General features: G+C 47.9%; 1 protein-coding gene across 1 annotated transcript; it reads right to left on the reverse strand.

The window, feature by feature from the left end:
- Positions 1-57628: 57628 nt before the first annotated feature.
- On the reverse strand, positions 57629-90831 carry GPR20 (G protein-coupled receptor 20). Its single transcript, XM_034759468.1, has 2 exons — positions 90774-90831; positions 57629-60750 (listed from the first exon to the last, which is right to left on the reverse strand). The coding sequence occupies exon 2, from the start codon at positions 60730-60732 to the stop codon at positions 59653-59655; it is 1080 nt and encodes a 359-aa protein (XP_034615359.1). The 5' UTR covers positions 60733-60750; positions 90774-90831; the 3' UTR covers positions 57629-59652.
- Positions 90832-144179: the final 53348 nt, after the last annotated feature.

Here is a 144179-nt window from a genome sequence, read left to right on the forward strand (position 1 = left end):
ACAGTGGATCAGTATATTTGATTTGGGAGAAATGAAGTAACAGCCGCCTAAACTGCGCTTGAGCACTCCTGAATTTTGAGGTGTTCAAATCTGGAAGGCAGGTGCTGGGGGAGGGGGGAAGGGGACTGTGGCTCCACGGGGGAGCATGGCAGCATGTATGCAGCAGTGTTTCTGGCACTGCACGGAGCCAGACACGCTGGTCTGAGTGGCACGGTAAGGGGGTTGGGGGGTTGGATGGGGTGGAGGTTCGCGGGGGGGGGGGGGGGGCGGGGGACAGGCAGTGTGTGGATAGGCATGGGAGTGCCGGGGGTTTGTCAGGGGACAGGTAGGGGGTGGGGTCCTATGGGGGAAGTTGGGAGGGTCTCAGGAGGGGGCAGTTGCGGACAAGGAGAAGAGAGGCTTAGCTAGAGGGTGGGGTCCTGGGAGGGGGCAATCAGGGGACAAGGACCAGTGGGGCTTAGATAGGGGGTGGGGTCCTGGGGTGGCAGTTAGGGGCAGGGGTCCCAGGAGGGGGTGATCAAGGAGCAGGGGGGGGGGTGGGTGGGTGGGGGTTGGGGGGGGGGGGAGTCAGAGGGAGTGGATGGTGGCAGGGTGGGGCCACCCTCCCCCCCTGTGGAGTGTCCTACTTTTTGAATGTTAAAATATGGTATCCCTGGAATTCGGTGTCTAAGCCAGATCAGCCCGTTCTTGTGGAAAGCCAGGGTACTCCCAGGATAGCCAATAGCCCACTGGTTAGGACACTCAGGATGTAATACACAAAAGTTCAGATTCCTGCTCTGTCTGATTTGGAGCGGGGACTTGAACCCACAGCCCAGGCAAGTGCTCCAGCTGTGTGAATGGACACACAGGAAGAAAGTCTTAGCCAAAAAAGAAAGGCAGTGAAGTAGCTTTAGTCCATATAAAGGTACAATCTTTCAGCTACATCTGTCTCCTACACTGTATAGATAGCTCCTTGCACAATAAGGCCCTGGTTGCTACTATAATGCATATGATAAGAAGTCTAAAGTTAATTAGCCATCTTATTGTATTTTGGGTACAACCTAAGCTGAAGTGACATGCTCCTCAAACTACAGCCAAAAAAAGTAAACAGAAATAAGTGAGCAGTAAAGTTACATGAAAGGTTAACGTCCACCTTTGCAGGCCAGTTAGGGAAAAGAGCTGAGATTGCATTGCCTATCTCCCCATCTGATGTATGTTTGTTCATTTACATCAGGGCAGCTCATTTAATGAAAAAGGATTGCTTCTGATAAATGAAGCCCTATGATTATGTAATTGCCCTTGTAAGGAGGTGGGGAGGAAAGTTTTAGCAATATCATTGGCAAGATTGCGCAGTAGAAACTCTGGCAGGAGATGTGAATCTCCCTTCCCATTTGGGCAGCAATTGATGCCTTAATCTTTTAAGACATTTATGAAACATTGGATTAAGCCAGGATCAGTGCACTATCATCTGTAAGGAAGTTACTCCAATTGAATTGCATTGGCCAGCCTCAGAACTTTTCTAGGCAGGTTTAATATTTAGGTTTGTTTCCCCACCACAGTGATGGTGGATACTGATTTATTAAAAGCCTTTGATTAATCATGAGAACTGAGTTTGTAGTAATCAATCAATCAGTGGGAAGGCAGGGTTATATTTCTATCATTAACATGCCAAATTATGTTACTGATCAATGATCTGCATGTGTTTTCTTGGGTGAAAGGATTTAAATAGGGCAAATTTACACAGTACCAAGGGACGTTCCAAAGAGGATGGAGCTCGGCTGTTCTCAGTGGTGGCAGATGACAGAACAAGGAGCAATGGTCTCAAGTTGCAGTGGGGGAGGTCCAGGTTGGATATCAGGAAAAACTATTTCACTAGGAGGGTGGTGAAACACTGGAATGCGTTACCTAGGGAGGTGGTGGAATCTCCTTCCTTGGAGGTTTTTAAGGCCCGGCTTGACAAAGCCCTGGCTGGGATGATTTAGCTGGGAATTGGTCCTGCTTTGAGCAGGGGGTTGGACTAGATGACCTCTTGAGGTCCCTTCCAACTCTGATATTCTATGATTCTATGACGGCTATCTTGTCCTCCCTTAAAAGGAGAGAAATTAATGTTACAGGGTTAAAGTGTTGGGGCAGCAAACTCAAAGCCAAATTAGAAGCAGAATGTGACTATCTCTAGCACATAAGGAATTGCTGCTATTTCCCACATAATCCCAAACAAACTGTATTTTGCACGTGTATTTTGTACAGGCTTAACTTCTTTACTGCCTCACAGAGAGAGAGAAGGCTGTTGTCCAAGTTTAGGAAAATCCTACGGCTGTTTCCTTTCCCCCCTTCAACGAGGAAGGAAACACAGCAGCCCTGCTAGAACTGTCATTTAAGTTTGCATAAGGGAGGTCTTGCTATGAAAGATCTTGGTTTAAACTCTATAGCACTTACTCCCTCAATTTTTCAAAGTAGTTTCCTTGTAATTTTTAGTTACGTCTAATGTTGTCACTGACCAATGTGCACTCCCTCTGGTGGCCATCTTTAAATTACCTTGGAGATGAAGTCTATTGATCCTACTGATTGAAGTGCCTGGGCCAGCATGTCTATTGCCCTGCATTTGGTGTAGTTATTTACGCTGTACACAGTGGGTTTAAAATGCTACCAGACTGAAGCAGTACCATTAGACATCCACATCACACTCACTTTGCACAGGTGTAACTGATTACACTGCTCTACAGCCAAAATGCTTCTGAAATAAATGTAGTCAAACTTTACTAATTCTGGGTCACTGAGAACGAAAATTATGCTTAAAATTGTTGATTGGCTCTAATTTTCAAGATATGCTATTGGGTCAGTATATACGACCCTTGACTTGGGAATGGTGGAGGATAAGTGAGTTATAAAGGGAAGGGATCTCAATTTAAACCTGAAATGACTAAAGTAGATCTTTGACTGGATCTATGAATAAATCTATGACTGGGTTTGGACAGTACTTGCTTTTTAGGCAAAACAATGAATGATGCAATCTGAAGCTGGTATTGCGTCATACATGATATGAATTGCATCATGTTATTCCTAGAAGTTATGGATGATGCAATCATAACGAAGCTTACATCACTCTGCTGAACAAATTGCCCTATATCAGCTCTAGAAATCATACAGTGTCCTGCTCTCTTATTTGTCAGTGTTTGATTTTGCAAAGGGACACATTTCTGTTTAGCCAAAGTGAGCAGAGATGCCTTGTACTTGTGTGAACAGTGCAGATAACTTCTGCTATGTTTGTGGTGAAGTGACTTTTGCATCACACAAGCGCAGTATAACCACTATGGTTAAGAAAGCCTATCACCTTTATTTTGGCTGCAAAACTGGAGATCAGGACAAGAGGTGGGCCCCACACATATGGTGCAACACTTGTGCAACAAATCTTTGCCAGTGGTTGAACAGGAAAAGGAAATCTATGCCTTTTGCAGTGCCAATGATTTGGAGAGAGCCAACAGATCATACCAGCAATTGTTACTTCTGCATGGTGCCTTCAGTTGGGAAAGGTGTGTCAAAGAAGAAAAAGTGGACTGTGAATAGTACTAAACTATTTTATTTATATAACTCTTTTGCTGATTTTTAAAGTGTTACATAACAGGACAGGTGAAATATCATGTAAAGCAACCATAAACACATGAAAAGATCTAGGTTTACAATTTGTGATTAAAACTTTACTATCTACACAATATACATAGACATAAAATGTAAAAAAACTTAAATATCTTAGAAACAGTAGCCAGTTGTTTTAATTGTCATATTTGACTTCAGCACATCAAAATACATAATAGCATATTTTATCTCTGAAGCAGACGACTTCTAAAAAATTGTAGACCAGTGTTATTCAAGGTGCAGGGCACTGGCGAATCAATCTGAGACTTTATATTTCAAGGGAACAGAGCTTGAATCTCACGAGGATTGTGTTTTTCTAATTAAAACTTCTTGTCTTCTTACGCCTCTCAGCCCCGAACTGTTCAGTGTATTTTCAGCCCCGCACTAGCTCGGTCATCCGAAAATATTCAGAACAGAGAAATGTTTGCTTTTTTTTTTTTTTTTTTTTTTGATTAAATTGGGAAGCTATGCTAGTCCATAGCAGGCTGGGTTTTTTTTGTTTTTAAAAAGACCTTTAATGCAGTGGCCCTCAACCTTTTCCATAACTTTGGATCAGGGTATAATAGAAACTAGGTTCAGGTCCTCCATCTCCTAAGTTTGGGGACTACCAACTAGTTATAAAAAGGAAGGTTTTTGCAGCTCCTTGAAAGCTAGTTCATAATCCCAGATTAAGAACTCTAGTTCTAGACAAGTGAAGGATTATGCTTTGATGGGCATATAGTATGTGACATACACACAATCTGCAGCACCCAGAAGACAACACCCTCTTCATTACATCTGCAAAATAGTATTTTGTATCTAAAGATTATTAAGGGTGCTTTGCAGCCTGATCAAACCCACTTCAGCAGCTATCACTACACATATCATCCTCTGCACTTCTTCATCTTTCATCCAATACTTGCAGAACACAGAGTATCAAATAATGAATCTCCTCCCCAACAGTGCGGTGAGGTAGCAAGCTATTATTCACCCCCATTTTACAGGAGGGAAAATAGAGGAGCAACACGCAGGACCGGCTCTGGCTTTTTGGCCGCCCCAAGCAAAAAAGCGGCCGTGCCGCCCTAGGATTGGGCAGAATGCCACCTTGAACAGTCTGCCGCCCCAAACACCAGTTTGCTCAGCTGGCGTCTGGAGCTGGCCCTGGCAACACGTGAGTAGAGCTGGGAAGATAGCAAGAATCAGGAATTCAAAGTTCTCCTAAACTAATCTCAAGGTGAAATACCTCTCCATTAGGATACAGCCATTTCTTCTACCCTGCCTATCTCTATTGCTAATGCACTTGTCTGTGTGGGCTCTACCGTGCTCATGTCTCTGACTGGATTCTTTGCAAAGGGCAAACATTGGAAAGAACTGGAAACATGTTCACATACGTCTATGTGAGATTTCCAGGACAAAGCACATCTTGGAGGATTTCCTTGTATTTTTACTAAAAGGAAAGAGAATGGTCATGCTCATTCCGCATCTAGGATCCCCAGTCTGCATCCTGTTCTGGGGAAAGATACAAGGCCTTAACTCCTCATTTTCCCTACATTAATTCACAAGACAATAGTTTCCTTCCCTGTGGGGGAAAAAAGATCAGCAGTGTCCCCCAAAAGAGGCCAGCAGAATCCAACAGCAGGAAGAATTTTCTTACCCCACTGCAAAGGTTTAACTTGGAATTTCTTGGATGATCCGCAAGGGTGGTATCCTCCATTTACAGATTCAGCCTATGGGATTTCCTGTAGAAACCAGGCCACCTGAAGAGCCTGTGTTGAAAGTTAGACAGTTGGAGCACGCTCACTGAGAGCTGTGGGTGGGGAGAGCGCTGACTAAGTAACACCAAGGGTATTGAGATGAGCGTGATTGGTGGGATGGAGGGATAAGGTGAAAGTGGGGGATCTTTAAAGGGGAAAAATCTCTCCAAAAGAAAATGGTTTGGTTTTATCCATTGCTGTTTTGTACAATAGTGTGTCTGGGCATATAAAGGTTATGAAGCTGTAACAAGCTCGCAAGTGAGTGCTGGTGCCTGCTAATGGTTTAGCCCAGGCTCAAGCTATGGGACAGGTGCTAGGTAAAGGGGACAGTGGCCTATATTTTAGAAGCCTGATCCTTCATCTTCATTCACAAAGGAGCCAGATTTTAAAGCGGAACAGATTTCACAGCCAGAAGGAACCACTGTGATCATTTAGTTTGACCTCCTGTATAATACAGGCCCTAGAATAGCCCCAGAATCATGCCTAAAACAGATCTTTTAGAAAAACAAACAATCTGGATTTAAAAATTGTCAGTGATGGAGAATCTATCGTGACCCTTGGTAAGTTCTTCCAGTGTTTAATTGCTCTCATTGTTAATTTATGTCTTATTTCCAGTCTGAATTTGTCTAGCCTCAGCTTCCAGCCACTGGATCAGGTTATATCTTTCTCTGATAGACTGAAGAGCCAATTGTTGTCCATATAGGTACTGATAGATGTAACCCTTGTGCCAGGTGGAGCCAGCAGCAAGAAGGGCGGGGCTCAGTATCTAGGGGTTCCTTTTCAACACCACAAACCGGCTCAATTCCCCCTCCCAGTGATCTGGAACAATTACACACCACCCCCTGGGCGTCTCTCAGAGGCAATACTTCCCCTCTTGCAAGCACAGAGTCTGAGTGGAGCAAAAAAACTTTTAATAAAAGGAGGAAAATAATGCAGCATTCATTTGGGGAAACACCGCAAACAGGGTTTATAATCATAAACCATGATCAAAAGACCCACCACCACGTAAGTTGGGCAGTGTCCTTTTCCCCTTAAATCCAGCAACCCAAAAGTCCCTTTAATGTGCCCATCCCTTCTCTGTACCCCACTCACAGTTGCTGTCCTTGAACAGTGCAGACCCAGAGTTCAGAGGTGCATCCGCAGAATTCACCTCCCACCCTGTGTGGATGGAGGGGAGGGGGGTGGTAAGGAGGCACCTTACTCGCTCCACTGCTCAGGCACTCACTCACCACCCCTCTCTGCAGGGCTCTGCTCTGGCAGTCTCCACCAGCCACACTTCACCAGCCACCCTTCTGGCCGCTTGTTGCGCCTCTCCACCAGCCATGCCAAGATATCTTCAGAGCCCCTCACTTAACACAGCTCTCAGTGATTTTAGTTGTTAGAGGGGGAGCCTCACTGCAGGCGCACACTGGGCAGTTTCTTGCATCAGAGACACTATCCCAAAGCAGGTCAAATACTTAGACCTAGGTATCAGTGATTTTAGCTCTACAGCATGTAACAAGACTCTCAGTTAAGTCTAAATTAAACTTGTCAGTACACAGTAGAGAGCAGAAGGGTCTAGTGGTGTCTGGGGTCCTCAGGCAAGACCCACCCTCTCTCAACTCCCTGGGCTTTGGAACCCATGTCCCCTGCCTGGTGAGTGTCACTTAGTTGAGGGTGAGTCCTCAATCAGGAAATGCCAAGTACAGTTCTGCTGCCCTTGGTTCATGCAACAAGGATAACAACCGTTTATTACTCCTGTCCCAATAACAAGGAGACTGGGGATTCCACACCAGCCAAAAGTGACCATTTGGGCAAGCACTCCCATCATGCTGAGCACCTAGGCCGGGTGGGTGTGTCCATGCAAACAAGATCAGCTCCTGAAGTCCTTTTCCACAGCTCACCACTAGATGTCAGGTGAGAACTCATTCAGTCTCTGCTTACATAGACTGCAGTCAAGTCTAGAAGTCTAAATACTAAGATGGGTGAACTTAAGTGCCTTGTATTAAATGAGGCTAGTGATACAATAGGGGTCTCAGAAAATTGGTGAAATTATGATAATCAATGGGATATGGTAATACCAGGATATAAAATATATAGGAATGACATAGTAGGTTGTGCTGTGGGTGAGGTGGCACTGTACCTCAAAGAAAGCATAGAATCAAATATAGTAAAAATCTTAAATGAATCAAACAGTACCATACAATCTCTGTGGATAGCAATTCCATGCTTCATTAATAAGAACACAGCAATAGGAATATACTAACGACCACCTGACCAGGATGGTGACAATGACTGAAATGCTCAGGGAGATTAGAGAGGCTACAAAAATAGGAATGTCAATAAAAATGGGGGCTTTCAACTATTCCCATATTGGCTGGGTACAGGTCACCTCAGGACAGGATGCAGAGATAAAATTTTGAGACACCATTAATGACTGCTTCTTGAGGCAGCTACTCCTAGAACCCACAAGGGGAGAGGCAATTCTTGATTTAGTCACAAGGGACCAGTGGCTTTATGGCTTATTACAACAATCTGTAACCCACTAACCCTCCTTTTTGTCCTATGACTACAGGGGTGTTAATGGGCTGCTTGGTCTTGAACGGTCCCTTGCAATATGTGCTAGCTACTTATGCTAACTATCTGTTTGATCTTGTATTTAGCTGTGACCCTCTGAATACAATTCCCAGACCTGAAGAAAAGCTCTGTGTAGCTCAAAAGCTTGCCTCTCTCACCCACAGAAGTTGGTCTAATAAAAGATATCACACCCCACCTTGTCTCTAATATCCTGGGATGACCAAGGCTACAACAACACTGCATACATGAATAGGGAAGTTTTATTTACCCTTTCCCATAACACAAGAACCAGGGTCACCCAATGAAATTAATAGGCAGCAGGTTTAAAACAAACATAAGGAAGTACTTCTTCACACAATGCACAACCTGTGGAACTTGTTGCCAGGGGATGTTGTGCAGGCCAAAAGTATAACTCGGTTCAAAAGAATTAGATAAGTTCATGGAGGATAGGTCCATCAATAACAATTAGCCAAGATGGTCAGGGCCGCATACCCATGCTCTGTCCCCAAAGCTCTGGCTGTCAGAAGCTGGGACTGAGCAAGAGATGGCTCACTCAATAATTGCCTTGTTCATTCCCTCTGAGGCACCTTGCACTGGTCACTGTTGGAACACAGAATACTGGGCTAGATGGACCAATGATTTGACCCAGTATGGCCATTCTTATGTTCCGAAGTCACCTCTTAACCTTTTCTGTGTTAAGCTAAAGAGATCAAGCTCTTTGAGTCTATGACTATAAAGGCATGTTTTTTTTAATCTTTAATCACTGTTCTTATCTGAACCTCTCCAATTTATCAACATCTTTCCTGAATTGTGGACATCAGAACTGGACACAGTAATCCAGCAGTAGTCTCACCAGTGCTAAATACAGATGTAAAATAACCTCTACTCCTATTCGAGATTCTCCTGTTTATGCATCCAAGGAATACATTAGCCCTTTTGACCACACTGTCACACTGGGAGCTCAGGTGCCGCTGATTATCCACCACAACCCCAAGATCTTTTTCAGAATCACTGCTTCCCAGCAGAGAGTCCCCAATTTTGTAAATATGACCTACATTCTTTGTTGCTAGATGTATACATTTAGCCACATTAAAATGCATATTGTTTGGTGGTGTCCAGCTTACCGAGTGATCCAGATTGCTCTGTATTAGTGACTTGTCCTCTTCATTATTTACCACTCCCCCAATTTGGGTGTCATCTGCAAACTTTATTGGTGATGATTTTGTTTTCTTCGGGTCATTGATAAAAATGTGAAGTAGCAAAGGGGCTAGAACTGACCCCTGCAGGGCCCAACTAAAAACACACCCACAGAGCGCTAGGAGGAAGGACAGCCACCAGTGTGGTTCCATCCATGGTTAGGAGCTCAGAATTCATGGTGTCAAACCAGTTAAAGGAAGACAGCCATTGTGCCACCCTATACCATTGACTGGCAGGGGTGAAATGCTGTGAGCTGGCTTGATTACTTAAAAAAAAAAAAAGAAACAAACTTAGTGTAGACACAAACCATGTTTAGAGCCAGCCAGGCCGATAACTGGCTATCAAGTTGGATAGAAATTGTAGTATGGAGAGGGCCCAAAGAGAACACTAAGGTTACAGGTCTGGTGTGTTGGGTGCATGCATTCTCCCTCCTTGTATAGGATTCAGATGTTGCCTGGCTCTGACCCACCAGATATGCTAAGCTTTTCACCTGAAAGGCCTCTTCCGGCTTGTCTGGGCTTGCTGGTTAGAGCTAAGCCTTTAAACAATCTGGTATTTCAAACTAAGTGCCAAAGTAGGAGGGGCAATCCGCGTTAAACACATCACTGTCAATGGAACACAACATAAAACTCTCTATTAAAGTTCCCAAAAACTTTGGGAACCACTCGTTAGATTTGGTGGCTTTGACACATGGTCAGTATAACAAAGTGGCAGATGTGACATTCAGTGTTGCTATTAGCTGTTCTTACATTATTTACGGATAGTAGGCAGGTAGGATGTTGTTGTTCTATCTACCACCACTACCTAGGGATCCTGCAGTGCTTTACAGACTTCACTGTGGTCTCACCCCCTCAGCACTGAAATGCACAAGCAACAGCTTCCCTCTTCCCATGCACCAAGTGCAATCCCTCCTCCAACCCCATTCTCCCAGGCCTGGGGCATTAGGAGAGAGAGCATTGGGCCTTCAGGCAGGAGCATGAGAGTAGAGAGCGAGCAAATGTGCTCTGGGTTCTCTTCCCAGCTGTTCCTTTCACCTTGGGAAAGTGACAATCTTGGAGGGTCAGTTCCCCATTTGTAACAGAAGGAGAATAATTCCTCTCTCTCATCCTTATTGCGTTTTATCACTTTAGACTGTACCCTGTTGAGGGGAGGGATGGTCTTTTACTGTGTGTTTGTGCAGCACCTAGCGCAGCACACCCAGATCTCAGCTGGAGCCTCTAACTGTTGCCGCAATACCAATAATGGAAATACTCTATGTCCCTCTTAGAATTAAGAAGCTGGCTCTCAAATGCTCCCTGTGTTTTTGCAGAGTTGCCTTTTATGCCATAACAGCGGTGCCCGATGAACGTGAAGGAGGAAAAAACCCAGTGTAAGTAACTAAACAGGGATCTTCGAATAATAGTGTCAGGCCCCACACATCTACTCTGCCCTTTGCTAGGTACCGAGCAAGATGGCTTGCTAGATTGCCCACAAAATCTCTGTTGGTGGCTGCAGCTGCTTAGGTGAATGGGGCATTTCAGTGCATGTCTTCTCCGAAGCAGCTTTCATTAGTAGAACGTACACCCCAGCCCTGAGAAACGAAAACATTTTGAGCTAGTGGGCTCAATTTCTCCCTGAGAAGAATCGGATCCACTTCATAGCACAAGATGTTAATCCAGATTCGCACAGCGTGAGGGCAGCTGGCTTTGCAGCAGCAGAACACAGCTTACTTTCATCTAGAGCCTTTTGGGGAGACTCTCACCAACCAGAGGTGTTGTGGAGAAGGAAACTTCCTGTGGAAAAATCACACTGCTTCTCCCGTTCTAATGAAATCCCACAGCTGCAGGAATGGATGGCTCAGGGGACTTTTAAGTATGTGAGAAAACCTTGCAACTGTTGATCATCAAAATTCAGCCCAGGTCAGTAAAAGTTGTTACCATCAGGAGACCAGAGGGGAACCCACGGGAGAGGAGTGTGGACTTTGTTTGGTTCCTAGTTGACAAATGCTGCATTGCAGTTAGCCTGAGCTGGGGCCCTTGTGCACACGTTCAGCTGAGAGGCCAAGCCATGAGTAGGCAATTGAAAGCCAGTTCAGCTCTAGTATTGTCCTGGCTTCCAAGCAGGGCCGGCTCTAACTTTTTTGCCGCCCCAGGTAAAAAAAGAAGAGCGCCGCCCCGACGTACCCCTCCTCCCTGCGAGGGACGCACAGCTGAACCCGTCCCCACCAGCGCTGCCGAAATCCTGNCACACCCCCCCCCCCCCCCCCGGGCCCCGCCCCAACCCCCCCCCCCCAAGCGCCCCGCCGCCGAACCAAAATATTTAATTAAATAAATAAATAAAAAATCCTAGCGCCGCCCCGCTCCAAGGTGCCGCCCCAAGCATGTGCTTGGTCAGCTGGTGCCTGGAGCCGGCCCTCCTTCCAAAGCAGGCTGAGGGGATTGCCTGGATGTGGCGTGGGGTGAGATCACACTGTCTGTGTTGTGCAGAAGAAAGGACATTAGTTTGTCTGGTATTTTACGCCAGCACTACATTCGTTAACCTCCACAACATCAAGCCCTGAAGCTTGTATCCAATGTAACAGCTAATTTCCTGCTCTCTGGGGTTTAGAGAGGAGAAGCGCCTCAGAATACTATCGGCTTTGAAGCCACACAACTGTTCTTGGATTTGATCTTGTAGCTTTTTCAGCAGACCAGACGCAACGTGATACAATTTGCTAGCAACAAACTCATCCCCACCATGCTAAAGATTGTAGCACACGAGACCAGGCAGGGAATTGTCACAGAACTAGAAGATAATGACAGATTGATTCTTGTCTCAGAATTAGTTCAGCCCGCCTGGGATATGAACATTGTTGCAGGGAGCGAGCGCTGACTACAGCAGCGTAAACAACGGCTAATGATAAACGGCGAAGTGCTATGCTGGTGGGAGGAGTCTAGTGGATCATTGCAGGGACCAGAGGCAGGTCAGATCAGCAAGGGGACTTTTAGTCTGCATTCAATCCAAGGTTTCAGCAACAATCTGTTCCATCTCATGCAGATCATGTGCAGGCTGTCCATGTGACCTTTGCTGGGCAGAATTTAGGGACCCTTCTTGGAGTGGTTACATACCCCAGCGCACACTGATGGGACTGGACTGGTACCTAGCTGTCTGCAGGGCTGCTTAAATTTTTCCTAGATTCCAAGGCCACAAGGCACCATCCTCATAATCTAGTCTGATCTCCTGTGTAACACAGGTCAGAGAGCTTCCCCACAATAATTCCTACAGAAGATCTTTTAGAAAAAAAAATCCACTCTTGATTAAAAAAAAAAAGTATCGATGGAGAATCCACCATGACCCATGGTAAATAGCTGCAATGGTTAATTGCTCTTACCATTAAAGATTTATGCCTATTTCCAGTCTTATTTCCAGTCCACTGCTGACTGGGCCGTTGACTGTCTGGTTGGCAGTGCCGCGCATTGGGGCTGACAGGCTCCCTGCTAGCCTCCGTGTCGCACAGCTCCCAGGAAGCAGCCAGCATGTCCCCTCTCCGGCTTCTACGTGTAGGAGCAGCCAGGGGCTCCGCACGCTGCCCCCCGCCCCAAGCGCCGCCCCCCCCCAGCTCCCATTGGCTGGGAACCACTGCCAATGGGAGCTGCGGGGATGGCACCTGTGAACAGGGCAGCGTGCAGAGTCACCTGGCTGCACCTCCACATAGGAGCCGGAGAGGGGCTATGCTGCTGGTTTTGGGAGCTGCTTGAGGTAAGTGCCACCTGAAGCCTGCACCCCTCCAAGCCCCAACCCCCTGCCCCATCCCCAATCTCCCTCCTGCCCTCCAAACCCCTCAGTCCCAGCCCAGAGCCCCCTCCTGAACCCCAAACCGCTCATCTGCAGCCTCACCCAGAGTCTGCACCCACAGCTAGAGCCCTCCCACACCCCAACCCTCCAACCCCTCAGCCCCAGCCCAGTGCCCCCTCCCTCACCCTGAACCCCTCATTTCAGGCCCCAAATCCTTCATCCTTTGCCCCACATCAGAGCCCACACCCCTAGCCCATACCTCCTCCCACACCCCAACCCCCTGCCTCAGCCTGGAGCCTCCTCCCGCACTCTGAAGTCCTCACTTCTGGCCCCACCTCAGAGTCCACACCCCAGCCCCTGAGCCAGCCCGGTGAAAATGAGCAAGTAAGTGAGGGTGGGGAGAGCGAGCAACAGAGGGAGAGGGGGATGAAGTGAGTGGGGGGCAGAGCTTTGGAGAAGGGGCAGGGCATGGGCAGGGCCTCAGAGGAAGGGTGGGGCTGGGAGCAGGGCAAGGGTGTTCAGTTTTGTGTGAGTAGAAAGTTGGTAACCCTACTCTTCCGTTCCCCCTTACCTGGGCTGTACATCTGCCTCTCCTAGGCCTTTGCCCCACCCTCAGGCAAGCTGAAGGCAACTAGAAAGTTCTTCCTCACTCTCTCTGAAGACTCCTCCTACTCTGGGCTTCCTCCTTTTATGCTCATGACCCAGCTCCTCTCCCAGCTAGACTTCATCTTCAGTTGGGCCTGGCCCACCCTCCAAGTGCAACCAGAGCACTAATTTCTCTCTGTCTCCTGTTAACTCTTTCATTACCTGTGGGGAGCACATAAGCCCAACACACCTACTTTGTGTTTTAAAATTAACCCCGGCAAGCTTGGCTTCTCCGGATCACTAATCCCGTGCACACACCCTCCAGTGATTTCACGCACACAGGTCTTCTCAAAGTGCACAAGGTGAACTACACGCTATACTACCCATATGTGCAATAGATCGCCCAAGAACAAAACGTCAACATCCCAGTCAGTGCACTTAACATAAGTTTGTTTGCCAGTTGGGCTGCCTATCTCCTGGGTTAAGAGAAGGCATTTTGTTTTAAAGGGAAAACAAAATGAATAGGTTTGACTCCAGTGGAGTTATTATGGATTCACACCAACGTGACTGACAAATGTTGACTGGGCACCACAGTAGGTACCTGTATTTTTCACTTGGCTGAAGCTCTGTAGCAGTGTAGCCCACTGATTCAGGGTGTATTACCTCCAGTCAGTGGTGGAGCAGCATAAGAAGATAAAAGCCTATTGTTGCTACTAGCTAATGGAGTTAGTTAGGCCCAGAGCCTCAAAGGTATGCTGGCTCCTATCACTGAAATCAGTGGATGTTAGGAGCCTTAATTCTTTAGCTGTAGTGGTGGAAGGCCAGAGTTCAATCCCTGCTAATGGCCTATGATCTCTCTTTGTGTGTGTGTGTGTGGGTCCTTTATACCAGCACTTTTCCTCCTGTCATTAAGAGTCTGTTGCAGCCTCATGATGCATTCACACAAGAAGGCCACGTTGCTCACACTGGCAAATGTGTCATCACTTAGGTCACAGACGCCGACTTTCCAAGGTGCTGGGGGGTGCTCGATCCCCAGGCCCCGCCCCCACTCCACCCCTTTCCCCAAGTCCCCATCCTACTCTGCCTCTTCCTACCCCTGCCCCACCCTTGCCCTGCCTCTTCCCGCCCCATTCTGCCTCTCCCCCGAGCATGCCACGTCCTTGCTCCTCCCATCTCCGCCCCAGAGCCTCCTGCACACTGCAAAACAACTGATCATGGCGGGCAGGAGGCAGGGGGAGGGAGAGGGAGGTGCTGATCGGCAGAGCCCGCCGGCAGGTGGGAGGTGCTGGGGGAGGGGGTGGGGCTGATAAGGGGGTTGCCGGTGGGTGCTCAGCATTTTTTCCCTGTGGCTGCTCCAGCCCCGGAGCACCCACGGAGTTGGTGCCTACGACCTATGTGTTTGTAGCTGAAAAGTGGTGCCGTGGAATGAAGTGCCTGTAGAACTGGAAGGATGCAAAACCCACAGAAATCCTTTGTAGGCGAGTGCCTCATTCATTTGCATCTGTGAGGATCTCCTGTTTCGCTCCCTTAGCTGTGTGTAAAACTGCCTTGGAGTCGTTTGTGAAATTTCCTCCGCCGTGATGCTGTGCCTGTCAGATGTTATCATCCCAGAACTAGCAAGCAGCAGCAGCAGCTGTGGCCCAGGGAATACGCTGTGGGGCTCAGGAAAATGGTAGATGAAATTTGCCCGAGTGAGGCAGAATTAATCAGGTTTGAAAAAGAACACAGCTCTTGAGCCCCGTGGGAGCCTAGCTAAAAATTCCTGCCTACATAGATCATCTTGTCCTGCTCCTTGACAGAACTTCTAACAGAAAGAGCTTGGTTTCTTTCCCCTATTGCTCATGGAACTAGCGGGGCTAAAGAGATTGAGACTTCCATTTGACTTGGGAAAGAAGAGAGCGAAATATTAGCACATGAAATGCTTCATCGTCATGAGGCCCGAAATCCAGCCTCCTGGGTTGCACCTATCTAGCTATGGCTTTTATACCCCGCTAATCCCTGTGGGAGCCTAGTGTATCGAGGAGCCTCGCTTTGGGCTCTCAGTTTGATCAAATCTGGGCCAAGAGGTTCAACCTCCTGATTGAACCCAAACTCCACAGCTTGGCTGGGCATCTGCATAGAAGGTATTCATAGAATATCAGGGTTGGAAGGGACATCAGGAGGTCATCTAGTCCAACCCCCTGCTCAAAGCAGGACCAATCCCCAGACAGATTTTTGCCCCAGATCCCTAAATGGCCCCCTCAAGGATTGAACTCACAACCCTGGGTTTAGCAGGCCAATGTGCAAACCACTGAGCTATCCCTCTCGGAGACAGAAGGCAGCCTTTGGAGCTTTTTGATTGGCCGTTCGAGGCTGCACTGAGCACTGTGCACAATTTATAACTCCTTGGTGCAGCAGACATAAACTCTGGCCACTTTCCTTTTAGAGACAACGCCCTCAGTCCTTGCATCCATTCGAAGCCATTTTGGAGACCACTGTGCTTGTTTGCTCAACCCGTATCAGCATGAGCGTGTCAGGAAAGAGGACAAACCACGACGGAACGGCAGCGCTCCAGCGCGTGAAAGCCGTGAGTGCTCAGCACCAAATATAAAGTCAAGCACGGCAACCAGAGAGCTTCTGCCTTTCAGGCCAAGAGTGTTTGCCTGGAGTCAGGGCAGTTTCTGAGCCAGCTTCTCAGCGGCTGTACATTGGCATAGTTCCACTGAAGCCAATGGGGCCTACACCCACATACACTGGCTGAGAACCCTCTATTCCTGTTGTACACGGGCCATAGAAGCCTTGTTCAGTCTAAAGGTGCAGGGGTCATTTCTGCTCATTGCCGACGCTTTGGTTTATTTCCCTCTCTCTACCTTGGTGCCTGTAACACAAGCTCAGGACAGTGGGAAGAAGCTGTTTGCTATCAGTACCTCTTGCAGTACCTTATCTGTACACCCATCCTGTTTCTCTGGGCTGATTTTGTTTCTAAGAGCACTGATTCCATCGCACTGTGAGGAGAGACAGACAACGCCTCCCCTCCACCTGTTGCTTAGGGAGTTCAGTCTAGTGGTTAGAGCAGAGGCATGGCCATTAGGGTACCTGAATTCTATTGCCAGCTCCTCCGCTGTGACGCATCGTGTGACTGGCCCGAGTCCCTTACCCCCCACTTCCCCTCAGACCAGATCTCCCTTTCTGGGGGGAGGGATAACTCAGTGGTTTGAATATTGGCTTGCTAAACCCAGGGTTGTGAGTTCAATCTTTGAGGGGGCTACTTAGAGATCTGGGGCAAAAATCTGTCTGGGGATTAGTCCTGCTTTGAGCAGGGGGTGGATGACCCTAGATGACCTCCTGAGGTCCCTTCCAACCCTGATATTCAATGGTTCTATGAATGAACCCTGGGTTCCATCCTTGGCCCTAATTTGTGACTCTGGGAAAATCACTTTGCCTCCCTATTCACTCTGAGCTGCCTATTTAGATTGTAATCCCTGCAGGGCAGGGACTGTCTCTCAGCATGTGTTTGTACAGAGCTTGGCACAAGCAGGCCCTGATTTTGGTTGGGGTCTCTGGAATTTACTGTACTAGTTACAATGGGTCCACTTTCCAAACACAGTGAGCTTTCTGAACACATAGCAAGTGATGGCTTGTTTTCGGCCTCTTTGCTGAGATTACCAACAGGGCATGAGCTAGTGGCAGCCCTAGTGATGGCTTTTGTGATGTGGCTATTCATTCACAAGGAACTGGCCAGAAACCACTTTCCCGTAGCTTACTGAACCGACTTCTGAAGCTAAAGACCTGGAATCATTTCTGGCCTAGGCTGGATTTGAACTGAGCTGGTGAGACAGAGATGAAAGGCTCCACATCCCATTTCTAGTCCCATGTGGCATCCACCACCACCTCTGCTTTTTTGGTCTACGCTGAAAAAATGTATTAGCAGAGCATCAGGGTAATATACATCTTTGTACACCATTCCTGTCTCATGCAGATAACCTGTTATTAATCACCACAGTTTGCACCAAGAGAGAGACACTGAGGAAGGAGAAATAGTCAAACTGGGTGGAAAGACCAGTAAATTTGGGGCTTCTGAGGAGAAATAACTTTTCTAATGCTTTTTGTGTGCAAGGAGGAAGAACTTTTCCCCTGCCCAGTGTTCCAGAAGTGGATTTAGAAGTTGGGGGCTTTAAGAAATGTTTTCTCTTTGTCCATTAGAAATCTCGGGGCCTTGCTACATTCTTTGATCTTGCAGGACTCTGGCAGTTTTTACAGGACTGAGATCATTACATCAGTGCAGGCTGAGGCTCTCCTAGCCCAGTGGAGTGGGCAGGGAATAGGACTTTTTTGTCCCAGGGTTGTCTTGTGTATGGTCTTGTCTACGCTGAGGGTTTGCCCTGATCCCAGCAGTGGGTGGGTAGCACCTGATGTAGCTGAACCAGTGTAAACGCTAAGCACAACAAGCAAAGCCACAGTTTGCCACAGTGGCGTTTTCTCTACTGAAACCAAATGGTGGCTTCCCTTGTCCACATTTGTAAAATGGTAGCTGCATCAGGAGCTGGCTACCAGTTGCTGGAATTGGGGGTAAATCCAATTTTCCAGTTGCCAAAGTCCTCAGAAGGATGTCAGGATGGGAAATCCCTCTTCCATCCGGGTCCTTATGCAGCACCCATCACTGTGGCGTCTGAGCGCCTTCTAGAGATTGAGTTGATGAGCATTTGTGCCACATGGTACAGTCTTGTAAGAGCTAAAACTCTTGTCACATCTTCTCATTCCTCTAATGTACAAGTAAACAGGAAACAACCCCTTAGGCTTTATGAGGTCGCCTATATTTATCTTAAAGGCGCAACAGAGGGCACAAGCAACTTTGCAGTTCACCTTTAAGGGCAGCCATTGAGGATTAGCTAGAGTTTATTCAGTTTAACCAGTATTAGCCGGAGTTTATGTAATAAGAAGCTTAATCTGAGGATGGTGGGGAAAAAAAAAGAAAGGGATGGGAGAGTTATCAAGTTAAAGCAGAAATTAATCCATGGGGGAGAGACATCTCTTGACTTCCTAGGGAAGGGATCAGAGGCTATAGAGATGTTATTTTTGTAGGGTGCAAAAGAGGAATGAATCTGTAAGGTATTCCTGGTAGAGCAGTACTGGTTGGGAAGGAATACCCCCTTAAACCTCAGGAAAGGAAGTCATCCATAATCCAGAGCCCATTTGAAATGCGGTGCAATATTTTCCAGGCCTTTCTGGGCAATCGGGATGTTATTTTTGGTCACTGCAGCACACCAAGTGTGGTTTGTAGCATGTGAACAAGAAGGAAGTTCTCAGTTGCTCCCCATTGTTTTTGTTCCTATTGACCTTACCATTGATAGGTGCAGGATGTGAATCATAGCTCCAAGGATGTAATTGGGGAGACTTGGAGACAGCTCGTCTGCTAGGGACGGTGAGTTGCCATGACAGAGTCTTTCATGTTACTCCTTTTCAAATGACACAGCAGGCAAAACGAACACTTTGTTTGCTGTCTCTGTTGACCTCAGTATAATTTGTGGGACTAAAGGTTTAATCCTACCACATTTGTTTTTGGATGGGAGGGGACTTCAGAGTGTCTTTTATGGATAAAAAGCACAAAGAAAATCATATTGTTATTGTGTCATTAGTGAAATACATGACTGCACAACCATGCAGGTAGGATAACAGCCTCATGCAGTTAGATATTATTATTATTATTATTGGATATCATTTGTTAAGCTCTGACAATATGTACAAGACCCAAAAGGGCCAGATCTTGATGGCTTTAAATCACCCATAGCTTCATTGACATTGGTGGAATGACGCCAATTTACCCTAGCTGAGGATCTTCCCGAGAAACCTTACAGTCTAAATGGTGTGACAGACCCAGACCAGTGGGGTACAGGAGTCTGGTAGAGGGCAAATATACTGGTCACTGGATGAGTAGTTTTCTGTTCCCGGAGTGACCAGAGCAGGGGCTGCACTAGAGTAATCAGGAACCTGCTAGAACCAGTTAAGGCAGGCAGGCTAATTAGGACACCTGGAGCCAATTAAGAAGAAGCTGCTAGAATCAATTAAGGCAGGCTAATCAGGGCACCTGGGTTTTAAAAGGAGCTCACTTCAGTTTGTGGTGTGAGTGTGAGGAGCTGGAAGCAAGAGGTGCAAGGAGCTGAGAGGGTATGCTGCTGGAGGACTGAGGAGCACAAACGTTATCAGACACCAGGAGGAAGGTCCTGTGGTGAGAATAAGGAAGGTGTTTGGAGGAGGCCATGGGGAAGTAGCCCAGGGAGTTGTAGCTGTCATGCAGCTGTTACAGGAGGCACTATAGACAGCTGCAGTCCACAGAGCCCTGGGTTGGAACCCGGAGTAGAGGGTGGGCCCGGGTTCCCCCCAAACCTCCCAATTGACCTGGACTGTGGGTTCTTCAAGAGGGGAAGGTCTCTGGGCTGTTCCCTAACCCACAAGGTGAATCTCTGAGGCAAGAAAATCTGCCAATAAGCGCAGGACCCACCAAGATAGAGGAGGAACTTTGTCACAATGGCATATAGCATCTTTCATTTGAGGACATCAGATTGCTTTACAAATACTAGTTGATTAAACTTCATCTAGGTATATCATTCCAGTTTTACACATGGAAAGCTTGGCTAATAAATTGCTAGCATGTACCGATCCAAGGGCATGTCTACACTTACTGTGGATCGATGCTATGGCAATTGCTCCACCGGGGGTTGATTTAGCAGGTCTAGTGAAGACCTGCTAAATCGACTGCAGATTGCTCTCCTGTCGACTCCAGTACTCCACTGGAATGAGAAGCATAAGGTAAGTCGACAGGAGAGTTTCTTCCGTCGACCCAGCATGGTGTAGAGACCGCAATAAGTTGACCTAACCTACATTGACTCCAGCCACATTATTCACGTAGCTGGAGTTGCGTAACTTAGGTCGACTTAACCCCATAGTAATGTAGCTAAGTGATTGATCAAGAAAGCATCTAGATACAATGCCAACTTAATGGCTGCCATTAAGATAACCTCCTGAAGTAGGGAGACCCTAGAAGAGTGATGTAGTGGTTGCTCACCCAATATGCACCAGATGTTTTATTCTCGTGCTACATGGTAGAGACCCAATAATTATGACACATATAATAGATACATTCCAAGATGATGACACTGAGGTTGGCCAGGTGGCGATGTTTAAGAAAGGTTCTGAATGCCTTTATTTCGACAACCCAGATGCCTCCGCTTGGCTTGTATGGAGAAATTAGGGTTTAGAATTTTTGGAACAGGTATCCTGTCCAAATTGAGTCCCTAGTGCTCAGAGTTATGGGCTGGGAAGATTTTAGCTGCAGCATGTTTTAGTGACTTGAGGGGAGTGATGAGTGAGTGGGTGAGTCTAGACAAGACGTTTATACTAGTTAATTCTCTTCCTTCAGGTCTGTCCTTAAAATTCACCTCTTTTGGTGAATAATGGCCACCTGAAAGTGGCTAGGCAGGTGGTGAGCTGTGATTGCTGCTACAGATTGGCTAAGAACTGTACACACAGCTAGTGTGTGCTAAAACATCCTATTATTTCTGTTACCCTGTCGTCCTCTCTGACCCTGCGTATTTGTTTCATCTATCTGCTATGTCTTGTCTTTTAGACTGTATCTTCTTTGGAGCAGGGGACTGTCATTTGCTATGTGTTTGTACAGCACCTAGCACAATGAAACTTGACTTGGTTGAGGCTTATCAGAGCTACCACACTATGTGTTATATAGTCACAAGTAAAATCAGAGATGATTAGGGTATGGCCCCAGGGTTAGCAGCCAGGATGGATTTGGAAGTTGCTGTAGAGAAAGAAGTGGCAGGAACTGATGACGGTATGAGTGTGGGAGGGGAAGGAGACAGAGAACCATGTCAGCATCATGCAACCTTGTGAGACAGTGCAGATGGTGGAGTTATCCCACAGGAGGGAGAGGAAATTCCAAACAACACGTGCCTGTAATTCCAGAGGGACATTGTGCATTGGTTAATGATTAGAAAGTGGCATTTCTCTAGTGCCTTTTATCTAAAGACCTCAAAGCTTTTTAGAAACAGCCATGAGTAAAGCATTAAGATCCTACCACCCCTGTTTTACAGAGGAAGACACTGACAAACAGAGAGGAGAGCCCCCTGGGCCAAAGCCCTGAAGGATGTTTGCAACTGGGCTATGAATACACAGAACTATCCCTTTGTCAGAACCTCAAGGCCATCCTTCTGTTGTACAGTCCACCCATCTTATACATTTGTCTAGTATCACTTTTAAGGGAGCATTATGTCAAATTTGCCCAATTCAAGTGTCAGTTTAGATGAGTTATGCCTCTAAAGAGGGTAACTGGGGCTAGTGTCACTTAGCATTATGTGCCTTGTGGGTTTTGATTCTGCATTCAAATCATCCTGCTGGCCATAAAGCACAAGGACCTTAGTAAAAAGAAGAACAGGAGTACTTGTGGCACCTTAGAGACTAACAAATTTATTAGAGCATAAGCTTTCGTGGACTACAGCCCACTTCTTCGGATGTCTCTAAGGTGCCACAAGTACTCCTGTTCTTCTTTTTGCGGATACAGACTAACACGGCTGTTACTCTGAAAGGACCTTAGTGTCATGTTGCTTTTACAGCTTTCATAACTTATCAATGTTGGTAGAGGTGCCAGCACTGCCCTTCTGCAAAGTTTCATAATAAGAAATAGAATCTTGCATTTTCTGGCATAGCTAATCCGGCCTAAAAGGATTAGGAGAAACTGGAAAACAAATGCCTTCCTAGTTGCTTCTACCAGGATACATTATTTGTTGTGATCACAGTCATTTGCTACACTCATAACAAGAGGGAGGTTAACCGATTAGTGCTCACACACAAAACACCCCCAGTCACGGGACATCATATTAGAGCTGTGGTTTTCCTTTGCTGATAAAATTAAGCTTTATCAAGATGGCTTATGGATTGCTGTAGCCAGAGTGTTTAATGGTTTGAGAGAAAAAAGTAAAGCTTCTTAATATAGCAGGCACAAAGATTACCTGGTTGCCAGGTTTGGAGACAGGAAGGGATTTTCCCCAGGGCATATCGGTAGCAGCTGTGCCCATATAACAAACTATGGCCACATATATACAGGTAACATGATAGTCATGCAGGGTTTGAACCCAGAGACTTCAGCAGCAGAAACACAGGTCTCTGCCACTGGAACTAAAGGGAGAGCTCCTTTAGCTGTTGATAGGCTGAGCAGCGACTGACAATTCATTAGAGCAGTGGTTCCCAAACTGGGGTTTGCAAACCCCTGGGGGTTCGCAGAACGTTACAGGGGGTTCGCCAGAAAAATTTCACTAATGCGGACAGAGGATCCTGGGCATTGGAGACAGCAGGTGGGACCTGGTTGCAGGGCAGACACCCCGAGCCCCAGGGAGAACGGGGCCGGGCAGTTGGGGCTGGCAGCCCAAGTCCCGGCGGTCAGCAGGGAAGCTGGCAGCCCGAACCCCAGTGCTCCACGTGGGGCTGACAACCCAAGCCCCAAGGAGAGCGGGGCTGGGCAGTTGGGGGAGGCAGCCCGAGCCCTGCCCCCGTCAGCGGGGGAGCCAGCAGCCCAAACCCCAGCGCTCCCCATGCAGCGCTGGAAGCCCGAGCCCCAAAGAGAGCGGGGCTGGGTAGTTGGGGCCGGCAGTCCAAGCCCTGCCCCTGTCAGCAGGGAAGCTGGCAGCCCGAACCCCAGCACTCTGCACGGGGCAGACCGCCCAAGCCCCAGGGAGAGCGGGGCCGGGCAGTTGGGGCCGGCAGCCCGAGCCCTGCCCCTGTCAGCGGGGGAGCTAGCAGCCCAAACCCCAGCGCTCCCCATGCAGCGCTGGCAGCCTGAGCCCTGCCCCCGTCAGCAGGGAAGCTGGCAGCCCGAACCCCAGTGCGGTGCAGACCGCCCAAGCCCCAGGGAGAGTGGGACCGGGCAGTTGGGGCCGGCAGCCTGAGCCCTGCCCCCGTCAGCGGGGGAGCCGGTAGCATGAACCCCAGCGCTTGGCATGGGACTGGCAGCCCGAGCCCCAGGAAGAGAGGGGCCGGGCAGTTGGGGCATCCATCACACTGAGGAAATTTAAACTTAAATCCCTGAAAATATTCATTTTTAGGAGGGGGTTCACGAGATTTCACAGTTAATGAAAGGGGTTCGCGGGCCGTTAAAGTTTGGGATCCACTGCATTAGAGGGAGCCCTGATCTCACGCCATTGGCCAGTATATTTCAGATGGCTCTCCTTCCTCTGCAGCACTGAGCAGGAATTGCTTATTCATAGCCCTTCCCATCTATCTGTGGAACCGTGGTTTGTTCTCAATCAGCCATGGGCAGAGGGGCAAAAGCTCTCCAAAGGTGAAATGCTACTCACTTTCTGTGCTCAGCCCTGAACAGAACTGCCAGTCACACTACATTATGTATAGATGGAACTGGCCTCTCCTAAAGCACTTTGAAGTTAACTTAGCAGAGGCCATCACACTGACTGCATTGATCAGTTACAGCCTGGGGTGCATTTGAACTGCATCCCAGAACCAGAACGTCAACTGAGCTATAGCTGCCGAGGCCCAATAACATAATGTATTGCTATATAAGGAGAGATTCATGGAGGGAATAATGCTCGCCGATGAGGCGAACGCATGGAAGTCAGACACACACACACAAAGGCTTCTCGGAAATAACATGACGCGTGTGAGATGTAATGCAACAAAATCTCTGCTGAAGACAAAACGTATACAAGAATGTAGATTAGCCTTGAGCCTTTGGAGAATAAAAATCCATCTGACTTTCCAAGCATAGGCATAGACAAGAAATCTTGTCTAAATGCCCAGATCATAGTTTGCGAGAGCATAGTAACAGGGTAGTTTCCCTTTAAATGAGCGGTGGGCAAACTTTTTGGCCTGAGGGCTACATCGGGGTTGCAAAACTGTATGGAGGGCTGGGTAGGGAAGGCTGTGCCTCCCCAAACAGCCTGGCCCCTGCCCCTTCCCATCTCCTGACTGTCCCCCTCAAAACCCCTGACCCATCCAACCGCCCTGCTCCTTGTCCCCTGACTGCCCCCTCCCGGGACCCTCGACCCTAACCGCCCCCTCAGGAGCCCACCCCTTATCCAACCCCCCCTGCTCCCTGTCCCCTGACTAACCCAACCCCTATCCACACCCACGCTCCCTGACAGACCCCCAGGGACTCCCATGTCTATCCAACGCCCCCGTTCTCCATCCCCTGACCGCCCCCCCCAGAACCTCTGCCCCATCCAACCCCCCCCCATTCCCTGTCCCCTGACTGCCCCCGGGGACCTCCTGCCCCTTATCCAACCCCGTGGCCCCGGCCCCCTAACCATGCCGCTCAGAGCAGCATGTCTCGGCTGGAGCCAGACACGCCACTGCGCTGCCCAGAGCGCTGCCTGTGTGGCGGCGTAGCTGCAGGGAAGGAGGGACAGCAGGGGAGGGGCCGGGGGGCTAGCCTCCCTGGCTGGGAGCTCAAGGGCCAGGCAGGATGGTCCCATGGGCCGGATGTGGCCTGCGGGCCGTAGTTTGCCCACATCTGCTTTAAATAGTCTGTGAGCCCTCTACTGGTGCTCAGTGTTCTGTGCTTTGGCAGCTGCCAGAAACAAGTTAAAGCAGAAGTAGGGGTCTAGCTAGGCATTGTGTGTTTGTGTTGGTTACTAAACACAGTCATTTGACACCCCGCTGGGCTAGTCTGGTTTCTTCACAGGGTGAACTGGTGGGTAAAGAGCAAAAGACACAGTAGTGACAGCCTTAGACACCCTTGCCGGTTAAACAACTATTGCTTTGGCTGTGGGGGGGAACTAAAACAACCTTTGGCTGAGGTTCATCCTCTGGGCCGTAAGCTGGACTCTTGTTTTATCCTCCACATGCACAGGGTGAGGTAGAACTCTTTAATAAAGGGACCCCTTACCCTTCCACTTCTATCTATGCACACGCATCACTGACATGGTAAGGGACCAGAAGAGGGTATACGTTTGAGTAGGCTGTTTCCTACCTTAACACACCCTGACCACATCCTGGTGCTTTTCTTACACTCCTTTTGGCCAGCGTGACTGCCACCAATTTACACTTGTTTAGGCATAGTGTGCCGAATGCAGGGTGATGTGCAAGAGGGGTTAGTAGGTTACATGTTGATAAACGCGGGTGAGATTAAGGACGCCTAGAAGGAGTCTAAATTTGCGTAATGGACATGCTGGGGACCAGGTCTACTTAGCACCTTGATAGCACCACACAGACATTAACCAATTAATCCTGCCCTCCCTGAACTGCTTGCCGGATTGTATATGTCACAGGCTCAGAGAGGCTCTCTGTGAGGGCCTTTTGCTCTTTCAGGTGCTAATTAAAGATGGGTGAGCCAGCATGTGCTCAAGGCCAGCTCCACTCAGCCAGCTGGTGGCAAAACCTGTTAGGTTTGCCTGACCTGTCAAATTGTTAGAGTTCAAAAGGATTAGAAAAGGAATGCGAAAGAAGGCTCCCTGGAGACAGAGGCCCCAGGTCCTAGCAGCAAATTGTGCTCAAAGAAGTGGGAGGAGGCAAGGTCTTTGTGTAGCCAGGATAGAGAGAGGGAGACCAGAAATATTTGAAAACAACCGATCTCTACGTTGTTCCCTTGCTGAACTGAAGGCCATCCAAGTGCTGATATCTAAGTAAGTGAGCATCTGTTTGCTATTGATCTGATAGTATCTTTTGGGGCTGACATGTCTTCCATGTGCTGGAAAACCAACTAATTCTAAAAGGTGTGCACCAAGGAATGCTGCTACGCCGCTGGCGATCACATGGGTGTCAGAAGCTTTGGGGGTGTGACAAGATCTTCAGGGACGGACATAAACTGAAAATATAACCAGTTCACATTCAACACCTTGCCAGAGATCAATCCAGGTGGCACATGATATGCAGAGGCCAAATCCTTTTGGGATTTGCCATGGCCCAGATCCTCGATGCTTTCAATGAAAGTTAGGATCCTAAATACCTTTGAGCAGGGCCAGCTCCAGGGTTTTGGCCGCCCCAGGCAGCCAAAAAAAAAAAAAAAAAAAAGCCGCGATCTGCGGCGGCAATTTGTCGGAAGGTCCTTCTCCGAGCGGGAGTGAGGGACCGTCTGCCGAATTGCCACCGAATAGCTGGACCTGCCGCCCCTCTCCGGAGTGGCCACCCCAAGCAGCTGCTCGCCAAGCTGGTGCCTGGAGCCGGCCCTGCCTTTGAGGAACTGGAACGTCTTGTCTGAGAACTGGGGCTTGAGGAGGGGGAGGGGAAATTAGGCGTACTCATTTTCTAGGGGTTGCTAGTAAAGGTGAAACGTGATATGCAGCAGCACAAATAAAACATGCGTGTTCATTGCAACAGTACATCAGCAAAAGAGAAGCCAAGAGAGCAGTGCAGAGCTGCCCATGTGGTGGCATCGCGGCATGGAGCAGAAAGGGAGCAGTCCGTTCTGCTCTGGTGAGCTCACCTTGGTAGTATTGTACTAAGCTGTGGTACAGGAATAAGAACACAGGAATTGCCAGATTGGATCAGAATAGCATCCATCTAGTCCAGTGGTCCGTCTCTGTCATTGGCCAGCACCAGATGCTTCAGAAGAAGGTGCAAGGAGCCCTGCAGTAGGCAATTATGGCCTAGTCTGCTCTCAGGCTCCCAGGCTCCTAACTCCCAATCTCTAGAATTTACCAACCAGAGTCTGACAAATTGGGTGGAGTTTAGAGACTAGCAACAGTGCTGACGCTCAAGAGGAAAAATTCCAAGAGCTGACTCTACATCCCAAAACAGACTTCAGACACGCTGAGACAGACAATCCCAGCCCCCCATAGACTGGGTTACAAAAGAGGCCGGTTATGTCAGAGGGCCAGTGGGTTTGCCCCGTTTCGGGTTTGCATGAATCCCTATGGCACCATTTGCTCACAATGTGTTACGCAGCTGCTGTTGCTTTCTCTGGAGTGGGGAAAAAAAAAGAGGAGTCCTTGTGGCACCTTAGAGACTAACAAATTTATTTAGGCATAAGCTTTCGTGGGCTACAACCCACTTCTTCGGATGTATGAAGTTAAAAATACAGGAGCAGGTATAAATACATGAAAGGATGGGGGTGTTAGGTCAGTCTAATGAGAGAAATCAATTAACAGCAGGATACCAAGGGAGGAAAAATAACTTTTAAAGTGGTAAAAGAGTGTCCCGTTACAGACAATTGACAAGAAGGTGTGAGTAACAGTAGGGAAAGAAATTAGTATTGGGGAAATTAAGTTTAGGTTTTGGAATGACCCAACCACTCCCAGTAGAAAGTCATGACAGTCCAGTTTCAAAAGCCCTTCCTTGGGGGAGGATTTGTGGCAATTTGCCCTAAGAGAGTCACAGACAGGCTACATGTCCAGTACACGTGAATGTGAACCACAGAGAATGTTACAGGATTACTGTCAGTTCTCAGTTCAGGGTATTTTCCCTCCCCTTTCTGCCATTGGAGTGACACTCAGAGGGCAAAGCTGGGCAGAGGATCTGGCCCATTATCTTAGTTACATCAGAACTCATTTCCCAATGCACTCCACAACAATAACCCGTGCGTAACCACGTAGTCCCAGACATAGGGTTCTTATAAAACCAGTTGAGGCACATGTCATGCCCCAAGCTGCTGGCTTTACTGTAATATGAGGAGAGTGCACAACATTGATTAATTCGCCGTTCGGAATGCAGTCGTTGTGGCTTGCCAATGCACTAATGCTTGAATTGTGCTGGTCAAGTTCAGTGGTAATGCTTTGGGGGAAGAGCGTGTTTAAGTGAATCGGTGTTGCAAGGACTGAGTGTAACACCGAGGGCTGCTGCTGCCTGAGCTGAAGCCCCGTGAAAGTGCTCTAACCTTTTGTGTGAGCTCCATCTAGTGAACTCATGGAGGAAGTTACACTTGCAGCGAGCTGGAATGTTTCCCGGAAGGGTTCAGCTGGCTACACTGTGCCAGTTTAGGGAGACAAGGTGGATGAGGTCATACTCAAATTGGAACAGTACACAGTGTTGTTGTAACTGTGTTGTTCCAACGATATTAGAGAGACAAGGTGGGTGAGGTCATATCTTTTATTAGAACAACTTCAGAAGAAGATTCTGTGTAAGCGCGAAAGCTTGTCTCTCTCATCAACAAGTTGGTCCAATAACAACTGCTGTTGGTGAGAGAGACAAGCTTTCATGCATTCATGCTTCTGAAGCTGGGCCAACAAAAGATCTGACCTCACCCACCTTGTCTCTCCAATATCGTTGGACCAACATATCTACCACAACACTGCATATTTGTTCCATCTTGAATTTCATCGACATTAGGCCTACATGCAATCTCGTCACTGGGGCTTTATCCAATGCAGTTTTGAATGACTTGAGTTTTGGGGCCTTCCACTTGGAGACTATTCTACAGTCTAACACATATTACCACTAATTCTTTTAATCTCCTTTCATAACTCAGTCTTTTCAGGATCTTAGGAAACTGACTAATTCCCAGCCGTATATCACCAGGAACTGGCTCATTTGAAGGGTTTTTGAGACCCACTTGTGAGGGAGGGATTGTGTCTGTCGGGAGGCAGGACAAGTTGGGACCCTGGCATGGAAGGAGACCCAATTTCTTCCTGCCATGGCCTCCCCCTACATTCTCGGGGTTCCAAGGATTTCACAGGTGTTGTTAAAAGACAGACGATGGCTGCTTGGGACCTCATGGAAGCAGCAGGGTTAGAATTCAGCTCCTCCTTATTAAAAGCAGAACTTTCTACATGTTTTTAGCTACAGGAGAAGCACACTTAGCTATTGGCAGTTGGGGTGGGGGCGGGGAGAGGCTATGGCACAGAATTGAACAATTCTGACTCCATCCAGTAGAAGGCAGTGGTACACATGCACACTAGCCAGTTCATTACCACACTCACACATTTAATTCTGTCCAAGGATCTTAATGGTTATAACACTGAAGTCTCACTCCACCTCTGTGAAACAGCTCTTCTTACTAAGGCTAAGATTTTGTCATGGTTATTTTTAGTAAAAGGACAGGTCACGGGCAATAAACAAAAATTCACAGAAGCCGTGACCTGTCTGTGACTTTTGCTGCTGCGGCTCATGGTTTCCCCCGTCACCGTGGTAGCTGGGCGCTGTGGGGTTCCCCCTTTGCGTGTGGCAGCTGGAAGCTGCAGGGGCCCCCCTCAGCCCATGGCGGCTGGGAACTGCAGGGTGACCATATTTCCCAAAGAGAAAACGGGACACCCCCAGCTGCTTGCCCGAGGCGTCCCCTTCTTCCCCCCCTTGCAAGGCTGTCGCCTGTTGCTGGAACCCTGAGGAGGGCCCCCTCGGGAGTCTGTCACCTGTCGCTGGAACCTTGCAGGGGGCCCCTATCGCCTGTTGCTGGAACCCTGCCAGGGCCCCCTGGCTGTCAGCTCCAGAGTCTGGCAGCTTCTGGGGCTGAATGGAGAATGGCACAGAGGTCTCTGGAGGTCATGGACACTGTGATCTCCATGACATAAACGTAGCCTAACTTATTACCATCTTGCAGCTGGGAAAACTGCAGCTCAAAGGCATTAAGTAACTCACAAAAGGTTACACTGCACATGGGTGGAAGGGCTGGGAACAGAAGTCAATTCACCAGGCACCTAATCATGTGCGTTAACCACCAAAGCACACTTCTAATGCGATGTAATTATTTTTCATGCCCTTCAGCTTGTTGAAAGCCTCCGAATACTGAGATGCCCAGGATGAGGTGTAGTAAACTGTTAACTCCTTCACTGACTGAATCTTTTAAAATTTTTAAAATGTAAACGGAAAAAGCAGTTAGCTAAAAATGAGATACAAAAGTCCTGTAAGAAAGTCTAGAATTAGCCAGGAGAGCTGGCAAACCAGGTGCTTATCATTTTTTCCAGGTGCTTATCATTTATCTCGCCACACGCTTAGCTGATACAATCTACAATCTTCCTTTTATTATTGTCATTTCTGACGGCTGCTTTGTTCTGGGTTGGAGGTAGGCTGACCAGACAGCAAGTGTGAAAAATCGGGACAGGGGGTGGTGGGTAATAGGAGCCTATATAAGAAAAAGCCCCAAATATCAGGACTGTCCCTATAAAATCAGGACATCTGGTCACCCTAGATGGAGGTCACAACACAGCAGCAAGTGTTTCTGCAGCCATACAGTAGGGGGCAGAATATTCACCCCTCTGCCAAAGAGGGTCCTGCCTGGGGAACAGATGTTAAAGACATTAGTCTTGCTATTTCGCAGAGGAATTGGGAGGCTCTCAGTCCACGACGGGCTTCTCACCAGCGTCAAAGAAAAAAACGGGCCAGATCTTCAGCTACTGTATATAAGTGTATATAAGTTCCAGTCAATGGGACAATGCCAATTGGGGATCCAATCCTATGTGTCAAATTTGGGACTGGCCTAAACAGGTCAGCTCCTGCTGATTCCAATGGAAGCCCTACCCATTTAAACCAGGGCTGAATTTGGCCCTGTGTCTTAGCCATCTTGACTATATCTAATTCAATCCCATTCCAAAAAGGACAAATCAAGCCCTCTCCCATGTGCAATATATGAGAGCCTTCACTTTGATTATATTTAATACATGCAGACAAGACGGAACTCCAATCCAATTTCTCTGGCATATCAAACCGCCTGGGAGGTGATTTACGAGAAGCATCTCAGGCCGGGGCTCAGAACATGTTGAAAGCAAGTCTGTCCACCCGCAGACTCTGCAGTTCAATCGCTCCTCTGCCTTGTTTTTCAGCTCAGCTCCAACGTTTCCTACGGCGACAATAAATAGCACACACGGAGGGTTGCCAGGCCTCTGGTTTTCGACTGGAACGCCCGGTCGAAAAGGAACCCTGGTGGCTTTGGTCAGCACCACTGACCAGGCCGTTAAAAGTCCGGTGGTGGCGCAGAGGAGCTAAGGCAGGCAGGATCCCTGCCTGTCCTGGCTCTGCACAGCTCCCGGAAATGGCCGGCATGTCCCTGCGGCCCCTAGGCAGAGGGGCAATCAGGGAAGCTCTGCATGCTACCCCTGCTCTCCCCAGTGCCGGCTCCACAGCTCCCATTGGCCAGGAACCATGGCCAATGGGAGCTGCAGGGGCAGCACGAAGAGCCCCCTGGCCCCTCCATCTAGGAGGAGCTGGACATGCCGTCTGCTTCTGGGAGCTGCACAGAGCTAGGGCAGGCAGGGAGTCTGCCTGCCTAAGCCCTGCTGTGCCGCCAACTGGGAGCCACCTGAGGTAAGCACCGGCCAGCCAGAGCCCACACCCCAAACCCCCTCCTGCACCCCAACCCCCAGACCCAGGTTGGAACCCCCTCTCGCAACCTAACTCCCTGCCAGCGTCTGCATCCCAACCCCCCTGTCCCAGCCCTGAGCCCGCACCCCTCACCCCCTTCCCCACCCCAACCCCCTGCCCCAGCCTGGGGCCCCCTTCTGCACCCTGAACCCCTCATTTCTGGCCCTACCCCAGAGCCCGCACCGCCAGCCAGAGCCCTCTCCCCCTCCTGCACCTCAACCCCCTGCCCCAGCCCAGTGAAAGTGAGTGAGGGTGGGGGAGAGCGAGCGGCGGAGGGAGGGGGGTTGAAGTGAGTGGGGACAGAGCCTCGGAGAAGGGGTGGGGCCTCGGGGAAGGGGCAGGCCAAGGGTGTTCAGTTTTATGCGATTAGAAAGTTGACAACCCAACGCACGTCTCTGGCACTTTCCAGCTAGGGATTTCAGAGCACCTCACACACATTACTGAATTAAACCTCCCATCAGCCTCATGCGGGCGGTGAGTGTTATTACACAGAGTGGAAAGGGAGATCTGGTCTGAGGGGAAGTGGGGCGTAAGGAACTCGGGCCAGTCACACGATGAGTCACAGCGGAGGAGCTGGCAATAGAATTCAGGTACCCTAATGGCCATGCCTCTGCTCTAACCACCAGACTGAACTCACTAAGCAACAGATGGAGGGGAGGAGTTGTCTGCCTCTCCTCAAAGTGCGATGGAATCAGTGCTCTTAGAAACAAAACCAGCCCAGAGAAACAGGATGGGTGTAGAGATAAGGAACTAGCCTAGAAGTGAGGTGCTCTAGGAGGAAGGATGGTCCAGTGGTTAACACGACTAATCTGGGACACAGCAGACTTGCCTTCAATTTCTAGCTCTGCACAGATTTCCTGGGCTGCCTGTTGCAAGTCACTTTGGCCCAGCTACTTGAAGGCTCCGAATTCCTATTGAAATCAATGGGCGCTAGAAGACTAGATACTTTTGAGGTGACGGGTCTTAATTTCTCTGTACTTCAGTTTTCCATCTGTAAAATGGGGGATAATCTTTCCTTCCTCTCTTTGTTTAGACTGTGAATGCTTCAGGAACAGGACTCTCTTATGTCCAAGTACAGCGCTTAGCACAATGGGGCCCTGATTTCAGCTGGGGCCTCTGAATGTGAGTTAATACAAGCAGCTATGGAGGTGCTGGTCGTGACTCTCTGGTTAAGGCTGAGTTGGGTTTTGCACTTAAAGCAGAGATTCAGTCTCTTTGATTTGCAGGAAGAATACACTGGATTTGCCCCAAGAGCAGGACAGCACCTACCCGTTCAAGGGTTTACTGGAGCTCACGCTGGGCCTCTCCGAAGAAGCAAATGGAAACTAACACCATCCTTAAAAAGGCAGCATCAGCCCCACAAGTGAAAACTAGGGCTGCCAAGTGATTAAAAAAATTAATCGCTATTAATCGCACGATTGAAAAAATTAATCATGATTAATCGCACTGTTAAACAATAATAGAATACCATTTATTTAAATATTTTTGGATGTTTTCTACATTTTCAAGTATATTGATTTCAATTACAACATAGAATACAAAGTCTGCAGTGCTCACTTTATATTTATTTTTTATTACAAATATTTGCACTGTAAAAAACAAAAGAAATAGTATTTTTCAATCCACTTAATACAAGTACTGTAGTGCAATCTCTTTATCATGAAAGTTGAACTTACAAATGTAGAATTATGTACAAAAAATAATTGCATTCAAAAATAAAACATTGTGAAACTTTAGAGCCTACAAGTCCACTCAGTCCTACTTCTTGTTCAGTTTGGTTACAATTTGCAGGAGACAATGCTGCCCGCTTCTTGTTTGCAATGTCATTTGAAAGTGAGAACTGGTATTCGCATGGCACTGTTGTAGCCGATGTCACGAGATATTTATGTGCCAGATGCACTAAAGATTCATATATACCTTCATGCTTCAACACGATTCCAGAGGACATGCACCCATGCTGATGATGGGTTCTGCTTGATAACGATCCAAAGCAGTGCAGACCGATGCATGTTCATTTTCATCATCTGAGTCAGATGCCACCAGCAGAAAGTTGATTTTTCTTTTTTAGTGTTTTCGGTTCTGTATTTCTGCATCTGAGTGTTGCTCTTTTAAGACTTCTGAAAGCATGCTCCACACCTTGTTCCTCTCAGATTTTGGATGCACTTCAGATTCTTAAACCTTGGGTCGAGCGCTGTAGCTATTTTTGGAAATCTCACATTGGGACCTTCTTTGCATTTTGTCAAATCTGCTGTGAAAGTGTTCTTAAAATGAACATGTGCTGGATCATCATCCGAGACAGATATAACATGAAATATATGGCAGAATGTGGGTAAAACAGAACAGGACACATACAATTCTTCCCCCAAGGAATTCAGTCACAAATTTAATTAACACATTTTTTTTTAACGATCATCATCAGCGTGGAAGCATGTCTTCTGGAATGGTGGCTGAAGCATGAAGGGGCATACAAATGTTTAGCATATCTGGTACGTAAATACCTTGCGACGCCAGCTACAAAAGTGCCATGCGAATGCCTGTTCTCACTTTCAGGTGACATTGTAAATAAGAAGCCGGCAGCATTATCTCCCATAAATGTAAACAAACTTATTTATCTTAGTGATTGGCTGAACAAGAAGTAGGACTGAGTGGACTTGTAGGCTCTAAAGTTTTACATTGTTTTGTTTTTGAGTGCAGTTATGTAACGAAAGAAAAATCTACATTTGTAAGTTACACTTTCAGGATAAAGAGATTGCACTACGGTACTTGTATGAGGTGACCTGAAAAATACTATTTCTTTTATCATTTTTACAGTGAAAATACTTGTAATAAAAATAATATAAAGTGAGTACTGTATTCTGTGTGTAATAGAAATCTATATGTTTGAAAATGTAGAAAAACAGCCAAAAATATTTAATAGAATACCAATTGAAATGTATCGTTTAACAGTGCGATTAATCGTAATTAATTTTTTTAATAGCGATAAATTTTTTTGAGTTCATTGTGTGAGTTAACTGTGATTAATCGACAGCCCTAGTAAAACCCTCCCAACCCCCAACAGTGGAGGGCACAGAGACGAGGCTGCGTGCATTCCCAGAAGGGCAGCTCAGCCCCGAGGGAGCCTGAAGGTGGAGAGAAGATCCCCCCCTGCCCAATATAGAGGGCTGGTGAGCCGGGAGAGAGCCCCAGCCATGTCTCCACTCAGAAGGGCCTGAGGATGGAGCTGAGAAAGGGCCTAGCCCAAAGAAATGCACGGGGCCGAGGAGGAATCTTACGGCCAGAGCAAGCCCCAGTTCCTACTCCAGTTTGAATGAGGGTCACCAGGGGATGCCCACTCTTTACAGATGGGTACGTCAGCCTGGCTCACTCCTGGGCAGTGTGTTAACCCCCAGCCAGCGGAGAACTCCTTAACGCCCAGAGTACAGGAAAGGGAAATACCACCAGAGCTCAGACAGGACCAGGCTCTGGAGGGAGCCAGAGGCTGTGAGAGCGTAGAACCAGCAGGCTGGAGAGCAGCCAGCCTGGGAGGGTTGGAGGGCCTGAGAGCTGCACAGAGACATGCTTGTTTCTGGCAGGGGGCCAGGAGTAGCCACAAGCAGGAAGATGGGGGCTGCAGAAGGGAGGATAGTGTGGCGTGATTACCCTGGGACTCTGTTACCTTCATGCCCCTGGAATGGACCATAAGGGCTGGGTTGGGAACGGTTGTCTGGATCTCTGTGTTGTAACCAATCATGCTGAGGGTAATTGCACCCTTTGTTTCCGGCAGCCTTAACAAAGAAATCCTGTGTTCTTTCCTGGGAATCTGTGAGTGTGTATGGGACCCCATCCAGGGCTACGGACTCCAGACCCTAGTGCTTGCAGTGCCTATAGTGCCTGACCCTGAGATTGGGATACACAGAGCATACTACCAGCCATCTCAGGGGCCTGACTGGTGTATCACAGCACTCAAAGCGACACCCTGCAGTGCGGTCGGTGGCAAGCCTGTCAGTGAAGTAAGCCAACACTGCGCGCCGTGACAGGAAGACAATGGTGGAGCCGTTGCCAATGAGCCGTGCACCCTGAGCTCAGACGCCCGTGACTTCAGAATGGGCACGCTGAGCAAAGCACTGAATACGGGGAGGAAGTGTCATCTCCCAGAGCCATGCACCTGCCAAGTGTCACCTTAGGCTTGCAACTGGCTGAGGAGCTCAGAGCAAGAAATGTTTTTTAGAGTTTCTTAAAAGAGTCACTTGGGGCTGGGGCCACTGGTTTCCATGAGGCTTTGTCAGCCTCGCACCAAGGGAGTCCGATTCTCAGTGAGTTGGTGACACTCGGCTGCTCTGGGCTCTGTGCCATGTGGTTAGAAGTCTGGAACCCAGGCTGGGTGAATCAGAAGATTAATAGATTCTAAGGCCAGAAAGGGACATTAGGGTGAACTAGTCCGATCTCCTGCATAACACTGACCAGATAAGTTAATCTAGTGATTACACACCACCCATGGCTTGTGGGCTAGCTGGAGAGTATCTGTTACAAAGATATCCACGGTGGGCGAGGTAACATATTTTATTGGACCAACTTGTCTTGATGTGAGAGACAAGCTTTGAAACTTACACAGAACTCTTCTTTAGGTCTGGGAAACATACTCAGAGCGTCACAGCTAAATACAAGGTGGAACAGATCATTTAGCATAAGTAGTTACCACATATTTCAAGGGACCATTCATTCACCTTGTCTCTCTAATATCCTGGGACTAACACTGCATACAAAGATATCCAACAGTTTAAAGACTTCAAGTGATGGAGAATCCACAGCCGCCTAGGAAGTTATTCCAACGGTTAATTCCCTTCATTGTTAAATATATGTGCCTTGGTCCAGTCTCCCTCTCCTCCCCCGTTGGAATGTAGGAATAGGGGCATGTTTATTTGAATGCCATCTAGGGGTCGTTCTGATTATACTTTGTACAGGAAATTACCTTTTGTAGTATGGTAGCAGAACCCCTAATGGAGATCGATGTGCAAGTGAAAATAAAGCATGGTTGGTTGTTAGCAGCAAACCTCAACGGCTGTCACTCTCTTTGTTAAAAAATCCCTCTGGACTATAATATAGTATATTGATTTAGTTGGGGCTTGGTCCTGCGTTGAGCAGGGGGTTGGACTAGATGACCTCCTGAGGTCTCTTCCAACCCTGATATTCTATGATAACATCCATCCCACAGCAGGGGTAGAACTCAGAAACTCTTGCTCCAGGACCACAGGACACTAACGCTTACACTGAAGGGGAATATTATTAGCCATATCACTCCACCTACTCAGAAATAAAAAGTTTGAAAGTCTGGGAATGTTCCCCCCACCCTGCAAACACAGCTTAGTTTTATCTGAAATTTTCTGACCAGCTTGTCCTATGACACAAAGTTGGGCACTACTGATTCTAATTCTGTCCAGCAGAGGGAGATGGGAGATCAGTATGCCTGACTCAATCCTACCGCACCTCCATTTTCTCCAAGCCAGTGAGCTATTTCCTTTCTCATAAAAATTTTTGCCTTAAAGCTTTCTCTTTATTTTTAGTGTAGGCTGAAATCTCTACAGTGTGTTATGTTATTCGGCATTAGGAGGAGACAACACAAATCTCAATTATATTCTCATTCTCTGCAGTGCCTCAACACAGCTGCTATGCTGGGTCAGCAAAGCGTCAACAAATGTTTCCCTAATGGCTTCTTAAATAAAAAGTGCCAACATCTGGAACAAATTACGATTGGCTGATATGGTGTAAAATGGGTGATTTACTGCTGGATTTGAATACTCCTGGTGTTTAGTTAACTGCAAGTGTTTGAATGAAGAGAAATTGAGACACGTTAGCCGTGTTTATAAAACTGCACCAAACAATATATTTAACAAGCTCTGCTCGTGTGTGCAAGCAATACTGAAGGGCATTCCATCTTCTGGGCATCCCATTACCCGGGGAAGGGAAGAGACACTGGAAAAAAGAACCTCTAAAGGGACACTGGCTAGTCATGTTCTCCCTGGCCTTGCATCCTGGCTGCTTTGCGCCATTCCATAAAGGTAGCATACGCGGAGCACCTCAGAGTAGGGGGACTTTGAGTTGGCTGAGAGCTCTCATGGCAGCTTCTCTGGCAATCTCCCCTCTGGCTACTGGAATTGGGAGTGTAGCTGTGAGAAGCAGGGCACGGCGGGGTCTTGCCTATGTCTTGCCAGTCCCTGGCTGCCATATTGGCCTCTTGGGCTGATGGCACTTGGCGTAACTTCTAATTGCTTTAAGTACAGCTGGGGCGTGGGCCCGCTCAGAGCAGCCTGAGGACTGCGAGGGGAGCACAGAGGCCAAGTCTGCAGCCTTCCTCCTGAGCTGTTCCCTCCCCCAGCCTGATACTCATCTCATTCATGATGGGGGACGCCAAGAGAACTATGTTGACTTGAGTGGAGGCCTGTGTAAAATCAGGAGGCGAGGAGACGCTGGCCCTCAGAGGATCTGGGCCAGGGAGTGCAAAACGGGAGACGGGGGGAGGAGATTGCTATTTAGATGTGGTTGCCACTTACACCTAGTTTTCACCCATTTGGCCCATGTCTTAGCGTCGGATTCATATGCCCTTACTCAGCTCGCCAAGTAACCCTTCTGACGTCAATGATGCTACTCCTAAAGTAAGGCTCTACTCAGCATGAGTAAGGCTATCAGAAACTGGCCCTAAATGAGTACCTAGGGTGCAAGACAGTGGAGAATCAGGCCCTTCTATCTCTGAAATAGGACTAGTAATGGGAGGAAAAAAGCAGGGGAGCACAGGAGCACTGTATAGGGGACACATGGAAGCGGAGGTCATGCTGCATGGCAGGTCTGCGCTGGGGAGCAGAGCACAGTGGGAGATGGGACAGGAGAAGTCAGAGCAGCTCCTTAAATGTACCCGCATCTCTCCTTTTCCTTAAACTTGCTAATTCAGTCTCCCAAGCTTTGTATAACTTCCCCCAGTGCGAGCGAAAGAGCTAGGCTGGTTTTTGTTTCAGGGTTAACACTGCCGTCTCTGGCCATGGCTTGAAAAGTCACAGGCAGCTCCAGCCGCAGCCTGTGAATCTGCAGTCACAGAAATCATCCCTTGCTGCAGAGTTGTTCAGTGGATCCCGAGCTTTAGAGACATGGTTTCCGGCTACCAGGGTTACGAAGAACACCTTCAAATGTCCCCGACGCTGTCATGGCTGCCGGAGGCTGCAGAAGACCTGAAACAATAGTGTTGAGAGAAAACACTTCAAGGGGAGGCCTCTCAGAAGCCCAACTGTGAATATTTAAAAGTCAATGTTGTTAGCTATTGAAATGACCATCATTTTAGCAGAAACATGCAACTAATGGCCTCAGGCAGTGATCTGAACTGCAGTAAATGGCGCTGGGAAAAGGGAAGGGTGGGTTGGCTGGTTGCTGGGATCTTCAAGCCCACCCCCAAAGGTTTTTCAGTAAGAAATTCCCTCTTAGAAATGTGAAGATAAGTTCAGTGTGTCTCAAACTAGGGGGTCCTGACCCAAAAGGGGGTCACAAGACTATTGTAGGGGGGTTTTGAGAGCAGCCTCTGCTGGCAAGGTGCTCAGCTCTGAAGGCAGTGCCGTTGCCAGCAGCAGCGCAGAAGTAAGGGTGGCATGGTATGAGATGGGGGTGGGTCATCACAGCTTGAAATATTTTCAAAGGGGGTCCCAGCCAAAAAAGTTTGAGAACCTCGGAGCTACACTGAAAACAAAGCCCTACCTAGCTACGCACCCCGTGCAACTCTACTCAGTTCTGCCAATGCACCACAGCATGGATCTGTATAAGCACAACTTCCCTCCACACCTAGCCTCTGAGCACAGGCTGCTAATCATGCTAAGCTATAAGGTGACCAGGTGTCTGGTTTTTGACCGGAACTAGGGTGACCAGACAGCAAGTGTGAAAAATCAGGACAGGGGGTGGGGGGCAATAGGAGCCTATAGAAGAAAAAGACCCAAAAATCGGGACGGTCCCTATAAAATCGGGACATCTGGTCAGGGCTGGCTCTAGGTTTTTTGCCGCCCCAAGCAAAAAAAATTTTGGCTGCCCCCCGTCCCAGCCCTGGGCTCCTCGCCGCCCCCCCGCCACCCCAACCCTGGGCTCTCCCCCCTGACCCGCACCCCCGTGCCGCCCCAGCCCTGGGCTCCCCCTACCCCCCAACCATTGCCCCCCACACACACCTCCTGCAGCCCCAGCCCTGGGCTCTCACCCCCCCCACCCTGCACCCTCCTTCCGCCGCAGCCCTGGGTCACTGGTAATTCGCTCCCAGGGCGGGTCATTCAGCAGGAATTTTGGGTGTGCACAGAACACAGACAGGATTGGTTCCCATATGGTTACAGAACTGCAGTAAAGTGGAACAATTTTCAGCTTGTGTGATTGGAGCATATCAGGATGCATGTTATAAGACTGTCCTACATAAATGAGGAAAAGTTGAGGTGCCTTTATTATTCTTTTGTTCCACTCTTTCTTTCTATGGGGAATTTGCCAGTGCAATATCACTGTCTTCCTTTTAAACGAACAAACAAACAAAAGGCAATGGCTGTTGAAAATAGCAATTCCAGTCCTAATAACCACTGGGAAGCATTTCTTGCTCAATTTTATCCTACTTTTTCTACAGCAAGTTCCAGTGGATCAGTATATTTGATTTGGGAGAAATGAAGTAACAGCTGCCCGAATTGAGCTTGAGTGCTCCTGAATTTTGAGGTGTTCAAATCTGGAAGGCAGGTGCTGGGGGAGGAGGGGGCACTGTGACGCCGCAGGGGAGCATGGCAGCATGTATGCAGCAGCGTGTCTGGCGCTGCGCGAAGCCAGACACGCTGGTCTGAGTGGCACAGTAAGGGGGTTGGGGGGTTGGAGAAGGGGTAGGGAGTTCCGGGGTGGGGGCAGTCAAGGGACAGGGAGCAGGGGGGGTTGGATGGGGTGGCAGTTCGGGGGGGCAGTCAGGGGACAGGCAGCAGTTGGATAGGCATGGGAGTCCCAGGGGTTTGTCAGGGGACAGGTAGGGGGTGGGTCCTAGGGGGGAAGTTGGGGGGGTCTCAGGAGGGGGCATTTGGGGACAAGGAGAAGGGAGGCTTAGATAGGGGGTAGGGTCCTGGGAGGGGGCAATCGGGACAAGGACCAATGGGGCTTAGATAGGGGGTGGGGTCCTGGGGGGCAGTTGGGGAGGGGGTGATCAGGGGACAGGGAGCAGGGGGGTTGGATGGGTTGGGGTTTCTGTGGGGGGCAGTCGGAGGGAGTGGATGGGGGCAGGGTGGGGCTACCCTCCCTCCCCGTAGAGTGTCCTATTTTTTGAATGTTAAAACATGGAATCCCTACTCACAGCACAGCTCTCCATTCACAGCAGGCTGCAGCATGAGGTCTCAGCTTCCTCATTCCCTCCCCCTCTTTCCAGTTGGTAGTGGCCAAGGGAATGCTGGGAAATGTAGTTCTTTCCCTGCTCCAGGGCTGGCTCTATAGGCAGGGAGCTAACCAAGGAACTACAGCTCCCAGGCTGGATCCCTGCCGCCCCTGCAAATGGGCTGCCCCAAGCATGTGCTTGCTTTGCTGGTGTCTGGAGCCGCCCCTGCATCTGGTTACCCTAACCGGAACAGCCGGTCAAAACGAGATTCTGGCAGCTCCGGTCAGCACTGCTGACTGGGCCATTGCCTGTACGGTTGGCGGAGCCGCATAGGAGCCAGAGTGGGGACATGCCGCTGCTTCCAGGAGCTGCTTGAGGTAAGCGCCGCCTGGGACCTACACCCCTGACCCCCTCCTGGGCCACAACCCCCTTCCCCAGCCCTGATCCCACTCTCCGAACCCCTTGGTCCCAGCCTGGACCCCCCTCCTGCACCCCAAACCCCTCATTCCCATCCCCACCCCAGAGCCTGCACCCCCATCCGGAGCCTTCACCCCCTTTGCATCCCAACCCATTGCCTCAGCCTAGAGTCCCCTCCTGCACTCTGAACTCACCCCGGAGCCCACACCCCAGCCCTCTGAGCCAGCCCGGTGAAAATGAGTGAGTGAGCGAGGGTGGGGAGAGCAAGCGACAGAGGGAGGGGGATGGAGTGAGTGGGGGGCGGGGTCTCAGATAAGGGGCGGGGCATGGCCAGGGCCTCGGAGGAGGAGCGGGGCAGGGGGTGGTTTTGTGTGAGTAGAAAGTTGGCAACCCTACTAAACTGTGGGGAGTCTGGGGCCATTCAAGGGCATGCACTTTTTCGGCTTGTGATCCAAGGCATGACTGGAAGCTTGGGTCCAAATCCAGACCTGGTGTAAGCCGGGTGCCACTGTACTCTTTGGACCTGGACCCATTCCTGGCCTGGGGAAGTCGGCCTTAGGGTCACAGAGCTGACAGGTTGATGCACTAGTAGCACAGATAACTCAATTTAGCTTAGTTTTGACTGACTGTGAGAGCCGAGCCATAAAACGGCAATGGTTTGAGCTATTTCTGACTCACACCGTCCTGCCAATTGCCCCGACATCGCGGGAAAAAATGTGTCTGGGCTGACAGCTGAGTAGACAGCGCTTCACTCGGGTTCAATTTGAAACAGCTGCGGCGCGCTGCAAACAGAGCCTGCTAGCGCATGGAAAGGAAAGTGCCTTCCGTGATGGGACACTATAAAACTGCAAGGGCCTGCTGCTTCCATAAGGCGCTGAGACGTCTCAGCTCCCACTGCACGCAAGGGGTGCCCAGCACCCTGCAGGATTGGGCCCTCCGTCTAAAAACAGCTGATAGGAATACTTATGCTTTCTTTATACAAGCTTCATCTTCTCCATTTGCTCTCAGGCAGACAGTTTTCTGTGAGTGTATGCTCCAGTGGTTGAGTGGAGAGGGCTCCCTAGAGGGTCATTAAAAACAGATTTCAGCCTTTCGCTGTTTGTGGAAGACAAATTGCGCCTTGCGATGGAGGCGAGGGAAATCCGGGAGGGCGCTTGCTAGAATGGGATTATTGTTTTCTTTTAAAGGCAGCAAAAACTTGTGCCTTGCTTCTGATCAGCTTTGTAAATACTCTTCGCACCCAGCTGGCTTAAGTCTGTAACCACCAACTGCCTCCTGAAGAAAGCAGACACCTCATGGGACGCTAGATAGAGGCATGGCTTTTCTGTGCTCCTTCCTGTAAGGAACAAGGGGCCAGATTCTGACCTACAGCTAGAGACAGTGTCAGCTCCTGCCTTCAGTTACATCGTGTAGCTACCTTCCATTGGGAATCAGACGCGTTGACCTTCTATTAGCATAATATCTCAGCACCCTACATGCCTCAATGGATTTATCCTCTCCACCTCCTTGTGAGTACTATTATCCCCATTTTGCAGCTGGGGAAACTGAGGCACGGAGTGACTAAGTGATTTAGCATCAGAGGGGTAGCCGTGTTAGTCTTAGTGATTTAGACTAAGTGTTAGTCTAAATCACTTAGTGTTAGACTAAGTGATTTAGCCACGGCCACACCAGAAGTCTGTGGTGGAGTGGAGCACTGACCCTGGATCTCCTGGTCCCATGCTAGTGCCTACCCCCCGGGCCAGCCTTTTCCTGATTGTCATCCACACCCACGTAGAGTGAGTGCCAAGTGCATGTAAAACATCACCACTGCTATAAGCAGAGAGTTCTGGGTTTGCCACACACTGCACAGGTGTTAAATGGTCACCCACAATGCAAGGGAGTAGAGACTCAACCTATGTGGTCTCAGTTACACCATGATAAATCCAGGGAAGGGGCCATATTCTGATCTCAGTTATACCTGGGTAAATCTAGAGCAGCCCTATTGCCATCAGTTCTCCATGGCATATGGTCTTGGTTCCCGAGCGACAGCAAGCATGACACTACCAGTCTGCCAGGAGTTGGCGACTGATACCAGTATGACCAAGCTGTGCTGGGCCCAGGCAAAACTCCATGTCCATTCAGGGATATCCATTCTAAGGCCTCAATAGTTCAGGCTAGAGGGCAGCGTAGAATGCTCACAGTTGCTTGGGCTGTAATGGATACAGCTGAGGCCTGTGATTCTGTAGAGGGCAGAGATCAGTTTGTGTTTCGTACGACTTTGTTCTTCCCTTCCCGTAAACTATTTAAATGATTTTAACACTGTTTAGATTTGTGTTACGGCTCCAGGCTAATTTTTAAGCCCAGATTGTTTTGCGGGGATGGTAGCAGAGGAACGCCAGTTCAGAAACCGTGAATAGCGTCACTTCAGGAGTCCCGGGGGCGTTTACAAGAAGGAGTTGGAGAGGACCACGCTTGGGAATGATCCTGGCTACCCTTTGGCAACACCACGTATGGGAAATTGTGTAACCCAGCCTGGCATTGGTGACCCACAAGAAAAGAATGAGAGGTTGACACAGGCAGCCCTAGAGCTGTGTCTAGGGTGCTGAAAATAATATCTGGTATGTGGCGCAAAATGTGTCAGGTGCTGCCTCACTGATCCGATACCTCAGGCTGAAGCACTATGGAAGTGTAGCCTAGTGCTTGGCACTCCAGCTGGGGAATCAGGAAACCTGGGTTCTATTCCTGGCTCTGCTGCTGGATAACCTTGGTCAAGTCACCTCACCTCTCTGCACCTCGGTTTCCTCCTCTCTAGGAAAATGCTTTGAGAGCTACTGGTGAAAAGTGTTGCCTAAGAGATAGGTATTCTTCTTCTTCAATTTCCATAGAGAAAAACTTACAAGTAGCCCTCCACTGATGTAAACATTTTCTTTGTGCAGATAGAAAAACTCTGGAACCCAAAGATCAGCCTCTAAAGATCTCCAGTGGTTTCTTCATCCTAGATATTAAAGGTTTCCAGTGAGGGAGACTATTCCCCAGACTAGAGGATCCCACTGCTAGGAAGTTCCTTCTGATACCCAGCTTGTGATGGGGCGCACTCATTTCTCGTGCGTGCTTCCTGTCAGCTGGGTGTGAACCTGCACTCTCTCTGCTAATGGTGCCTCCCAACAGCTATTGCCTTTGTCAGGTGGGTCATTGGTGGCTCAGCCCTCTGGCTGAGTCACACGGTCTAAACACATGAAGGAACCCCTTCCGGGTAAAAAGGTCCAACAGGGCCTGTCCCTGTGCCCCTGTTACCATCTACAGCCCTGGCTCTGGGCTCAGTCCTCAGCCCCTTCTGGGCTAGCATTAAGTCTGTATATGCCTTGGTATAGTGCAGTGCCCCCAGGGCTTTCTCCCTGGAGACTCTTTACGTTCTGCCTGTTACTTGGGCCTCTAAATAAGCTATATCCCCTTCTCAGGGCTGTGGCTACACTGCCAGTGTTAGGGCCAAGCTCACCCGCTACTCCGGGTCCCAACCCAGCTACCCTACAAATAGCAGCCACGTGCTGCTTCCTGAAATTACTGCTGCTGCTGCTGTTCCCATGCGCTTCACCCTTCCCTCAGGGATGAAGATCTCAACTCTCCTCCTTACCCACCCTTCTGGTCCCAGCCAGCAACTGACCTGCTCAGGCCCTACAGCTCCTTTTAACTGGCCCTCTTGCACTCTGATTGGCTGCTTCCTTGCAGCCCTTCTAGGCAGACCGGGAGGACCCACCTTTGCTGCTCCTTTTCTGTGGCGGGGTGTGGTAGGACTGCAAGGCCTCCAGCAGGGGGCCCTCAAAGGGCCTGGTACACCTCATCACACAGCTCAAATTTGCCTGTCACTTACTTTCATCCTATGTCTCCCAGTAACAAGAGTCGCTCTAAGGGTACGTCTACACAGCAGCTGGGATCTGGGATTCCCAGCTTGGGTAGATGTACACACGCTCGCTCTGATTGAGCGAGCGTGCTCGAAATGTAGCCGAGGCTGGCTCAGTCCTAGAGCCTTGGATGGGTTTGTACTCAGGTAGCTAGCCTGAGCCACCACCCGTGTGGCTGCAGCCACATGGCTAATTTTAGCATGCCAGCTCAATCAGCAGTAGTGTGTGTGCCTCCCCGCCCTCTTTGGTGTTTGCACCCTCAGATAGTTGTTTGTGGTTGTCAGATCCCCCTCTCTGGCCATTGCTAGACCATGAATAAGGCACCTGCCCAGTTGTCCCTTTGGATTTAGCTTACAATTTATCCTGATGATTATACAAATGTTTCACTTCCTTGTTCTAAGTCTGGCCATTTACGTCTTCTCTGCACTGCAGGGGGACGTGGCAGTGGCTTCCCTTTGAAGGGCCGATGTTCACCCAACACTGGAATTTCTGAGGGACATACAATATCCAACATGGGCCTGATGCCAAACCCTCAGTGGAAAGACTCCCATTCACTTAATGCCCTAGATGCAACCGCACCTGATCTACAATTTCCTCCACGTAGCAGGAAGTTCAACAACCCACATACAGAGCAAGGCTTCCCAACGGTGATTTGATTTGTTCCTGGCTTGTGGCTACCAGTGCGAGACTGGCGTACCTGATTTCCCATTACACTTTAGTGGCACCAAGGCATTCCCAGGAGGTAGGGAAAGTTCCTATCCCTTCCCATCTCCTTGTGCATCTCCTGCATGCCTGCCGTGTACAGAGTCACTCCATAGTTCTCAGATTTCTGTCAGAGCCTCCTCCACCAGGTGCCGAAACTGATCCCATTGATTTTTCACTGTCCTGTGCCTGTGGGAAGAGCAGCCCCCTGACTATTGATCCGAAACACAGACTTGCACTTGGCAGGTCTCCACTCCCTGCCCCTCAGCTCACTCACAAGTCACTCCCCTCTCACCTTTGCAGAGCTAGAAGAGTGCGCTGGCGGTGTCCAATCTCCATGCAATGTATGGACTATGCCAAGCAGGGCAGCAGTTTTCTGCCATCGCAAAGCAAAGCTGAACTGGGAGGACAGCATGACAAAGACCTCCCCTGAAGTCTGAAGGGAATCAGAAGACTCCTGTGTTGCCCATCAACCGTGGTCATTGAATGCCCAATAATTAGAGACAGTCTTTGAGATACATTGACTAAAAGGTCTATGCAGAGACACCAGACTCTCCCTCACTCAATCTGCAGATGTTCCCTACCCCTAATGTATTACAGGCCCAGATTGTTTTTGATCTGTGTAATATTGATCTACGGGACAGCAGTTATACTCTTGGTCACTTTAAAGGATGAGAGAAGTGAGTCAGAAAAAAAAAAAAACTTCTCCCGCCATACATTGTTCAAAGGGGGAAGAGCGGGACGTAGCTCCAGGACTTCGACTGATGTTAACAGGACTAGCTGGGCAACAAGGTAACAAGCTTTCTAATAAAGCCAATTGCAAGGTCATATATCTAGGAACAAAGAGCATCAGTCACGCTGACAGGATGGGGACTGTATCCTGGGAAGCAGTGACTCTGCAAAGGACTCTGAGGGGTCGTGGGACATAAACAGCCTGAACACAAGCTCCCAGTGCAGTGCTCTGGCTATAAGAGCCAATGCAACCCTTGGCCATCTAAACAGAGGCATAGAGAGCAGGGGGTGGGATTGCCTCTCTGTACTGCATTGGTGAGCCCATCACTGGAATTCTGGTCCAGTTCTAGTGTCTACGCTTCAAAAAGGGTCCGGGGACATTGAAAAATTGAGGAGGGGTCAGAAAAGAGCCACAAGAATGATCTGAGGTCCAGAAAACCTACCTTAAAGTGAAAGACTCAAATTCAATGTATTTAGCTTATCAAAGGGAAGGCTAAGATTATGGTTTACAAGTACTCACACAGGGAGAAAATATCTGATACCAGGGTGTTTTAATTCTAGCAGACAAAGGCACGCAATCCAATGGCTAGAGTTTGAAACTAGACAAATTCAAACTGGAAATAAGGTGCACATTTTTTTGAGCAGGGAGCAGGGCCGGCTCCAGGGTTTTGGCCGCCCCAAGCAGCCAAAACAAAACAACAAAAAAGCCGCAATCACGATCGCGATCTGCGGCGGCAATTCGGCGGGAGGTCCTTCGCTCCCAGGCGGAGTGAGGGACCGTCCGCCGAATTGCCGCCGAATACCTGGACGTGCCGTCCCTCTCCGGAGCGGCCGCCCTAAGCACCTGCTTGACAAGTTGGTGCCTGGAGCCGGCCCTGGCCGGGAGGTTAGTTAACCATTGCAACCACTTACCCAGGGATACAACAAACTGTCCAGTCAATTCATGTCTTTGACGGGCTGTCTTCCTCCGAGACATGCTGTCGCTCAACCAGGAGTTACAGGCTTGATGCAGGAATCACTGGGTGAGGTTCTACGGCCTGGGTTATGCAGGAGGTCAGACTAGATGACCATAATGGTCCCTTCTGGCCTTAAAATCTACGGGGGGGAAAAATCCAGCAAGTTACCGGGGCTGCAAACCTGCATGCCTTGTTTTAAAGCTGTAGGGGTTAATATACACTAGGGTGGTTTGCAGAAGGCTTCTTGGCTACATGAGCTTTGTATGGCTAAGCTGATGATTCCCAGATACAGCAGTCACATCAGTGCAGATGTTTAGATTGCATAGATATGTACCATCTTCAACCTCCAATAGTTTGCTTTAATGATGACAACCTGGATTTGTTTGCTTTACACAGTGTTTGTCATAGGATGAAACATAATTACCAAATTTATACCATAGGCTCCTCTGTATATACCAGCAGGCCAAGGGGTCAGAAGAGCAAAGGCTTCCTGGGTTTGTAGTAGGCATAAAGGAAAGTTGCCAGATAAACAGGACATAATTTCTGTCAAGAACCTATCAACAGATTCCCACTACACATGTTGTGACTGGGTAGCTCCAATGAGGAGTTCATCGGCGTTGGCATGCTGGGTGCATGCACTGTGATATTTTCAAAGCAATGCTGGCAGGATGGCATTTCAGATTCTAAATAATATCAATCAGAGAAGGGCTTGACCCAGAAAGTTTGGATTCTGGTCAAGTTCTGAGCTATCCCAAAGCTCAGGGGTTTTGGTTTGGACTCGTCTCTGAAGCCCTTTACAGAATGTATGCCTAGGGATCATTTACTCACCAGGGAAATGCAGCCACCTCTGGGATCAAAGATAGGATGGGTCCAATGCTTGAGGGTGCTAGCTTGCGACTTGGAACATCAGTGTAACTCCTTGCTCTGCTACAGGCTTCTTGCAGGACCTTGGGCAAGTCACTTTATGATTTGTCTTATCATAGCACCGAGGAGCCCCAGTCATGGGCCAGGATCCCATTGTGCTAGGTGCTGCACAGCCACAGAACAAATACAGTCCCTGCCCCAAAGAACTTACAATCTAAGTATAAAACAAGAGACAACAGATGGGAGTCCAAGGAAGCAATGAGGCAATAAGCTACTTAGTCTTTCTGCCTCTCAGATGCCTATAATCGCACTTCTTTACCTCATGGGGTGGTGGTAAAGACTGGAAAAGTATCTAAGAGAGCCAGCAATATTACACAATAGCGAAGAAGAGACAGAGGAGAAATCACATGCCCCGAGATCTTTTAATAACCTTAAGTGGTCAAGGATTTGTTTAAAAGTCTGATCCCAAAATACCACCTCTCCAGGACTGAAGCCAGTATCTCCTTTGGACTCTTCTGTTGAGTCATTTTGATGTCAGGTGCTTGAACCCTGCAGAGGTATTTTTGCAGATGTGTCCAATTAATTTCAATCTAGGAGTGCAATAGAGGGAGTGTCTGTGCCAAAGGGAATGAGAGGCAGAGATGGAGAGGCCTTCCAGGGAATACCCTAGAAACAAGCAAGCTTGAGGAGAAAGCTCAGGCTGATTAATTTAAATAGTAACAACAAAACTATATCAACAAGGACAAAACCCAAGAGGGAGATAAGTTTGGATCATATCTAGTGTGAATATCCTTTCAGCTGAGCAGGGTGCAAATGTCACCTGCTCACAGATTTGTGAAGCATTATATATTTCATAGGGCTATCAAGCGATTAAAAAAATTAATCGCGATTATTCACATGATTAAAAAAATTAATCGTGATTAATTGTGCTGTTAAACAATAATAGAATACTATTTATTTAAACATGTTGGATGTTTTCTACATTTTCAAATATATTGATTTCAATTACAATACAGAATACAAAGTGTACAGTGCTCACTTTATATTTATTTTTGATTATAAATATTTGCACTGTAAAAAACAAAAACAAAAAATAGTATTTTTCAATCCACTTAATACAAGTACTGTAGTGCAATCTCTTTATCATGAAAATTGAACTTACAAATGTAGAATTATGTACAAAAAATAACTGCATTCAAAAATAAAACAATGTAAAACTTTAGAGCCTACAAGTCCACTCAGTCCTACTTCTTGTTCAGCCAATTGCTCAGACAAACAAGTTTGTTTACATTTGCAGAATATAATGCTGCCCTCTTTTTGTTTACAATCTCACCTGAAAGTGAGAATAGGTATTTGCATGGCACTATTGTAGCCCACATCGCAAGATACTTACATGCCAGAGGCACTAAAGATTCATATGTCCCTTCATGCTTTAACCATCATTCCAGAGGACATGCGTCCCATCCATGCTGATGACAGATTCTGCTCGATAACCATTCAAAGCAGTGTGGACTGATGCATGGTCACTTTCATCATCTGAGTCAGATGCCACCAGCAGAAGGTTGATTTTCATTTTTGGTGGTTCGGATTCTGTAGTTTCCGCATCAGAGTGTTGCTCTTTTAAGACTTCTGAAAGCTCCACACCTCATCCCTCTCAGATTTTGGACGGCACTTCAGATTCTTAAACCTTGGGTCGAGTGCTGTAGCTATTTTTAGAAATATCACATTGGTACCTTCATGTGCTGGATCATCATCCGAGACTGCTATAACATGAAATATATGGCAGAATGCGGGTAAAACAGAACAGGAGACATACAATTCTCCTCCAAGGAGTTCAGTCACAAATTTAATTAACACATTTTTTTTAAGCAGTATCATCAGCATGGAAGCATGTCCTCTGGAATGGTGGCCGAAGCACGAAGGGACATATGAATGTTTAGCATATCTGGCACGTAAATACCTTGCAACGCCGGCTACAAAAGTGCCATGTGAACACCTGTTCTCACTTTCAGGTGACATTGTAAATAAACAGGCAGCAATATCTCCTGTAAATGTAAACAAACTTGTTTTTCTGAGCGATTGGTTGAACAGGAAGTAGGACTGAGTGGACTTGTAGGCTCTAAAGCAGTGGTTCTCAAATTGTGGGTCGGGACTTCAAAGGGGTCCCAACCCCATTTTAATGGGATTGCCAGGACTGGTGTTAGACTTGTTGGGGTCTGGGGATTTGGCTTTGGGCCTCCCTGCGTGGGGTGGCAGAGACGCTGGATTCTTCATTCAATTTGGATTGAAACAGAAGAATATAATGAAGAGTCTGATGTGGAAAATGTTTCCCTCACTTGGTCCCTTTGTTTCATCTCTCCTTGATGTCTTAAATGTGTTACATTTTCTGCTGGGCTGTCGCCAAGCTGGTCTTAGATTGTCAAGACAATGAAGAAAGCAGGAGACCAGAACAGGCTGCCAGTTGTTTAATTTCCTGCTATTAATGGAGCATAATCTAAACACCAATGGCAAATATTTACCTTTGCATTCCTCTGGTCCAGTGTTTTGATGGGTGATAGACAGCACTCTGCCCTTCTCATTCTTGATGCTTATTAAGGCAAATCCAAAAGGAGCAATGGAGACCAAAAGAAGGATGCTTATCTTTTGTTTGCAACAGCCTGAGTCTGTATCAGCCTGAGTCAGTCGAAGTCATTGTCAGATTAACCCTGGATTTTTCTTGGGCATGCTCTGGGCCTGAGTTCATCTGTGTGCTTTGCTTCTTGCAGAGGGTGGCCCTCAGATCTGTGTTGAGCAGCGCATTCCATCCATGACCATAGTAAGTGAGAATGAGGACTGTGCCAGGAAGAAAAGGCTAAGGGAGAGGAAGACATTCGGGCCCGGCTTCAGGGCAGCACTTAAGCATATGCTTAAAGTTAAGTAAAATCTCGAGGGACTTAAGTTAAGCACATATGTAAGTGCTGTCTTGAAGAGGGCTGTTTTCCTGAATCAGAACCTAGATCAGTGGTGGGCAACCCACAGGCGGCATGCGGCCCACCAGGGTAATCTGATTGTGGGCCATGAGACATTTTGCTGACGTTAACCGTCCGCAGGCACGGCCCCCCCGTAGTTCCCAGTGGCCACGGCTCACTGTTCCCGGCCAATGGGAGCTGTGGTCACCGGAGGAAATTAATAAACAGCAAGTTTAAAGCAAACATAAAAAAGTACAACATAAGAAAGCATAAAAAAGTACAGCGCACAGTCAATCTGTGGAACTCGTTGCCAAGGGTTGTTGTGAAGGCCAAAAGTATAAAAAGGTTTAAAAAAAGAATTAGATAAGTTCATGGAGGATAGGTCCATCAATGGCCATTAGCCAAGATGGTCAGGGACACAACCCCATGCTGTGGGTGTCCCTAAATTTCTGACTGCTAGAAGATGGGATTGGACATTAGCGGGAGGATCACTCAACAACGTGCCCTATTCTGTTCACTCCCTCTGAAGCATCTGGTACCAGCACTGCCAGAAGGCAGGATACTGGGCTAAATGGACCATTGGTCTGACCCTGTATGGCCGTTCTTATGATCTATTGCTACTAAGCAGCTATGGGAGCTCTCCTTTGGTTTTTGTGGTAAAGATCTGCAGTATTACCAACCCCAAACATTGAAAATCCATAAATCAGGCATCCCAAAATCCTGGGATTAAAAAAACCAGAATACGTTGTGGATGCTTTTTATTCACCTTCTGGTTTCTGAGGCCAGATCTACACTAAAAAATTAGGTTGACTCTGCTACATTGCTCAGGGATTTTTCATACACACAAGTAATGTAAAAGCAACAAAGAGTCCTGTGGCACCTTATAGACTAACAGATGTATTGCAGCATACGCTTTCGTGGGTGAATACCCTCTTTGTCAGACGCATGTATTCACCCACAAAAGCTTATGCTCCAATACGTCTGTTAGTCTATAAAGTGCCACAGGACTCTGTCGCTTGTGACAGATCCAGACTAACACGGCTACTCCTCTGATACTTGACACCAAGTAATGTAGTTAAGTCAGCCTAGCCCTGGTGTAGACAGCACTAGGTTGATGGAAGAATTCTTACGTCAACCTAGCTACCACCTGTTGGGGAGGTGCTTAACAACAGCAATGGGAGAGTCCCTCCCATCCCGCCCTGCCTGCCCCTTGGCACATTTGGCCCCTGTCCTTGGCAGCTGGGCCCAGGCAGGGAGTGGAAGGAGCATGACCAGCCACCACTCTGGCTGCCTGTGAGAGCCCGGCTGGGGAAGTGGGAGCGGCTGGGCTCTCTGTTAGGTAGCTACTGAGCAGCCACCTTCAGCCGGTGTGAGAAGTGGCTCTGCCCCATCACCTCCACTCCCCACCTGGGCCCGGCTGCCTGAGAGAGTGGCAGAACGTGCCAGTGGGGGAGGCACACTGACTCTGAAATGCTCAGGGAGATTAGAGAGGCTATTAAAATAAAAAACTCAATAATAATAATAATGGGGGATTTCAACTATCACCTTATTGACTGGGTACATATCACCTCAGGAAGGGATGCTGAGATAAAGTTTCTTGACACCTTAAATGACTGCTTCTTGGAGCAGCTAGTCCTGGAACCCACCAGAGGAGAGGCAATTCTTGATTTAGTCCTAAGTGGAACATAGGATCTGGTCCAAGAGGTGAATAGAACTGGACCGCTTGGTAATAGTGACCAGAATATAATTAAATTTAACATCCTTGTGGCGGGGAAAACTCCACAATGGCCCAACACAGTAGCATTTAATTTCAGAAAGGGGAACTACACAAAAATGGGGAGGTTAGTGAAACAGAAATTAAAAGGTACAGCGCCAAAAGTGAAATCTCTGCGAGTTGCGTGGAAACTTTTTAAAGATACCATAATAGAGGCTCAACTTAAATGTATCCCCCAATTTAAAAAACATAGTAAGAGAACCAAAAAAGAGCCACCGTGGTTAAACAACAAAGTAAAAGAAGCCGTGTGAGGCAAAAAGGCATCCTTTAAAAAGTGGAAGATAAATCCTAAGGAGGAAAATAGAAAAGAGCATAAACTCTGGCAAATGAACTGTAAAAATATAATTAGAAAGACCAAAAAAGAATTTGAAGAACAGCTAGCCAAAGACTCCAAAAGTAATAGCAATTTTTTTTTTAAATACATCAGAAGCAGGAAGCCTGCTAAACAACCAGTGGGGCCACTGGGCGATCGAGATGCTAAAGGAGCACTCAAAGATGATAAGGCCATTGCGGAAAAACTAAATGAATTCTTTGCATCGGTCTTCACTGTTGAGAATGTGAGGGAGATTCCCAAACCTGAGCCATTCTTTTTGGGTGACAGATCTGAGGAACTGTCCCAAATTGAGATGTCATTAGAGGTGGTTTGGGAACAAATTGATAAACTAAACAGTAATAAGTCTCCAGGGCCTGATGGTATTCACCCAAGAGTTCTGAAGGAACTCAAATGTGAAATTGCAGGACTCCTAACTGTCATCTGTAACCTATCATTTAAATCAGCTTCTGTACCAAATGACTGGAGGATAGCTAATATGACACCAATTTTTAAAAAGGGCTCCAGAGGTGACCCTGGCAACTACAGGCCAATAAGCCTCACTTTAGTACTAGGCAAATTAGTTGAAACTATTGTAAAGAACAAAATTGTCAGACACGTAGATGAACATAATTTGTTGGGAAATAGTCAACATGTTTTTTGTAAAGGGAAATCATGCCTCACCAATCTACTAGAATTCTTTGAAGGGGTCAACAAGCATGCGGACAAGGGGGATCCAGTGGATATAGTGTATTTAGATTTTCAGAAAGCCTTTGACAAGGTCCCTCACCAAAGGCTCTTAAGCAAACTAAGCAGTCATGGGATAAGAGGGAAGGTTCTCTCATGGATTGGTAACTGGTTAAAAGATAGGAAACAAAGGGTAGGAATAAATGGTCAGTTTTCAGAATGGACTAGATCAGTGGTTTTCAAACTTTTTTCCTGGGGACCCAGTTGAAGAAAATTGTTGATGCTCACGACCCAACGGAGCTGGGGATGAGAGGTTTGGGATATGGGAGGGGCTCAGGGCTGGGGTAGAGGGTATGGGGGTGAGGGCTACGGGGCGAGGCTGGAAAAATGAGGGGTTCAGGGTGTGTGTGGGGGCCTCTGGGCTGGGGCAGGGGATTGGGGTGCAGGAGGGGGTCAGGGCTCTGGGCTGGGGGTGCAGGCTCTGGGGTGGGGCTGGGAATGAGGGGTTTGGGATGCAAGAAGGCGTTCCAAGTTTGGGGGGGCTCAGGGCTGGGGCAGGGGATTGGAGCGTGGGGTTGGGGCGCGGACTTACCTCCGGTGGCTCTCAATCAGCAGTGCAGCCGTGGGGGAAGAGGCAGGCTTCCTGTCTGTCCTGGCACCGCAGACCACACTGCACCTGAAGTGGCCAGCAGCAGGTCCGGCTCCTAGGCAGAGGTACCCAAGTGGCTCTGCATGGCTGTCGCCAGCAGGCACCGCCCCCCCCCAGCTCCCATTGGCCGGAGCTGGTGCTTGGGGCGGTGGCCCCCCTGCCTAGAAGCTGGACCCGCTGCTGGCTGCTTCCAGGGCACAGCGTGGTGTTGGAACAGGTAGGCACTAGACTGCCTCAGCTGGGCAGCACCGCTGATGGGACTTTTAACATCCCAGTTGGCGGTGCTGACTAGAGCGACCCAGTGCCTGACATGCCACGACCCAGTACTGGGTCGTGACCTGAACTTTGAAAAACGCTGGACTAGATAACCTCTCAAAGTCCCTTCCAGTCCTACGATTCTATCATTCTATGATTCTATAATATACAAATGATGTTACTAATAATATATTATTGCATCCTCCAATATCGAGGGTATGTGTGAAGATCCCCAAGTCCCATTAAAGTCCATCACCTCTGAAAATCAGGTCCAAATCTGCCTTTATATGCTAATGGGACTTACGTGCATAAACTCTCCACATCTAAGGGGTAGCAGAGGCCAAGAAATAAATGGGACGGAAGAAATATCCGTTGACTATGTGGAATGGATCGTTGTTCCATTTCCTTTTTGAATGAACAGGATTTAAATGCACACACGGGGTGGGGAGTACAGCTTGTTAAATGTCCAAAAGGAAGTCAGTAAGTTGGGGGAACTGATGTTTGGAGTCGAGGGTTCTCATGTTGGGCGTACATCGGGCATTCAGCTGAAGCATGTTAACCCTGTCAGTTGGAGTGTGTTTGCAATCAAGTTAAACGCTGGTCGTTACTAAACGCTGTAGCTCCCCAAACTGAAACATGTCTCTATAAAGAAAAATGTGGAGCCCTGGTCCATGATTAGCGCTCCCAAACTCTACACCAATGCCACTTTGAACTAGCGAACATCCTTCATGAAATAAAAGTGGCCCACACAGGCATGGTAGTAAAACACAGCTTTATTTCCTGGCCTGCATCACCTGACATATGTCGAGGTTACAGAAGGTTATACGTCTCTGCCACATGACAGAAGTCAGCACCCACTGACTCCAGCGGCTACTGTTACACTTAATACAGAGCTTCTTGCAATACAAATGGTTTACATCAGATATAAATACACATGACATGTTGCAGATATTCTCTTTGTTAGCCATCAACAATCAGTGGAGGAGGAGATTTCACCGACAGTACTTGTCTTTCAGAGATTCTAGATACATTCAAAGAAACCCCAGGAACCAAAGAAAAATGGACACCACGGCGACACTGAAATGTATAGTCTTTTCACCAAGCTCTTTCGGTTGAGCTTTCAATGACCTTTAGAGAATGTCTTCTGCTTTAAATTCCAGGCCTGATTATGTGGAATTTCCAGACATCCCTATTATTATTATTTGTACTTTGGGGCTAATATCCTGACCCTGCAAGCTGTCCATGTGCATCGCTCCCATTGACTTCACCAGAAGAATCGCGTGCAGAAGGCTTTAAGGAGCCAGCCCTGCAGTTTCAAACATAGATGTCTGCAAAATATGTGCACTGCGAGGAATGTTGGAAGAGACCAAACCACAAAGAAGGAAATAAAGTCCAGGCCAGCCTGACAGAAGAAATACACACATACTGCATCTACAAAAGAGGTGTTTAACCTCAGTCCAGGCCAGTGCATGCCCGGGTACTGGTTTGTGTGTGAAATCCGAACGTGCACAATTACCCACTTTTCACGTGCATGCTTTCCTCAGGCACAATGACCTGTTTGCATGCGGGCATCATGTTCAGGCAGGGGATTAGATGCCAAAGAGCTAGATCTTGCTCTGTGTTGTGCAGGTGCATTGTGGGAAGGGAGTGGGTGTAGGCAGCCATTCATAGTGTAACAGCTGGGGAGGAGACCCACCTAATGCTCAAGAGACTTTTAAGAGTGAGGCCCGGCTGGCGGTTCTCCACTACCCAATGGGGTGAGATCTGCTACTTTGGGGGTATGGTTAGATTTCCCCATGCAGTCTGCAGTTTGCAGTGTGTGTTAGCAAGGGGTGCTGCACTGTTCCTTTTCACAGGAGTGGCAGTGTGCCCAGCACCGTGCCCACCCTGCCCTGCGCCAGCAGGAGTGCTCTGGGAACAGTTGTATGGACAGCACCCGGGACTGCCAAATGTCACACCCCGAGTGGGGCATGCATGTATCTGGCAGCCGGCGCACACCTTCATGCATCCCGGTGGAGAGCTCCGGCATTCATTCCCCCGGCGGTAAGTTGCAGTTCCTCTTGGCAGTTATAGGGGTTGTTGTAGTGCAGGTTTCTTGCCCTGCTGGCAGCAGACCCACACCCAGGCCCCCGGGAGGAAGTGGCGGTGGCAGCTGGGTCAGGGGAGGAGTGTGTATGTGTGTGTGTGTGTGTGTGTGTGGGGGGGGGAAGTGCACAATGAAGGATGGAGCTGGAGAGGGCAGGACGGGGGGAGGCTAATGGGGTGATGAGAAGAATAAGAGTCACTGCCACAGGTTCCCCCCAACAGTCTCCCCAGGCTCCAAACCCCTATTGCCCAGTCCCCCTTATTCCCCAACAGCCCCAATGATAGACTGACACAGACCCTCCCCCACCCCTTCAACAGCCCCATTGTCCCCCAATAGCCCCAACCCCAGGTTGCCACAGGCACCCTGTTCCCCACCCCTCCAAGCTCCATCGCCCGTTGCTTAACAATCCCTCTTTCAGACTCTTCCTCCCCTCAACCCCTTGACTTCCCTTGTCCCCCGAGGCCCCTGACTCCTTCCCATACCTTGGCCTTCGCTAAATCCTGCCAACCTCCCCTTGCTCCTAAGGCCTGCCAAGAATAGGCTCCTACCTCCCCCAGGCCTACTGCCATTGATTGAGGTGGGGAAGCACCTCGAGGGGGAAATCCCTGACTTCTCCCCACAAGCAAGAAATGGGACACATAAAGCTGCACAAACTCCACTGCCCCATTCCTTTGCTTGGCTCCCTGGAGCAAGAGCAGGACTTGACCCTAATTTGTACATTTTGGCATGCAGCTTTCCTTTGCTGGCTCTTGTGCAGAGTTTGCTAGTGGAAATTCCAGTGGGTTCCATTAGAATCCTTTAACTAGTCTCAATTGGTTTCTACTGGTTTAAATTGGAGGACCAGTAGTCCCAGTAACCAACAGACCAATAGATCCATTGCTCTGTTCCTCAAACCTCGTTAGCCAGGTGGAACCCGTTGAAAATATTTCAAGTGGCATTTCCACTAGGAGAATAATCACAGCAATGGATGTTTTCATTCATGCTGTGGGTCTCGCTGTTTCTCTGGGTTGCTTTTTCATGCTTATGCTTTTTTAATGGTGCTGTATAGAATGCAAATGGTACAGCCGCCAGCCAGCACTGGAATACTGAAAGTGGGACTCTCATTTGCGCCGATGTTGTGAGTCAAACACCGCGATGGGATTTTTACAAAGGGTTGACTCGTTTTATGGCACTGCACGATGAAAAAGGTAATTCATGCTCCAAGAAGGGTGTAAACCTACCTGCCTGCTTTGGGGTGTAACCTGATTGCTGCAGGGGATCAGGAGTGAATTCGTCCCTTCCCAGGAACAGCATGACGGAAAGAGGTGAAGTTCATCCCTATGTAGAGGGCCCTCAACATAATTTAAATCCTAAACATAGGTCTGCCCTGGGATGGATTTCAACCTAGATGCTTTATGGGGTTGTGGGGTTTGTGGTTGTTGTTGCTTTCCTCTGAAGCCTTAGAGGAAAGGCAGATACAAATTAGTTGGACCAATGGTAGGATCTGGTAGCAAACCCTAATTTAATGCCGCATCATAAAAAAAACTCAAACAAGGCTGACACATCTTCGTATTTCAGTTCTGCTTTTCATCACCACTGAGTTGCTGGAAGAGGGAGCAAATGTGGGAAACAGAGTTTCCAAGAAACCACATACGTTTGGACAGCTTCTTTCCATGCCTGTCTGAAACATAAGGAAACTGGTGATCCAACTGAATAATATGAACCAAGCAATACAAATCCTTGCATGTTTATATATTATATAAAGTCATACAAATCCTCTCCTTACAGCTGAAATATGAAGGGTGTGTGTGTTTGGGGAGGGGGGGATATTGTTTTGTGTTAGAGTGCCTTCCCTGAGGAAATTCAGATGTGTTTGAGAAATATCTGAATAGCTGCTAGTGACAAGTGGGTTAGATTTATTTTGTCCCGCTTCAGTTCAGTCACCTGAAACCAACAACTCTGCTCGTTGTCTTAAATCTTTGCTGTCTCTAGTAACGTGGAAAGCTCGGCAGCCCCTGCGTTACTCAACAACAATATTCCTTCCCCAGGCTGGGAGGCTTTCACAGACAAGAAGAGAGTTTATGGCCTTCTATGTCCTCCTGCAGTTTGGTAGCTTACTGTCACACTGCAGTGTGAAACAGTGAAAGAAGACCACAACAGTAATGGATTTGCTGCTAGTAAAACATATATATTAAAATGCAAACAGAGCATTCCTGCTGTGAACTGTTATTAATGGACTTTCTTTTGCATTGGTACTAATGGCACTGAGAGTTCCTCTTTCCAAAAAGAGCATAATGTTCTCGAGGAATAAATTCTAACACAGTCGCTCCAAAGCTCATATTAGAAAACAAGAGGCCAAGGGCAATAGTACCAGACAGCCCAGCAATATTCCACACGGGGTTACTGTAGTGTGTCCCTCTAGGAGCTGGTTATATCTGTGTACTGTTTGTTGAAGGTAAGCTCAAAGGGCTGCCTATTGTGTTTGAGAAGGCAATGATTGCATTTGTACCTGAGCCCTTGGAGCTCTTGTTCATACTGATGATGTCCCCACTTGTCTGCTCAGGCTCCGACTTCCTGAAGATACTTTTCATGGTCGACTGGAAGTTGTTGGTGACAAAGCAGTAGACGATGGGGTCCATGCAACTGTTGAGGCTACTCAGAGTCACGGTCACATGGTAGACAATTAAGCTGATGTTATGGGGAATGTCTGGGTTGATGGAAATGGCCACCTGGCGCACATGGAAAGGTGTAAAGCAGATCATGAAGATGATGAGGACGGTGGTCAGGAGCTGAACGGCCCTCATTCGCCTCTCACGGCTCTGGTGCATGAGGCTGGGCTTGGATAGCGCACACATGATCCTAGTGGTGAAGAAGGTGATGATGATGAGCGGGAAGAAATACTCGCAGACCATCAGGGCAAAGATCTTGGCGAGGCAGCAGGGTGCAAAGGTTATCGCCATGATCAGAATGGAGAAAGTGACCACAGTTGCAAAGACCCAGATGAAGACACAGATCCCCTTGGCACAGCTGGGGTTCCTCCACTTACGTGAGGCTTCCACCTGCACAATGGCCAGGTACCGGTCGATGCAGATGCATGTCAAGAAGAGAATGCTGCAGTACATGTTGACGAAGTAGCCAAAGATGTGAACAAAGGAACACCTCAGGCAGTCCCCTGCAGTGTAGAACATGATGATTCGGATGGGCAAGGAGAAGCCCACCAGTAGATCAGTAACGATTAGGTTGATGGTGTAGATGACAGAGGTGGTTTTCGTCTTGGTGCGGAAGCAGAACACGTAGAGAGCTAAACTGTTCAGCACAACGCCCACCAGGAAAATGATGGCATTGACCGCCATCAGGGCTATCCACAGGCTGTAAAAGTCTTGGTAAAGTTCTTGGTCCATATGGATGAACTTGTCGAACGTGTTGACCTCATTTGAGCTGTTAGAGTTGGGTGCCCTCGTGGAGTTGAGAGGGTTAAGGGCCGGTTCTCGGGAGGAGGAGGCGTGCATACTCAGTGCTCTGGGGACCTGAAAGAAGGAAGCAACAGCAAAGAGACATTTACAGGCATGTTCAGGGGTTCACAGCACAGAACACTGCAGCCTCATTATGAGGCATTTTGAAGGCATTTACCAAGGGTTGTGTGGATTCTCCATCACTGGCAATTTTTAAATCAAGATTGGGTGTGTTGCTAAAAGATCTGCTCTAGGGATTATTTGGGGGAAGTTCCATAGCTTGTGTTACACAGGAGGTCAGACTAGATGATTACAGTGGTCCCTTCTGGCTTGGGAATCTATAGATAATTATATCTCCCCAGTGGCCTACAGCCAGACCATCTCAGTCTGCGGTCACATCCCATCTCACAAGCTAAGCAGAGTCATGCTGCTGCCCTGAACAGCTTACACTCCATATTTTAGATATGGCCCAACATGATGGGATAACAAACATCAAGGAGGGAAAGCTCCGTGGATGGACCAGAGGTACAGCAATAGGCAAAGCGAATGTAGGGTATGTCTACACTTGGAGCTGCGGGGAGCGGTGAATTCCAGCTTGAGGAGACATACCTGGACTAGCTGTCCTTGAGCTAGCTGACCCAAATACATGCCCATCAGAGACTCTAGGCATGTACTCAGGGCAACTAGCTCCTCCTGCTGCTCCCACTGCCGGGGCCACGCTATTTTTAGCCCACTGGCAGGATGAGAGCTAGTGCAGGTATGTCTCCTGGAGCTGGGAATTGCACCCCCAGTGCCAAGTTCAGATGCACACATCTGTTCAGTTTTTCAAGTAGAGAAGATACCGATCTGTTGACTCACTTATTGCTGGGCGTGGATGAGAGGCGTGACCTTTCAGCAGAGTTTCACAGGAATAGTGAGTAAGCACTGGGCAGACCAGAGCAGGGTGAGCTTGTTCCTTGCATACAGGTGGTATGATTGATTGTGCCACTGGGCACAGAGATGAGCCAGCCATGGTGGAAAAAATGGTCTCCAAATTATTCATTCTCATTTAAAAAATCTTAGCGGGCTGGGGAAGATCCTATTGCTCAGAAGCTTGGGACATGTAGAAACGCTATCTGAGCAAGAATTAGGCAGCTGGTGTGCTTAGAACACAGCCTGTCATGCTGAGCAGTAGTGTCTGATTGTTTCCTTGTGCTCCCGCTATTCGTCTGTCTGTATCCACCTTGTGTCTCTTGTCTCATACTTAGATTGCATAAGCTCTTTGGAGCAGGGGCTCTTTGTTTGTTCTGTGTTTCTCATGGAATATCAGGGTTAGAAGGAACCTCAGGAGGTCATTTAGTCCAACCCCCTGCTCAAAGCAGGACCAATCCCCAACTAAATCCCCAAATGGCCCCCTCAAGGATTGAGCTTGCAACCCTGGATTTAGCAGGCCAATGTTCAAACCACTGAGCTATCCCTAGAACAAAGGGGTCACTGACAGGGCACATAGCACTATTCTGATGCAAGTCCATAAATAAATAATAATTAAAAAATAAAGTGCCAGACAAGCACAGCAGGTGGGCCTTGGGGCAGTGTGGGGACACTAGGCACATCAGCAGTGGTCTGGGGTAAGCTTCTAGCCCTCAGGGTTGTGAAGAAAAGATTGAAAACATGACGTGGGCATAACCAAGACAGCAACATCTGCCTGAGTGTGCAAAGAGCCTGAAACGCTTACTCTGAGAGGTGTGAACTGTCCCATGAATTTCAATGGGGTGTTAGCTACACCTGGATGTAACAGCAACATCTGTCTGAGTGTGCAAAGAGCCTGCAATGGTTGCTCGGAGAGGTGTGAATCAATGGGCTGTTAACTACACCTGGAAGTAGCAGGGGCCCTGCCAACACTCCCCCACGGGAGGTTTGTGTGTGGCAGGAGGAGAAAGTGCAGCATGCCCAGCTCATCCAGCCAGGCAGAGACAACTCAGCAGCCAGCATGTAAATACTGGGACCCTCCCCACTGCCTGCTGCAGTCTGAGTGTAAGAAAGGGCCCCAGATCACTCCCCTGTCCCTGCCTCGCTTCCTTCCTTTGCCACTTCAAATGGAGGGGTGAGGCCATGGAGAAGTGATGGTGCCACAGCTTGGGGGTGAGCCACTGGGACACGGTATCTGCCTAGAGCTCTGTGTCGTCTTGCGGGTGGGTCGTCTAGGGGTTGAGTGGGAGCAGAGAAGTGAGCTTTGGCGGTGATGCTGTATGGTTGAAGTATCACCACGCTTGATTGCCCATTAAGAACATTTCACTCTCACCACGGGCCATAGAAGAAACTCATTCCGCCTAGATAAGTCTTCCTTGAACACCTTAGTACAGATATGGCCAATGGCTGCCCCTGTGAGTCAGCAAGCCGTGTAAGGACATGTGACCTGCTCCTGAGACCCTGGACTCCATCTTGTACCAGTAATTTCCCACAAATTGCGCTGTGAGCTTTGTTTGGGACTGTACATTTCCAGGCAAATGGCAAAGGGTATAAAAGACCCCTAAAATGACTCCATTTTGCCTCTTTCCTTCTCTGAGTCTCTGGACTGTGGATTTACAACTAAAAGGAGCATATTGGACTATGGACTGAGGAGCTTCCAAGCTTTTGGAAGTTACCAGAGACTTTACAAGCTAGCAGTCTATACCGTCACTGCTACAAACCTGATATAAGAACATTGTCATTATTGTAGGTATATGATTCTATTAACCATTTTAACTCTCTTCTGCTTTTCTTTATTAATAAACCACTAGATTTTAGTTACTGAAGGATGGGCAGCTGTGTGGTTCTTGTATATTGACCTGGCTGTGTGGGTGATCTCTTGAGATCAGAAGAACCCTTTGTCTGATGAAATTGGATTTCAGTAACCGCTCATCAGAAAGTCCAGTGTCTGGGTGGACCAATAAGGCCTGGACTGCCTAAGGAGGCTGCATTTTTGACTTCTTGTTAACCAGTGTGGCGAGACCGAAGTTTACTTTTATTACTGGCTTGGTACAATCTAATGATAGAGTAACCACCAGTTTGAGGTGTGCCTGCCCTATTTCTCAGCAGTTTGTCTCGAATCTGGTATTCTCCGCTGTGACCCACTGAGGCATGGGGATGGGTGGGAACAGGGAGAAGTGCCCCGTTGAGTATGCCTGAGGCCAAGCCTTGCTTTGAGTGTCTGCTGGCGCTCTGATCCGTGTCCGGGGTGGGCAGATAAAGGGTCTGGGTTCTTAAGCTACAGTCAGATAGTTGCCAGGCAGTTACCTTCGCCATAAAAGTAAGGCACAGTTTCATTTTACAGCCAAGACCCAGTAGGCTGTGTAGCAGCTTCTAGAGGTCTGTAGACATAGCAACATCAGTCTTGAGATTCCAAACCAAGTTGCTGCTGCCAGGGTCCGACAGTTCAATTTTCAAATCGTTCCCGGCTTACCCACTGTTTTAAACAGATCGATATAAAAACTATGTACACGGAAACTTGGCTGATTGAAATAAGTGATTTGAAAAACATCTGGAATACCTCAAATCAGCCTCTTGGGACCTGGGGGGTTAAACCTCCACCCCCACCCCCGAGCCTCAGCCTGAATCAGCAGAGGATAACAAAGAAAGTCCTGGGCCAAGCGAGCTTAAAGCACGTGAGATCAAAGAATAAACGTAGTAATATGAGAAACTTAGATGTAAACATATTTTCCAGAATTAACAGAACACTAAATATCCTTGGGGATCCCGTCAGAGAAGGGGAGACGTCCTGTGCAATCTGCAGAAAGCATGGGAAGGTTTCTAGAAAGGCCAGTGCTCTTCTAAGTGAGCGTTGGAGCATTTGAAGAGATTCTCTACATGTGCTCAACCACTCTACTGCTCATGAGAAATTCTTGGAAACAGAACGAAAGTCGCTTTGCCCGCAAGAAGCTCCTATTAATAGTTAGCCTTGTAAAATGCAACCTAACGAGCAGAGCTGGTTGGAAATTCGCCAGTGGAATGGTTTCCATCTGGGAATGCCAATTAGCTGCAATGCTCTGCAGAAGTGGTTCAATTTCAGCAAAGTGGCGGGCTGCTGGGGATCCCGGGCTTCTAGGTTCCCAGCTCTTTGGCAGCCTATCTGGGGGTCTGATGGGGAGCTGGGAACCTGGAAGTCCTGGGAGGACTGGCTCCCTGGATTGTGGTTCTGGGGCAGCATGGAATTCCAGGGCTGCTAGTGTCAGCCCATGAGGCAGATGGCCCCTGAACTGGAGATTTCAGGGTCTGTGGCTCTGGGGTAGCCCATGAAGGGCATGACCCTGGAGCTGGGGATCCCAGGGGTCTCAAGGTTTGCAGCTCAGGGGAAGTCATGGAGAATTTCAAAATTGTTGGGTTTTGTTCCAAAGCTCAGCAAAACCAAATCTGAAACATCAAAATGCTCCATGAAACCGAATCCCCTTTCTCTGCCCTGCGCTGCCCCACTAAGGAGAGCTAAAAGTGTGCTGCTTTGTCTGACCTTCCTCCCCGTAATTTCCTGCCACTGTGAAAATTTAAATCATTAAAAATCGAAAAATGTTTTAAAATGTTTTAAAATGAACAGCAAGATTATCTGTTGAAATGATAAAAAAATAGAAATCCAGTTCTGCCCCGCCTCGATATGGGAGTTTCTACCTGAGCCTGAAATACAGGATGACACAATCTCTCTTCTGCCTCTCAAGCTCAAACTCGACGGTGGCAATGGCATTTTAATTTACATTAAAGTAAGGACAGAATTAAACATATGAGACCAAAGCCCATGAAAGTCAAAGAAATGCTCCTGCTGGTGTTGGATCAGACCCCAAGTAAGAGTCAGATACAAGGCAAACAAGAGAATGCAAATGAGAAACACCAGCACAGTACTCCAAATCAGAGAAAGCAGAACCCCGGAGATAGACGCCTTCAGACAACCACGGCACCAAAGATATTTCATTGTAATTATAATTGACATCAGGCAGTGAGAGCAGAGCCTGGGAATTGAGACAGCCAAATTTGAACTGTTAGCTGCCCTTGGTTATGTGATCTGATTTGCTCATCGTCTCTACGCATCCAGTTTAGTTTTAAATGTCCCAAGTTATGAGCTTCCACTGCAGCCTTACAGTCCAATATTGACCCTACGTTTTCCTTTGCTCCAGTTCAGTTCATTACACCGAGTTAGCGACATGCCTCGTTATCACTATAATTGAGAGTGTCATAGGTCTGCATGGTGCTTTACAGACAAATGAAATGGACATGCCCCGGCCTCGAGGAATATTGTTCATATACCCTAGATACTTGAGGCAAATCATAGGGCTTGTCCACCTAGCCCCGGTTTAAAGTGAAGCAAACTCTTGGCGTTTGCAGACCTAGCATCCTAAAGGTGGTAGATAACCCTTTGTCTGCCAAACTGAATTTACAGTGTTGGGTTTTTGTAAGGGAGAGTCCAACCTGGTTGGTTTAGATCTGTTCACCCTGCCTCTGCTTGTCTCCATGGAAAAGGGAAGGATCGGTGTCAGGGAAAATTAGATACAGGATGGCGTGGAGATGGCTTCTATTTGGGGTCCCTTTGTGCCTGCCTTGGTACCAAGGTCTCAGTAACAAAGCCAAAAGGGTTACGCTAAAGGTTTCCTCACTAGCAGGCAATGCAAAAACCGGAGATTGGGCCTCAAGCAAAAGAGAGCTTGCTCCTTCTCCAGATCAGAATTGAAATTGTTACAGAAGATTTGTAATATAAGATGAATGGACTTTTATTGTTGGGTCACATTCCATTATTTTTCTACCCCCATCGCTTGGTAATACGCATTAGGAATTGGGGAGGTGGCAAGGCAAAAAACTAAAAACCCTCCACCCATTTTTTTAAAATGAGGTGGCTCTGGACCAAAATCCCAGTTAATATTACTCAGTACTCTTCAGCTGTAGAGCGCCGAGGGCTTGACAAAAGGTATATTGTCCTCATCTGTAAAATGGGGATATTGAAGCACAGAGGGGCAAAGACCCAGGTTTCTGTAGGTGTTTAAGCACTGCTGCACTCAACTTTGTAATGCCTACCTGATTTAGGAGCCTAAGTCTAATTTTCCACAAGTGGCTTAGGCACACAAGAGCCTAAATCCCATTGATTGCCAATGGGATTTTGGCTCCTAAGTGCCTATGTGCCTTTTGAAAATGAGACTTAAGCCCATAACTCAGTTAGGCATTGCAGTGCTGAGTGCAGCAATCCCCAAACACCTTTAGCAAGCCAGTCCAAAGTGACTTGCTGAAGGGCAAAGAGAAAGTCAGCGGCAGAGTCGAGATTCTCCAGAGGTCTCCCAGGTCTCCTTATTCCAAATCTGGTGTGCTGTTCACTGGACCATGGTACCTCTCTGGCACAAGCACCCCTGACATGTTGGGAAAGTTTGCAGCGGGATTGCTCAGATCTATTTCTCTTTTTATCCCATTATTTACATCTGTGCATCGTGGGGACAGCAGAGTGGAAGTACCATAATATCATGAAAAAGCTTCTTCTCCCAAAAATTCCTACCCATTTTTGCAGACCCAGTAATCGTCTAAGTATCTGACTTCAGCCTAACTGTTCAGTTATCTAACCACTAGCGTATACTTTATTATCAAAGGCCACCTGAGGCTGTGAGGAGCCGTATACTGTTTCTTTCTGGGGCCGGGGTGGGGAGAGCGAGCTCCCCTGGCCCCAGGGCTGCAGCAGGGGCACAGAACCTGCCCCTCCAAACCCAGTGAAATTTAAATTCCTGCGCATGCCCCTGATTTCTTTAAATCTGTAGTAGGCAGCTAGGCAAGACGGGGATTGGGAAAAGGAGAAAAGAAAGGCTTAGGGTTGCTATTGTTTTCCTTATTCTGATCAAGCTCTTTGTTCAGTGTTAGAAGAGCAACTCTCTTGGCAATTCTTTATCCTTGACCCATGCCCTGGGCTGATTCCATCAGGATTTGTGCCAGGTAGGAAACAGACGAATGCTTTGCTGGCCCAGACCCTAAAGTCTCTTTCCCTGTTGTTTCCATGCTTGGTGCTACGTTAGCTTATTTCTCATGGGTAGCTCAGCCCTGGGCCTGTCGGGCCACTCCCAGAAGGGCAGACTTGACCACCAGGTTTTCATTCACTGCATTTTTAGTTTTGCTTCTGCAGCAAAGACCAACTTCAGCCTCGGCTTTAGGGGCCTGATCCAGTGCTTAGCAAAGACCAGGGGAGTCTTTTCACTCACTACCTTGGTCTTTGGATCAGGTCCTGTGATGCGAAGTGGATGCAGAAGACAGGCAGCCAGGGGTAATGAACCAAGTTCTGTTGTAGCAGCACCTGCACGGTTAAAGGGTTATTTAGTGGCAGATGCAGACTGGATCTCGGCATGGGGGCACAGAGAGAGGGAACGAGAAAGCCATATGCTGCGACAGCCAAGACTGAAAAGAACATTAACAAACAAGCCAGAGTGTAATTCAAATAAACAGTCAAAGTTAATGCTTTGGCTTTTTCCCATCTCACAGTCCTGAATCTGAACAGCTGGGCGAATTCCCACCCCCCACCCACCTCCTGCCTTCGAACGTTACGCAGCTCTCTGGGAACGGCTTCAGCGTGTGTTTAGCTTTGCAGCCGCTCTGTGTTTAAATTTCCTCCAGTGATTTATCATCTTATTTATAAACGAAGGGTTAAACCCGCTCTCTTTCGATTTAAAAGGGTCAGATCCGTGTGCTGGCAAGTTCTTTCTCAACTATGGCTCAAACTGGCCAAATATGGTATTTTTTGTAGACAGAGCACAAAGGACAGCTTTTATGCCATGTGTATCTCAGTGAGCTTGGAGAGGATGGCTATGCTGCATACTGCCAGCAGAATACCCTGGGTTCAGAACGGTTCAGAAGAAAGGAAACTACCTAAACAAATCCGGGGGAAGCTCACGGGCTTTGCAGAATGTGCTAGTTTCTCTACGGGACAATTGACCCCATCACTAAAAGAACCATCACTAAGTGGCACCCTCGTTGGCATTCCCAGCAGACGCTAAGGTCTGGATGCACCAGAGTGGCCGAAGGTATTTAGGACCCTAAAGATGCAGATAGACACAGTGAGATTTTTGAAAGTGCTTAACTCCTATTGAAATCTTTAAAGAGATTTTAGGTGCCTAGAATCTCTTTAAAAATCTGTCCCTGGCTGATCACAATCACCCCTAGACTGGCCCCCATCGTATCACAGTTGAGGCAGGTTGGCTGGGGCTGAATGGGGGAAAATTGCCTTTACCAGGCTCTGAGGTGGGAGAATTTCAGTACCCAGGAACGCCAGCTCAGCACTTTTCACACTTGTTCACATGTATTGCCCTCTCTCATACAAAACGCTATGTTACACGAGCATCAGGCTTGCAGAACGAAACCCTGCAAAGCAAGGAGGCTGCAGGTATGGTTATGCACACCACATTAACTCTAGCCAGGTGTGTTCTTTCACCTAGAACGCTGGTTAAAAAAAAAAGCCGTTTCAATCCTGTCTACTACGTCTGCAGAGGGGACAATTTTCAAGCCCTCAGAACATAGTCAAATCAACCCCCTCTTTTTTTTTTTAACCAGAACACTCCAATGAATTTCTTTTCTGTTAGGGCTATTTCGGAGATAGCTGGGAGTGCTGGTGGCGTAGGGTCTGAGTAGGGACTCCACATATCCAGACAGTCCTTCAGTGAGAGTGCCAATGCCCGAGATGATGGGGCGTCCAGGATTTCCAAGTTTGTGGATCTTGGGTAGTAGATAGAATAACCCCGGTTGGGGGTCTAAGGGTATGTTGATTTGTTCCTGTGTTAGTGTAGGGAGTGTCCTGAGTAGATGGTGCAGTTTCTTAGTGTATTCCTCAGTGGGATCTGAGGAAAGTGGCCTGTGGAATTTGGTATTGGAGAGTTGTCTGGCAGCCTCCTTCTGGTAGTCAGACCTGTTCCTGATGAACACAGGAACAAATCAACATACCCTTAGAGCCCCGACCGGGGTTATTCTATCTACCGCACCATAACAACTCTAACTCAGGAACCAACCCATGCAACAAACCTGGATGCCAACTCTGCCCACATATTTACACCAGCAACACCATCACAGGACCTAACCAGATCAGGTACAACATCACCAGCTCATTCACCTGCACGTCCACCAATGTTATATATGCCATCATGTGCCAGCAATGCCCCTTTGCTATGTACATTGGCCAAACTGGACAGTCTCTATGCAAGAGGATAAATGGACACAAGTCAGATATCAGGAATGGCGATATACAAAAACCTGTAGGAGAACACTTCAACCTCCCTGGCCACACAATAGCAGATGTAAAGGTAGCCATCTTAAAGCAAAAAAACTTCAGGACCAGACTCCAAAGAGAAACTGTTCATTTGCAAATTTGACACCATCAGATCAGGATTAAACAAAGACTGTGAATGGCTATCCAACTACTGAAGCAGTTTCTCCTCTCTTGGTGTTCACACCTCAACTGCTAGCAGAGCACCTCCCTGATTGAACTAACCTCGTTATCGTCATACTGATTTATACCTGCCTCTGGAGATTTCCATTACTTGCGTCTGACGAAGTGGGTATTCACCCACGAAAGCTTATGCTCCAATACTTCTGTTAGTCTTAAAGGTGCCACAGGACCCTCTGTTGCTTTTTACAGATTCAGACTAACACGGCTACCCCTCTGATACTAAGCCCTTTGAGGGAACCATTTAGGGATCTGGGGCGAAAATCTATCAGGGACGGTACTTGGTCCTGCTGTGAAGGCAGGGACTGGACTCGATGACCTTTCATGGTCCCTTCCAGCTCTATGAGATAGGTATATCTCCATTAAAAAAAAAATTAGCCACTCTCTGCTGGCCCACTGGGGTTTGAACTGCAGACCTCCAGCGCTAAAAGCATAACTTGCTACAACTTAAGCTAAAGAGCCAAACTTCTGTAGCTTATGGCTTTAACAACTATTTGCCTCTGTGGATCAGATCAGCACAGTGTGGGCCCTCCAACACACACTGAGCGGTGGGTTACACATGCATATAGGTGTAGACAGTCCCTGCTCCTCAGAGCTAGCAGTCCAGAGCTAGATCCTGTCATCTGACCCACAAGGATGCAGGCTCCTTCATGGATCAGATTGCAGGAGCATCCCCTCAGAAAACTATACCTACGTTCCAGCAATTATCTATCCTAACTTCCCATTAGTGTCATGCCAAAGACCTAAAGGGATTTTTGTCAATTAAAAGAAGGTGAATTCAATTTTTCAGAATTATTTTTTTAAAGTGTAATTGGGCCATTCCGTTGGGCAGAGCTGCATTCTTTCTGAAAGCAGGCTAGAAGCCGATGCTCTGGCGAAATATCAGCAATGCTAGACACTCTGGAGACTCTCTATTTAAAACCCGGAAAGAGCTGCACTCCTCCCGCTCTGTCATAGCGCAAGCATGGAAAATATGGAATGAAGCTTGTGAAAATACAATACTAGGAAATCTTCATGGGCTTGTCTATCACTATGTCTATTTTGCAGTGGTGTAACTCCACTGACTTCAACAGAGGTACTCCTGATTTATACCAGTAGAAGCGAGGGAAGAAGAAGACCCCTATATATAGAGAGAGAAATATGTCACTTGCCTGTCACTAAATATACACACACAATGGTCGGTGCTGTTATGAGTTTATTCTTATCATAAATCAGAAATGGTTACATTACACAGGTCGCCTATCTCAGTGCCAGTAAAGCCTTCAAGCCACCACTGACTTGTTTATGCCACATTTTAGAGAAGAGTTACTCCTGAAATGTTTAGATTTTTCAGACAGCTTATTGATGCCATGTATTTTGTATGTCCCTCTGCCCGTAAAACCTTAGGTTAAGCGGTACATTTTCATATCTGTACAAATTATCTATTAAGCTCTCCCATTATGATTTTGAAGATTCAGTATCTCACAATCTGCCAGAGCTAGAAACAAACGCCATCTGTCACTGAGAAGCATTGGAATGACATAGCTCTAGTGGACACAACGTTAATCTCTAGATCGGATATTGTATGGGAATACAGACCTCATCGATCCAGGACTGAGATCTGTCAGTCCCGGTTGAGGGATCAGCATAACTGGGGGGAAAGTCCATGTCTGTGAGGAAGACAGGCCTTTTTGTAACAGGTTCTTTTAGAAAAGGGGCCGTTTTCAGAAAGAAGCTCAGAGATTTTGAATGCTAATAGTACACCTGCTAGAGATGGATTAGTGAGCAGACTAGAGGGCAAGAAATATATTTTATGTCATGATGTCCATCATCTCTCTATAGATCTCTATTACGTAGTAACTCCCTACAAGAGGCAAAAGACATCGGTGCAGTACCTTTTGGAAAGGGAAGGTTCTTTTATTTGAAAGACCTCTGAGCCATGAGCCATTTGTATATTAAGGTGAAGTTCTGCTCTTTATTTTTCTCCAGCTACTTGGCTGCTCTTACATTTGACACCAGGCCTGAGCAGAATTGGCTGGGGATATGAATGGCAGAGCCTTTCAACGGGGAGTTACGTTTGGTCCCTTAACTTTCTCGCCCAGGGTTACGTGCCAAACAAAGGCAGACCTATGAGAATCACTCCATCAGCATGCCATCCAACATATGACTTCCCCACATAGGCTCCCTGTATTTTAGTCATTGCCAGTAGAAAGAACAGTATTGGCCACTCCAGAGTTTGGTTCAAACGCTGAGTGAAAGTGCAGAGGGCACAATGTACACAGCTTCTCCTGAATGCTCATCAAAATACTTCATTCTTATACAGCAGTTTCATCCCTTGATCCCCAAGTGTTTTGTGAGTACCCTTATCCTCTTTCTACTGACAGGGAAACTGAGGCACATAGCAGGTCAGTGGCACAGCTGGGAAGAAACTGCACATTTGATGACTCCCAATCAACTGTCCTTTCCATTGGACTGGACTGTCCTCCTATTTGTCTCTCTGTAGATCGATAATAAAGATTCCACAGGAAATAAACTTTTGCTTGGTTGAATTCTCAAATGTTTGAGTCTCGACAATTTTTAGTGAATTTTTCATCTCTTGTTTCATAGGATTTTAGCACTAGACACGTGTCAGGCTTGCTGCAGTTCTGACCACCTGTACGGGCTTTGCAAGTTTAATCTTCGCTGAGGAAAAGGTTTGAAATGAGCAACGGGTCGAGTATTTTACCCGGAATTTTCCCCTAGTAGCCACCATAGCAAAAGGGCATGTCATGTGACCGTGCTAAAGTGTTTCTTCTAATAGTGACCTAGGCACTTGATGAAAAGAAGGATAACAGCATTTTTCTGAAAGGTCTCTCACTTTCTGCTGTGCCGTCAAGCTTAGGTCATCATCTTTCTCCAGCCCTCAGCAAGCCTAGCTTTCTGTGCCAGGTGTTAAGAGACAGTGCACACTGCATCACGGCCTTCCTACTTTTTAATCCGTATAAGCCAACTTTAACAAGAATTCACGTTTAACAACAAATTACAGACCCAAAGTAGTGACAGAGCTTAACGGCAATGTGATACCTTTCACACGAGCAATGCAAAGCCCTTTGTAAACCTTAAATAATTCTCACTGTGCGTTAGGTAAATGACCTGTGAAGTAGATAAATCCGGTAATATTATTTTACAAACTTTGCTGCAGAGAAGTTCAGGGGATGTGCACAAGACCACACAGAACAGTCAGGAACAGAGCCCGCCTGGGACTCATTCCCCCTTCATGGGCAATGAGGGACTCAACCAAAACCAGAGAGTTACTACAATGGGAAAATCAAGGCCAGGAGAGCTTATATACCCCACTGTTTAGTGTGTGCTACACCTGTTCCTCTACTCTCAATCCATGGACCATCTGAGTCTGCTACAGCTGCCCGCTTTGGGCCTCTCAAACTCATAGCACTCGATTCCTGAGTTCAGTCCCCCGGAATGACCAAGCAGAGTTGATTCACTTACTCCAAACCTTTTCTGAAACTACTTCAGTCATTCTCCCTGGCTAATAACTGATCATTGTTCATCAGAGCAATAATTATTATGTGCTGCCTCAGAAGTGACAGGCTGACTTACCTCTGATCTGCTTTCCTCTTTTGCCCTTACAGGAGCCCTGGTTAAGAAAATTCCCTGGTGGAATTGAACATTATCCGAAAAGGAGACATCGGTTATGAGGAGCAGAGCAACTGGAGTGACTACAGAAGATGAAGAAATGCCTAATCTCGCTCTCTCTCTCTCTCCCCCCACCCTCCCTAAATATAGCATTGAAACCAAGAGGAAAAAATATACTAACAAAAAAATTCCACTTCTTGCCTTCAACATTCAGAATTTCTTCGCAAGCATCTGGCTTCTTGCCCAAGTCTGCCTGAAATTTATGAAGTGTTAGAAATGTCAGAGAGGACTTAAGACCTTCCCTATAGTACTAATCCCTATGCATCTCTACTCAATAAATCTCTGCCTCCGTTGCCAGGGGTAGCTTTCCTACCTGCATGGGGAGATGAGCTTCCTCTCCTTGGTACAAATCAGGAGACATACTTTTTGCTTCAGGGTGTAAGTCAAGTTTTAAATTGCCTTTGTCTAGTCTCAAAAAGAACAGGAGTACTTGTGGCACCTTAAAGACTAACAAATTTATTAGAGCATAAGCTTTCTTGGACTACAGCCCACTTCTTCGGATGCATATAGAGTGGAACATATATTGAGGAGATATATATACACATACAGAGAGGTGTATATATACATGAACAGGTGGGAGTTGTCTTACCAACTCTGAGAGGCCAATTAAGTAAGAGAAAAAAAACTTTTGAAGTGATAATCAAGCTAGCCCAGTACAGACAGTTTGATAAGAAGTGTGAGAATACTTACAAGGGGAGATAGATTCAATGTTTGTAATGGCTCAGCCATTCCCAGTCCTTATTCAATCCTGAGTTGATTGTATCAAGTACTCCTGTTCTTTTTGCGGATACAGACTAACATGGCTGCTACTCTGAAATTTGTCTAGTCTCATTGCTCTTATCAAAATCTCCAAGGTCCTCCTCCTCCACTGGTGAATTCAGGGGACAGGCAAGAAGCTGTGTCACTCCTGCAGATCATCTTTTTCACTTTCATTAATATAGATACCATCTGACATACTGCTTTCTTCCTGCCAAACTCTGAATCTCTACCATGGGCTGGGCATGGTAGGAGGAGGACATACTGGGGGAGCCAAAAGGGAGCAAGTTGCCTAGACAGAGATTACTGTGTCTCACAGATTTTGGGTGCTACCACATTGCAAACAAAATAATTTTTGATCTAGTCTCTGGAATCTGCTGGCATTCTGAAGTGCCAGATGACTTGCTTGCCATGGCTTGGGAAGAAGAAACATAAATAAATGCCTTCCTTTTTCAAAGTCCTCCTCATTGGAAGGATGATGTTGACAGAAGTTTAGACAGCTATCTGCCTAGTGACAAGTAGCTCATAAGTTAGACCAGTAGATAGTCAGGACTCCTGGGTTCTGTTCCCATATGTATAAATTTAGACAAGCTACTTAACAGCTCGGCACATCAGTTTACACTTCTGAATGATGAGTTTAATTACTGTTCATAAAGCGAGTTGAGATAGTCGAAAGAGTGGCACTATATCAAATACTATGATTAGCATGATTGCAGACTCTTAGTTAGCCGGCTGCGAGCTTTTCAGACACTGAAAGGCGAGGGAGCAGATTGGCACCAATTGAAGACAGGCCACGCAGTGGTTAGACTTTTCACCACAGAATTAGTCCAAGTAGCAGTGGTTTGATAGCTGGATTATGATGATCTGTTCTGAATATTGGTCAGACCTGGCTAAATAAACAAACCCAGTTCTCAATGGATGGGGAAATAAATGTGAATGTCCAGCTCCTCTTTGACACTGAATGCAGCAGATGAGAGGCTGTCGTTTCCACAGGGAGTTCACCAAACAAACCACCCAACACATTCTATTGATAATCGTAACTAAGAGAGTCTTCCTGAAACAGGGCCAACACAAGACAAGCCTCCCAAGGCAATGGCAGCTGTCATAAATATAAAGGGAAGGGTAACCACCTTTCTGTATACAGTACTATAAAATCCCTCCTGGCCAGAGGCACAAAATCCTCTTACCTGTAAAGGGTTAAGAAGCTCAAGTAACCTGGCTGGCACCTGACCAAAAGGACCAATAAGGGGACAAGATATTTTCAAATCTGGGGGGAGGGGGAGAGAAAGGCTTTGTTCTGTCTGTTCCGTGTGGCTTTTGCCGGAGACAGATCAAGGAAGCAAGTAATCCAACTCCTATAGAGTTAGTAAGTATTTAGCAAGGAAATGCGTTAGATTATCTTTTGTTTTGGCTTGTGAATTTCTCTGTGCTGGGGGAATGTGTATCCCTGTTTTTTCTTTTTGTAACTTTAAGGTTTTGCCTAGAGGGAAACCCTCTGTGATTTGAATCTGATTGCCTGTGAGATTATCTTCCATTCTAATCTTACAGAAGTACTCCTTTTACCTTTTTTCTTTCTAATAAAGTTCTGTTTTTTTTAAGAATCTGATTGGGTTTTTTGGTATCCTAAAAACCCAAGGCTGGTCTGTGCTCATCTTGTTTATTCTTGAGCCTCCCCAGGAAAGGGGGTGTAGGGCTTGGGGGAATATTTTGGGGAAATAGGACTCCAAGTGGTCCTTTCCCTGATTCTTTGTTTGAATCACTTGGTGGTGGCAGCGTTTACCTAATCCAAGGTACAAGGAAGAATTTGTGCCTTGGGAAAGTTTTAACCTAAGCTGCTAGAAATAAGCTTAGGGGGTCTTTCATGCGGGTCCCCACATCTGTACCCTAAAGTTCAGAGTGGGGAGGGAACCCTGCCAGCCGCAGAGCGTGTCTAGAGTCATTTCATGGACACTTCCGCAGTAGCCCCTTTGACTGTAATACAGCCTCTGGGCAGGGCTAGGGAATGTTGATAAAGGCAGGAGCATCTACATAGCATTGCATCTGCCCCCTTCCCCCTCCTTGCCCCATTCCCAGACATCCCCTGTGCACGTTGCTGTGGGGACACTAAGCTCAGGAGCACGGAATGTGTATGGCACCCCTCAGACCTCCCCCCCCGCTACAGAACAGAATTTCACCCCCCATCGGGGATTTCATCCTCAGCTGCAGAGGCAGGAATCACCTCGGTCATGAAAATTAACACTAACGGTAAATGAAGTCTCAAATATGATTAATTACGAAGCCGTTTTCTTCAATGGCTGCCGAATTTTGGTATAAACAGCTTAATGCAATATTTGTACACCATGTGTAGACACACAATAAAACAAACGGGGGAAGGCTGGGATACAAGCCAATCAGCACGTCACAGGATCGTTCAAGGGAGATTGAGCTTTGGGTTCATAGGCCAGGTCCATAAATAGACCAATGGTAAACTCAGCCCATCAGTGTCTCATTGGACAGTGGTTACTAGAGAAGGTTGACCCCATTTTCTGGAATGTTTTCATCCTTGGATCTTTCCCAGGGAGCCGCAGGCTGAACTTTGTGTGGTTCTGTGTTATTTTTTAATGGGCTATTTTTGGTTTTCCCCCTAATCAGGAACAGGTTCTCTGCCCCTATTTCTGGAACATCCTCCCTGATCTCAGGAGCTTTCCAGTCCAGTTGGCCTTCTCCTCCTGAGCTCCAGTCCAGCCTTCTTTCTGGACACCCACGTCACTTGCGTGCTGCGAAATCCCAGGCTCTTTAAAAGCAAGCATTATTGCAAGGGCTCCATGAATCATCTCTTCCCAGCTAATCATTGGACTGATGCAGGAGTTCGCATCACGCTCTCCCACCATCTTCTCTACCAAGGCTCCATCTTCCATGCTGGCATGCAATGGAATGAAGAGTACAATAGCGAAGGGGTGAACCCATGGAAACAAAGCAAATACTTCATTCTCCTCTATGCAGGCTGTGATGGGAACGTAACGGAGACGTTCCAGACATGCTCTTGCCCTAGAGAGTAAATCTCAAGTTAAACCTGCTAGGAGGGATTCTTTCCAAAGTCCTGGTCAGGGACAAGGAGGAGATTTTCTCCCAGGGTGTTCTCTTGATATTGGTATTCTATTGAGATCGGTGTTCTGTGCACCTGCTCATTGGCTGGGTGGTTCCCTGCTTTGTCCCGCTGCTGACTTTGCATGCCACACAGCCGCTGTACTCCCAGCCCTAGCACATGGGGTAAACGGAGCTTTCCCTGCTGTCACATACTCTCCCTCGTTGCTGAATTTAGAGCTGTATTCACAGTGGCAACAGCTGGAACATTTCAAGTGGTCTGTGAGACTGTGCCGAGCATGATGTGTGGAGAGGCAGGTTTCCCATGGATGTATGTAGGCCTAGCCAGATGCTGCAGTTAAGGTGGAGATGGCCTATCTGGTTTCTGAGCCAAATGCTGGCACAGGCACATCTTTCATTGACTACCAGGAAGCATGGGCACAACTCAAGGGCAGCAGCAGGGCCATTGTATCCCTATGTTCAGTCATTTATAATTTTCTCAAAAAGCAAAAACAAACAAAAAAATACCAAACTTGTGGGCTGGAATTTCTCATGCTTGCTCAGATAGATATGCGATGATGTTAAGTACTGTATAGCGTGTTTGAATGTTTTAGGTGGGAAAAGGTACTAGTTAAACCTAAAACAACATATTAGAGACAGTGGGGTATTCAGGATAGGGCACTGGACTGAGAAGCAGGAGACCTGGAGTCTAGAGTCACTTATCTGTGTTGTGCCTCAGTTTACCCATCTGTAAAATAGGGATAATACTGCTTATCCAAGTGCTATGAGACATCAGATGAGAAGTGTCATTATCTTAATTACACACTCTCACTGGAGACACAGTATAAAATGAATGAACTTCTTTAACATTATATTCTATTAGTAGCATAGAACATACCAGTGTCCAGCACTGCGTGGTCACATAATGAAAGATTGTATTGTAGTCAGAGATGGCCCCTGACCCAATCCCTAGATCAAATCCCCATGAACTTTGCAGGAGTCTGGATCTGGATCACAGGTCCCAAAATCCTGAATCTGACCATTTCCTGGATTTTGACACAGTTAGATCTGGATTTCATGGGGTTTTTTTAGGGTCAAAGAAGGTGTTCCTCTTTCTGTCGGGCAGGGGAGGGAGCCCATAGCCAGAGGAGCCTTGGCTCCGGTAACGGGCTCTCAGGCAGTAGTAGAATCAGCCTTGTGGTTTAAACTGAAATGATCAGTGGGGTTTTTCTGGGAAGAATAATTGGTTGAAATCAAACAGTGGGAACAATACTGGTATGTCTAGTAGCAACTTCTCTATTCGTTATGTGCAAACTGGTTCAGAAACAAATGAGACTCCTTCCCCCCTCCCCAATATATAGCAGTTCCTCAATCACAAATCCTTAAAGACCATGCCCTTGATTTTCTTGGGCAGCCGGGCTGGTAGTGCCATGCAGTGAGTTTGGTACAAGACCGAGAATCTGGAGGATTGGCAATAGTTTCTGTTGTGAACCCTGACACTGATTTGCTGGAAGACTGTGGACAAGTCACGTAATGTTGCTCCACCCTGACCGTCCCTGTCCGTAACATGGGGATAATGCTGTTTTCATCTGTAGATCTCAAAGCACTTTGCAAAGGGAGGTAAACTGCAAAGTATTGTTCTGTGTTCAACTTCATCAAACAATAGGGGGAAAAAACAGGGTCATTTTCTTCCATTGCCCACAACTTACAAGAACTTCCTTCCTTGTGAAACATGAAGGAGGAACCTGCAGCGATAATGGAAATGTTTTTCAAGTGTTTTGGCCCCATCGTGTTTACATCAGTGTTGACGAGGGAAATGTATTTATTTCCCCACACTCCAGCAGCAGCAGTAGCAGCGGAGAAGGGCTCTGTGATTGGAGAGCGAGCCTTGGACAGGAGTGTGGGAACATTTTCAAAAGGGCACCGAGCAAAACATTGGCTTCAGTTCTAATCCGAGGGACGGAGTGTAGTGGAGAAGGGGGCGAGATTCCATCAGGTGGCAGCCTGATTTCCTATAGAATGTGCCCTCTGCTCAACACCCCTAGCCTAACTCATCTACCTGCAGCAAAGGGAGAGGGACGTGAGTCAAACTGATCATGGAGCGCAGGATGCCCAGCTCCGAGAGAGCTGCTGGCTGTTATTTTGCTGTAATGGTTATCGGAGGGAGCTGGGAGTCAGCAAACCTGTCTCCTCCTCCCAGCTCTGACAGGGGCCCTGTTCACGTTCTGGGTGAGGATTCTGAAGGGTTCTCGTTTTATTCAGGCTGGTTCTCCCACCCCCTCGTTTGGAGGCTCATGCTCCTTGGGAACTAGGCCCAGTTGTCTGAGGGGGAGTCTGATGCAAGAGTGAAGAAGGGCCAGATTTACCCCTCCTGTCCCTGGCTGGCTCCGGGGGAGTGACGGCAGGGAGGATGTTAGCTCACAATGCGCGCAGCTTAGTGAAAGCGCAAAAATTCATCGCTCAGGCAGACAGCTCTTGAATGCCACGGGGTTTTAATGGCCAGTGGAGTCCATCAAGGGGCAAATCAAGGTTTATAGGTGCAGGGAGGCTGGAAGGAAGAGTCTGCATGGGGCCTGATGTTTTGGGTCCCCTGAAGTATTGTTGAGCCCAACTTAGTTTCAATCCACCGCTGCCATTGCATGACAGGAAATCAAGCTCCGCTTCTCAACCTCCCACGCTCGATTTTGAATGACAGCCCTAAACCTAACATGCCACAGGAAGTACAATGACTTGTACGGCAGCTGGTGGCCGGCTGTCAGAACTGACATAACCCATCGGGGCTGGTGGCTCAGACAGCAGCAAGCCTTGCTCAATCAAACTCTACTCTTCGTTACACCTCCGCCTCTCCCGTCCTCTGCATGTTCTTCTACAAGGTGAACTATGACGGTGCATCCTGCCAGGCCAGAGGTTGCTGTGCTGAGGTGGCCTCCACTGGGAGTAGCTCTTTGGCTACATCACACACCCCTGTGCCAGGCTGGTGCTTACCTCTGCTTGGAGATGGCTCAGAACTAAACCCTGGAGCCAGCCCCACCAGCCCTTGGGGTGGGGAGAAATTCCGATTCTAAAATGAGACACAGATTTTACATTTGTCCCCTAGCTCTACCATGGGCTGAACCAACACGTTAGAGCCAAACATTCTCAGATTTTGGGGTGGGGTGTTCAGATTCTGGATCTGGGTCTTAAATATTTGCTTCAGGTTCGTTGCCAGTGATGGTGTTTGCCTCTTTGGGTTGGCCATCCCAGATCAGACCAGTGAGCATCTTGCCTCCAGTAGGTGCCTGATACCTGAGAATTCAGAAGGAGGAAACACCCTCCTCCTTCTCCTATACAAGAACCCAGCAGGCCAACTGTGCCAGGCCATGCTGCACACTGAGGAAATATTCCTTCCTGTCTCCTGCTCTGAAGCATCATCATCATCAACCATTGTTATTTCTATTGCAGTGGTGACTAAGGGCCTCCAATCAAAGATCATGGTTCCATTGTGCTAGGTGTGCTACAAAAATAGAGGGAAAAGGCAGACCCTGTCCCAGTGAGCTTACCACCTGGGTTTATAACAAGACAGAACTGGTGGGTGGAACAGACATACGGGGTTGTGGGGGAGATGGGGGATGAGGTAACAGTAAAATGAGCTTGTTTTGCCCAAGAAGCAGGGCTCAGCTCACCACCAGCCTAGCTGTTTTAAGCAGCACAAGATTCTAGCTGTGGATGAGTTGGGTTTCCTTCCTCTCTCATCTCCTGGGGATGGTGGATTCTCTGGATGAAGGAACCTAAACTGCGAGCAACATCTGTTCTTTCTTTCCTTCCTTCTCCTGTGAAAGCAGCACCCTTGCCTCCACAGACGGGCTCTAGTATTTCCTCACGTTCTAAGAGCTCTGGTTCCCCGGGGCTTGAATGGACCAGTAGACGACAATTGCTTGTTACCCCCATAGAATGAAAGGTGCTTTTTGTTGAAGTCACCTTCCTGATCTTAATTCCCTCCCAAGGACAACCCACCCTTCTGGCTGAAGAATCACGGAAGCTGAAGATGGAACAGAGCTAAAAGTGCTTTTAATCCATACGTAGGGGATCAATTCAGGGTTCTTCCCTACAGTACAGTCTGTCCATGCCAGCTTTAAGTGATGCAGACAATTAGGATACTGCTCCGTAGGGGACTGTCCTTTAGTCTAATACATTCCCGATTGACCTCTCTTTGTGAGCTGTGTCCAACCCATCTCAGTGAGAGTGTCTCTCCTGCTCCGATGGGACCACATTGCCTCTGAACTGCCCTGATGGTCCAGGTCTGAACTCAGGTCCCTCCTCTGGCACCGCTCCATGTTATATCACTGCGCCATTGCTCTCACTAGCAGCTGTTTCTTTTTTTAAGCTTAAGAAGCTAACTGCCAAGAATGCTACGTCCAGTTTTGCAGTGTCACGTGGATCTTTCTTTAATTCCCAGCAAAGGATTTCCTGCTGGGCTTGTTTGTCAGGGAGACGCAGGGGGACATTTGCATTTTGAGCAGGAGGATGTGGGGGGGGGGGAGGCGATCACGTGTGAATTCAGCACTGAGCCCCCTTAAAGCTGCTCCTGCCCAGGTCCCAGCTCCTTGGCAGGTCAGCGCCCGGTGGGGTAATTCGCTCAACTGGAGTCAGTGTGAAGGTGCAGTGGCAGGAGCTGTGCGTGCACAGGGTCTGCGGGGAGAGAGGAGGGCGGCTTTATGGCGAGAGTGGGGAAACCTGGTGAATTGTGGCAGATGAATTGAAGACACTGGAGACTGCTGAAATGACTCCGCGGGAAAACACTGTCTCAAGTGGCAAGGCCCTTCCCTCCAGCGAACAGCAAGAAAATACCTTAATGTAACCGGTAAAACAGCCTGGGATTCAGCTGAGACCTGTGACGGGAAGCCCAGCCTTCCTAAACCCATTTGCTCTGTTCCCCTCCCAAACATCCCCTGGGCACCCACAGGAGAGAAGGGTGCAACTGAGCTGAAGTGACCTCCTTCGTCACTGGGGACCTGTACCAGTCACAGAAGGGCCAGCCCTGAACTCCTGCCCTTGTTCCGGGGACAAGTGTCCTGCCTGCCTCAAAGATGTTCAAAGGATGGGGCTGTGGTATAAATGCACAGCTGGGCTTGAACTCCAGAATCTGGTCAGGATCAGGGTTTCGATTTCAGACACAGCCCAATAAAAACAGGGAGGTTTGGACTGAGCCCATCTCTGTTTAAACGTGGTAGGCAGCATTAAACTAGCAGTGCTGGACTGGCTCCAGTAGCTTTGAGCATGGCTTAGATTTCAGCAGGATGCATTCACCTCTCTCTGTGTTTTGATGGACAGAAAGAAAAACGAGAAAAAAAGAGCGACCGCACTTTCAGATTACCCATGCAGAATTTGATTGCACCTGCCTTAGAGCCGGGTCACACGGTGGACATGCCCTGTCTCGAAGGGTGTTGTCAATATAACTTCACAAATACCCGTGAGGTAATCAGATACATCCCTAGGCCCTGATCCTGCAACTTGTGTGTGTGACTCTACAGTCAGTTGCAGGAGAACCGCCTTAGTGCCTGAGTCAGCAAAGCACTTACGAATGTGAGTAGCCCCAGTGAAACCAGGACCTTACGGTTAAAGCACCGACTTAACATTCAGAAGAGGGGGCTTCAGTTGCTGGCTTTACCCCAAAATGCCTTTGAGGCCTTGTGTCATTCACATAGCGCCTCAGTGCCTCATCTGTACAACACGGATGCTAATGCTTCCTTTTCCAGCAACCCCTTTGTCTTGTCAATTTAGACTGTCAGGTCTCCAGGGCAGGGACTGTCTCTCCCTGGGGATGGGTACCGGACAATGGGTTCTGCTCTCAGTTGGAGCCTTTAGGCATGATTGGAATGGATAATAATAAATACTAGGGTGAAAGCCTGTAAAGTACATAAGCCAAGGCCATAAAATACAAGGCTCCGTCATCTTCAAAAATCATACTTCTCTCTGCAAATTCTGCGGCTGCTGCCTCCACAAGGGGTTTGTAAAATCGCAGTATATGAAAGAAGCTGGTAAAAGAATTGCTTTTTTCCCTCTCCATTAATTGCCTGGTTTGTTTCCTTTGCACTGCCAGTTCTCCAGGATAGTTTGACTTTATAGTAACTTGGTTCTTCAGTCAGCCAGGCCCCGATCCTGCAGTGAGCTCTGGGTGAGTGGATCTCTGCACCTAGCTCACTGCAGGGCTGGTGCCTCAGTTTCCCCCGGCTCAAAAAAACCCTTATAAACACCAGAGGTACAGAAACACTGATATTTAAAAGGGATTTTTTTTGCGGGGGGGGGGGGAATTAGGAGATCTGATTTAAGGGGGCTCCATTAGAAAATGGAATTTAAAAAAAAACTGTTAAAAATTCAAAATATACAGAGTTTCTTAAACTCTAAAAAAACAGTGCTGCAGAATTCTATGGGCCCTGATAATAAGATTGGTGGTTTTTATTTGTAAGATGACAGTACCTTGTATGTCTTAAATGTGACTGCCCCATGAATTTCCCAGCCATCTGAAATCAATTGCACCTTCAATTGTTACTTCTTCAGAAAGCTTTCTCACTAGAATAACACATTATTAATGATTATTAATTATTCCAGCTTTATCTTTCCTGTTTCCTAGGGATTGGCTGGATGGAGTGACCCTGCTGCATTCTGCTATCACAGAGGTAGCTCTGGTTAACCAAAAGTCCAAGGGAATTCCCCCCTCCACCTCCCCAGGGATGTAGCAGCAGAGAGTAACTCTTGACTGCAGATTACCAAGGAGGCCTTGAACTCACTGCAGAGCAGGCAACTAACGGCAATATTTGGGGAGGGCCAGAACTAAATCATAAGGTCGTCCATAATTCATCTTCTTGGAAGATTTCTTGTCCAACTAAGCCTCGAACACAGATCTCCCTAATGGAAATACTAGTCCACTTCATTAGAATAATCAGCTGGCCTCCCTCTGTTGGATTCTATTGGTGGCTGTTGGCTTTAACTGGAGGTTGGTGGTCCCAGGAACCAGTAGACCAACAAATGTGTTACAAAACCTAGTTGGCCAAATGGACATAATGGGGTCCAGTTTGCACTGTGCACTTGGTTTGAATATACAGCGGTTTTAACATGCCTGTTTTCTGTCTGTACACACACACACACACGTAACCATCATACACATATACATGCATATATTTGAGGTGTCCAAACTCGATATGACTTAATCATGAATTGGGTTTACATTTCTGTCTGAAACTGAAAGGAAGTAGCACTGAATTATCCTTTGGCATGGTTTCTGCTGTTGGGCACGTTCTCTTTATGGTGACATGTTGCCTTCGACAGCAGTAAAATCTGAGACATAAGCAGGAAAGAGAAAGAAATCAATCTTTTCGGTTTATCAAGTTGTGTCTGGCCTGGGGCCCAAATATTTTGTGCTACAAAGTTGAGTGTGTCCACCTTAATCTGTATGACAGAGGTACAGCCTGCAGAAACGACAGGTCCCAGCATGTATTGCTCCCCTTTGACCTATGCAGTTTTGCAGCTGCAATTCACTCCTTTTACTATAATGCAACTTAGGTTGATGCCCTCAGGCTGACAAGTTTCTCATTTGCACAAATTTGGTTGCTCCTTTATAAAAATCTTTCAGCTCACCCAAGGATTGTTAAAATAGATTGTGCTTCCTCTTGTCTCCTTTCCTTTTCCAGGACAAATAAACGACAGGCGACAATGTTTTAAAATTTGCCATCTCATCGTAGACAAGTATATATCAGTCCCTCTATTGTAAATTATCATCTACGGTTAAGCGCTCTTGGTCAAGGATTAGTGACTAAACTGTCTCAAGTGCCTTTAATAAATCAATGCTTTTAAAATGATCTGCCCCTCCCCCCGCCTCCCCAGCCCAGCTGCGTGTTAAGGTAGTAACTGATTGATCGGAAGGCAGTGGGTTTGGTGGCTCAGGGACAGGAGCGGAGGAGTCAGTTGGAATGGGTTCTTGTTTTCAGCTCTACCATCAGAGGGGTAGCCGTGTTAGTCTGGATCTGTAAAAAGCAACAGAGGGTCCTGTGGCACCTTTAAGACTAACAGATGTATTGCAGCATAAGCAGGTCTACCCTTTGCAGCTCTACCATTGACTCACTGCGTGACCTTGGGCAAGTCATTTTGCCTCTCTGGGCCTCAGTTTCCCCATCTGTAAAATGCAGATAATACCACTTTTCATCTGAACGTGGAAACACTTGGCCGATGCCAAGTAGTGCTGTATTATAAACCAAACCAGCGACAGCGTCCTCTGCCGCTAACGCGCTTTCTACAGCCAGCACGAACCCCTGTGCTGTATCTGTCACATGTATGCAGCGACCAGACCTTTGTCTTTATAGTTGGTAAAAGGAGCCCAGATCCTTGAGTCTGACATCTGCAAAACAGGGTGTTTCATTTTTCAAAGCACATTTGCTGAGCTACCGCGTCCCTCTCACTACACTTGATTTACAGGCATGATTGAGCCCTGGAGCCTGTGTAATACAGCTCACTAGCCTGGATTGATCTCAGATACTCATTCCGTGGCAGGTTCATGCAGTATGAATGACCAGGGAAGGTGCCAGACTGAAGTCTCCGGGAGACTGACGTTCTCTCTGTGTATCAACAGAACAGGTACAGCCCTGGGCAGTGATACTAGCAGCTCTCCCCACCCCAGCAGTCTGCTTCTGGCCAGACCCCTTAGCTGGATTCAAATAGGTGATCTAGAGGCAAATAAATAAATAAATAAATAAATTAATGGAGATATCCATCTCCTAGAACTGGAAGGGACCTTGAAAGGTCATCGAGTCCAGCCCCCTGCCTTCACTAGCAGGACCAAGTACTGATTTTGCCCCAGATCCCCAAGTGGCCCCCTCAAGGATTGAACTCACAACCCTGGGTTTAGCAGGCCAATGCGTCTCTTAATCCTGACATAGGGGATGGCACAGCCATAGTGCTCGGAGCAGCAGGGCTGAGGTTTGTAGGTTTCCTAGAGCTGCAGGACTGAATCCCAGAAAGATGAAAGTCCAAACTGAAGTGTGTGTGTGTGTGTTGGGAGGTGGGGTGGGGTGGGGTGGGGTGGGGGGATTCTTTTACAGAACATTTTAAATACCAAGATCCTGTCTTCTGTGCATGGCCATTTGAGAACTGCCATACTTTTCATATGAGAAACTGTTTGCTCTAGTATCTTTGGCCACAATTTGCCTCCTGCTGTATGCAGGTAACCTCCTTTAGTACATCACTGTCGTGCCTTGAGTGTAGTTTTGGGATGCCCTTTGAGATCTTTCTGAATGAAAGGTGAATGAATAAATGCCCTCGTACCCCATTAACAGGTCCCTGAGCCACACCAACACCCACTCGGCTGCTCCATGCTTGGGCTAGGGAATCCCACAGTGGGCAGAGATCCACTCACACAGAGCTCATGGTCAGCTCAGGGCCGGGCTGACTAATGACGACACAGGAGAAACAGGCTCGTACTTTAAGACCGGTTTTATCCAGCAGCAAATTGCCATTTTGCTGCTGGATAAACTGGAGATTTTCAGCAAACATTCCACACGGTTCTTAGAATGATTCATTGACACTTAAGATCGATGCCCATCAACATTAGCTGGCAGATCAAAGCTTCGTTCCCTCATGGTGACTTAGATCTGAAACCATGCACCAAACGAAAGCATTTGTTGATCATTCACTCAGTGTATCACTTAAACTCCCTTTCTCTGTCCCTCTCAGCACATCCATCGCAGAGGCTAGCAACATCAGTGCGCAAACGGCTGGGGAGCTCCCTGTCGGGCATGCTCTATGTGTGGGATTTGGCTTTGGGACACACTGCCAAAGCCCAGGTATTTTAACCTTTGGGACATGCTGCCAAGCCCACCTTGTCGCCGGTCTTTTGGGGACAAGGCGGGCAGAGGTTTATCCTCTGGCTTTATTTTATTACCCCCATTATGTTTGCTGGTAAACAGATATCTGTCAACGTGGGAGGAGCAGCCCTTCGTGTCACGTATTTCTAACTGATGGAAGGGCAGATAGTGAGGCTTTTATAGATCTAAATAAACAAACAGCGAATAAAAAAGAATGGCTCTTGGCAGTATCCTCGTGTATACTGACCACAGTAAACGTCTCCTCAGGATTGATGCACAGATAGGAGATGGAACAGATATCATGTATCTAAGTGGCACCACCCCGTCTGGTGACATCATTCCCAGTTGATGTCAGTGCCTAGCTAAACCTAGCTCCTTCTGGCCTATGATTCCTCTTCTTTTGGCTTCTCCCCTTCTGGCCTCACCTCTCCCACGTCTGTCTTTGGCCTTGACCTCAACCCAATCTCTTCCATTTCTGGACCTTGTCAGATCTCATCCAGCTTCTGCTTCCATTCTCTATGACCAACTAGATCAGAAGTCCCTCCCCTACCTACAAGGAGAATCAATAGGATTTGCTGTGTGGCCTGGAGTCCCTAAACCATTGGCTGATTCATAGTGGCCCTGCTAGAAATGATAAAGAGCTGCAGCTAAAACTCACAAGGAAAACTAAAGTCTATGGAGGAAGAAGAGGGAGGGAGGAGTTTTTAAAATATTTGCACAGGGGCCTTTGGAGAAGCTATGGACATTTGTAAGAAAGGTCTGTTGAAATGTCGCAGGATGTTCACCCACATGGAGAATTGCGTAGTAAAGTTTTAAACCCCTGGGCATTTACAACAATGCCTTATAATACTCCATGGAGTAAACAATGTATAAACAACATGTCCTTTTGAGTTTTGTAAGAGAGCTAAGACAATGCAGAATCGCTGGTCTAAATTTTCAAAAGTGCCTAGGGATTTTGGGTGCACTACATGAGTCACCTCTGAGATTTTCAGGAAGTGCCAAGCATCCACCATCTGAACATCAGGTCCCTTTCAGTTGGGCACCTAAACACAGAGGGACTTAGAATCACTATTCACTTCTGCAGACTCGGGCCACGATGCTTGTTCCTCCCTCTGGACAGGGGATACGGCTGCTGACTGTTAAATGTAGCTTCAGGTCGAATGTAGCCGCTGTGCTGATCAGCGTACCAGACCTGTCCCCACACCCTCCATTGGCTGCAATGGGATTTGAGAGAACAGCGGTGCTGAAGTGCGTGCTGCGGGGAGCGGCGCTGTCGTCCTGTCCCTTGTTTATGTGTCTGGGGTGTTGCAATCACATCGGGGGGATTATTGTTGGTCTGACCCACTGCAACTCCCAGGTGGAGTTTTGCTTGGAAATCAGCCTTGACACAAGGAGGGCATGCTGCGGAGGGTCTCATCCCTCTGCCTTCTCCTGCCCCCTCAGTGACTGGAGGCTTTCTGGGGGCTTTTGGCTCCATTACACTCTGCTGAGTGCAAGGTAGACAATGGCTCAGTATGTGTCCGAAGAGCTTACGGAGGAGTTATTTTATACAAAGCGAGTGCTTGTGTAACCCACACACCTCCTGGGTGTGGTGTTCTGTCCCATCTAGTGGCATCGAGACCACTTAGTGAGAGATTAATGCGTCTGCTCTACAACCTTAACTAACAGCCATATTGCTTTGAGCGCGTGTAGTAGAGGCTCATGCACTTCAAGCTCCAGAGATCCCAGGTTCGATTCCCCCAGCGACGACTGGGGTCTGTAGGTGTTACACCTGGCTTTCCAACTGAGATGGAGGAGTTCAAGTGGCAGAAATGGACCGAAGCAAAAGTTGGTGGAGTCAGTGGGATTGACTCACTTGAGGGATTTATGCTGTGCTGAGGCATTGCCGTGGGACTTGGGGGGAATTTGTCTCTGCTGTTTTTCTCCTGGATTGCTGAGGGGTTTATTTTCTGTCAGAAGAAGTTTAAAACATTCTCATTTAAAAAGTTTACCAGTCTATGGCCAGCTCTTCCCCTCACTTATGCCCAGTGTGACGCCCCCATGTCAGCACCATTGCTCAGAGGGTAGTGTCGGAGGGGACAGATTTTTCACATGACCGGTTGCAGACGTGATTGGCGCATGGCTGCCGTCTCGTCCTGCACAGCTATGTGTTTATTAGTGATGAGCCCAAGGCACAAAGTTTAGATCTAAATCCAGAAACCAGGGGTGTTTGCACCTGGGTTTTCAGCTGGGATTCTGCCTTTAGTTTGTAATTAGGGATACAACATTTCATAGACATACTGCCATCCTGTCTTCACTTTCTGATACAGTAGGTTTTGTTGCTTTAAGAATGCATCTCTAGCTCCAGGAAGATACCAGATTTTAGTTAAGGAAAGAAATGGGAGTCTGCCTTTAAGAAACGTTTAAAGAAAAGGTGCCTTGCATTGCTAACACCATTGTGTGACGTGAGCCAAAAGATAACACAGTTTTCAATTAAATACACACACCCACTAACTATACTGTGCACACAATGGGTGTGTAATGATACAGAAAAGCTAAATCATAGACATTGCAGAGACCTATGAGGCCATTCAACCCATCCCACAACTAGCTCAGGATTGGTCCCGATAGCACATTTCCCAGTGCTTTCACCAGTCCGCTTCTGAATGTCTCAGGCGATGGGGCTTCTATCCTGGGGAGACTTTCCCACATCCTAACTGCTTCCATCATTAGGAAGTTCATCCTGATAGATTTCAGACTCAGTTTTCATTATCTTAATTTAAACTCATTACTCCTAGTTCTGGATTTATACATACACACATGTACGATCTACAGGTATCTTCTATCAAGTAAAGCTATACATATTACACCAAATGCTAACAGACATCTATCCACAGTATGCTTGTACATACACCTGTGCTTGTGTGTGTGTAAGTATCGACACACACGCACATATAGCAGACAGATATAAATAACGTGTTTATTTCTATATACAAATCAGTTCTGATATAATTGAACAACATAGAAAACACTGGATTTTTCCCTTGCTAAACTGAAGAATGACATTCGCATTTTTGAACCAGATACTTGACTGTTAAACTCCAGAATGACTCCGATGTCTAGAAAACCATCAATGACTGAGACTTACTGTAATTTAAGGACCATTTCTACTTGTGTTCTGCTGCCTCTCCCGTACATTGAACAAACCAGCTCAGGACACACTAGACTTGTTGGTAAGGATTTTCAAATGAATTAAGTGCCCTCCAACACGTGTATAAACCAACCGCCACGACCTAACACGCTTCATTTCTAAACTGCAATTGATAAAACTCCCTGAGGGAACATCAGCCCGACTGTCTGCTCAGGGAGGTCAGCGCAGAGGAGAGCACAGTACTTACACAGTTTGAATGAGAAAGATCAGCTGCGGGTCTTGAAGTCTGCTCCCAGATCCTTGAATCGAATGACAGTGCAGTTACTCCCCAGCGCCGAGCCCTGCAGAGTAATACAGGAACCAGACCTCTTTGGTTTACTTTTACATTGACGTCAGCGCCTTTTTCTAGCATCCCCGGCTCATTTTGGTAACAGGCCATTTTAGGGGGTGGGGGGAGAGAAAGAGGAGTAAGTGGAATAGTTTTATAACTGTCTTTAGGAGGGAGCCAGGCAGCTGTGGGATGGTGTGTGGGCAAGTGTGTGTATTGAACATAGATGAACACTGCATATAGAGCAGTGCAGACTTTTATGGACGATGATTCTGCTCTCACCCCAGTTCTACACTGGTGTTCCACCACACAAAGGAGTCGCTCCTTATCTACACCACTACGAGGGTAAAATGCGCCCATTCCGATTTGGTCATGTTTTACCCCCACTGCTGTAAGTGCCTGTGCCTAGCAGTAGAAAAATCAGGTCTTGTGTGTGTACAGGATATATGGGCATGCACGGGTAGGCCAATTTTTTTTAAAATGGATGCTACAGTTAGGATCCTAAGTCTATATTTAAGTACCTAAATAAGTGGCCGGATTTTCAAAAGGGCTCAGCACCTAGCCGATCTTTTTAAAGTCAATGGGAGCAGCAGATACTACCCCAGAATATCTGGCCGTGTAGTGTATATGTTTGTGCAGTATTACTGTGTATGTGTGCATGTTTTGCAATATGGTATGCACATACACTGTGTGTACAGGATGTGTATGTATGCACAATATAGCTGTGTGTACTATGTTCATACACTCAGTATAGTGGATTCATATTTGTGGAGAGCTTTGAGATCTACAGGCAGAATCTGGGAGCACCGGGCAAGCGCTAAGAGTTATGATTCAAGCTGGTTGAATTGTTCGGTTTGGTGAATTTAGCACTTCTTTCTGCTTGTGAATAGATCCAGGTTGTTCTGCTTGGACAAACAATTTTCAGGGTCTCAACCATATGTTATGAATCATGCCCCAAAGTAACGTTAGATTTCTTTTCAGGCATGATCCTGCAAACACTAAGGGTACGTCTACACTACCTGCCGGATCGACGGGTAATGATCGATCTATCGGGGATCGATTTATCACATCTAGTGTAGACGCGATAAATCGATCCCCAATCACTCTGCCGTCAACTCCTGTACTCCACCGCGGCAAGAAGCGGAAGCGGAGTCAACGGGGGAGGGCGGCAGTGGACCCCGTGCCGTGAAGATGCGAGGTAAGTCGACCTAAGATACGTCAACTTCAGCTACGAGAATAGCATAGCTGAAGTCGACGTATCTTAGGTCTTTCCCCCTCCCGCCCCAGTGTAGACCAGGCCTAAGAGTCTGTCTCCACTGCACACTAAGCCCAGGTCAGTGGCCTCCAAGCCTGTGGACTCGGTATTTCCAAACCCGTGCTTAGCAACCACACTGCATTGTGAACCCGGGTTTACAATTGCTGGACCCAGGTCTCACAACTGTGCTAACACGTCCACATTGCCGTATGCAGACCTTCTGACTTGGGTCTGTGGCTTGGCCAGTGTCCATGACAGGGCTTGGACTGAGTCACAGCGGGACTTGAACACTGACCCTACGCCCTGCCAGGGTCCTAGGATCTGGGTCCTGAATGCTTGCTGGCCGAGTCAGACTGCTTTGTGTGTGGATGGAAAGAGGGCTTGGGCTCAAACCTGAGTCAGAACCTGGGCTTCGTGTGCAGTGTAGACATACCCTTACATACTCTGGTACTAAAAGCTCCCGTGATGAAGCTGAAATGGAACCTACAACATCACAACAGTAAAGTTACTAAGACTACAAGGTCTTTGGGGCATGGGCTGTCTGGCATGATGGGCCTTGCTCCATAATTGGAGCCCTGGGGCACTACCACCGTGCAAATAATACGTGAAATTATCATGTGTTTGTATACCACCTGCAGTGATCCCCGGAGCAATTACACTGAGTGGAGTAACAGAGGGTCCTGTGGCACCTTTAAGACTAACAGAAGTATTGGGAGCATAAGCTTTCGTGGGTAAGAACCTCACTTCTTCAGATGAGTGGAGCGTATTCGCCAATACATACGTGATGAATGTTACACATTACACACCACGTTGCTGTGTATTATTTTAGATCATATGTGAACGCTGTGTAGTTATGCTACGTTCCATAACTATGAATTGTGTTATGCTTTTCCCAGAATGCTGTTCACTCATGCCATCCCGTAACACTTTGCAACAGTTAAACCTGGCTCTTGGCACAGGCAATTACAAAACTCTGTCAGGAACAAGATGGATGACAGTTAGGGGGTGCTTACATGGCCCACTGGCACCTGGAATGTGATGTCCAAAGCAAAGATAAGGAAGGCACAGGACAGGAAACAAGAGAAACTGGTACATAGTGGAGGGGTTGACCCTTGGGTGACGTATAGACTCCTCGCGGTCAGTGACAGGTCATGCCTAGTGGTCAGAGCAGGCATCAGTCAAAGCCCAGGGCCAGAAGCAGAGGCCAGATGCCAGAGCCAAGGGTCAGAGCGGGAGTCAGGAATCAGAGCCGAGGGTCAGAACCGGGTTACCTGGAATGAGGCAAGGTAGGAGCTAAGCTGCAGCAAGCAAAGACACTATCACAGCCACAGGCAAACACTTTGAGCAGCCACTGATCTGTAGCTGCTGCTGGGCTTAAGAGCCGGTCTGCTCACTCTTCCAATCAAGCCGGTGGCGTAGCCAATTAGGCAGCCTCCTACAGGCCAGCTGTGCTCGTTAGGGTGCCTGAACCGTGGCTTTGCCCAACACCCTGCTGCCTGACACTCTCTAACTTGTAAACAACTGGGCTAGAAACGTAAGTAGTCTTAGATGCATATTTTCAAAGCAGACCTACTGTGTAAGGTGAAGGCAGTGAGATTGCTTCCCAAAAGGGTGGTACATACGTCTCCTTTCGTCCTCTGCTTTGTCTTTGCCTCATAAACTGACTCAGCTTGGCTGTTTGGTCTCCTGAATACGTTTAATATCAGAGCAAGAGTGTAGTCAAGCAATTGGCTACCCTTAATGAACCAGGGCTTACTACTGGTTGTATCCCCACTGAAAACCCTAGTAACAGGTAAGCTCACTAGTGTGGGATCATGGAAGAAGACCCTTTCATTGTATTGTATCTGGAGCAGGCACCTGATTTAGTCTATATCTGTCAAGGGCCTAGCACGCTCCAGCCACTGTATGACTCCATGAAGTCCACTGTGGACTTTGCTATGCTAATGTAATTAGCCTGGAAGGCGCTCTAGTGTCATGGTGATGGGCACTAGCACAAATCTTGATAGATAGGTCTTCTTATAAGTATTACAGAGCTACTGAGAGGTCTCAAAAGAGATCAGGGTCCCACTCAAAAGAGATCAGGTGCTGCACAAATGCACAGTAAGAAACAGTTTCTGCTCCAAAGAATTTACCAACTGAACAGACAAAGAAGAGGCAGAGACGTGAAACCCTAAGGTCACCCGGTAGGTGAGTGGCACAGCCAGGAATTGAACCCCAATCTGTCGAGTCACACTCCAGCATCCGAGCAAGCCAGACTTCTATCTCCGCTCTCACTCTTTATAAATAATAATAAAGCTTCTAAAATGCCTGGTGTCGTTGCTCTGAACCAGTGATTTCTCACTGTTACGGGAAGGCAAAGGCTCACAGAAATGCAGACTCTGGAAAGGTCTATATTTATTCTTAGAAATGCTGTTACCCATTGCAGGCTCCGTTTCGGGAGCTTTGAATACCAGAGCATGTAAAGGAAAAGGATCTATTTTTTTCCCAACTCTACAAACTCATCCAAAGGTCATTCTGAAACAGGAATAAAACTGTCTTTGAAATCTAAAGCTGCTGTAATAGCGTTTTTGGCAGTGAATAAGAAACTTGAATATTTGAGGTTTACGCCGTGAAACACAAAGGGATGGAATGCCTCAGGAAAAGGTTAAAGCCCAAGGAAAGGATTAAGTTCGGCATATTTTCAATACGAGGAATGGCCCTGCCGTGCCCTGCTCTGTGACCGACAACAACGTTTAGAGGAGTCTAATGGCAGTGGACAAAAACCTGAGCTCAGCGGGTGGAGCTAAGGCTCTAAAGTCAGACCAGCTACACCAGAAAAAACATCCCAGCAAGGTTATAGTTGTAGGATGTTTGGTAAACTCCCCCCCCCACCCCCCCAGCAGGAGTACCAGCTGGAGTGATAGTCCCCTGGGTCAGAGTCCCAGACACAGCGTTAACGCTCCATTTCCCCAGCAGGAGTCCTTGTCCTCCCCGAGGACCTTTCACAGCTTTGTAGAGCCCACAGGGTTGTCCTGGGAGAACTCACAATCAGAGGATATCGAAGTGCCCAGACTCTGAGCTGCAGCGTCTGGGGCTTTTCTCTGTCGCTCTTTGAAGCTGAATGCCACCTTTGTAGACCCCAGATTCTAGGGTATTCTGGGGACTACTTGGGTCCCTGCCTTCGGGCTTCTTTGACTTATGCTCAGCTGCCAATGGCCCAAAGGGACAATTCTGGCAGCTGCGAATAGTCGGAATGCAGTGGCACTCTGACGAGGCCCTTTTTTCTCCAAGCATGCCGCATGCTCTGGGAGCTGAGGGCATGTCATGCGGCTATACTGGCTTTATGCTACCTAGGGAGAGGAATTGCTAGGTAGTTGGCTAAGCTGGATTTCCAACTGCCTTGCACTGCAGAGGGAGTCAGGGGTCACAAATCTCCCAAGATCCCCATGAAGAAAGGAGTATCATCTTGGTTATGATCTCCATCCACCAGCAGCAAAATGGGGCACTTTCATTCTCCACGAGTATGACTTTAGATTAAAGAAACAACAACAATGAAGCATCAGATCAGAGCAGAGCATGTCCCTCTAAGATCCTCAGTCCATCTTCACCCCAGATCCCCTCTCAGCCAGGCAAGCAAACTTCAATGTCAGAGAACGGAGCCATTTACCACCCGAGAGTGGTGAAATCAGACAAAAACATGGACTCTCCTAGGAGGTCTGCACTTAGACTGGGTGAAGGCAGCTCTAAGGAAGGGCACTGGGATGGGATCTTCCTCTGATCCTTTCTGAGCACCCAAGGCGGCATCCTCTGCAGTAGAATTTTCATTTACATCATCTTCCTTTCCAGTGGTTACGCTGATATTGCACTAAGGTACCACGGTGGTGGATGAACTTAGGCAGAGATAGAGAGAGACAGTTTAGATCTATCTAGATTGCAAACATACTCCTAAGGCCCCCTATTATCTGAGTACTATCTATCTAGATTATTCTGAGTATAAATCTGAGTATTATCTATCTAGCTTACTAACATACTATTAAGGCCCCTGAAGTATCTGAGCACCTCAAAATCTTTAATGTATTTGTCCTCACGACACCCCTGTGAGGTAGGGAAGTGCTATTTTCCCCATCTTACAGATGGCTAATGAAGGCCCTCAGTGATTTGCCCAAGGCACATAGGAAATTTAACCCAGGTTGCCCAACACAATGCCCTAACCACTAGACAATCCTTCCTCTCTGATAGGAAATCAGCTCCTATTTCATGCCTTTAGCCTTGTTAAAAATTTGAGAAGCAGCTTGTTTGTGTCACAGATGCTACGAGAGAGAGGGAGAGTTTGAGTAACTAGTGGTTACTGTGGTGCTTTAGCTACAGGGACCCCAAGATTCTCAGTGAAAAAGAACCAAACGCTTACAAGTGTGGAGGAATCAAAGGGTGAGGAAATCTGCTTGTGAAGACATTTTGACACTATCCACTCAGCGGGACCAGGTGGAGAGCAGATGGACTCCCTGAACACACTCATGGTGTAATTACTACACATCCCTTTATTTCTTTGTTGTTTTATGTGTTTTTTCCCTTTACTTTTTAAAAGTAAAAACAATGAGGAGTCTGGTGGCACCTTAAAGACTAACGGATTTATTTGGGCATAAGCTTTCGTGGGTAACTGAAGAAGTGTTTTTTTTTTACCCATGAAAGCTTATGCCCAAATAAATCTATTCATCTTTAAGGTGCCACCGGACTGCTTGTTGTTTTTGATACAGACTAACACGGCTACCTCCTGATACTTTTTAAAAGTAGTTTGTTAAATATCAGAGCCTGGCTCTATCAGTAAGGTAAGCAGTGGATTGTAGATCTCATAATGGATGGAAATTACATGTAATGCTTTTTTGGCCCTGATGAGTTGTCCTAGGATTATCCTTGCTTCCAGTTTATATGAACTTGAAACTAATCTTATGTTTTGAGCATTCGTGTGGCTTTCCCTAGGTGGCCACGTCCACCTAATAGATCTGATTCTCTGAAACTTTGCCTCTGTTGGAACCAATCCTGTGCAAAGGCAGTGTGGGGTAGGTTTAAAAGGCTACCAAGTCAGATATCGCCACTTAGGTACACCAGCAGTAGCACTGTGCACCCACTTTCCATAGGTATAACTTGTGACAGACGGACAATATCCTGGACAAACCTGATGGAGTTAAAATAAATGTAAACCTTATTGAATGAGGTTGAATACCTTTTCGGTCCGTTGTTTTTAAAATGCAGTTGGGTATGAGTCACTGTGCCATTGTATGCAAATCTTCCGTGAGGCGGGGGATGCTAATATACCTCCTCCATTATCAACCCTTTGAGACCACACCCCTGGAGAGGTTCACATATACTAGTTCAAGCTGCATTCTCCAGGGACCAACAGGCAAAGACAAGATTTTTGGATAAATAGACTGGACCTACTGAGGCCCCTCAAGACTGTACTGAAGCTGTGATGCACTTAAAACCACAAGGAAACCCTTGGCTGGGGTGTTGAAGGACTGTTCCTACCAGAGCCCATGTTAGGGTTGGAGTGATCACTGGGATCATAGAATCATAGAATATCAGTGTTGGAAGGGCCTCAGGAGGTCATCTAGTCCAACCCCCTGCTCAAAGCAGGACCAATCCCCAACTAAATCATCCCAGCCAGGGGTTTGTCAAGCTGGGCCTTAAAAACCTCTAGGGATGGAGATGCCACCACCTCCCTAGATAACCCATTCCAGTGCTTCATCACCCTCCTAGTGAAATAGTTTTTCTTAATATCCAACCTAGACCTCCCCCACTGCAACTTGAGACCATTGCTCCTTGTTCTGTCATCTGCTACCACTGAGAACAGTCTAGATCCATCTTCTTTGGAACCCCCTTTCAGGTAGTTGAAGGCTGCTATCAAATCCCGCCCTCCCCATCTCTTTGGCAGACTAAATAACCCCAGTTCCCTCAGCCTCTCCTTGTAAGTCATGTGCCCCAGCCCCCTAATCATTTTCATTGCCCTCCGCTGGACTCTCTCCAATTTTTCCATGCTTTTTAGTAGCACGTGTGTAGGTTCTCTGAGTGATTTTGATATATTTTCTCTGTAGTGCTTTTACCTTCCGAATAAAACAGGCTTGAGTAAAGAGAGCTGTGTGGTAACTCTGTAACTGCTGACAGTCTCAATGTTAAGCGACTCTCACAAGAAAGCAAGCAGGCCGGTTGAGCAGCCTGTCTTGGCTGGGAATAATACAGTGAAGGCAGCGAACTGTAGAGCCTGGAAATACCCTGGTCAGAAGCGAGTGAGATGCAGAACTCCACCCAATAAAGGCAATGGCCAGGGGAGATGGAAACCTGAGAGTGGGTGGCCCTTGCTGGACCACTGAGGGGTAAATATAGGCGCAGATGCCCTGAACTGTGACCTATTTCCAGAGGTGTAAGTGATAACATGAGGTGCAGGGCAGTGGAGAATTGAGCCCTAACAGTCTGCCTACAAAATTAATGGAAGTCGGCAGCCATCTTTAATTCCTTTACTGTGAATAAGCAACAGCAAAGTAGCAGTTTGTTGCTGACCCACAACTTCTGCCCTCTCTTGTCCAAACTTGGCAACTAATTCAAGGCCAGATCCAAAGAGCACTGAGTCTGTTTTAAGCCAGGCTTTTTATCAGGGCCCGCTCCAGGCACCAGCTTGCCAAGCAGGTGCTTGGGGCAGCCACTCCGGAGAGGGGCGGCACATCCAGTTATTCGGGGGCAATTCGGTGGACGGTCCCTCACTCCTGCTCGGAGTGAAGGACCTTCCGCCGAATTGCCACCGCAGATCGCGATCGCGGCTTTTTTTTTTTTTTTAACGCCACTTGGGGCGGCAAAAACCCTGGAGCCGGCCCTGCTTTTTATCCAGTGGGAGTCAATTATAGTCTATAAGTACCTACATGGGGAACACATATACGATATCTGGCTCTTCAGTCAAGCAGAGAAAAGTATAATACGATCTAATGGCTGGAAGTTGAAGCTAGACAAATTCAGACTGTGTGATACAGGATGTCAGATTAGTTCATCCCATTGGTCCCGTCTGGCCTTGGAATATATGACTGGGCGTTAGACGTGTGCACTAAAATATATTTTGACTACATGCATCTTTAGTCATAGATATGTAAAGTCAACACTCAAGCAGTGACACTACACTTCATGGATCGCTGGGCCAGATCTATGTCTGATCAAGCATCATGCATCTCTCCATATTTCCATCCCTTGTAAACATGAGCTTGTCACTACTTTACTTCCATGACCTTTCTGCTCAGAGCTTCTTTGCCTCTTCTACCTTCTCCTCCTTTTCTCAATCCAAGGTGGGAATGCGCAGTACTCTCAGCCTGGTACAGTACTAAAACAGCAGAAAACAAGTTTCCAGACGTTTCCATTAACTCAGGCCCAAGGCCTCTCCAATGTTATACTCATAAAAAGATACCTTGCTGTCACTCGCCCAACTAGCTAGCTTGCAGGATGACCTGAACACCGAAGCTTTGCAGCTGGAAGGAGATGCATTGTTTGAAAAGAAAAGAGCACGCTTGATTCATGTGATGTGATGGAGTCCTCAGAGGAGTAGGTGGGGCTTTATTCAGTCAGACCAAGTGAGGTAAGGGCCCATTGCTTTATGGCAGAGCACGGGCCAATGTAAATCTCACCTCGGTGAGGAGCGGGAATGTAAACACTGTCTATGTAAATGATGTAACTGGAGAAGTTAATTTTTCATGCCTACTCCTGTGCTCATTGATGTCAGTGATAGTTTTCCATTGGACTTCCATGGCTGTTAGACAGGGGTTTTAATAGCACTCATAGAAGGCATTATATATCATTTTGGGACCTGGTTATGGGAGCCATCTTGAGACTTTCCATGGGTTTGCATAAGCGGGAATGGCTTTTCCTTGGCGAGCATAGTACAGCCTCCTTGGGTAAAATACAGTCTCCTAAAGCCAGACCTAAAAACCAGAACCAAAACTATTTCCATCACTCTTGTCTTTCAGGAGATCCCCATGAACAGTGAATTCATGCCCAGCACACCTCCTCGGACTGCTTTTTTCTGACTCACCCTGAGGTTGTCAAGGGAAAACTAGTAATTGTGAGGAAGAGCTGAGCATCTCCGACTAAACCAGACAGTCTCAATGAGAAAGACCAGCTCCATCTTAGCAAGAGTTATCGTCCTCAGCACCTGCGCAGATATGAGGGTGTATAAGAGGCTGCATCATATCGGTCCCCGGAGTGATCAAAGTGGGGAAGAGGAGCAAATTCTGTAGCTTGCCATAGAAACCAAAATAATTTGTATAATTCTGACCTTTCAAGGCATGCCTACACTTGGGGAATGAGACGGTGTCAACAGTGGGTCCCTCCTGGCCATCCCACAACTGGGGTGGAAATGGTTTAACTTCTTGCATAGACAGACCCAAAACATTTTCAACACCTGTTACAGAAAGTGTAATACACATCTTGGGTCAAAGCCACCACTGGGGCCTTGTTCCACTGCCATTCCACTTTTCACTGCTCCGGGGCTTCAAGGTAGGCGCAAATGTAATTTGTGTTCACCCTAAGGCCTCATAGTATGAAGTGGCCCGAGTGTAAGTGGGAATTAGTGTTACTCCACTAAAGGTCAGTGCCTAATAAAAAAGTCACCCCTGTCTCTCCCCCACAAGGTTCTGGCCATTATGCTCTGGAAGACCATTCCTTTATGACTCCAGATTGGTCAACTACCTTAACCCTACCCAATGAGCAAGGCCAACACCTAAAACAGCTAGTCAGAGTAAAAAAGCTGCCATATGCGCTGGATAGATAAAGCCAAAGAGCAGGAGAGGGAGTTCAAATCATTTCACCAGCCTTGTTTAATCAGTAAAGGGGCAGGCCATCAATGGGACATGCTTTGCCAGTCTGTACCGAAGCAGCAGGGAAGAAGCCCTTTGAAAGGAAGACATTGAGAATGCCTCATTGTACATCAGTGATTCCCAGCATCTATCAGCATTGATTTTCACCCCCAGCCTATAAAGCAGATCTATGAACTCACAGGGAGGCAGTAAATCACCTGTGAAATAGCCGCTTTGTTGATATATTTTATAACTTGTTAATTTACACTCTCTAAGGCTTTTCTCTGTGCTTCAACGGCTTGGCCAGCACGTTCTCCAGGAGTTTACTAGAAACGGACACCTATCATTCCAGGAAGAGACTACAGACTTGCTGTTGGTTCATTCCTATTGATCACTGGGAGAACTGTTTTGTAAATTACATTGGATGCAAAAAAACCCACCACCAAACCCGCGGCACTTTGTTGCTTTGCTCCCATGTACACGGATATCTACACAAGCTGCTGCCTAACTGGAGCGTGATATTGTAATTAATTATCTTCAGCTGGCAGCATCTCTCTAAGGCAAAGGCCTATCGAGCCGTGATGGGCAAACGGCCAACCATTTGGCGGTTCGCTGCAGTGCTGATAAGCAACCAGCAGTTCTGAGGCTTATCCGAGGTCATTCCCATGTGTCATGAACATACAGCTAAGGGTAGCATAAAATCCCTCCTTTACCTGTAAAGGGTTAAGAAGCTCAGATAACCTGGTTGGCACCTGACCAAAAGGACCAATAAAGGGAGAAGATACTTTCAAATCTGTGGGGGAAGGTTTTTGTTTTGTGTTCCTTTGTTCTCTCTGGGTCAGCAAGGAATCAGGGCAGGGAAAATACATCTCCTAAAGCCATACCTGAACTAAGCCTCTAAGATTGTAAATTGTAAGTAATAGGAAGGAAATGCGTTAGATTATTTTTTGTTTTAGCTTGTGAATTGTTCCTGTGCTAAGAGGGAGGTTTATCCCTGCTTTTGTAACTTTAAAGTTTTGCCTAGAGGGGAATCCTCTGTGTTTTGAATATGATTACCCTGTAAATTACCTTCCATCCTGATTTTACAGAGGTGCTTCTTTTACTTTTTTCTTTATAATAAAGTTCTGTTTTTAAGAATCTGATTGGGGTTTTTAGTGTCCTAAAAACCCAAGGGTTTGGTCTGGGCTCACCTTGGTTACTCTCAAGCCTCCCAGGAAAGGGGGTGAAGGGGCTTGGGGGGATATTTTGGGGAAACAGGAACTCCAAGTGGTCTTTTTCCTGAATCTTTGTCTAACTCACTTGGTGGTGGCAAGAGCAAGGAAGTTGTGCCTTGGGAAAGTTTTTAACCTAAGCTGGTAGAAATAAGCTTAGGGGGTTTTTCATGCGGGTCCCCACATCTGTACCCTAGAGTTTAGAGTGAGGAGAGGCCCCTGACAGCATGGACCAGTTTCTCACCTCCACTTTGTAGTTCAGACAAGGTGTTTCCTGCTGTAAGAATAGCCTGGTTGCATCCCATGTAGACTGATTTCTCCTGTGCTCATTTTTATGTCTCCCACAATCCAGTCAGTCAGTTGTCTCTTATAGCTAGAATGGCTCAGAACAGTGCCACCTTCCCCACCACCACCAGGTTAGTAGAGCAAGGAGGACCATTATTTGCAAGCGACATTCAGCCCTGCATCATTCTTTGATGCAGGCTGGAACTTCAAATTCCAGATGCAACTGCCTCCAACGCTTAAATTGGCATCCAGCGTGTTCCAGGTCTGAAAGGCGCAGTTGCAGGCTCTTAACGTTACCGAAGCCATACACAATCCCCACAGTTGTCTGTCTACAATATCGCTAATGCATCTGTCAGGAAAACATTCACGCACCATTCCCAGCTGGATAGCGTGGTTCTTTGGTGTGGTCACTGTGAATGACTGCTGTGAAATCGGATCACGTCTCTCTCTCCTTACCGACCATGCCAGCTTCAGAAACAGGCAGCTCGCTTTTGGGCTCCCAAAGAAGTTTAGCTTCAAGTCTGGAAGCTGTGTGTGTGTGCAAGGAAAGGGAGCAAGGACGCATGAGTCCCTGGTAGAATGAACCACTTCTCAGCGGGCTCTGCAGAGGGACAGCCCTCACCTGAAATTCCCAAAGGGCTAGGCAGATTTCCTTCTGGTTATGTCTCTGGCTGGAAAGAAAAAATGCAGATGATGCTAAAATGAGCCTGCTCAGCTCTTAGTGGTACATAGAAACTACAAAGGCTATTTTTAGGTTGATTTTGCTGAAATTAGAGCAGCCTGTTTTCTATGTACATGAGAGTGAGGAAGATGGAGAGCAACGCCGAGAAAGAGAGGGAGATGAAGGAGTCAGGGATGGAGCGTGGGAAGAGAGAGGTACAGAAAACAAGAGATTGGACTCAGTTAGTTACACCAGTGTAAATCCAGAATAATTCCATAGATTCCAGTAGAGAGTCATTCCGTGCGACTCAGCCAAGAGATGGTGGGTCAGTCAGCAGGGGGCATGTGATGACTCTGCTATGGGAGAATCAACTGTTGCCCCTTTCCATCTAGCTCAGGAGGGATATTGCTCTCCAGGTGGCTGGGGACAGAGGGATGGTGTCCGGATTACTGTGGAAGGAGCGTGGGGTGGTAGGCAGTGGGAGACTATTTGGGACCTACCAGATGCTAGAGCCAGTGTGGATGAAATGCCTACAGTGCTTGCCTAGGAGTGGTGCCACTAGTGAGGATTGGTGCAACATGGTGCTCCAGGGCCCTAGATTCATAGGCTCATCGATCCCAAGGCCGGAAGGGACCATTAATAATCACGTGGCCTTGGAATCTTGGGTCCTGAGCTCTCTAACAATGGGACGGCCATTCAAGATGGACCTAAGCACACTTCATCATCCCATTCAGTATAAAACCATATAGATGCAGATGAGATGAATCAGAAAACATTCAGCCCCCCCAGAGTGGAAATTACCCTTCTCTCCCCAGTGCTGGAGCTAGCAGAGGGCACCAGCTCTCTCCAAAGGATGCCAAAATGATAGCCCTAAAACCATGAAGAGTGCCAGGTCCTGATAGTAACAGCAGCGGCCTTCCCAGAGCAGGGCCTGGCAGTTGGGACAGTACCATGGGGAGCCAGGAACGTGGCGCTGCACATCGGCTCCCATGCAGGTGGGAGGTTACAGGTTAGAGAGAGAGTGACCATGATGGAGAAGGGACCACAGATGGGCAGCAAGGCCAACCCAGCCCAGACACTGGGAACATGGATTACAAACGGATGGGTGAAGCACACCCCTTGCGCAGAGAGGGGCTCTGAGGCAGAAAGCTGCATTGCTATGCAATATAATTGCATAATATTTCATAGGGATCATGTAAATGGTTTGTATGCTCTCGCTGATCGGACCCGGAATACGTCGTCTTTGGGCTGGGCTGGGCTGTTAACGACCCAGCAATCGATGTAGAACTGTTGAGAAAGCTGATGGAACCACTTCAGAACAGTGGCAGCAGGGAAGAAGGGGAACTGATTCAGACTTCTCTGGGCTCCAGTGAGCTCAGGCAAGGGGCTCAGCTAACAAGGTGAGCCCGATACGGCCAGCCTCCAGGGAGCAATGTCAGTGGAGCCTGTAAGTTGCCAATAACCTACCGAGCTGCAACATGGTGTTGGGGATGTGTGGGAGGAAGTAAAAAAAGCCAGGTCACATTGGGTCACTGATTGTTGCATCAATGGATTGATTTCTTCTTTTCCCCAGTTTAAGCAATCACACTCGGCACCTACACATAGGCCAAGAGCTGGCCTGGCCACTGGTTATTCCAGTTTTATGCCGATGTCCAAATGCCTCCATGTCATAGAATCAAAGAAGATTAGGTTTGGAAGGGACCTCAGGAGGTCATCTAGTCCAACCCCCTGCTCAAAGCAGGACCAACCCCAACTAAAATCATCCCAGCCAGGGCTTTGTCAAGCTAGGCCTTAAAAACCTGTAAGGACGGAGATTCCACCACCTCCCTAGGGAACCCATTCCAGTGCTTCACCACGCTCCCAGTGAAATAGTATTTCCTAATATCCAACCTAGACCTCCCCCACTGCAACTTGAGACCATTGCTTCTTGTTCTGTCATCTGCCACCACTGAGAACAGCCGAGCTCCATCCTCTTTGGAACCCCCAAAGATAGTTGAAGGCTGCTATCAAATCCCCCCTCATTCTTCTCTTCTGGAGACTAAACAATCCCATTTCCCTCAGCCTCTCCTCATAAGTCATGTGCTCCAGACCCCTAATCATTTTTGTTGCCCTCCGCTGGANCTTGTTCTGTCATCTGCCACCACTGAGAACAGCCGAGCTCCATCCTCTTTGGAACCCCCTTCAGGTAGTTGAAGGCTGCTATCAAATCCTCCCTCACTCTTCTCTTCTGCAGACTAAATAAGCCCAGTTCCCTCAGCCTCTCCTCGTAAGTCATGTGCCCCAGCCTCCTAATCATTTTCATTGCCCTCCACTGGACTCTCCAATTTGTCCACATCCCTTCTATTGTGGGGGGACCAAAACTGGATGCAATACTCCAGGTGTGGCCTTACCAGTGCCGAATAGAGGGGAATAATCACTTCCCTTGATCTGCTGGCAATGCTCTTACTAGCATGTTACACTAGCTAAAACTGGAACAATGCACTAGTGGGCAGGGGGCTAGCTTACGACTCAGGAGAGCCAGGTTGATTCCCTGTTCTGCCACTGACTTTCTGTGTGAGACCTTAGGTGAATCACATAGTCTCACTGGGTATATCTACAATGCAACTAGACACCCTCCCATCCTGCAGGGTCCTAGAGCCCGGGCTCCAGCCCAGAAGTCTCTACTGCAAGGAAACAGGCCCACTGCCAGAACCCTAATCAGCTGGCACAAGCCAGCCATGGGTTTTCCTTTGTTGTGTAGGCTGTTCCAGGGTTACCTGTAAAGTGGGGACAATAGCATGTCTCTATCTTACAAGGCTGTTGTGTGTACGTTAAGACTGTGAGGCGGCTCAGATGCTGTGCTAATGGGAGCTATGTCAGCACATGAATCAGTGTGATCTCGACGTTATCAAAGGGGAAACTGAGGCAGAGGGAGGGGAGTTGACTTGCCCAGGGTCACACAGCATATGAGGGGCAGGAGCTGGGATTAGAGTGCAGGGATATGCTGTCTCCCACCCTGAGCTCGTTTTCCCAGCTCGGGCTGCTTTTCAGCACTTTGTCATGGCTTTAAAAAAGAGGGCGTGGCCTGTGCATTTGTTGTACGTGAAAATATATCTCAGAGCCGGCCCCTCTCTGCACCTGCTGCAACAGCTGATAGTGAAGGGATAATTCAGGTGACAGATTCCCAGAGTGGAGCTAGGAAGATCCCGGGGCAGAGCTGTTTTCCTGGAGGGCACAATTCCCTCCCCATGATGTCCAGCTGAGTCTGAACCTCACTTAGGTTGGAGGGGATCCCGCAGAGCACCCCAGCCATGTCCCTCTGCCTGGCCACCATCTGGCCCCGTTCCCAGTGGCTCTGGCTAAGGAAGGGAGAAGAGGGTGTGGCTCTCTGTCTTGGAATTAGATGTATTTCTAGTGTCTGGATAAATGCTGGGTACCCGAGAAGTGTTTGTGAGCTCTTCCTAACGCACCCAGCTGCGCAAGGCTCTGCTCATGGCACTGCAGGAAGAGAAGATGGGGATTCAGTCCCTGCCATCTTCCCTCTGAATCCCTATTGAGCCAACATCCCAGCCAGGTGGTAGTGGGCAGCATGATGTTGAAGGTACAAGTTTTCAATGAGATGGAAAACTGAGCACTTGTCCTGGAGTCCATGATCAGAGTACCTTTCACTAGAGCAGAAGTGTTACCCTCCAGGCCGGACAACTGAATTGTGCCTTGCTTAAATTCCCTCTGCAGTTTCAACTCGATGGTATTCTTCATTTCTTATTGTGTAGCGTTGCGGTGCGCTATTAAACAGCTGCCATGTTCCACCTCAGAGGTGGCTGCATTTCTGTGTTATGAATTACTTTAATCCATTCTTATTTGTACAGTACTGCTCTTGTGCAGGGTGCTTCATAGACAAGTATGATGACAATGTCTCTGCTGCTCCAAAGAGTTTATAAACTACACAGTAATGATCATTTCCTAGCTTGTAATGCTGTTCGGAAAGGTCCCGTGTGAAAGGACCTATATCAGCATAAAAATATTATTTTACCATGGAGGGAAAATATTCTGATCCCATCCTGTGATCTGTTTGTGCCCTGAAGTGTGAGATCTGATGGCATATGAACTTAGAGTCGGTTTCCACTGAAAGGAAAATCTGACTCGGTTGCTGTGAGTCAGGTTTGAATAACCTCCCTGGACTGTGCCCTGGGTTAATCTGAACTGCCTTGTAAAAGCATTAAGCAGCTAGAGTCTCTCTCATGTAGCTGACGAAAGCTCCCTCCTGAAAAGTTCATGTCTTCAAAGACAAGGACTTTTTAAACAGGAAATATTTAAGGGGTGGCATTGACTGCAATCATCACGTAGCCAGCTGAATTTGTATGCGTCAGGCATTTTGATTAATAGAGGGGGTTCTGGGTGCTTGAGAAAGATTAAGTCCAAGAGTGGCTATGCCAAAAATGCTGCTCCTCTCTTGTGAGCTTGGAGTAAGCAACTCCAGTCATTTGTCTTAGGTGCTCGTGACATCAGTGTTGAGGTCTTTCACAATTGTAAATTAAAGTGACTGATGATCCTGACCAGAGGTGGCTTCTCCTCTCCGGGAAAGGGAAATAACTCTGAAAACACAGCTGGATTTATACTAACGCAGGCTCCAAGCATTGGGAAGTAGCCCAGGATCCCCAGCCCACACCACCAGGACACACACCCCATGGATGCAGCATTGGAGCCAAGATGTCTCACAGGAGCAGAAAGCCCTACATTGGAGCTCTAAGTACCAGGCGTCTGAGTGATAGCTTTCCTCTGAATTACTCTCCTTTTTCATCTGCAATGCTGCATTTTCCCTTCTCATCAGCTACCCAGGTGTTTGGAAATTCTGAAGTAGGATCCTGGTGGCCCTATGCTGCTCCTGTTGAAGACAATGGGCCTTCTGCTGTTGCCTTCAGTGGGTGGAAGGTCGGGCCTTGTATGCCCATTCTGAAGCTAAAACAGTAGCTTCCACCTGATGTGAGCACCATGTGTGGTTGCTGCTGAATCAGCAACATGGCTAGATACAGAGATGTTGGACTGAAAGCAATCTGAATTGTCCTGTTGGACTGTGGAGACCATGAGCTGGGACGTAACCAACTGTGCTACAGATGCTTCATAGGCAGAAAGAGTCAGTGGAGTTGAGTGAAAGGACAACTGGAGTTTCCTACAACACGCTGGGGAGCTCTGGTATTTTTCATTACAAGCAGTTTTTGCACGTCAAAGTGCAGGGCATAGGAGCCCTGGTGGATGCTGCACAGATACAAAGGCACATCTTCTCAGAGACCCTGTGTGCTGTGGCTGGCACCCCAACGGGCTGCAGCCATTGTGAGCTCTGAATGGCTGTGCCATCTTCACATGGGACCTTGGAGATCCTGCCTGAGCCCCCCAGTGGCAGCAGTTCATGGCAGTGATGGATGGAATCTTCAAGACAGACACTGGAGTAGACAGACTAGCAGGGCAGGAAAAGTTCCTTGGGTGCTGCCCACAATTCCATCAGCCGCTGAGGCTCCCATGCAAAGTCATGATTGTGATGGGGAACCCAAGTTAGCCTTCATTCACACCTACCCATCCTACAAGATGTGTTCAGATCACACCTGGAGACCAGAGGCACACAGCTTTGCATAGAGCTCATAAGAACATAAGAATGGCCATACTGGGTCAGACCGAAGGTCCATCTAGTCCTGTATCCTGTCTTCCAACAGTGGCCAATGCCAGGTGCCTCAGAGGGAATGAACAGAACAGGTAATCATCAAGTGATCCATCCCCTGTTGCCCATTCCCAGCTTCTGGTAAACAGAGGCTAGGGACACCTTCATCCTGGCTAATAGCCATTGATGGACCTATCCTTCATGAATTTATCTAGTTCTTTTTTAAACTCTATTATAGTCTTGGCCTTCACAACATCCTCTGGCAAAGAGTTCCACAGGTTGACTGCGTTGTGTGAAGAAATACTTCCTTTTGTTTGTTTTAAACCTGTTGCCTATTAATTTCATTGGGTGACCCCTAATTCTTGTGTTATGAGAAGGAGTAAATAACACTTCCTTATTTACTTTCTCCACACCAGTCATGACTTTATAGACCTCAATCATACCCCCCCTTATTTGTCTCTTTTCCAAGCTGAAAAGTCCCAGTCTTATTAATCTCTCCTTATATGGAAGCTGTTCCATACCCCTAATCATTTTTTTAACCTTTTTCTGAACCTTTTCCAATTCCAATATATCTTTTTTGAGATGGAGCAACCACATCTGCACGCAGTATTCAAGATGTGGGCGTACCATGGATTTATATAGAGGCAATATGATATTTTCTGTCTTATTATCTATCCCTTTCTTAATTATTCCCAACATTCTGTTTGCTTTTTGACTGCCGCTGCACATTGAGTGGATGTTTTCAGAGAACTATCCACAATGACTCCAAGATCTCTTTCTTGAGTGGTAACAGCTAATTTAGACCCCATCATTGTATATGTATAGTACGGATTATGTTTTCCAATGTGCATTACTTTGCATTTATCAACATTAAATTTCATCTGCCATTTTGTTGCCAAGTCACCCAGTTTTGAGAGATCCTTTTGTAGCTCTTCACAGTCTGCCTGGGACTTAACTATCTTGAGTAGTTTTGTATCATCTGCCAATTTTGCCACCTCACTGTTTACCCCTCAGTAGAACTGTTCAACAATCAAGCATTATTGACAGGTTTCAGAGTAACAGCCGTGTTAGTCTGTATCCGCAAAAAGAAGAACAGGAGTACTTGTGGCACCTTAGAGACTAACAAATTTAACAGACTAACACGGCTGTTACTCTGAAACCTGTCATTATGCAAGGCACTGCATTTAGCCGTATGGAATGGAAATCCATCAAAAAATTTGTTAGTCTCTAAGCATTATTGAGATTCCTATACATAGCTCTAACACCAGCCAGTCAATGGAGATAATCTCTATGCCCATTGCTCTGCTTCCCGTGCCTTTGGCTTGCTGCCTTACCATGGTGACTTATTCCTCCACCTCAGAGAAGTGATCAATCACATCACCACTAATTCACACTCCCCCTTTTTTTTCTCCAGGTGTTGCTCAACTGGGATTCATAATGGTGGAGAATTTCTGTATCTATTGCAGACCAGATCATAGAATCTTCCAGGTGAGACGAGATCTGAATTTCAAAGGTAAAAAACCAGGCAGAATAAATCCCTTTCCCGTCTCTGACATCCATCACCAAGAACATGGCACAACCCTAACATTTTTTCCCCCTTGGCAGGTTCTCTTTAATCCTATCTGCTGTCTCTTCTCAGCAGGGCTGTGCAACCCTGTCTGAATCCACTGGCATCTCCGAAGGCAGCAAGGCAACAAGGGAGAGACGCAAGACGCATTCCTAATAGGACCAAGATAGCTTTTTCCCATAACTCTCGGGCAGTGGGAACATAGCAGCTTTGCAGAGTGGTGCTGTGTCTAAAGTTAAAATAACCGGAGGGACGGAGCGGGGCATTTCAATGGGATTATTGTAATTGGTGCTTTTACTCCAAATTAAGAGGATGGGGGGCGGGGGAAGAAACCCTTTGGCGAGTTTCCAAAATGCTTAAATGAGCCACTTTGATATTTCTTGGCTTCTTAGTGTTTGACAGGAATAAAGTGTTCGGCAGAGTCCAACTTGTAAATACAATTTGAACCGATGCTTTGTTTTCATTAACAGAGCTTACCGAGGGCTGGGGCTTTATTGTTGTTCCTCCTGCTGTTGGGATTGCAGAGTCTCCCCCACCCGATGGAAAAATAATATTGATTTAAAGTCCCAAATGTTCTTAACTCACATGGGCCAAGTCCTGTTTTACAACTTCGAACCCCCAAGCCCTCTTTGTCCTTACGTGTCTAAGCCATGGAAAATCTCAGCTGTTTTCAACCTATAAATCTCCACCGACTACAGAAATGTCTCTCATGAGGAAATAAATAGGAGAATACTCTCGGGTCGCAATGGTGTTGAAGGTTCCAGTGGTTGATGCTTTCCCAACAAAACCCATGCTGACTAGAGGAGGGATGGAAAGAACTTCTCTTTATTTTCATGATCTATCTCGAAAAATGGGAATTTGTGCCAGCACAGTTTATTTTGGTTAAAAGAGAGCTGTGCTGCTGGTCCCCTGAGCCCAGAGATTGAATTCTCATGCAGAGAGAGGTAAAAAAGCTCACTTAGACGAGATAAAGAGGCTAACTGATGACTAGCGATGGGTAAATCTCCAAAGCATTAGCAGCACTGTCCAGCTTTATCCCAGTATCTCTAAATGGCTTTGATCTGTGAATCAGGTTGGGGATGCCAGCAAATTGGGCTCCATTGTGAGATTTCCACTTTGGCTCACTCTGGACTAGCTGAACCGCACCAGTCAAATCCCCCGGTGTCTGAAACGAGGCAATGTTCTCCGTGATCGCGCTCTGAGCATGAGCATTACAGACAGTGGAAGGGATGAGGATTAGAAATGGGGGCTTGGAACCATCTAGGGTTACAATAAAAAAGGCAACAGCTTTGGGGGAAAAGAAAACCATGAGAGGTTTGCCAGGGATACAAAATCTCAGGCTTCAGGGACAAGTCAACTATTGGGGGTCAGGAGGAAATTTCCCCGGTGGGCAGGTTATTCCTTATGTCTGCATCACCTTTCTTGGGTGCAAGTAGCACCGACCATTGCTGGTGACAGGATAGTGGGCTGGCTTCTTCCAGGCCAGCTGGCTAAGTAGGACAGCAAACATTAGATAAAGTGGTTTAATCTCCACAGAGCCGATGGGGCTGTGTAAAGATGAGTTGGCCGACGATCGCTGAATGAGGTCAGCTCGACTCCCCTGCCTCCACTAGAGTTGCATGAAGGGATGAGTCTGGCCCCAAATGTCATGCTTCAAATGCAACTGCTGGTCCCTTGACAACTGCGACACTTTCGGAGTTTCCCAAGGAGTGCAGGGTAAATCACTACCATCTGCTTACAGTGTGGGGGAGCCTTGTCTGTGCCCACCAAGGGGGAACTCGCCCCAAACTATCAGCTGCTGGCAACACAAGCGCCCCACTCCAAGGTCCCCAGACCCCACTCTTCCCCTCTGCAGGCTAGCAATTTGCACACCCCAGCCCTTAGGCTCCCTAAGTGAGTCTTTGGGGCAGAGCAGAGAACCTGTGGGTAAATCTATAGAGATCACTAGCCCCCAGAGTTCTGCTCTGGTCCAGGGGTGCAGGTCCTGTACACCCCACTTTATTATACTAGAGTGCCCACTCCCTCGACCTCTGGACACCGCAATGCACACACATTCGCAGTTCAACACTCTCCTGAACACACAGCACGTAGTCATGTCTATAGTAAAATAGACGTCTATCTGATAAAGTTTAAGATAAAGAGTCAAATAGAAGCCAGGATGAGAATTGGAAACATGACTACAGATAAAAGAAAAATATAAAATGCCATTTGAGCCCTGTACTTATTAACAATAGCCTTTCCTGTCTAACAAGGCATTTCTCACCCAAAGGTCCATCTGTCCAGCCCTTGGTCCAGCATGAGACGTTCACCCTGGCAGTGTCGCCCCCATAATGGATCCCATCTTGTATCCCTCTGTCTCCTATTTTACAGTTCCAGACGTTTTGTCTCGTTTCATAACCAGAGTGTTCCAGGAACTTCAGTTCACCCATCATTGTCCCCCTAGTCCAGGTCTTTTTCTTGGGCTTCTTTGTAAAGACTGCACCTTGTCTAGGCTGTCAACACTTGGCTGGGCTGGGCTGAGAGATGTCAACTGTTCTCACTCTGGACCGAGTTAGCTCGGAGAACCACCCTGCCCCCGGTGACCAGTTTCACCACCAGCAGCTTTGGAACGCACTATTCTACATGTTACACAACTCTTCAAATATTTTCCATATGTACGTCGCACAATAACCATGACAACCAGAGAGTTCTTAGCTTTCGGCAGACACCACATGGCCCCCTTTGGGGAAATATTGTGAAGATGGCAATCACAGGGGAAACATGCCCATCTGGGCACATCTAGGCAAGGCCGTGGGTATAGATTGTAACTGTGTGCCGCTGGCTATTACCAACTTGGGGTGCCTGGGTCACAGCTACACACTGTGACAGTCACAAGTGCAGCATGGTTCAATCATAAGTAAGTGCCGAATCAAACAGAACCGGCCTAAGTGTCAGCTCACATGGAATCCGAACGCGCTTTTAGCAACCGTGACTAAGAGGAGAGTGTCATGAAAGATTAACCAAGATTTTCAAAAGAGCTTTACGATTTTGGGGGCCTCCACCTTTGGGTGAAACACCTGAAAAGGGCCTGCTTTTCAGAAAAGCCCCACTTCTTTACAGCGTCTCAAGCTGGGCTCCCAAAAATTGAGGCCCCCATAAACTAGTAGGCGCTTCTGAAAACCTTGGCCTAAAATGCTCAGTCCAGTGGACACATCAGAGGGGGAATGGAGACTTAAGTCGCTGTGATATTTAATCAAAGTGACTGGTTTCCCCTTCATCCTTCCTGGTTGTTATTGGAGGAAGCTCCTTTTGAATGAAAAGAAACATGGTGTGAATTAATGTTAGTAAAAGGAGAAGGAATAACGGGCCTAGAGCACGATGTTTGTCATGTATTCACCGTACAGAGGAAGCATGGCTGGTGTCTGTGCAAGCTTCCCTCTTCGTCTTGCACAATGGTGTCTGGATCCTGCCCTGCCTCTCAGTGCTGGAGAGTTCAATCTCCGTAGTCATAGGCGCCGGCTTCGTGGGGGCTCCAGGGCTGCAGCACCCACGGGAAAAAAATAGTGGGTGCTCAGCACCCGCCAGTGGGCCCCGCCAATCAACTCCTTCCCCTCCCACCCGCCAGCGGGCACCACTAATCAGCTCCTCCCCCAGTGCCTCCCACCCATCAGTGATCAGCTCTTCAGAGGTGTGTAGGAGGTGCTGGGGGGCAGTAGGAGGTGGAGCGAGGTTGGGGCGCGCTTGAGGGAGGGCGTGGAATGGGGCACGAAGAGGTGGGGTGGGGGTGCAGCAGGGGCAGGGTGGGAATCTTGGGGGGAAAGGGTGGAATGGGAGTGGGGTCTAGGGTGCAGCGGGGGTCAAGCACGCCAGGGGAAACCAGAAAGTTCACACCTCTGTCTAGCGCATTCAGTGCTTGCTCTCCCAGCTGTGTCTGCCCACAAGGCTTCCAGTGGTGGTGGACTTGACATGTGACCACTGGGAACCAGACTGAGGCTACCACACTTATGTTTCACAGGCCACTGAACAGCCGCATGGTAACAACTCCCTACCAGCCTAGGCTTCATTTCAATTGGTGGCCGAGAGGTAAAATGCTCTGTAGCCCTTTAAAAAGCCCCTGAGCAATCCAGGCTGCTTTTGAATTTTAACTCATGTTTTGAGGAATAATATGGGAAATTTGGCTCCATCCCATGTGGAAACAGCCGCACAGTTTGCTGTTTATGGAAGCCTAGCTTTCTATACACAGAGGAGTGTAATTATTTCATGAAGTGATTACAGTCCCTTTCAAAAATCTGAAAAAACTGTCGAGAGGGACTATATTTCTGATAAAATGTGAAAGGCAAAAAAAGCCTTTAGTCCTCGGACCACTGGCATTACATCCTGCGGTCACACATACCCATTGGTGACTTGGAATATAAAGAGCAGGAAAGCGTCATGAAATAGCCTGGGTTATGTTATGTTCATGGCAAACAAACAGAGACATTAGATCAAAACATAGAATACTCTTTCTGGCATGTTGCAACGTGACACGACTTCATTTCTTAAAATCCAGAACCTTAACATACAAGAACCGAAAGCAGGGAGAGACAAAGCAGGCCGCTCCCTAAGGTGGAGGGGCAAGCTCCCCTTGCTGTAGGTTGGCTTTTTGCAGACTGACTGATGAATGACCCAGATCACGGGCTTCCCTACAGAGCCCCTTAGCCTGCAAGCAGGTCCAGGAACCCTCCTGAGAATTTAAAGTGATTTTTCATAATTTTAACAGCGTTCAATTCATCACCAGTCTCTGGGCTAAAAGGCCCATTCCCAAGTTTCAGAGATAATGGTTATGGACCAAATCCCAAGGGTTTTACATGGGGCCCAGCCATGTGCCCCAGATCCATGCTCAGGGGGGATTGTCCATGCATGGGTATCCCCCCATCTCCCGCAGAAATGTGTGTGTTGGGGGAGAGGGTTCAGCTGCCTCTGTAGCATCATCCCTCCCTTTCCAGGACCCCACACAGGGAGTGAGTTCTTGACAGGTGGGATCCATGCAGGAGGAAGGGACTGGGGATGCTGTGGGCATGGTATGGATGGGATGCCCAGAATGCACAATGACGGGCTTCTCCACCTTATCATAGAATATCAGGGTTGGAAGGGACCTCAGGAGGTCATCTAGTCCAACCCCCTGCTCAAAGCAGGACCAACACCAACTAAATCATCCCAGCCAGGGCTTTCTCAAGCCTGACCTTAAAAACCTCTAAGGAAGCAGATGCCACCACCTCCCTAGGTAACCCATTCCAGTGTTTCACCACCCTCCTAGTGAAAAAGTTTTTCCTAATATTCAATCTAAACCTCCCCCACTGGAACTTGAAACCATTACTTCTTGTTCTATCATCTACTACCACTGAGAACAATCTAGATCCATCCTCTTTGGAACCCCCTTTCAGGTAGTTGAAAGCAGCTATCAAATGCCCCCTCATTCTTCTCTTCTGCAGACTAAACAATCCCAGTTCCCTCAGCCTCTCCTCATAAGTCATGTGCTCCAGCCCCCTAATCATTTTGATTGCTCTCCGCTGGACTCTTTCTAATTTTTCCACATCCTTCTTGTAGTGTGGGGCCCAAAACTGGACACAGTACTCCAGATGAGGCCTCACCAATGTCGAATAGAGGGGAACGATCACGTCCCTCGATCTGCTGGCAATGCCCCTACTTATACAGCCCAAAATGCCATTAGCCTGCTTGGCAACAAGGGCACACTGTTGACTCATATCCAGCTTCTTGTCCACTGTAATCCCTAGGTCCTTTTCTGCAGAACTGCTGCCTACCCATTCGGTCCCTAGTCTGTAGCAGTGCATGGCCTTGAAAACCTGCAGGGCTAACTGAGCTCAAACTTCCTAGCAGAGGCACGGCGGGACATGCACGTGGCGGAAAGGGGAAGAAATCTCTCTGGCTGAGCAAAGAAGAAAAGGTGAAAAATGACGTGTTTTCATCTTGGCTTGTTTCACTCACTGGATCGGAAAACACCAGTGTCAATGTTGCTGTCAGTCTGGCCTGTTCTTTATCCTCCCGTCTTTCAGCAGATTCTATTAACTGCTCATCAGGGGCCTGATCCTGCCACAAGCCGAGCACCTCCGTTGGCTTGAATGGAAGGCAAGGGTGCTCATCTCCTGCCAGGATCGGGCCCACATCTCCCTGACTTGTTACACTGCTGTACCTAATCCTGTTTCCTGCTTACATAGGTTGTCATACAGACACAGAACAGAAAGGAGAAGGCATTCGGGGTCAAACACAGCATGAGTTACTGACACTCCAGCCCCACCGAACGAGGCTTGTTGCTTAGCCCGGAAGGGACGTTTCGGGTGGAACAGTTGGGTATGTTGCAGAGGCACATTTTCCTTTCCTACTTATCGCCCCCCGCCTTGCAATCGGTCTCGAGCCCTTTGTGAGGTGTAGGGAACCTGTGCTGGGAACTGGGGGCAGAAAGTCACTCGCTGGATTTAATATGGCGGGTCGACCTCCTTTCCTGCAGGGGCTGCTTTGTTGGATCTTCATCACCCATCCAGTATGTTTGTAAAGGACGATTTTCCTGTTTCCTCTTCCTGAATCTCTTGCCAGGCCAGCTTTTTCCAACCCTTCTTTCTGCCTGCGTTTTACTGAGTTATTCTGGGGAATGTAAATTGTTTTGGGCTAGCTGGAAAGTCTGACACCCGTTGAGATCCTTCCCATACACAGCAGGTCAGGAGAAAGAAGGAGAAACTTGGACAAGTGTCTTGCAACCTGTCCAGCCAGAGAGCTACTGCATCCCCCTCTTTCATTCTTCAGTCTCTTCTCCCTCTCGAGGTTCTTCTCTTTCACGCTTTCCCCTCTGGATGGAAAGATGGCCCTGTGGTTGCAACACAGGACTCAGAGAGAAGGAAATCTGTGCTCCCTTCCCCCGAATCTCCCAGGCTTCTGGAGTGACCTTGAATTTATCACTTAATTGTGCCATGCCTCGGTTTCCCCATCTGCAAAATGGGGATTCTACCACCTCCCAACTCTTGTCCAGATGTTGGTGTTTGTAAAGCACTGAGCTCCTTGCACAGAAGGTGCTATAGGGAAGGCACGTTGCTATTATGTACCATAGTCATCTAGTGAAAGACACAGGCCTAGGTAGTTCCCACAGGGTCAGGTTGAGGGTGGCTCTGCTGTTTCTCTCCTTTCTGTATTTTTAATTTTTTTTTAAATTAACTTTTCCCCCTAAGCTTGAAACAAAATAACAACCCCAAACTCCATGTGCCAGAAGATGGGAAAAAATAAACTCTAAAGTCCCAAAGAACATGGGGGAAAATCCGGACTTCACTGCAATTTTACTGTGTATAGCATGTTTCCTAATCTGAATTAAACACCACAGTTGCAGGAGATGACTAACCCATAACAGCTGAGAGGGAGGGAATGTCAGAGTTAAAGACAAAGGAGCAAATGTTTATTTTCATGTGAGATTTTAAATCAGACTGGGGGTCAGTTAGCTGGACAGATCCAGGAAGGCCATTCCTAATAGCAGGAGCTGCAGAGAAGGCTCTTGCTTCCATAGTGGATTGTGAGAAGAGACCACAAAGGGATCAGTGGAGTCACCCAGTATTATGTTCATGGCCTATACACAGTTAGAAACAAAATATAAAAACTCTTCCTGGAAGGGGGTAACACTACTTTATGTCTTAGAATCCAGAACGCTAATACACACCAACCAAAACCAGAGAGAAACAAAGCAGGCTGCTCCCTAAGGCAGCGAGAGGCCCAACTCCCCCCACCTTGTATCAGACTGGCTTTTACAGACTGACTGCTGAGGACCCAGTTTGCAGGCTTCCCTCAGAGCCCCCTACCCTGCAAGGACTAGGAAAATCCTTAGAATTTAAAGTGATAGCTTGTAATTTTAACACAGTTTTCAGTACACTGCACCCAGGAAATAACTGTTAGTCCTAGCTAGGCAATATTGCGTACCACAAAAGAGTGGGGAGATGGTGGGTGTGCACCATACTCCAATCCCTTCAACAGCATGATGAGCAGCAGGCAAAATGTCCTCTGCCTGACATTCCCCATGATCAGTTTACTCTGTGAAGAACGAGGTTCCAGCTCAGGATTGGCTGAGAGCAATTCAAAATTTAAAAAAATGTAAAGGAAGCGCTCTCCCACAAAAATCCACCTAACCCCATCTCCAGTCCAACCCATTCTTCACACTCATTTCTGCCCCCAGGCCTACAAGACACAGGCAGCTGACTAGTGGTGAGCCATAACTAATGCTCACTGTGTAAGATAGGCTTGTTTTACTGTTATCTTGTCCTCCACTACTACTTATTATTTATTTGTATTACTGTAGTGCCTAGGAGTCCTCACCACAGACCAGGACCCCACTGTGCTAGGGGCTGTACAAACACAGAACAAAAAGGTAGTTCCTGCCCCAAGGTGCTTGCAATCTACAGACAAATGGCAACACATGGTGGAGTACAAGGAAACAATGAGACAATATTGATCAGCATGATAGAAAATGGTCTCAGCGCATCAGAAGCTTTCCCTCTGCCTTCTCCCCACCCCCCACATTATCTTGTCCTCTACCTTTCCCCTACTTCTGTTACCTTGTCCTTCAATTCTTCCCTCCCATTGGATTATTTCATCCACCTGTTGGGTAATCTAGATTGTAAAATCTTTGGGGCCTGGCCTGTGTTTTTAATAAGTGTCCATACAGTGCCTAGCATGGTGGAGCCCTGATTCTTGACTGGCCATCTTGGGCACTAAGTACTGGACTAATGTGTCTTTACACATCATTTTCATGCCAGCTCAGTTGGAGGTGTAAGCCGCTGAGTGAGGCGTGCAGAAGCGGGAGTCCTGGAATCCCCATACCAGAGGCTGGAGGGATAAGGCAGCGCACAAGCAAACTGCACAGATTGCTACGGCCCCAGAAGAGGTTCCTCACTTAGATAGGGATGGAGAGAGACCCCAAATGTTAATGTCACCTGTTGGTGGCCTGACATTCATATCCAAGGAGGTTAGACATACTGGGTGAGATTGTCCAAAGCACTCAGCATTCATCTAAATTCTGCTCCCAACTCCCATTGACTTGACCGGGAGAAGAGCTAGGCCAGTGCTTAGTGCTTTCCACTAGTGTACAGAGGTGCAGCGCCATTGAAATTAACGGGCTTCCTCTGCTTATCCGAGGGGGAGAATCATAGAGTCCAAGGCCAGAGGGGCCAACTGGGATCATTTAGCCTGACTTTCTATTCAGCCCTATGCTTGATAAAATGATGCTGGCTATCTTGTGTTTGCCAAAAATAAAGAGCAGAAAGAAAGTTGAGTGCTATCTACTGTTGGAGAGGAAAGGCGGAGTTAGCCGGGTGTTTCTCATCATACAAAGGCATCTTCCAGCAAAATTAAGGGAGACAAATGAAGAAATCAGCCACAAAGTCCAGAGGAAATAAATATAAGCTGCTGGGCTCGGTGTGTCTGTTGGGCTTGGTGTGACTGTTGCTGAGTGTGTGTTTTGCAACAATGTGTATCTATGTCTGTGTGTGTGTGTTTGTGCACGCATGCATGTTAGACCATGTGTGTATTTGGAAATGAGAGCGGAGAGAAAGACAGGGCATGGGGTGTGTGACAACGAGCATGAGTGTGCACATGTATGTAAGCAGAGTCAGGATGAGCTCTACCCTGACGTCTGGTGGTGAATTGTGGTGAGTTGTGGAAAAGAACTTCAGGGGCTGATCTTGTTTACATAGGCACACCCACCCCACCTAGCATGAGCCCACAGCAGCTCAAATGATCACACTGGCTGCTGTGGGATCCCCAGTTTCTCTGTTATCGGGGCAGGAAGAATAAAGTGTTGTTACCCTGATTATGTGAATCAAGGACAATGGAACCATTTTGTGACAGAAGGACTCGCCCTCAACTAAGTAGCACTCGCTAGACAAGGGACATGGGTTCCAAAACCCAGTGAATTGAGAGAGGCTGGGGACAGGCATGGGTACGTGAAGCTCCCAAAACACCAATTGCATCTCCGCCTCTCCCCACTGTAGAACATCAGAGCTTAGTTTGATTTCATTAGGAGTCTAATTAGAGGCTGCTGAACTGAATACACTTTGGGCCAATGGTGTACCAGCACTGAGGCTTACCTGCTACAAGCTGAAATCACTAAAGAGCTAAAATTATTAAGAGCTGAAATTGCTGAGTGCTTTGGGGGGGCCTGAAGATATATTGCAGAGTGGCTCACAGTGAAGGCTGCAGCAGAACCCCATGGAGAGGCAGGGGAGAGGTGGGGCAGTCAGCCTTGGCCTATATGTAAGGTGCCCCTTAACACCCCTGGGGGGGGGCATTTTCACCTTGGCTGGGAGGTAAAACTCTGCAGATAAACTTTTGAACTCTGGGGCAGCACTAACCAGGGACAGAGACTTTTGGGGTGTTTGACTTTTGAGACTTTGGCTGATTTTTGGGTTGCTGGACTTAAGACCCTGAGGAGAAAAGGACACTGCCCAACTTACTTGGGGGTGGGTCTTTTGCTCATGGTTTGTGTTATGAATCCTGTTAGCGGTATTTCCACAACATAATGCCGCATTGTTTCCCTCCTTTATTAAAAGGATTTTGCTCCACTCAGACTCCGTGCTTGTGAGAGGGGAAGTATTGCCTCCTAGAGGCGCCCAGGGGGGGTGGTATGTAATTGTCCCAGGTCACTAGGAGGGGGCTCGAGCTGGTTTTGCATTGCGTTATTGAAACGGAACCCCTAGATATAGAACCCGGCCCTTGTTGCTGCCAACTCAGACGGGCAGAAGGATTACATGTACATACGCGTGCACTCAAGCACGTGTCCTTGCACGAGTGTGCGCTTACGTAGAGACGAGTGCAGCTGTGTACACGTGGGAGCATGTGAGAGGGTGCAGGAGATCTAAGCATCTAACAAGCCACTGTTAAGCTTTTGTTTTTCCCAGGACAGGAAATCCAAGGTTCCCATATATGGAAGAGCAGTGAGAGGGGAGCAGTGAATCATGGCAGAGGAAAAGCTGCAGGCTGCTGTTCTCAGAGACTCCGGGTCCAGCAGGGAAGATCTTCTAGGTTTCTGTGAAGTACATGGGCTTCCATCTCTGAGTAGCTCTGGCTTCCTCTGCCCCAAGAAAGGGAACTAGGAGGAGTTGAATGATGAGGTGCGGGGGGGAGGGGGAGGGGGAGGGAGGAAAGGAGAGTCCCCTGGCTCTTCTCTGGGATGAGTCTCTCCAGAGCAATGATTCATGCTGGCTGCGGGGGGAGAGGTCAGCACGGGAGTCTGCACGGCTGCTGCCGCCCACACTCTCCCTGTTTCGAGGATGAATCAAAGAATCCCAGGGCTGCCACCCTGGCACTGTATTTCAATGGAGAAACAGCACAGGACAAGCCCTGAGAAGGACCATCCTTATTCTCGGCATATTTGTGGTAATTGGCTGCATTCTGCACTGCCCTGCCCCTTCAGTGCCACGTACATCTGTACAAAGTAGGTGTCTGATGTTACCTGACCTGGTGACTGCTCTCAGGGTTCCCAGGACAGTGACTCACCTTATTACCCCTGCCTTCACTGTGAGGGAGTCTGGCTTGTGGTAACTGGGTGTTAGGTCCCTAACACCACCAGCCCATCAGCTCCTCCAGCACTGTCCTCGGAGCCCTGTCAGTCCTGTCTTCATCTTGCTAGTTAACAAGAGGTGCACCCCAATCCCCAAGTCCCCTTGCACATTCCCCTGTGAGATCCAACCCCTGACACTGGGTACTCACAGAAACACCAGATCCTCTGCCCCCAGTTTTACCTTGGATCATTGCTCCTGGAAATCACACAGCACTTATAATAAAACAAAAGTAGGTTTATTTAAGAAAGAATGGAGAGGAAACTAGAAAGAAGTGAAAGTGGTGGAAACAACTGGTTACAATTCCAAACAATATCATCAGATTTGAACCTGGGTCTATACTTGAGAATAATTTCCTTTCCTAGCTAATAAAGTAGGTTTCCCCCCCCCAAAGTTCAATCTCTTGCAGAGCTGGCTGGCTTCGCTGGAACCAGGCTCCAATCTTGCATGAGAACATCCCTGTTCCCCAAGATGTCTCTTTCGTGACAGGATATTGAGTGCTTTTTCTCACACTCTGTTATTATTCTGAAACTGTCTTTTGTAATCACTCATAGGCAGGGTGATTCCTTGTCTGTTGGAATATTCATCTCCAAGCGGTTTTGATGGTTTGCAGTTGTCTCTGATGGTTTTCCATCAAAAATCTTGGGATGGTACAAGGCTAGATAACTGAACCTTGCATTATATCATCAGCTGACCAGGGCAAGGTGACAACTCCCACTTGCTTGAATAGGCCATCATCGAGATATATTTCCCCTCTCCCCCTGCTCCCCATGACTAACTTTTACTCCAAATCCATAAAGCAGGCTTTCGTACAAATACATTATTCCTTAAGTATTACCCATACATGCCTCTCAGAATGATTATGAATCCTGACAAGTTACATGCCTTCAGTAGATACCTTATATGTGACTCTGAATAGATAAATATTCTGTAAGACGTGTGTTAGGTGTAGTGAGTTTGTCAGGCCTGAGGTGAGAGTTGTTTGCAAAAGAACAGGGGACCCTTTGCCTAGGAGCCTCTGCATCATGGAGCCTTCAACACCCACTTTGCAGAGGTAAATGATGACCCAACGTGCAAGGCAATGGAGAATCAGGCCATTGTGCTTTCTGACCTCCTTTCCCCTGCATAGAATTCTTTCCCCAGAGAGATCTGATTGGCAGACTCAGCTGGTGCTTCTAAGTCCAAATGACCCCTTCCCTCTCTCCTGGAGGATGCTGTTTGTCCACATGGTCTCAGTTAAGCACAATGGTGATCGTAGGTAGCCCTCTATATGTTCATAAACACGCATGCTAAATCTCCCCTAGCACATTGAGACGCACTGGCAGGAGAGGGACTCGCAGTAGGAATGTAAGCCATGGCCAGGAGCGGAGGATTTTAGAAACCAGCACTTTGCAGTTCACAGCGAATCTCAGGGAGTTCATTGGGCTTTAGAGCAGTCCTTCATGGGTATGTGGGGATAGACTGTGGGTGCAGCTGAGCTGGGTAAGCCCGCATGTCTCTGTTGGGGTAGTTCAAATGATCCATCAAGAATCTGCAGCCCAAGACTTGGGGTTTGCCGGGGATGTGGCTTTAGTGCTCACCTGCCCCACCGCCAGTGGCCAGGTCTTTTTCCACACTGTTCTTTGTGCACGAAATGCCTTCTGCACTCTGCTCTGCCAACCCGTCCTCAATCCCTCCCTCAAACAGTTATTCCAATACCCGCAAGACGTGAGGCAATAATAATACTTACGGCCAACGTTAGCCGAGGCACCATGATGTACCTATCCTTCCTAATGTGAGTGAGCACACGACCTGATCACTATAGCGTGTGTCTCACCCCACAGGCCCTCTCTGCTGTTTGCTCTTCCCTCGGCCCATCAGGGCTAAAACTCATGCAGGGAAGGGACCAGGGGTGAAATCCTAACTCCACTGAAGTCACTGGCAAAACTCCCATTGACTTCAGTGGAGTCAGTGTAAAGCACTTTTGGAAGAATACCTTCAAGGGTTCACCACCACCAGTCAGCACATACGACTCTGCATCTGTTCACATCTACATATATCTGAACAAGAGAAACAAGACATGCAAAGAAGTAAACTTCAGAATCAGATGCAAGATCAGTAAAGAGAAGAAATCCACAGTCAAATTTCCCACAGTTTATACAAACACACCCACCCCTTTCTGGGCAGTAATTTCATGTGCTATTCACTGACATTCTCACTGAAAGAGACGCTGTGTATAAATTTAACCTTCAGAAGCGTGGCATGAGTTTGACCGTATGGCACATTAGCATTTCTTTCCCAAGCTTTTCAGCTCCTCTGCACAGCTGTCTGGGAAGCCACATGCATTGCTTTGGGGGAAAGAGACAGAGAGAAATGTGCATCGCCAGTGCCATTCGAGGGCGATGAAATGTGTGTGAGAACTGTTAGGATGTGGAAATAACATACATGGCTGCACAGTGCCCTGGTCTATGTGGAATGCACTGGACTCACACAGGGGCCTGAGCCCGAATGCTTAACCAACTGGAATGCCTCATGCAGAAGGCTTATAGAGTGTACAAGTCCGGTCCTACACACTGTATATTTCTTGTTGCGATACTAGGCCTGATTTGCACCTTGTGCAGTCATTTATACATATGCAAGATGGGTTTAAAAAACAACAACACACAACTGTTCTGATTGGATAGCATTGTACACCCACTGTGCACAATTGACTAGGCAAGGGAGTGGAGAACCAGGTTGACAGAGAGCTAGTCTTCAGTGACAGCAAGGGCACATTAGAATATGACCTTGAGGAGTCATATTAATGGACACGGCTTTGCAGGCAATGCAGATAGAGACAGGCTGAAATCAACATCAGTTCAGCTGGTCAGCATGACACCTGTGCTCGCAGTAGGGCATCCCCCTTCCCAGCTGACACCAGGATAAACATTCAGATTTGTGTGTTTAACACCACGTTAGTTATTCTGACCCCTAGACATTCAAACGTCGTCTCATTTTCAGCTGAGGGGGCTGTGGCCATAGCAGGTGTATCTAAGGTCATCCGTGTTTGGTTTCATAGGTTCTGAAGAGGGTCAAGTGATTTGCAGAAGCCTGATGCAGAGTAAATGCCCTTGGATTTAAGTCCCCTAATTATCTGTGGTTTCATAGCTCTCTTCATTCGAAGCTCGCAAAATGCTTTGCAGATACTGATGAACTAAGCCCGGGGGGCAGGTGGGGAGGTTGTTGTATTATTGTAACTGAAACACAAAGGAGGTGAGGCACAGGGCTACAAACTGACTGTGAAGAGTCAGCGTCTGTATTTAGTCGGAGTGACCTGCTGTTTAGGGGCGCTGAGTGCTCACAACTCCTGAGCAAGTCAGTGACACCGGTGGGTGCTCAGCACCTCCAGAAGTCAGGGCACTTGTGTAGATACCTACATATGGATTTTGATGCCCTGCTCTGCCTCCATCCCAGCAGACCCCAGAGTAACTCCTTGCTCTTCCCCACCCACACTGGGCTCAGTTCTGGGGCAGGAGAAACAGCCCTTTGAGTGTCTGTGGAGCCGGCTTTGCCGTCCCTTGGAATAGCACACCCCCAGCTTTGGATTTAAGCAGCCAGTGGGTGGGACAAAGGAGAACAAGGGGCCCAATCACTCAGCAGCATCAGCCCCCTGCTCCCCACCCACGCCCCACCTCTATTTGACCTGGCATGCACAAAATGGCTGAGAAATCATCCTGGGACCTAACCTCCCGCATGAGATGGCTGGACATGGGACGATCTCATCAGCCATTTTGTGGGTCAGAGACCAAGAGAGGTTGAGAATCCATGCCCTGAATCACAAGGCATTGATCATACCTGAGACCTTGAAATCTGGGGCTTGCTTGGATTGAGACAGCCGTGCGTCTTCTCCACAGGGTGGATGGCTCTCTGTGACTGATCTTCTCCATCAGGGAGCTGGCTGGGGAGACATTTACAAAGACAGTGAAAAGTCACTTGGTTCTTCCCCCACCCCTGGCTGCACTCATGTTCATCTGGTGCCAGACTCCCATTGTCTTTCATTGTTATCTGACCTTTCTGCTGTGATGCAAATGCCTTTGCTCCTGATGTCGAGCTGAGCCTCATAACATATTTTTATGTTTGAATCACAAAGTAACAGACGACTCAGGCACCATGAAGGAATTTTTTATTTTGAAATCACAAAGGCTAATCACCATATATCCCTGTCCATCTCATACCTACCTTAGGTACTTATATGGCCCCATCTATCTAAGCACATCACAATCTTCAATGTATTGTTGCCTCTTATGACACAAGTGCTTAGCCAAAATTGGGGCTGTTTCTGGCAGGAGGAGATGTTGATGCTGGAGTCAGGTATTTCTTTGATGCAGTCCTGTTTATTTACAAAGACTGTATGAAGTCCTGTTTCCCTGAACGCACCAGGAATCAAACAGCAGGAGACAGTTCCTTTGCTCACAGTTCCAAGCCACTTTTCCAGCCAGACCTTTTCCCAAAAATCTCACTCTCTTCACTTTTCCTCAGGGTCATGCTACCAGTTCTTCTGTGGCTGTGCCTGGTGCTTCCTTCCTACTTCTCAGATGTTTCTGGCTCCGTCTTCACACACACACAACTCCATCAGACAACATCTGGCAAAACCCCTCTGCCACATATACTCCTGGGGGAAGTCTGCGCCACTGTATATGTGCAGAATTCATGTCCCCCGCAGGTTTCTTTGCTTCCCCGCAGAAAAATGACTTTCTGACAGGGAGGCAAAGGGAAGCTGCAAGAGCAGTCACGTACCACTCCTTACCTATGCAGGTACATTATTTCAGGCACCCGAAGCAGCCGGCGGAGAGATAAATCACTGCAGGGCTGGGGACACCCCAGTACAGTCTAGGTGTGGGGGATCAGCTGCTAGTCCTGGCTTGGCTGGAGGCAGGAGAGGATGGGACTTCCTCTTCCCCTGCCAGGAGTGGCTGGGGCTGCCAGATCCAGCCCCACAAACCTCCCCCAGCAGCAGGGAGCTCAGCATCCTCCCCTGCTTCCTGCCCCACATTGCTCCTCAGCTGCGGGGGGAGGGGTCACTGTACTGGGAGCTGCTCCCCCATCCACCCAACCTGCGAGCATCCCGACCTCCCATACCCAGACACCCTCGCCAAGCCTCACCCCGTACACTGAGAACCCTCCTAGCCCTTCATACCCAAACCCCACCCCATTGAACCTGAACTCCTGCATCTGGAGCCTCCTGCACCCAGACTCCTTGCCTCCAGACCCCCACCCCTGCACCCAGATCACCCTCCACTGATCTCCTTGTACTCAACCCCCCACCTTGATGAGCCCCACCCCCTGCACCACCCCAAACCCCCACATTCAGACCATCATGCCACTGACCCCCAACTAGCTGCACCCAGACCCCCACCACACCAAGCCCCACTCCACCAGCACCCAGACCTCTCTGCTGAGACCCTCACATCCAGACCCCCTGCTGAGACCCAACCACCTTCACCCGGAAGCCCCTGCAGAGTCCCACTGCCCCTGCACCTGGAACCCCCCCCCCAACAAGCCTCTTTGCATCGAGATTCCCCCACACATAGACCCCCCACTGAGCTGTCTGCACCCAGATTGTCTCACACCGAATCCTCTCACCCCACACCTGGATCCCTCCCACACTGAGCCTGTCCACACTTGGATCCTGCCTGGTTGAGCCTGCCTGCCCCACACCTGGTGCACCTGACACAGAGGGGCAGGGCCCCAGAATGTTTCTGGAGCAGGCCGAGGCCTTGTTCTGTGTCAGGGTCGGGTAAAGCCTTACCACTGAGTCTGTGTCTTGGGGGAGGGGAGGCTGCAGGGTGATCTCTCACCTTCGTGCAGCCAGTGGCCTGTGCTCCCCACTGCCATGCTGGAGCCTCTGCATTTATTTATTGACAAATAAAACTTGCAGAATATGGCAGAATTTTAAACTAGTGTGCACCTAATTTGTAATTTTTTTGGCAGAGAACACCCTCAGGAGTACACACAGTTCCTTTTCCTACCAGCCCAGCATGGCCTGTGTTTTGGGTGGTGGCTCCTATTGTTTGAGCTATCTAGTTCCATAAAGGAGCTTGATTGTTGCTTATATTTATCCTGAATGACAGGTGACTGTTATCACCCACCAGCTTCAACCCAACCCCAAGCATAACAGGATTTATCCTCACCACACCCCTGTGAGTTAGGGAACCGCTAACGCTCCCATTTCACTGCCCAGAGTCTGAATCCCAAGGTCACACAGGGAATCTTCTCTAGAGCAGGGACTTGAACCCCTGTCTCCCAAGTCCTAGGTTAGTGCCTGTGACAGGGGTGCGCCACTCACTGCAGGGATGGCGCCTCCTCCTGGTCACTCCAGGGAATAGCTCATGAGCGCAATAATGCCTCTTTCTGCGGTTGCATGCTCTCTCTCCGCTTCTCTCTCTCTGGGTCTGCGGCTCCACAAGTGGCTGCTGCCTCTTGGTGACTTGGCCCTCCAGCCAGGATACCAAATGGTTTTCCCGTCTGGGGCTGGAAAGCCTCTTCCCTCAAACAGGCTCAGGCAGTCTTCCCATTCACTGCCTCATAGTGCTGCTCCCTCAGCTGGCAGGGGAACCCGGGAGCTCCAGGTTTTGGCTCAGGGACCCTCTAAGCCAGCAGTCAAGGTCTGTTCCCTCTGCCATTCCCTGAGCCCTGTCCTCCCACTTGGCACTCCCCCCTCTCTGGGGTTTGCCAGCCCTGCTGCACCTCCCTTCTCCCAGACTTTCCCAGCAGCCCTTTCTGCTGCCAATTTCCTGCCTTTATAGTCCCATCCCGGCTCCTTCCTCCTCAGCTGGGCTCCCTCCCTCAGTCAGGGGCTTGCTTGGCCACCTGATTCCTCTCCCCTGTGGCCGGTTGGGTTAATTAGCCCCCTTAACAATCTGCACTAATTTGCCTTTCAGGGCAAGTGTGGCGCGAACACCTCATCCCAGTGCCCTAACCACTGGATCACGCTTCCTCTTTACATCACGGAACCCCACCACATGTCACCCTTAGGGGATCTCTGATCACGAGAGCTGGCAAAGCCGGGAGTGCCGCAGGTCAGGGCGCTGGAGCGTTGGCCCCGATGCGTGGGGAAAGATGACACCGTTCCTTCCTGCAAAGTGGGCTTGCCTCAGATTTCTAAGCACCATCCTGGCTTTGGTCCAATTCCCCTGCTGACACAGCATCACCACAGTTGTACCAGCAGAGACTCTGAGCCTTTATATCATTTCTTCCCAGGTTGTTGTGAAAGATGAGTTGTCTTTGGGGTAAGTACACATTGGAGTATGACAGTCGCTCTATCTTGTACCAAAAGGACCCTGGAGGCGGGGGGGGGGACAGGGCATGTACCCATTACTACGACACCATTCTGACCGGATCCTTCTCCCATTGTAATCGACAGGCGTTATTCCACAGACACCAACGGGAGTGGGAGCAGGAACGGGCAGTGTATTGATGGCTGTCTGACTTCAACTGCATTTCTTTTTATTACTTGCCTGCAGGCAATTCGAAGGGCCTGGTTCTGAGCTCCCACCCATTTTACTTTGGTGTTACTCCATTAACTACAGTGAAGTTACACCCACTTTACATTCGCATCAATGACAGCAGCGTCATGCCCTTAGCCTGTCTTCGTGCTGGCTGAGAGAAATCATACATCTCCGCTCTGATTCTGTAATGACCTTAGGACAGTGGTTCTCAAAGCTGGTCTGCCGCTTGTTCAGGGAAAGCCCCTGGTGGGCCGGGCCGGTTTGTTTACCTGCCACATCCACAGGTTTGGCCGACCGTGGCTGTCACTGCGGTTCGCCACTCCAAGCCAATGGGGGCTGCGGGAAGGGCGGCCAGTACGTCCCTCAGCCCGCACCGCTTCCCACAGCCCCCATTGGCCTGGAGCGGTGAACCGCAGCCAGTGGGAGCTGTGATCGGCTGAACCTGTGGATGCAGCAGGTAAACAAACCAGCCCGGCCTGCCAGGGACTTTCCCTGAACAAGCGGCGGAACAAGTTTGAGAACCACTGCCTTAGGAGACCCTCTGGAAACCTTGGCGCAATTCAGGGCTCCGTGAGATGGCTCTGCTCTTGTAATCAACTTTTCTGGACCCCGTGCCTAGACCTCAGTGTGTGCACAGTCAGGATAGCTGATTACACAGGAGCTGGGGACACGTGTGTCTGGCTTCCCCAAGGCCAGCCAGGAGCCAGCCCATCATGAATCAGGAGGTGGGGTATATTCGTGTCTTCCGCTCTCTCTCACACACACCCGGGTGGTTGTAGATTCCTAGAACCCATGACTTTGGGTGTAAAGAGTGCTGGAGACGACATCATTTGGCTCCTATCTCAGGATCTTGGGATCATCCTCACACAAGCTTCTGTTCTCTTGGATTCACCCTGCTGATTCCTGCCCACTCGCCCAGCAACCTCAAGTATCTGGATCACTGCCTTGTTAGTTGCGTCAGGGCCAGATTGCAGCTAAAAATCGGAGCAGGACCCTTTTCCATGTTTTTCTGGCTCAGGGACAATCCTAATTGTGCAGTATTCAGATGCTGTTTGCATTAGCACCCTTCATTAATCCTTTTTACTGCAGCCTCGACCCCCGGGAATTGCACTGTGCATTTTTCTTCAGCAGCACCTGCCACAAGGCGAGGTGGTGCCAAGGAATAAAAGAAATCACGTCGCTCCTTTTCCTAGGGTGATAGCTTTCTGCCCTTTACAGGGCAGTGTTAAACAGCCATCCCACGGCAATGCAGGAGATCTAGGGACCCGGCAAACGCTGCCTCCTTCTGGGATTTGGAAGAACACATGGGTTGCATCGGGATAGCTTATACCACACCCACTCCTGTCTAAACACTCCCGAGCCCCAGTCTGCGTCTTCAGCTGGGCTGGATTCACACTTCAGGCTGCGAGGGCTGTTTTGAAAGTGAATTTGTAACTCCGTTAACTTGATTTAAACAGTTTAACCACAGAAATAGCCAGTGGTGGACTCCAGCTGCCAGAACTGACAGCAAGGCCCCTTTTCTTTTAGCATCAGACCCAACTCAGCCAAGGTCCACAGCCTTTAATGCTAGGGCCAGAGTTGAGCCAGTGACATTACTAATTATTATTATTTGTGTATAATCGTGCCTAGAGGCCCCTAGTGAAACCAGAGCACCATTGTCCTAGGCATTGTGTAAACACAGCGAGAGGCAGTCTTTGCTCTGGGAAGCCTCCAATCCAAATAGACAAGGCAGACAAAAGGCAGGCGAAAGGGATACAAACAGAAGAGAAGGGTCTGAGGCTCGGAGAGGTTGTGTCTCTTGCCCAAAGGCACAAGGGAGTTTGCAGATGAGGCCAGACAGAGCCCAGTTCTCCAGAATCCCTGTCCAGTGCCTTAACCACAATGGGGGCTCCCTAACTTCCATGTTACAGCTGGAAGAAAGTATAAAAGAGGGACAGTGACATCATCACTAGGCCTCTCTCCTCCCCCAGAAGCTCGTCTGGAAGACACAGACTTTGAACTGGGGAGATTAGTCTCAGGCTGAGAAGGAAATTCCACCTGTGTAATAAGAATAGGGTGACCAGATGCTAAGTGGAAACTATCGGGACCGCCGCGGGGGGGGCACCTTTTTAATTGTTACACTCACCTGGGTCTTCGGCGGCAATTCGGTAGAGGGTAATAAACTTTGCCCACCGAAGACAGAAGCACTCGCCGCCAAAATGGGGCCGAAGACCATTAGCGACTGAAGGACCCTCTGCTGAATTGCCACTGAAGATCCGGACGGGTGAATGTAAAGAAAAACACACACACGCACACACACACAAAAACGCCCGTAACAAAATATCGGGACAAATGGCGTCCCGACCGTACTTCGGTTGGGACGCGGGACAAACGCCTCAAAAGCGGGACAGTCACAATTTTATCGGGATGTCTGGTCACCCTAAATAAGAACTGGAAACTGCCTGAAACATCCAGTGGGGGTGAGAAACTGCTTGCTTCAAGTCTTGCTTAGTTTTTAGAATTTAGACTGTGATTTTATTTTTATTTCTCATGTAAACAACTTTGATCTCTATGCCTGCCACTTAAAATCTCTCTCTCTCTCTGTGGTTAGTAAATCTGTTTTATTGAAAACAGTGTGTTTTTGGTTGAAGTGCTTGGAGAATCTCAGCTCCGGTTAACGTCCACTACCCTTTGTTGGAGTGGCAAACTAATTAATGGGCTTGCACTGTCCAAGGAAGTCTTGTGCTGTGTAAGACGGTATAATTTTGGGGTGCTAGGCTGTGGGCTGGTGGGATTTGCTGGTGTCTTAGTGGCTTAGAGCACCTGGATGCAATTTAGCTGGGTGTGTGTCTCCACATACCGATGGCTGAGTGATCACAGTGCCTGGAGGGGTTTGCGGCTTGTCACTGGCAAAGCATTGTGAGACACAGCCCAGACTGGAGAGTTAAGGGGGCATAACAGTCTCACAGTTTCAGAGTGTACCCCAGGGATCCCGTCACAATTACACTGCTCTACAGCCAAAATGCTTCTGAAATAAATGTAGTCAAACTTTACTAATTCTGGGTCACTGAGAATGAAAATGATGCTTAAAATTGTTGATTGGCTCTAGTTTTCAAGATATGCTATTGGGTCAGTATATACGACCCTTGACTTGGGAATGGCGGAGGATAAGTGAGTTATAAAGGGAAGGGATCTCAATTTAAACCAGAAATTACTAAAATACATCTTTGACTGGGTCTATGAATAAATCTATGACTAGGTTTGGACAGTACTTGCTTTTTAGGCAAAACAATGAATGATGCAATCTGAAGCTGGTATTGCGTCATACATGATATGAATTGCATCATGTTATTCCTAAAAGTTATGGATGATGCAATCATAACGAAGCTTACATCACTCTGCTGAACAAATTGCCCTATATCAGCTCTAGAAATCATACAGTGTCGTGCTCTCTTATTTGTCAGTGTTTGATTTTGCAAAGGGACACATTTCTGTTTAGCCAAAGTGAGCAGAGATGCCTCGTACTTGTGTGAACAGTGCAGATAACTTCTGCTATGTTTGTGGTGAAGTGACTTTTGCATCACAAAAGCGCAGTATAACCACTATGGTTAAGAAAGCCTATCAACTTTATTTTGGCTGGAAAATTGGAGATCAGGACAAGAGGTAGGCCCCACACATATGCTGGAACACTTGTGCAACAAATCTTCGCCAGTGGTTGAACAGGAAAAGGAAATCTATGCCTTTTGCAGTGCCAATGATTTGGAGAGAGCCAACAGATCATACCAGCAATTGTTACTTCTGCATGGTGCCTCCAGTTGGGAAAGGTGTGTCAAAGAAGAAAAAGTGGACTGTGCATTATCCAAACATTCCATCAGCTAAACGCCCAGTACCCCACGGAGAAGGACTGCCGGTTCCTGATGCACCAGAATCATTCTGACTTGAGTCAGACGAGGAAGAGGAAGAGGATGAAACTTCTGGTCCTGAACCATCAATGTCACAGGACCCACATTTTCTCCCATCCTCCTCCTCTGAACCACACCTCATAACACAAGGTGAACTGAATGACCTTGTCAGGGATTTGGAACTACCCAAGAGGAAGGCAGAGCTGTTGGGCTCCAGACTACAGCAGCGGAATCTCCTGGCAGGTGATGTTAGGGTTTCCATGTTCCGTGACCGTCAAAAGGATCTTGTCCCATTCTTCTTCATGGAAGGTGATCTTGTAGCCTGCAACAACATCGATGGTGTGATGGCAGCCCTCAACATCGTTCACGATCCAGATGAGTGGAGACTGTTCATTGATTCATCGAAGACGAGTCTTAAAGCTGTTTTACTGCATAATGGCAATGTTTTGCCATCAATTCCAGTTGGTCATGCAGTCCATATGAAGGAAACCTATGACAACATGAAACAACTTTTGAGGTGCATAAACTATGACCAACATCAGTGGCAGCTTTGTGGCGATTTGAAGGTTGTTGCTCTCTTGCTTGGTATGCAGACTGGATACACAAAGTACTGCTGTTTTCTCTGCGAATGGGATAGTCGTGCAAGAGATTCCCACTACATCAAGAAAGATTGGCCACTCCGACAGTCATTGGCACCTGGGAGGAAAAGTGTTCAGCATCCACCACTTGTTGAATCAAGGAAGATTTTGTTACCACCCTTACACATCAAGCTGGGTCTGATGAAGAACTTTGTCAAGGCCATTGACAAAACACAAGCAGCTTTCAAGTACCTCTGTGGAAAATTTCCAAGGTTAAGTGAAGCTAAGATAAAGGAAGGTGTCTTTGTTGGTCCTCAGATTCATGAACTTCTTCGAGATGATGCATTTGACCATGCACTGCGTGGCAAGGAAAAGACGGCATGGAAAGCCTTCCAGTTAGTGGCAATAAATTTTCTCGGAAACAACAAGGTAGACAACTACAGGTTGTTGGTGGAAAACCTCCTCAAGGCATACAAAAGCCTGGGTTGCAACATGTCACTAAAGATACATTTTTTGCACTCTCATCTAGATTTTTTTCCACCAAACTGCGGAGCAGTGAGCGACGAGCACGGCAAGCAATTTCACCAGGACACTGCAACAATGGAGAAACGCTATCAGGGCAAATGGAGCCCATCAATGCTTGCAGACTATTGCTGGACAGTGATAAGAGATGCTCCATTTAATGAATACAAAAGACAAGCCAAGAACGCCGAGTAGACACTGAATAGGACTAAACTATGTACATAATAGTTTTTTGCCTTTTGTTTCATAATAAATTTTATTTATATAACCCTTTTGCTGATTTTTAAAGTGTTACATAAACAGGACAGGTGAAATATTATCATGTAAAGCAACCATAAACACATGAAAAGACCTAGGTTTACAATTTATGATTAAAACTCTACTATCTACACAATATACATAGACATAAAATGTAAAAACTTAAATATCTTAGAAACAGTAGCCAATCAGTTGTTTTAATTGTCATATTTGAATTCAGCACATCAAAATACATAATAAATAGCACATTTTATCTCTGAAGCAGACGACGTCTCAAAAATTGTAGACCAGTGTTACCCACATCAGGTCTGATTTCAGTGACAGCTTTGCTTGCATACAGGATTGGGCCTTTAAAGTAATTTTGTTTTTAACTTAATTCTTCTGATCCCTTTTAAGTGCACATATGAGTCAACCGTGTAACACTGTTGCTTCTGGGCTGTATCAGCAGGAGTATTGTAAGCAAGACATGAGAGGTAATTCTTCCGCTCTACTCCACACTGATGCGGCCTCAACTGGAGTATTGTGTCCAGTTCTGGGCGCCACATTTCAGGAAAGATGTGGACAAATTGGAGAAAGTCCAGAGGAGAGCAACAATAATGATGAAAGGTCTAGAAAACATGACCTCTGAGGAACAATTGAAAAAACTGGGTTTGTTTAGTCTGGAGAAGAGAAGACTGAGAGGGCACACGATAACCGTTTTCAAGTACATAAACGTAGTTACAAGAAGGAGGGTGAAAAATTGTTCTCGTTAACCTTTGAGGATAGGACAAAAAGCAATGGGCTTAAATTACAGCAAGGGAGGTTTAGGTTGGATATTAGGAAAAACTTCCAGTCAGGTGGTTAAGCACTGGTATAAATTGCCGAGGGAATAGTGGAATCTCTGTTATTGGAGGTTTTTAAGAACAGGTTAGACAAACACCTGTCAGGGATGGTTTGTTATTATATAGTCCTGCCTTGAGTGCAGGGTACTGGACTAGACAACCGATTGAGGTCCCTTCCAGTCCTGCACGTCTATGATTTCTTTCATGAAGGCTTTAAAAACTGTTCTTGCCAGAGCCCCACAGCAAACTCATACTGGAACATATTGTACTCAGGCTCCGTCTACACTACAAGTTAGAGGTGTGAGTTCTCTGCTCAAGTACACATACTCAAGCCAGTTCTCACCAAGCTAGTGTATGTATGAACAGTAATATCACCACAGTAGCACAGGAGCCTTGCTGAGTACAAACCTGCCTGAAACCCATTGGTACATACTCAGTGTGGCTTAGCTGCCAATCCCCAGGCTACTGTGGCTACACCGCTATTTAGACCAGTGCCCTTTGTTCATGATATAGACGTAGCTTTACATAACATGGGGATGGGTAACCTTATAAAAAAAAACCTAGCTAGATGGATCTGAATTGTTGTGTGTCCATTTGTGCTAGGCTGTGATCCTAGGAAAGGCCCTAAGAGTCCACTGTTCCTCTAAGCTGTGCGCGTTCACAGATCCTAAACACCGTGCACACGGCAAAACACCACATGCACAAAAATGTGCAAAGCAGCACAAAAATTTGCACAGAAGAAATTTTTTGCGCACACGGCCTGTCAAAAATTAGAGGGAACGTTGCCTAAGACCTGCATTTGGTCAGGATAAAGCATAACATCACCTCCCAAACAAATACAGATGTTATTTCCCTTAAGTGTATTGCCTTAATTGGTGACTATTATATTCCATTAAAGCCCACGGACACGAGCAGCAAGGATGAGCAACTGGTGATTGGGAGTGTTACACAGTTAACGTGAATGTGAAAAGCTGACAGACGCACAGAGATGCGCATACGTGTTTGCTGTTGGTGGGATTCAGCCTCAGAGAACCCTCCCTGACCTGCCATAGGGGGGAATATCTCTGCCAGCTTATTCTAGCCAGGAGAAATCATCAGGTGGCTGGGGCAGCCCAGGAAAGGATCAGGAGGAACAGAAAATGGAGACAGGACCAGCAGGGCTGAATTTGGGGCTGTTTGCAAATTGACATGATTTACACCGTTTGAAATAAAACGAGCACAGAGGTTTAACTCTGCAGCAAGTGCGGGGGTCAGGGGAAAGGAAGCTATTTCCATAGGTTAACTGTATTCAGTAAAAGACTTGAGTGCATAGAAATACAGCCATGGCCAGCGGTGCTGATGTCATACATGGTGAGCATCCTCAGGAACACAAGCACCGAGCATGAAACTCTGCAGAGAACGAGCTAAACGCAGAGGGCGGGGCCCCGTGCAGTGGCTGCACCCAGCCAGCTGTTCAGGGAATTGCGTGGGTCAAAACGCTCCCCTTGGCCTGGATGGGCAGTCAGACCTTTGAGAGGTTCCTTGCGTGGTCAAGCAGCTGCACAAAGGCGAGGTTAATGTGCACTGTGCAAGACCACGCAGTCCTGGGGGAGCAGTGTTGGACTAGTGGAGAAAAGCCCAAGGCCTTGAGGCAGGAAAAGCTCCGTGTGTGTTAAGCAGACAGAGGCCGAGAGCAGCGAACGCATGGCAGCACAGGCTTCGGCACAGGCTGTACAACCCCACCTCCCTGGAGCACTCAGGTAGCTAGTTCACGTTGCCATGGTGTTCCTGCTTTGGGACCCGAGCTAGCTAGATTAAAGCTACCTCAGTATGGCTACGAAGCTGCAATCACACCCCGTGACTGCAACGTAAACGCACCTGTCGCAGTTCAGGGCACCTGCATCTGTAGTTACCCTCCATGGTCCAGCAACTGAACTCACTCTCAGCTCCCCAGCTGTCACCTCTCTTGGACAGAGACCTGCATCTCTCTGCCTGCTGACCAGGGTGTTTTCAAGCCTGCGCCATTCCCTGCCTACCCTGTGTTATTTCCAGCAAGTCAGACGACCTAAACGGCCAGCGTCTGTGCTTTGCAGAGGCTATGACCAGCGCAATTGCCCACAGTTATAAGTTAGCGCCCAGCTCTTTCTAAATGTAACCCTTTTGCCAGGTGGAGCCAGCAGCAACAAGGGCCGGGTTCAGTGTCTAGGGGTTCCTTTTCAACAATACAACACAAAACCGGCTCGAGTGATCTAGGACAATTACACACGCCCCTCCCCCCCCCCCCGGGTGCCTCTAAGGGGCAATATTTCCCCTCTCGCAAGCACAGTCTGAGTGGAGCAAAAACTTTTAATAAAAGGAGGGAATTAACTCAGCATTAATTTGGGAAAACACCACAACTAGGGTTCATAAACACAAACCATGAGCAAAAGACCCACCCCCAAGTAAGTTGGGCAGTGTCCTTTTACCCTCAGGGTATTAAGTCCAGCAACCCAAAAGTCCCTTTAACATGCCCGTCCCTTCTATGTACCCCACTCACAGTTGCTGTCCTTGGCCAGTGCAGACCCAGAGCTCACCTCCCACCCTGTGTGGAGAGGGGGTAAGGAGGCACCTTACATGCTGCACTGCTTGGGCACTTGCTCGTCGCCCCAACAGCCAATTGCCACACCTCTGCAGGCTGCTGGCCACGCCTCTCCACCAGCCGCCCTGCTGGCCACGCCTCTCTGCCAGCTGGCAAATTGCCATGCCGCCAGCTGCCCTGCTGGCCACGCCTCTCCGCCATCTGGCCGCTTGCCGTCCCTTGCTGCCAGCTGCCCTGCTGGCCACGCCTCTCCACCGGCCACCCTGCTGGCCACGCCTCTCTGCCAGCTGGCCGCTTGCTGTGCCACCAGCTGCCCTGCTGGCCATGCCTCTCTGCCAGCCACCTGGCTGGCCGCTTGCCGCACTTCTCCACCAGCTTCCAGGCTGGCCATATGCCAAGATGTCTTCAGGGTCCCCCCTCCCCCGACACTTAACACAGCTCTCAGTGATTTCAGCTGTTAGTGGGGGATCTGCACTGCTGGTGCACACGGGGCAGTCTCTTGCAATAGAGACACTGTCCCAAAGGATCAGTGATTTCAGCTCTGCAGCATGTAACAAGACTCTCAATTGAGTCTAAATTATCTCTTTTATTATACCATGGAGAGAGGAAGAGTCAAACCACACCACCTGTCCCAGTACCTGTCCCCTCTCTCAAGTCATTGGGCTTTGGAACCCATGTTCCCTGCCTAGCGAGTGTGGTTAAGTTGAGGGTGAGTCCCTCCATTGGGGTATGTCAGGTACAGTTCTGCTGCCCTCAGTTCACACAACAAGGGTAACAACCCTTTATTAGTCCTGCCCCAATAACAAGGAGACTGGGGATCCAACACCAGCCACCAATGATCATTTGGGCAAAGCAGTCCCATCATGCTGAGCACCTAGGCAGGGTGGGTGTGTCCATGCAAATGAGATCAGCTTCTGAAGTCTTTTTCCACAGCTCACCACTAGATGTCAGGGGAGAGCTTATTCAGACTCTGCTTACATAAGCAAGCACATTTATTCTTAAGAGGAAAACATTACAGAGAAAACATTAAAAGCAATAAACGAACCTACATACATGCTAACAAGCTTACTAGAGATCACCCCAACTCCAAAAAGGGCTCTGGTAGGTGCCAGTCCTTCAAATGCCACCATGGGGATTTTCCGTGGTTACCAGTTCATAATAGCTTTTGCTCAGAAAAAGCACCCCCATAAATAGCTCATTCTTTCCTTTGTACAGCTTGGTCCTTTGACCGTGTCTTCATCAAACAGGTGATCAGCAGACAAAGGCCCCACTCCTAAGTGTATAACTTCAAAAGCTAGACGGGGATAAATTTGCGTTCATCTTCCCCTTGAGATTCCCACTTAACTTTGTTTGTCCCATTGTTCAATATAGTCTTTTGAAGCTAAGACCACGCCCCATTGGCCACGTCTCCCCGCAGAGACATTAATACAATCCCACAACAATACATAATGTTTGCATTTTTAATACAATGGACTCCAAAGATACTGAAACTTAATTTAATAAGTCTTTTTTCAAGGATATTACAGGAAATTGCCCTGTTAAAATTACCCTCATAGAGCTTCTTGGTGACAGGGTAGTGGTGCCTTCACTGAGGTTACTGCCAAATGAAATCACTCTCCCATGGGCACTTTGTGTCCACCTCTATTCCAGGTAAATGGGACTTGGGCACATGCTGTAAGCAATCATCACATTAGGAAATACCTTGACTGTGCATCGCCAATTTTTTCTCCAATAGGAAACTGACCAGCTACAAATACCCAACGTCTGCCGCAGCTCAGCAAAAGGGGCAACAATACAAACCACGTTTAAAAACCCAAACAAATTAAAATGGCATCTGCGGGTACCCGCTCCTTTTTGGTGAGCACAACGGGATCATGTGGCTCCTTGTTAACAGACTCCTGCTGGAGATTAGACAGAGTAGGAGAGGATGTATTTTACCACCTGGAGGCAGCTTTTGCAGCATATTGCTGACTGACACAGACTGTCCCTCTGGCCCATTTGAGACCAGTATTGTCACAGACTGTATCATGGCAGTGAGCAGTAGAGAGCGAAAAAGGGACTGATGATAAGACCACTGATATTCATCCCTAAGGATCTCAGGAAGGCAACATACCATACAATTTCAGAGTAGCACCCGTGTTAGTCTGTAGCCGCAAAAAGAACAGGAGTACTTGTGGCACCTTAGAGACTAACCAGTTTATTTGAGCATAAGCTTTCGTGGGCTACAGCCCACTTCTTCGGATGCATATAGAATGGAACATATATTGAGGAGATAGATATACACATACAGAGAGCATGAAAAGGTGGGAGTTGTCTTACCAACTCTGAGAGACCAATTACTAGATACAATCAACTTAGGCTTGAATAGAGACTGGGAATGGCTGAGCCATTACAAACATTGAATCTATATCCCCATTGAAGTATTCTCACACTTCTTAGCTCAGTACAGACAGTTTGATATCTTGATTATCACTTCAAAAGTTTTTTCTCTTACTTAATTGGCCTCTCAGAGTTGGTAAGACAACTCCCACCTTCTCATGCTCTCTGTATGTGTATATATATCTCCTCAATATATGTTCCATTCTATGCATCCGAAGAAGTGGGCTGTAGAGTCCACAAAAGCTTATGCTCAAATAAATTTGTTAGTCTCTAAGGTGCCACAAGTACTCCTGTTCTTTATACCGTACAATTGCCGTCTGGCTTCCAATATTAAAAATAGGCCGGCTCTTTGGCCCCGACTAAGTGCTCTTTGAGTTAATGGTGTTACACTGCTGTAAACGTGGTATGAGACTGTAACAGGATTGTTACTGAAACACGGCCCCTTTCAGAACATAAATCAGCAACAATGACGCTACGCTCACAAACATTTGCAAGCGAGAGGTGATTCTCGACACTCATAAGCATGCTAAAGGCATTCGCTGGTTAGATTTGTTTCTAAGGAAGCCTGACATAAGCAGAGCGGAGCCTAGCCTTGATTTCAGTGCATACGGCTCAACCTAAGTGTGGCAGGATCTGGCCCTATATGGAATAATACCAAAAGAATTGCTTCGCTTATCTGCTCATGGCGTTAGCAGGGATGCTGGCCTGAAATAAGACCTTAACACTGAGAGGCTAGGCTGCTCTTCAGAAAAAATTTAGCCTCTGGTGGGAAAAAAAGGGCAGTTTTCTTAACCTTTCAAATGTCTAGCTATTCAAGAGGCTTGTTGATTCACACTAGAGATTTAACAGGGCACTAACGCTTCCTCCAATTGCCAGCAATCACAGGGGAATAGCTCTTCAAACAGATGGTGGATTTTCTATAGGTCAGCTACCCCTGGCCATGAATACATTGTGGGTGGAAATTAAAACATGGTTTCTAACCATCAGAGGAGAGAGGGTCTGGGACAGCCTCCCAACAGGAGTGGGGGTGGGGGCAACAACCTAACCAGTTTGAAGATGGAGCTGGATATATTTATGAATGGGGTTATATGATGGGGTAGCCTGTGATAGCAGGGGATGGACTTGATGACCCAGGAGGTCATTGCCCATTTTAAAATTTTATTAAGATGATGTTAAAAAAAAATTGTGAACAGAGTTTGAGCATAGAAGTTTCTGGTTATCAGGGAATAACATCCAGATTATCGAGGGTGCAAAGTTTGGCTTAAGATCAGGTGGCATGAGGAACACAATCTGCAATATCCCCAATTGGGGGTAAAAGGTTGATGGGTCAAAGCACAGACATTGAGATATGAGGGTATGAAGTTCATAGAGTGATTGTGTTTGGGTGTGGAGTATAATGAGTTGATATGACGATGAGGATGGATTGACCCTCATTTGGTGAGATTTAATGTTTAGGGAGTTTATGGTTCCAGTTCATATGATCCAATGGAGAAGGTCACTTGGTCCCTTTCTCATAGTGGGAGAACGATGTCACTCTGGCTCACGCCTCCTGGTACTGTCGATGGCTGGTGATGTGTTCGATGTAGATGTCCCTGGACCATCGGATGGCATCTGAGACCATGAGGCGCTGCATGAGACGTGCGTAGCGTCGACCGATCCCGCAGGTCCGCAGCACACGCTCGTTGCAGGGGTCCCAGACGCCCAGGGCTCCGACAATCAGGGCGTCAATCTGCACCTTATAGCCCTTCGCTCTCAGGGTGTCAGCCAGGGGGGCGTACTTTTCCATCTTACGAGCTCGGGCTTCGCAAAATGCCGGAGTCGTGTTCTCAAAGGAGACCGTGACGTCGACGAGATTTCTACATCCCTAAGTTCTCCCTAACTCAGCTCAGAAGATAATGTTTATCCCCAGAAAGTTAAGGCACCCCAGAAAAATGGGCTTGGAATGAAAATGTCTCCTCATTGATGATAGTTTTGTGCGCTCCCATAATGGGGTGGGTGCTGCTGTTTTGTATTATAGTAACACTTAGGGAACCAGGTAGTGTAGCCAACTTTCCATTTTTTCATAACCGAACCTTACAGGCCCTCATCACTTACTCCCCCCTCTCCCGGGACTCACCTGCCACCTGAAGAGCCAGGTGGGAGGAGCTGACGTGGAGCCTGCCTGCCTGTCCATTTGGAGCACAGCGAGGTGAGTCTGTCCCTGGAGTGAGGGCCCGGAGAAAGCCAGGGCCCTGGGAGGCTGAGAAGGTGGGATGGGCTGTCATGGGCAGCGAGCCTGGCCCTGCTCCACAAGTGCAGTGCACTGTCAGGATCCCTCCTCCTCCAGCAGCAGCTGCTCTTCCCGCCCTCCCGGTGGCAGAGGCCAATTGTGGTTACTTCGGTAACTGGACTTTTGGGGTCCAGTCAGCAGTGCTGACCGGATACTGCACAGGTCCCCTTTCGAGTGGATTTTCCAGTTGAAAACCAGACACCTGGCAACCCTGGAACCAGTTGAGCATGCTCGGTGCTGTACAGATATATAGCAACAGGTCACCCCTGCTTGACGGGTACGTCTATACTGCAAAAACACCCCAAACAAAACCTGCGGCAACAAGACTCAGAGTCCAGGTCAACTGTCTTGGGCTTGCACAACGGGGCTAAAAATAGCAGTGTAAACGTTCCCACTCAGGCCGGAGCCAGGATCTTAGACCCTCCCCCCGGCTGGGTTTGAAAGACGGGGCTCTAGCCCGAGTGGGAACGCCTACATTGCTATTTTTGGCTTTGTAGCGTGAGCCCCGTGAGCCAGTGTCAGTTGACATAGGCTCTGAGACTCGCTGCTACGGGGCTGTTTTTTTGCAGTGTACACATACCATATGTAGACAAGTCAGTTACAAGCAGTAGTATTATCCTCATGCTGCAGATGGGAAATGCAGGGAGTAAGTGAGTTGCCCAAGGTCACACAGGAAGTCGGTGACAGAGCCAGGAATTAAACCCAGGGCTCTTGAGTCCCCCTGCTGTGCCTCAACCACTCAACCATCCCAGCTTACTTATAATAATAGCTACTGGGGCACTCCTGCAGTGCTGTATTACTGTGTTCCTGAAGTCCCTATGGGCTGTGAAGTGCAGACCCACAACACACTCAGATATTCACCAGGAGCACTGCGGGGAGGTGCCTAAGCATGCTTTCCTGCTTCTGCCCAAACTCTTGAATACTTCCAATATTTCGGTTCTCAGCAAGCCACACGCTGCCCCCCCCACCCCAGTGTTGTCTCATCCTGGAGACTTCAGCACATTGGAACTCCTCCTTCTGCACAGCACGGCGATCTCGCACACGGAGTGTCTCCTCGGCATCCATTCTCGGTGGTATGCAGGCGCTGTCCTGACCACCCACAGACAGGCAGCCTGGCTGCTTGTGGGGATGGGAGAGGAGGTTAGCTCATACAAAGCCTGTTCAGACAGACCACCAACGAAAGAGTGCAGATTTATGGAAGCCAAAAACTTGCAACCTTTATTTACCCTTATATAAGGCTTAGCCCTGCTGTCGCTGAAATCAATGGATTTTTGGCCATTGATTTCAATGAGAGCGCAGATCTGTCCCAAAGCGCCAGCTCTCCCAGGACCTCAGCGCTTTGCAGCGTTCCCATGAGGGAGGTGTGATTGTCATCATTTACAGACAGAGAAACTGAGGCACAGAACGGTTAAGTGACCGGCCTAAGAGCTGGGATTAAGTATCAAGATTCTGGACCAGAGCACAGGAGTCCTGATTCCCTGCCCCCTTGTGCTAACCAGTAGTCCCTACTATCCTCAGGGCCCCTATTTTACCAGCTAAATTCATGTCACTTCTCCCCGGGGTAGCTGCTTACACTGGTAAGCCCCCGTCGCTGAATGGATTTCGATGAAATGCA

The sequence above is a fragment of the Trachemys scripta genome, chromosome 2 (assembly GCF_013100865.1).
Source record: "Trachemys scripta elegans isolate TJP31775 chromosome 2, CAS_Tse_1.0, whole genome shotgun sequence".
In the NCBI taxonomy this organism is placed as follows: Eukaryota; Metazoa; Chordata; order Testudines; family Emydidae; genus Trachemys; species Trachemys scripta.

What these genes read in the sequence shown, in the direction of transcription:
- GPR20 (XM_034759468.1), bottom strand. Translation starts at nt 60,732, where the DNA reads ATGCACGCCTCCTCCTCCCGAGAACCGGCCCTTAACCCTCTCAACTCC.